Source organism: Lepisma saccharinum, chromosome 11 (genome assembly GCF_977018435.1).
Source record: "Lepisma saccharinum chromosome 11, izLepSacc3.1, whole genome shotgun sequence".
Taxonomy (NCBI): domain Eukaryota; kingdom Metazoa; phylum Arthropoda; class Insecta; order Zygentoma; family Lepismatidae; genus Lepisma; species Lepisma saccharinum.
The window spans coordinates 66792992-66937170 of record NC_139239.1 but is presented as its reverse complement, the minus strand read 5'-3'; the positions used below and the strand labels follow the sequence as shown (position 1 = coordinate 66937170).

At 38.4% G+C, this 144179-nt stretch overlaps 2 protein-coding genes across 3 annotated transcripts; one reads left to right on the top strand and one right to left on the bottom strand.

The window, feature by feature from the left end:
• The first annotated feature begins 28071 nt into the window (after positions 1-28071).
• On the top strand, positions 28072-91497 carry ChT (choline transporter). Its single transcript, XM_083131321.1, has 10 exons — positions 28072-29519; positions 49716-49897; positions 56211-56318; positions 61006-61161; positions 68439-68587; positions 76239-76388; positions 77319-77448; positions 78280-78497; positions 79756-79859; positions 86662-91497. Exons 2-10 carry the CDS (start codon positions 49732-49734, stop codon positions 87272-87274), a joined length of 1794 nt encoding a protein of 597 aa, XP_082987447.1. The 5' UTR covers positions 28072-29519; positions 49716-49731; the 3' UTR covers positions 87275-91497.
• A 1043-nt stretch (positions 91498-92540) lies between these two features.
• On the bottom strand, positions 92541-132027 carry LOC145994879 (uncharacterized). Of its 2 annotated transcripts, XM_083131318.1 has the most exons (4): positions 131841-132027; positions 114749-114827; positions 107614-107766; positions 92541-97600 (listed from the first exon to the last, which is right to left on the bottom strand). In XM_083131318.1, exons 1-4 carry the CDS (start codon positions 131856-131858, stop codon positions 94482-94484), a joined length of 3369 nt encoding a protein of 1122 aa, XP_082987444.1. In that variant the 5' UTR covers positions 131859-132027; the 3' UTR covers positions 92541-94481. The 2 variants fall into 2 exon arrangements, with proteins under 2 accessions (XP_082987444.1, XP_082987445.1); XM_083131319.1 differs by lacking the exon at positions 107614-107766.
• Positions 132028-144179: the final 12152 nt, after the last annotated feature.

Here is a 144179-nt window from a genome sequence, read left to right as displayed (position 1 = left end):
AAATCACATGTAAGTCTTCATATGTTTATTTGCAAGAACATTTTCAGCAGAAAGTAACTGTAAAAGTAACTTCACTTACTATTCTAGTACTGGTAACTGTAGCAGTTATTTTTAAAAATGTATAATTGTAACTCAGTTACTTCTTGAACCAAGTAAATGTAACTCAGTAACTCTTAGAAAGCAACTTTCCGAACACTGGCTGAGAGAAGGTTTGGGGTTCAAAACCTTCGAAATATCCTCTAAGTATCAGACACAACGCCATCTGTTGAGGATTTGGGCTGTAAACACATGGACAAGAAAATAAAGACGTTTAAAATCCTATTCTCCTCCCTCGGGGTTGAATTTCGGAACATACTTTCTTAGAGAGTGTTTAATACTTATGTCATACGAGTAATATAAGAAAAAAACATCCCTAAACTTTCAGATTTATAGGTCCAGAGGTTTTAGCTGTGCGTTTATGAGTCCATTCATTGCCAGCAGATGGAGCGGAAGTTCTATGAAAACTATTATCTCCATTGTGTTCAAACGAAAGCTTCTCAAGACTTCAAAAGCATTGGAGTAATAAGAAAATAACTTGAGAAATCCAGCAACTGCCTTGTTTAATAAATAAAAACTTTGATTGTGCCATGAAAGCGATGGGGAAAGTCCTGTCACGCGTTTAAAGATTTTCCAAAGTAATACATGAACCTCAAATTGGAGATATTTTGTAACTACCGAGAAAGCATGCTCACATGACGGAATAAAACCATCAACAGAATAGGGAATGTAGGAGTGTGGAGTGCAGATCACGCACTACAATTTATACACATATTTAACCTCATAACTGTATCTATTTTATTTTTATTTTTATTATTTCTTGTTTGCATTAAGATTGCACTTATACATGCATTAGGGTCAATCAATTTTTTTAAAAAAAAATCCTTTCTTCTTTTTGTAACCCCTGTACGAGGGTAGTTCAAAACAAGCATTATCTTTCTGAAACTTGACTTCGTTTGAAAATGGTGACTTCATGACTTGCGGTATTTTTGGACTTTACAGACAATTGCGATAATTATGATAACAGCTAAGAACAGTGATAGAAAGCTGGAGCATAAATATGTTTTTTTCGGAGAAGGGGAGGGAGCTTTTCTCTACGTTCAAATTACCAGTGTCAGTTCCTGGGGGGGGGGGGGGTCTTATGATAGGCTCCCCCTTCGCCACAACCATGCTTGTTAATCATTCGGTAATCGTTAAGGAACAGAACTGCTACTGGAATCAATGGTGATATTCTTCAGTTTTCGTAACCCTTTCAATGGGACAAAGTAATTTCTTTACTATCGAACGCAACGGCGTAGGCAAAATGGCGAATGATAAGCTCGAACGTTCTCGAATGAATTGGGGTAACGTTCTACTAATCGGTATCGAATCTAAGACAAAGTTGATTCGATATCTTGCATGCAAGTTCCGGTTTAGGGTCTACGTTTCTATATTTGCACCTCTCTCTCTCTCTCTCTCTCTCTCTCTCGCTCACTTCCGGGACTTCACAGGTGTTGGAAATCAATACTTGGTTGTTGGAACTACGAAATCCAGCGATGCAACCGCTCCATTCACCGGGTAAAGTGCTCTTTTGCTCCCCTCCACCCTCAACCTCATACAAACGATCGAGTGTTTGTCTCGCCTGCGGTTACTTATTCTGATTCTGTTTCGAAAACCGAGTGGGCTCTTCTCGTATTTCGACTATTCAGAGGTGTCCGCTTAGTTTTCATCAATGGCGCCGTGGGTAATTCAAATCGGTGCCTCTCCTCTGCAGCCTAATTCAATCGCAAAGCAACACTAAATGACTCTGTACAGTGCATTAGCATTGATAACATACAGAAAATATGGTTGGATTATTTATTTTTATTTAGCGTCGCTTTTTCTGCCATTTTCTGTTAACCGTGACGATATGATAAAATTGATGGAGAGACACTCGCAAAGAACATCCATACCCAGACCAGGATTCGAACCTGAGACCACTGGCGTTGTAGCCCGATGTGCTAACCACTCCGCCACGGAGGCTGGAACATTTCTTTTTGTATTTTTTTTTTACCAGATTAACTTTTCCTTTAGTTATGCTGTAAGAATACCATTTAACTGAACTTTGTTTTGCTTGTCAACTACTTGTATATAAGTAGGGAGCGGAAGTTGATGACCTAAAAAATATAGGTATATGACCTATAGAATGTCCTAAAAAATGGAAAAAAATGACGTAAAAAATGCAAAAAATGACCATTAAATTTGTTAGTTTCAGGTTAAAAATTGAAATGAAAAGGAACTTAAACAAAATTCAATCTTGCTTTAAAAAAAAAAGCACCACATGCACATTCAATTAAAATATGCAATGAGAATTTCCAATGGCAACAACCGAATAATTTTAAAACAATTTTATGAAAAAGTCATAGATATACACTGAATGAATTGGTGTAAAAATGCGTTAATTTCTCACATCTTTGCCTGGTGATGTAGTGTGGTGTGTTTCTGTGGCACTGTAAAGAAAAATCAATCGTGCGAGATATATATAGGACTATGTTCACCTTGGTGAAAAGACTTAAGAATATTACCAAAATGAAAGAAGTGACAAAATATGACGAAACAGTACACCGAATATTGCGAAAAATGACGTAAAAATGCCGAAAATCGGGGAAAATGACCTAAAACCTGAAAATTGGCAAAAAGTTTGTACTTTAAAATTACCTTTTTTGGGTTCTGGACGAAGTGTAATATTGTGTATACTTAATAGGCATCGTGTCCGAGATGTCAGAAAAAATATGACATTTCATCAACTTCCGCTCCCTATATATATAAGTAAGAAGGTTCTGTTCTTTTCTGACTTGAATGAGGGTAGGGGATCGACGATAGTGTTGCCCACGGGACGAGACGGGACAGGCTTTTAAAAATTCGAGACGAGACGAGATTGATCATGTGTCCCGAGACAAACGAATATTTTCGAGACGAGACAGCATTTCACAGCATTTCCACGAGACGAGACAGGCCAAAGTTTCGTCTCGTGGGCAACACTAATCGACGAACTCCATTTTCGGTCACTTTCGTGTCTTCATGACTGGAGAAGTGGGGTAAAGCATATGGATGGAGATCGTCAGTTTTACCCAGTGTGGTATTTGTAGGGGGGATGAGGGAGAATTCCCCTCTCTGGATACATGCATCCCCCTCTCTGCTTGATAAATTTTATCCCTGGGGGGTGGTGTTTGGGGGGGGGGCAGAAATTATTGGCAATTTAGTTACTTTTTCCTACTTCGCCATTCTATTGCAACATTTTCTGTCAGACAACTGGAAGCTCCATTTGACGAACAAAGATGTGGCCTCAAGCGCTACTCTATTCCTGGAACTGTCAAACAAGTGGCCAAGGTTGAAGATCACCTCCCCTCTTTCCTTTCTTAGTTCACGGAATCTGGCAGGAAAATGCATGTGCAGGTAAACAATTTGGTTGTCACTTGACTCGAACTTGTCACCTCAGAACGTCTCAATTTGTATGAGTGGAACAATAGTACACGAAGATAGCCTACATGGAATTTTTGACAGCAAGCGCGATAGCCCTTTACGAAGTCATTTTTTAAAGAACAGTGTGCTCTTTTTTAATCATGAGTTAGATTTCTTTGTGAAGCTAGAATGTTAGTGGAAAAAGTGAGCATTACGAGTTCCAGACTCTGCTATATCAGGAATCTGCCTTCAAAATGAACGAAATCTGATAAAGCTGGTGGCAGTGAAGGCTGTGTTGGTCAAAGGATCGGTTTTGGAAATTTGAAAGTGCATCTGCACAAGAAGGAGGTAGTAGTCAAGTGTTGAGTTTCTTTGTTTGTTGCCCATGAGAGATTTAACAAATGTAAAATTACGTGGCCATGGATGGCTTGATGTATCTAGTGATGATGTTACATACGTACATTACCTTTCATTGCCCACCTAACAAATTTTCAGAATTAACAAGCTAATAGAGCTTTGGTTAAGCTCCTGGGTCCTGAGATGCAAGTTAATGAGTAATTTTTATGATTTCGCAAATGTAACAGTATTTTAGCAGAGTAGACTTGGCGCTATTCTTATGTGGTAAAAAAAATTGATTCGGCCTCCCCCTAAAAGTTATGTCTAAGTTTGATTGATCCCCAACAGTTTGGTCCCAGACTAGATTTCTGGCGGTAGGTATCAAAATTTCACTCTAAAAACTGTAGGCAAAGTCCCGATTAGCTGTTCTGATCATAAAGTTCTTTCTGTCAAGATACTCATTTACATAGGCAATTTTTCATCAATTATTAAAAATATGTTTTGTTCAAAGCTTTCTTTAAAAAGTTCAGTGACATAAAACGAAGTGTGGAGTGACCCCTTTTACCAATTAAAATTGTCACCTTGTAATAAAGTGGTCCCGGGTTCGATACCCGGTAGAAGCACACAGTGGTTCGGTTCCCACTTTAAAACTGTAGGTCCGGTCCCGATTAGCCTTACTGTGCATAAAGGTCGACTTAAAACACCAAATCAACCATTCATATAATATATATATATAATATTATATTATTAAATATATATTATATCGGGTCATGCAACAATATACAAGCCTTATCTCATGCTGTCTCTAGACAGTCGGTGGAATCCCCCCCCTCCCCCTCTGGAAATTTCTTAAATACCACACTGGTTATACCAAATGATCCGGATTCATCTATGACTGCTACAAAATGCCAGACAGACGGGGAAACGCCTTGCGACAATATCTCTTTCATAATCACGTGTTAATGCTTGTGCTCTAACAGTTACGACCGACCTTGGGAGACAGGAATTAAAATATGTCAGTAGGGGATTGCGTCACGTGATGGTGTCAACGAGCGGGTCTCCGGGATCAAATGCTGGAAATTCTTGTATTCTTGGAGGGGGGAGATTTCGTCACACGAGCCACGAGTCACAAGAAGCCAAACAACAGAACATCGATCCAAAACATTTCGTAATAGGTCTCCGAAAATACCTTTCATGACTTTTCGTACCTGAAATTGCTATCAATTCCTGACTTGTGCAACCATAGAGAGTGCCAGGATCCAGAATACAGGTGCAAAATTATATCGCAGTTATTTCATTACATATTTCTTACTCAAACATAATACATTGTGGTCAGAGCCAGCTTATATAGGTTATGTCACATCTATTCGTATCATATTCATACGTTATATAGCTGCCCAGTTAGAAGTTTCCGTAAAATTTAAAACATTATACCGTTAAAATTTAAATCTGCCTGCTAATTAGAAAATAATAAAACGGGACGCAACAGTTTTATAATATTTAAATTTGAATGATTTGTTTAAAAGCAGCCACAGTTCTTTGTCTCTGAACAACCTTTAAGACAAAGTATGACAGATATCGTCATATGGCTGGTTTATCTTACCTTACCTACAAACCGGTGGGATGATTAACTGTGATTTAAACACGTCCAGATACCCTGAATGCAAGTAATTCACGAAAGATGGAGTATAAGTGCTGATAAAATAATCGCTGCTCATGTTAATAGTAAAAAATTAATGTTGGAAGGCCCCAATCTGAATTTTAGGAATTAAACTATAAATTCGCGAGTTACGTCTTGTGAAAATTTCGATCTTATGATAAAATCCATTTTGATTCATATTTAAGCTTCGTGGTACCACTTTTGACTTTTGGTCACAATATCCTTTATTTTAATAATAAATACCACGAAAAGTTTGATGTCGCCTTGTGCACGGGGACATTTCGGGCTGACAACGATTTTACGGGGTCTTGCAATATGCGTACTTAACATTAAAATTAATTCATACAGCACGTTATTCTCCATATTTCGCATAAATAAATAACTAGTAATATTTAAGTCTTTATTATAATAAGATCTTTGATGCATATACATATATATATTTATTTTCAATAATATGTTCAGAAATATTGTTTTTGTAAACACGGAAAAACGTGTTGTAAAAAGGAGTTGTTGGGACTTGGAGGGAAATTGTGGTCGAAAGAAGAATGGATGTTGGTTGATGTGCGGAAGATTGGAAGGCGAGAAGAAATAATCTTCGGAATATTCAAACACACGGCAAGATGAGGGCTATGTTATAGTCTTTCTGAAGGATGAAAGGCTAGAGATCAGCTGGACTTACTTGTAAAACATGATGCGTCCGTAGGACTTTTGGTTTAACAAAAGGAAAAGGGTAGGGGAGGCGATCCATGTGCTCCAAACCAACCGGCAATGAGGTAAGACGATATTCGTTATAATTAATACATGAGCTCATGTCTACGTACTTTATCGGCAGATCTGTCTAACATACATCCGTATACAATAGCATGCTTACGTGTGTTGCGAGCGGTGCGAAGAAGTTGAAAAATCGTTCGTGCTAAATCTCGTGGTAAATGCAAATGGCGGACGTCGCTTGGCCACTGAAAAATTGAATTCTTTTGTGAAATAAGCAAAATGCATAGTTAATCTTTCAGCAAAGGTGGAACTTAGATGATGTAAATTATAAAGATTTGCATCAAGTCACTGTTATCAATAAAACACATTATCATAAATTATTGTGATTTTCGAAGTCGCTGGTCCTTTGATGGGCATGCTTGCAGCGTACAAAGACGTTCTGTGCAGTCAGTTGTGCTGCTTATAAATCCATAAAGGATAGCGTGATACCTATGATAATTGGGTATATTTAATTGTTCTATTATTTCCTAGGTAGAAAATGTCAGTTTGAGGCGGTGTTGCCCAATGTATCCATGAGTTCACAGTGTCATCATATGCAATTTTAAAGTAATAATCAGCTGTTAATGTTGAGACAAATGACTGTTCTGTTTATTTGAAGTAGTATCGGAAGTCGCCTGTTGCTCATAAGGTACAGTCATGTAAAAATTAACATCGGCAACCAATAAATAAGTCCAATAGTTCATGAATTCTTTTTCACTTGGAATTAACATGTGAATTATCCTAAGTTCAGTGTGCTTTGGATGTATCCAGCATCGTTATTTGTTTTAAGCAAACTCACCAAGTGGATGGAGAAAATAGTGTTATATATCTCAGCTACGGTTTTCACAGATCTTAGACAGTATTAAGGTTTGGGTTCTGTTGGGTTTTATGAACAATTAAATTCATCCACGTTTCTGAGATAAAAGGATATTCAAGGACGGAATTGAGTTGTCAAGGATTAAGTGCAAGTTAGGGAGTTAGGTAATAATTGACACTTCAGAAGGGTATAAATATACATTGAATTATCATTGAAATTTGAACCTGAATATCCATAGGAAGCTTCAGAATTTGTGAAGCAGTAACAATTTATTCTTTAGACGAATGGTAGGTTCTTAAGTATCTAAGGTTGTGCAAATATATGGTGGGATAAAGTAATTTATTTCTTTGAAGGTTGAAATTTCCCTCTCAGCAGTACTTTATCAGCGCTTTCAGCGTACCGGGTATGACTCATGAGAGTCATCTGAAAAATAAAAGATTGAAGTTGTAGTAATTTTGGTGTCGAGGGAATCTTTTTCGGGTGCTCTCGTGACGTGATTGCACTGGTCAACAAGATTTTGCTTATCATTGTTTTGTGATGAATTCTTATAGATTTCGACCCACTAAACACGAATCCGGCAACGATTTTGTCGAAATATCAACATTTTGAAAGATATTAGCATGTTTTGTTCTCTCTCGCACTGCTGGCTTAGCCACAGCAATATGGGTGTATTTACTCTTACAGTCGCTAGATGGAAGCACAGTTGCTGTTGATTTTAACTCGTGTAAAGGTTCGAAACTCCCCTTTCATGTCTACCCTGTCTGTGTGGTTTATCAATTTTTTTGTGTGTGTGTTTTTTTATCGGTGCATAGTAAATTTAAAGAGTACAAGCGCTCACCTGAATTCCTACTTTGGCCATGTGGTTGTGTGTTTCAAGGTTCTTTCTTCCCCACCATGTCTACTACTTCAGTCTGGGTGTGTGTTAATCTGCGTTAAGTTTATTTGCTTTCTTGTGGAACAGCGTGTCAGCGGGTCGGAAGTGCAAATTACATGCAGACTCGTTCTGTTATGTATGTGTATACTATATTGGGCCCAAGCAAGTTAAACATGTCATTGTGCCAGGGACAAAATTTTGTGAAGCCTATAAAGCGTACTATGGAATGGCTGTTGGGGATCTGGACAAACCATAGGCTCCACATGTTACGTGTGGTAACTGCAGGTCGACGATGGAACATTGGTTGTGTGGAAGCAGGAAAGGCATGCCCTTTGCGATTCTGAGAGTGTGGAGGGAACCTACAAATCATCATGATGATTGTTACTTTTGCATGATCGACCTGCCACATTTTAAGAGAGGGAAGAACAGGCGTCAGCTACAATAGCTTGACATACCATCCCCCTGAGCACCTGTTCCTGACAGTGAAGATCTTCCTATACCATCGCCTCCAATCCAAACCACGTTTTCGGAAGAAGGTAGTGATTTGGACAGTTCTGGTGACCATGTTACTGATGATGAGGATAGCAAGAAACCTCATTTACTGAACCAGAAGGAGCAAGGTGACCTGAATTCCAGACCTGAATTTACCAAAAAATAAGTCTGAACTTTAACTTCACGGCTTAAGGGACTGATGTGTAATATTAATGTATTCTGTTCATTTCATTGTATTGCTTTAGCTATTTTTTCATTGTTATTTATACTGTTCATTATATATGTAATTTACTGGGTACTGACTGTACTGTGTTTGTAATTTTATGTTTTTCTACATAATACATATGACATATAGGCTACACGTTGCACTTTGAATAAGAAATAATAAACGACCCATATTTTCCGAAAAACTGATATTACAGCAAAACCAATGTCATATTCGGGGGGTCAAAGGTTGGTATGGTCTCAGGGAGTGTTCAGATGCTGATATGAGCACTCTGTAAATACTGAGGAACGCCATTGGGTATAACAACTACCAATACTACCAACAAATCCTACCTCCACGTCCCCGAAGGCTGTTAGCCGCGTGACCCTTGGGCAATGCAGCAAAAAAGATCATACGGCCCGCTTCGGCGGGCCGATGCTGTAGCAGACGGAGGAGGGTGAAGGCGAGTATCCAGCGCCTAAACTGGATGTTATCAGCTAAGGGAGTAAACCCTAACAGAAAATCCTGGTCCTCCAAAGAAATGGGGGTTGAGCACTAGGCCAGCACCCTGGTCTCATAAAAATAACATTCCGCTAAAAAAGCTCAATTACAGAAAGCCGGATGGATTAATGGAAAACGACCTAGGCATATGAAAAGGAATAAGAAAGATATAATCTGTGTAGGAACATGGAATATCATGACTATGCTAAAACCTGGAAAAAATGCAAGAAATAGCTGACCAAGTCTTAGCAAGAAAGTTGCAGATAGTCGCATTACAGGAAGTAAGATGGAAAGGACAAGGAGAAATCAAGAAAGATAAATACTCTGTGTATTATAGTTGTAAAGAAACTACGGGTCAGCATGGAACTGGATTCCTAGTAAAGAGAGAAATGGTAAAACATGTACTAGGATTTGAACCGTGTAGTGAAAGAATATCTAAACTTAGAGTGAAGGGAAGGTTCTGTAATGTGACATTTATAAACGTGTATGCTCCAACAGAAGATGACATTAAAGATAAGTTTTATGAAGAACTGCAAGTAGTGCAAGATGAAACCCCGAGACATGACCTGATAGTCCTGTTGGGAGATTTAAATGCAAAAATAGGAAAAGAGGATGCATTTAAAGAAGTAACAGGTAAACATACACTGCATGAGATAACCAATAATAATGGAGAATTAGTATGTAACTATGCTATTGCAAATAATATGACTGTAATGAGTACACAGTATGAACATAAAAAGATACATAAAGGTACCTGGGTGTCCCCAGATGGGAAAACTACCAACAAAATTGACCATGTTTTAGTAAACGAACATAAAACGGAAATGGTGCAGGATGTAAAAACAATGAGGGGTCTGAATTGTGATTCGGATCATTTTTTGGTCAAGGCAGTAATCAAACAGAAATTAATACCTGTACGAAAAAGTATTCAAAGACAACAGATAAAATGGAATAAAAGCAATATGCATAGTAAAGAAATTCTGAAACAATATAGGAAAAAAATGAGTCAAAATTTGGAAAACATTATTGATTCCCAAGATATAAATGAAGATTGGAAACAACTCAAAGAAGCCATTCTGAAAACAGCAACTGAAGTAATACAAAAGAAAGATGGTAAACCAAGTAATGAATGGTGGGATAATGAATGTAAAATGGTAATAAATCAGAAAAATGCTGCACGACAAAGATGTTTACAGAGACACACAAGGGCAAATTGTGAAGAATATGAGAATAAAAGGAGAATTGCCAACAATGTATGCAGAAAGAAGAAAAAAGAATGGATAAATGATAGAATCAAAGAGATTGAGGAATACCATAGAAGAAAGGATTCAAGAAATTTTTTTAAGGCTGTGAAATCTCATGTAAGGAACTACACTCATGCAACTACATTATGTAAAGATGCATCTGGAGAAGTAATATCTGAGAAAGAAAAAGTATTACTCCGTTGGAAAGAGTACTTTCAGGAATTATTAAATTGGGAACACGTACCGTATGAAGATGAAATACCCGAAAAATTGGAAAATGATACTGAAATTCCAATACCAACATATGAGGAGGTAAATAAAATCATAAAATCCTTAAAAATGAATAAGTCACCTGGTTCAGATAATATCACAGCAGAACTGATAAGACACGGAGGATATATGATAAGGAATAAAATTTATAATTTGATACTCAACATATGGAATAAAGAGGAAATGCCACAAGAATGGCTACATGGTATCATTTGCCCAATCTTTAAAAAAGGAGACAGGTTGCAGTGTAATAACTACAGACCAATTACGCTTCTGAATGTCGCATACAAAATCTTTGCAATTCTTCTACAAAATAGAATCTCCGAAATTACAGAAAACAAATTGGGTGAATATCAAATGGGATTTAGTCCAAATAGATCTACAGTTGATAATATATTCATACTGCGACAAATATATGAAAAATGTTATGAATATAATATTGAATTGCGTAACATATTTATCGATTTTATGCAAGCATTTGACTCAGTAAATAGAAATATAATTCCTACATGTCTAAAGAAAATTAATGTCCCAAACAAACTAATAAGATTAATAAAGTTGACATTACAAAACACTACAGCAGTAGTAAAAGGAAACAATGATTTTAGTCAGAAATTTGCAATAAATAGAGGAGTAAAACAAGGAGACCCATTATCAGCAACTTTATTTAGCATAGTCATGGATGAAATAATTCAGAAGTTGGAAATCAGAGGAAACATTTCAACAAGATTAAGACAGATCTGTGCATATGCAGACGATATAGTAATTACTACAAGAACTAAGCAATCAATGGTGGACTCACTAGTGAAACTAAAGCAACAGGCAATGAAATATGGACTAATAGTGAACGAAAAAAAGACAAAGTATATGAGATGTACAAGAAGAAAAATCCAACAACAAAAAGAGGATATAGATACAATGCACATAGAGCAGGTACAGTCATTTAAATATCTCGGGTCAATAGTAAATGGAAACAATGAAATCGAAGAAGAAATTAAAGAAAGGATTGCAACTGGAAATAGAGCATTTTATGCGAATAAGAGGATATTCCAATCCAAACTAGTTTCCAGAAAAATAAAATTAAAGCTGTATAAATCCATAATAAGACCTGTGGTTACATATGGCTGTGAAACCTGGGTGCTGAAAGAAGATATAATTCGAAAACTAATGATATTTGAAAGAAAGATATTAAGGAAAATATATGGCCCAACGAGACAATCTAATAATATATGGCGAATAAAAACGAACGAAGAGCTTGAAACATTAATAAAGAGTAAGAATATAAGAAGATTTATCAAAACACAAAGATTGAGTTGGTTGGGTCATATTGAGAGAATGCCCGAAGAAAGAATTGTGAAACAAATTTACAATTGGAGACCTATTGCTACAAGATCACAAGGAAGGCCCAAAACCAGATGGATAGACGATGTCAGAAATGACACAAGAAAACTGAAGATACAGAACTGGAAGAAATGTGTGTTGAGTAGAGAAGAATGGAAGGATGTAATTGAGCAGGCCAAATCCCATAAAGAGCTGTAGCGCCTTATAAGAAGAAGAATGTCATATTCGTGTTCAGCGGGTCCAAATTATGAAAATAAGACTGAAAAATATACATAAACAGAAAGTTCATGAAAATTTGTAGACCAGTGTTATCATTGAAATTTGAACCTGAATATCCATAGGAAGCTTCAGAATTTGTGAAGCAGTAACAATTTATTCTTTAGACGAATGGTAGGTTCTTAAGTATCTAAGGTTGTGCAAATATATGGTGGGATAAAGTAATTTATTTCTTTGAAGGTTGAAATTTCCCTCTCAGCAGTACTTTATCAGCGCTTTCAGCGTACCGGGTATGACTCATGAGAGTCATCTGAAAAATACAAGATTGAAGTTGTAGTAATTTTGGTGTCAAGGGAATCTCTTTCGGGTGTTCTCGTGACGTGATTGCGTGCAGGTAACCCACACCTCTGACGCACCGTCATAAAAGGTTAGCTAAACGAAGGGCTCGGGTGTAAAACATGGTCAGTGACATTTTGGTTATTTTTGAGTTACAAAGTAAAATGTGTCATCCTTCAATTTTCGAGTGAAATTGCCATGTCATACAATTTGCATTGGACTCGGTGGAACCTTCTGAAATTGGTAAACAAAACATGAAAACAATTTATCTACAGCATAGCTTCAGCCCTTCAAGTGATAAATCGCAGCTATGTAATATCCGCATCTACAATTCCCCCCTCCCCCGAAAAGAAAAATCTTCGTAGGTCAGTGTTGTGGAAAAAGCTTGTATAGCCTATATTAGTAATGATGGTTTTACTATACTGAAACACACTGTAAAACATTGACTGACGAAATTATGGAGTAAGACCGCCAAATCCCGCAGTCGTCAAAACTGCTGTAAAAAATGACGATGACCTTTCCAAAAGTTTTATCTCCCAAGGTACTTAAAATAATATAGGTAGGCCATTTCCTACGTTTGGCGAAATTTTCCCAGACTTTGTAGCGCGTTGTGACGTCGTGTGGCGGACGGAATGAATTTGCTATTTCCAGAGCGTGAAATCGGGTCTTTTTGGAAACCCATTTTACCTGCAGAAAATATTAGAATAGATAGCCAGAATAAATCCTTCATACACCGTGATCTAAAATCAACATTGTAGAAAAATCTGGAGTTAACCCTTTTATTCAAATTCCGCTTTACAAAAGTTGCCAGTAAGGCTTTGTACTAATCTCAAGCAAAGTAAGTACACATTTGCTTTCTGCTCCCCTAGAGGAGGCTAAAGTTTAACGTAACGACTGTTGTTTGCTCTGTGCACATGTGCTTCAGCGGAGGATTAGTGTCTGAGCAGTTGCAGAACAAGCTGAAGTTTCACCAAGGCGGGAAATGTGTTGTATCGTTTCTCTAGAAGCAGGAGGGAGACGAAGAGATGGTTCAGATGTATGATTTCCTCGCTGGTGGGTAAATTGATACGCCATACTCATAGAGCTAGACAAACTTACACACACACACACACACACACACACAAAGTCTCTCAACAGAGAAAGAGAGAGAGGGAAGACAAAGATATAGAGAGAAAGGGGAAGGAGAAACGGAAAGGACAGAGAGATAATGGAACAAAGAAAAGTGAAAGAGATACAGAAACTAATAGAAACGGAACGAGAGGATGGGATAAAGAGAAAGAAAATAAAGCTTAGAGTGAGAAAGAGAGAGGGGGATGCGCACAGTTATATACATATATATATACAGGGTGTCGCAAAACTCTTTCAACAAGGCTTGGGTGCTGGTAGATATCATAAAAACAAGTAACTTTTCCCCATAAAGTTTACCTCGAAAGCGCTTAGTTTCTGCGCTATAAGCGCTTAAAATCTATCCTGTACGTATGCAACCCAACACAGCAAACTCTTGCTCTGACATAACTACCAGGGGCGCGTTGCAGGGTTGCCACTAGCTTTCCTCGTTAAGAGAGACGACTTGAAAACAACAACTTGGGAGTCTTGCCTGAGCAAAATCCGAAACATTAATGATACTTGCGATGTTGTAACAAGCATTGACAGTATTTATAAACTGACCAAGACAAATAATGGGCAGACTGAAATTCAAGATTGCTCATTCTAAAATATCTCCATAATTGATTGATTGATTTGGTTTATTTTAATTCGTTTTTCTGCCACCTTTGGCTAATCGCGAAGATGAGGATGATATGATGAAATAACAAATGACACCAATGTCTAAACTAGGATTTAAACCCGAGATACCTGGCGCCGTAGCGAGCTGTGCTAACCACATCACCACGGAGTGTTTCGTGTATCATGCGATATCAACAATTGCAAGGGACACGTGAGATATGGGAAATCCACGAACGAACAAATGTAAACATGATGTGTTTGCTGCCTCGTCTCGAACATGCAGACTGTAATGTTATTACAATTTATTTATTAGAAAATTATTCCTATCTGTGTTATTGCTAATCGTGTTCGTTTCATAAGGAAATAATTGCAATGCTCTTTTAATTTAATGATTTGATTGATTTGCTTTATTTTACTTCGCTTCTTGTGCTACTTTTGGTTAATTTGCATAGATGGGGATGAGTGATGATATGATGAATTTGATGAATGGACACTCACAAACATCCATGCCCAGGCCAGGATTCGAACCCGGGACCCTTGGCGTCGTAGCGCGATGTGCTAACCACTCCGGCACGGGGGCGGCTCTGCGTGTTCGAAACGAGGCAGCAAACACATCATGTTTACATTTGTTCGTTCGTGGATTTCCCATATCTCACGTGTCCCTTGCAATTGTTGATATCGCATGATACACGAAACACTCCGTGGTGATGTGGTTAGCACAGCTCGCTACTGCGCCAGGTATCTCGGGTTTAAATCCTGGCGTAGACGTTGGTGTCATTTGTTATTTCATCATATCATCCTCAGTTTTGCGATTAGCCAAAGGTGGCAGAAAAGCGAATTAAAATAAACCAAATCAATCAATCTATTATGGAGATATTTTAGAATGAGCAATCTTGAAATTCAGTCTGTCCATTATTTGTCTTGGTCAGTTTATAAATACTGTCAATGCTTCTTACAACATCGCAAGTATCATTAATGTTTTGGATTTTGTTCAGGCAAGACTCCCAAGTTGTTGTTTTCAAGTCGTCTCTCTTAACGAGGAAAGCTAGTGGCAACCCTGCCACGCGCCCCTGGTAGTTATGTCAGGGCAAGAGTTTGCTGTGTTGGGTTGCTTACGTACAGGATAGATTTTAAGCGCTTATAGCGCAGAAACTGAGCGCTTTCGAGGTAAACTTTATAGGGAAAAGTTACTTGTTTTTATGGTATCTACCAGCACCCAAGCGTTGTTGAAAGAGTTTTGCGACACCCTGTATATATAAAGAGAGCGGCGGAAGGGAAGAGAGAGTAGAGGGAGAGAAAGACAGAGATACACGAAGACAGGAATAGGAAGAGACAGGGAGGCAGAAAGAGTAGTGAAGTAACGGGAAGAGGAATATACAAAAGAGTCTTAAAGAGAGGAAGAGACAAAAAGGCTCAAAGAGAAGGAGAAGAAGACACAAGAAGAGTAAGAAGAGGAGAGATACAAAGAGTGAGAGACAGGAATACATAGAGAGACACAAAGAGAGAAGGAGAATGACAAAGAGAAGAGAAGGACACAGGAAAGATATGGAGAAGAAGGCACAGGGAGATGAAGAGACAGGGAAACACAAAGAGATAAGGAGAGGAAGAAAGAGAGAGACAGAAAAAGATGGAGAGGAAGATACAAATAGAGGAAGAGAGAGACAGAAAGAAAAGAAGAGCAATACACAGAACGACATCAAGAGAAGAGAGAAAGACAAGGAAAAAGGCAGAGACACAAAGAGGGAGAGGCGGAGACAGAAAAAGGGGAGAGGAAGATAAAAAGGCACAACGAGAGGAAGAGGAAGACAATGGGAGAAGAAGAAACAGAAGGAGACAATCAATAAGACTGGTAGACAGAGCGAAAGGATAACAATATGTAAAGACAAATAACATACATGAGAAAGAACCTATAGTGAAACGAGATGGAAAGACATAGAGGAATAGATACAAATTAATAAATAAAGTTGCACATAGAGGTGAATAATCAAGGATGAACGGACAGATTATGAAGAGAGATGAATATAGAGGAATGGATAAATAGAATAAAATACAAAGATAAATAGACTAACAATAAAATAAAGAGAAACACAAAATGTTTCCACCTCCCAAAAAATACATAGCTTGCTATCTATGTATCCGGAACTGGCAACACTAATGTTGCTAGGTAACATCTAATATATCCATCGTAAAGTTGGACATTTCTATGGTATATGTACCCAGAACGTTGTGCTTACGGATGCATTTTTGTTTGTTACAGGGACTTGAAAATTTCATCGGAGGCCAACATTGGAATTAACTCGAGAACATTTTCGAGCAATGATTTTGTTCGACTTTCGACGTGGATTATCTCATCAACAATGCATCGATCAACTCACTCCGACTTTTGGCGATGAAGCACCATAAAAGCACTGTATAGTGAATTCAATCGCGGCCGTCGTTCGCTCACGGACGAATCTAAAGAAGGCCGTCCAAAATATGTTGTTGTGCCAGAAAACATTGATGCTGTGCGAGAACTGATAATGCAAGATCGTCATGTGACATATCGTGAGATTGAGGCATTCCTGGGCATTAGTATGACTAGCATACATAAGATATTGCATGCACATTTAACCGTGAAGAATATTTGTTCGCGTTGGATCCCGCATAATTTGACAATCGCTCAAAAAAAGGCTCGTGTCGATTGGTGCAAACAAATACTCACAAAATACAATCGTGGTGCTTCAAAAGCCGTGTATAACATCTACACAGGTGACGAATCTTGGATCTATGCATATGAGCCCGAAAGCAAACAGCAGTCGACGGTGTGGGTGTTTCAAGATGAGCCAAACCTAACAAAAGTTGTTCGTGCAAGAAGCACTTCGAAGCAAATGGTCGCCTGTTTTTTTTTGGGAAAAATGAACATGTGGCTACAGTGCCACTAGAGAATCTTAGAACCGTCAATTCTGAATGCTACACAACCATTTGTTTGCCAGAAGTCTTTGGGGAAATCAGAAAAAACAACCAGCGACGCAGGATCATTCTTCACCATGACAATGCGAGTTGTCACACATCGGTCCAAACAACTCAGTATTTGACCGGTGAAAACATTGAATTGATGGGTCATCCGCCCTATAGCCCTGATTTAGCACCCAATGATTTCTTTTTGTTTCCGTACGTGAAGAATAAGCTACGTACTCAACGATTTTCGACGCCAGAAGAAGCGATTGATGCCTTCAAAATGCATGTTTTCGAGATACCTCAATCGGAATGGACAAAGTGCCATGAGAATTGGTTCAAACGTATGCAAAACTGCATCGATCATCATGGAGAATATTTTGAAAAACAGTAAAACCATTTTCAATGATACATATTTTTTTGTTTGTTTTTCCGTAACATTAAATTGAAACAAGACATTAAAAAATTAGAAATTAAATAGTATCGATTTCAAAGCTTTATGACGTAAATGGGGTGCCACTTTCCTTTAGAAGAAGGGAAGATTTATTTTCCCCTCTCAATCCTCTCCCTGCAACAAGACGTAGTTTGAGGTAATCAATCACAAGCGCCGCAATTTATCATTCGGCAAAGGAGCTCTCGTGAAGAGAGAGCTAAGAATGAGTTCCTACACTTAATTCTCGTCTTCATTCAGTTAATTCTGTCAGACACTTTTAATTCCTACCAAAGGCCATTTAGGGGCGTGTCTTGTGCTTAATTGTGAGAATACAAAGGGCTCTGTTACCGCCTATACAGTTCAGAATTAACAAACACACCAACAGTTCACATTCCACATGAAAAATCACAGCTAATTCAATATCCACATGAAAAATCACAGTAAGTAACTGTTGATAATTTAACAGCCACACCGATATGTCTACATCGGCCAATACCATCAGGTTATCTATTAATCTATTCCAACCCTAACACATACATACTCACGTACTTCACCGATAGGGTAGTGGAATCGCATTGTAATGAAAAGTTTCCGGGTTAGATCCCGGTGGAAGCAGATTATACTGTTGACAAACACACATGACTGAAATCTCCGACTTTTCCGCCGGCCAAAAGCTTCATCAAATCCCCCCTTTCCGTTGATATATTTTTCTACGCCATCGGAAGTTTGATAATCCCAAGAGAACAAATCAAATAATACTCCCATAAGCGCAATGCATTTCTCCTTGCCTCCCACGGCCATCCTGCCAGTGTTGCCAAACCAGATACGCCTACAAGAGCTAAATTTCACATTAAATTGAGTTAAAACTGACTTTCAAGGAGCTACATTTATGAAGGCTGGATAAAGTGCCTCCTAGGGTATTTTTGATTTTAAGTGTCAAGGAGGGGGGGGGGCATTGCTATTACCGTTCACTTTAAAGTAATGACAATTTCTTTTAAGTTTTCCGGCGGCATCACCCATCTCAATAATCCACCGATGGTCGTATGAAATCGAAAGTAAAGGATTCCCGGATAATAATATTATGTCATCCACACGGAGCTATATAAAAAAGTAGCTGGTAAGAGGGGTGGGGTGACGCAGCCATTACAACAATATCACGTCACGTGCAAAATGTACACTCATGGCAAAAGTTGGTCTATGTGGGCCGGAACCAGTGATGGCATCATAGTGGAGCGCCCCTGTTCACAGCCAAACGAGTTCACGAAAGAGCCAGTTCTGGCCCCAAAAGAGCTAAGTCGGCAACACTGACTCGGAGGGAAGAACCTGCCGGAAACCCACTCTATGCACAGTAAGGTTAATTGGGACTGGGCCTACAGTTTAAAGTGGGATCCGAACCAGTGTGCCAAGTGCCTCCACCTTGTATCGAACCTGGGACCCCTTGATTGCAAGGAGACGCCGTTACCACTATGCAATCGGAGAAGCCCTATCGTGTCATGTTAAATATCAACTGTAAAAAAAATGCAACATGGAGAGAAATTCACACTCTCTTACATAGTCGAAGTTCTTCTTAGTGGCAGTGCACGTTCCGACGATTTGGAAATAAATGTACAGTCTCGGACAGTTCTGATTGTAATAAATGCATTGACTTTCAATGGAATCGTCACAACCCAGCAGTTTCCGTGACTGTACACCTGGTACGAAACTGTGTCACTCTTCGCCTTAACCCAGACCTGCCCGTTAGGGTATTAAACCTTAATCACAATAAGGAGGTAACGGTTTAACAGGTCAACGATCACCTTTGTCCAAGAAATATCCACTTCATACCCGGTCACCCTACACGGCTCACCCCTCATTCATCCCCTGTGGATGATTTGAAACTCATGGTTCAATGTGACGCAAGGCATAGGGAAGATTGCGATCCGACAGGATTATTGGAAGGAGAGAGAAGGGGGCAAAAGCCGATTGTACAGCAGCCTCCCCCCTGCTTGAAAAGCACACAAGTATCATCTTGACCTACCAGTGCGCCGCGGTCAATAGCTGTGGTCACGTGACGCCGTCACGCTCGAGCTGCTTACGTCATGGCAGCACGGAACCTTTGCTTCCTCCACTCGATGCCATCAATCAGATCGCCAATGAGTCAAATGGAAGGGATTGGGTAACCTTTTTCCTTAAGGCTCGTTCCAGTTTATCGAAAAGGCGCTGAGAAGAGTTTAGTACAGTTTTATGCACAGATAGGCAAATCGGGACTGGACTTACAGCTTAAAGTACAATACCAACCACTATATGCCTGCACTGAGTATCGAATCCGGAGACCTCTGATTACAGGGCGACGACGGTGTTACCACTACGTCATCGGGATGTTTTGCCAGAAGGGGTCTGTATGCAGGATGCATCTCTAGAATATTTCTCAAAAACTTTGGGGGGGGGGGGGCATTCTGACCCAACTTTCAACCTCTCTTCCACGTTGTACGTCCTGGACTGCAAACGAGGCTTTGGCGTCTGGCCTCACAGCAAGTATAATTCTCTGTGAGGCTTGTATTGTATACTTTCCTTGTGTGTCTCTTTTCTTTTAATTTCATTCAATCACCATCCTCACCTTTTCGATTACCGAAAAGCCGGCCCCCGTGACGGGAGTGGTTAGCATCGTGCTACGACGCCAGGGATCCCGGGCTCGAATCCCGGTTTGGGCATTGATGTTTGTGAGTGTCCATTCATCAATTTCATCATATCATCACTCATCCGCATCTTCGTAAATTAGCCAAAAGTGACACAAAAAGCGAATTAAAATAAAGCAAATGAATGAATGAATCAATCAAAAACTTTTGTTAAAGGCCACTTTAAGACTAGATGGGTTTATCGAAAATTCGAAATATGTTTAAAGTGGGACACGTTTATTGATTGCTCCAGAAAGCGATTAGTTAAAAATAAAAATACTGTGTATTTTTACATTATTATTTATTCCAGTAGTGCACTTAAACTAAAACTTTAAGTCCACTTTATACTCAAGTAGGCTAATTGGGGAGGGGGGGGGGGGGACAAAAGCTTGATGAAAGTTCAGTCGAGGAAACAAAAACATCATTCCATCTCATTGTTTTTTACATACGAAATGGAACTCACATTTACTTACACAGTAAATGAAAGATGAATATAAACAAGATTCAAAATTAAACTAAAACCTTCATAATATACACGCTTGCAAATTAGATGCACTATTTACACGCATATTAAATATTGGAGAATGCAAACACTGTTCGTCCAACTTTAGAATGAGCTTCTGCAGTGTTATGAACGTATCCTACACTACAATGTCCGTCTTCTTTCAGTTGGTACAAGAGTTTTAAACACTTGCAATGCGCCACTGACAAACCTGCGGAGCGAGATTTTGCTCAACATAACGCAACATCACATAATTTAAACAGGCATCTGATGTTGATGATAGCAATTTTGTTTTTACGTGTTATACCTTCAAGCCTGTATTTATTATACTATTAAACGTATTATTATATTTATTAATAATGTCTTAATAATACTCAGCGGTGAACGATGAGACTCGGTGAAGTACACAGACTCCTCTCAGGTACAGGGATAGTGTTAGGCAAAGACAATATTCACAGCACAGAGAAATAAAACCACATTGCTGCAGTAGATAATCTAAAAGGTTTTATACTTTATTTATGGCAATTATAATGCGAATATACTTGAGACTAAGGCGAGGATTTCGCTTTGTCGATGAATTGACTCAACTAAAACGCATAAACTCAATGCGTGGCTATCGGCATGCCTATGATCACATAGACATAGCTTGCGCCCCGAACTACCACACCAAGAGATATGCAATAAGAACCGGGCCAATATTTGCTTTTTAGCCTTTTAGTCCAAATTAATCATTAGGCAGCTTTATTTCTTAACGAATAATGGTTGCAGTATTGTGCATAGAATCAATGCATGGCCATCGGCATACCTATGATCGCATAGGCCTAGCTTGCGCCCCGAACTACCATACCAAGATGTATGCACAACACAAGAAGTTCCTTTTAAATTTAAAAGCTTCGTCGATCCGTGGCGAAAGTGTGATATTTCTTACGCGATATCCTCGTATTTATACTATTTCGAGAACACAGATTCAAGTACAGATGAATCACTCACTATTTACAAAAAGATGCTACCAACAAAACTGATATCTATATATGTTTAGAAATACAAATTCGTATAGTGCACTCTCGCAAACGTGAAGATACATTAAACTACTCATAATAGAGCATAAAATACAATAAACATTAAACTAAAGATATACATTACAAACAAGGTGCAACATTACATATAATAACAAGGAAATTACGCTTTCTTTCACAAAAATAAATATATTAGTGACATATTTTCTACCGGTGACGTCACATAAAAATATGGATCATATCACGTGCGCCATCTTAGAGATCATTCCTCCACACGAACAACTTGTCACAGGAAAAACAGAAAACATCTTCAGCACTTTACAAATAAAAGTATATTTTGAAGTTGAGGTAGTGGTTCTCAACCTTTTTCAGTCCGGGACCCACTTTGAAGGATATTACACTTCATGGGACCCTAAGCATGGGCGCCGGCAGAATTACTTGCAGGGGTGTGCATCCAGTTTATAATCATATTTTTGCTAACATCGAGTACTTTAAGAAGCCCTCTTTCACTCTTCCTTCTAGAAAAGATAATATGTAATTTAAAATACTAATTTACTCTAAGTCTAACATCTAACTAAATACACATGGCGAAATTTAAAACATGTTTTTTACTAATCGAACTAATTTGCTTTCTCCGCATATGCTGGGTTAGTTTCTGTTCAATGGTGGTTAACTTAAGTCGTAAATCTGAGTGTACGTCAAGTACTCGTATATATCTGTACTTGCTTTTCACTTGCAACCGAGATCAAAATCCATTTTCACACAAATATAAGGTGAAGAACGACATGAGCAACTTTATTGCCTCTTCCGAATGTTCAGGATACTCACCTCTTACCCAAAACTTTGTTCTGAATCTAAAAATGTAGTTTTAATGCCAGAATTACATTGATGCCAGACAGTTGTTTTCTTAATTTTACTTACAACATGTTTGAACTTTCAAAACACCAGATTCTGTCTCGAATCCAATTGAATTCACTGTAACTTTCCGGAAAGTAATTTCCAACCTCGTTACCGAGAGCAGTGACAGTTGACAACGCCACTTGACACCTCTCGGCAACCGCATACACACGCACAGAGGCGGTCGGAAATTCCAAGCGACACCTTAAGTCGACATGCATGTGACACACAATTAAGAACTCGTCGCTGAGACCGAAACGAAAACGACAGATATCCGATTCCCCTGAGTTAAACATCTGAGAGATGGCGGTAAAATGCAATGGTAGAGCGCGAATAACAGAAATGTAGAATTCAGACTGCGTATAACAAGGGTTGAATTTAAATTGTTAAAACAATATTATATATCTTAGTAATTGAAGTGTAATAGGTCTTTACGAGACAGTAAATACATTTTCGAGCAAGACCTCACGACCCACGAAACGCCTCCTCGGGACCCAGCAGTGTGTCGCGCCCCGTAGGTTGAGAAACGATGACCTAAGCCATTTCCCAGGATGTCGATTTTTGGAGCTGTTTAGAAGTCGGACTAGCATATAGCTAGTCCTATATCGGACACACAGAGTAGAAATCAGGTTGAAATCTTCTTCATTTCAAAAAGCCTGACCACTGCATTTACCAGATTTACAGATCTACAATCACCGGCAATATAAATGGGACACCTAGATCCTGAAATACTCGCTTCCCTACAATGCAAGTTAGGCAACACACAAAACGTCTTGCAGGGAAGCGAGTATTTCAGGATCTAGGTGTCCCATTTTTATTGCCTGTGATGTTGAGTGAGTCAAGGAGGGGGCAAAGTGTTTGTACGATTTGAACTGAACTTTATTTTGCCAAGTATCATCAAATAGGTGAGAAACTTTCTTCTTTTTGACGAGTAATTTCTATATCCAAATCATTACATGCTTCAATACTGTTTGTGAATATGGTGGTTTCATACCATGCGTCATCTTCACGTAGCTTTTGTAAAGTGCCTTTAATATCTCTCACGTTGTTCATTGCCGATAGCAGGTCAATGAGAGGAGATAGAACAAAATCGTCGCTCAAGATGTGAAAAGCTACAGAGCAATGAAGATACTGGCGGAAGACAGGAACAAATTGAGAAATACAGGGTGCCCCAAAGAAAACTTTACCGAAACGAAACGAAGAGTGTTAATTGGTTTGGTAAAGCACATCTGTAACTTGCATGTTAAAATATGAGCAAACTCAGTCATAAGTATGTCACATGGAGCAGAATTTCAATGTACAGTATCGAGTGTTTAAAAAAGTAAACGAATCCTCTGGGAAACACGCTTCATCACTCATGAAGAGGAGACTCATGTACAACATTCCAGTTTCAACTTCCTCCTGTAACTAGCGACATCGTCGTCGCCTTGTAATCAAGGGGTCCCGGGTTCGATACCCGGTGGAGGTACATAGTGGTTCGGATCCCACTTTAAACTGTAGGTCCAGTCCCGAGTAGCCTTACTGTGCATAATGTGGACTTAAAACACCTAATCAATAAACAATCAATAAAGTAACTAGCGACAAGTGTGTGTAAAACGTGTGTTTATGTAGACTAAGAAAAAAAACTGCCAACTTAACCTGTCGCGGGGCTTAGTTACTCTCCCTCAGTTCAACTAATGTGAGTGGTTATATATTATTTTTATGTCACTTCTCTCACTTGTTTCCTTGAAATGTTTTCCTTCCCTGTACATGTTTAAAAATCATTCACCACTTTTTTATATCCTAAACTTATCTTCATTCTGTTTGATTTATTCTCTTAACAACTTATAGAAACTTATCTTCATGGTGCTGCCATCTTCTGTGGCTTGTGGCCTCCCCGATGGCGCAGTGGTAGCGTCGTCGCCTTGTAATCAAGGGATCCCGGGTTCGATACCCGGTGGAGGCACAAGTGGTTCGGACCCCACTTTAAACTGTAGGTCCAGTCCCAATTAGCCTTACTGTGCATAAAGTGGACTTAAAACACCAAATCAATCAATCAATTCTGTGGCTTGTAACGGGGAACGTGAAAGTCTGGTTAGTGAGGTAATTTGAATTGTGGATTTTTACGGAGACTGCTCAACACTGTTCTGAAGATACGAAAGTTGGGTTATTGCTTTTGGTATAGTTTTGTTTGGGGCACTCTGCACAACACAGTAAGAAGATTCCTAAAGACGTAGACACGGGAAACAAAGGAACAAGAAAAAAAGAGGTGAAGGAAAATAGGAAGTGGGCAGGCAATTAACGCGTTGGTTGGACAGCAAATATTTTCGAATGCACTGACATATGCATAGCAAAATTTTCAAATGAAAATCACTAGAAAAAAAACGAAGGGTGTGAATACAAACACCCTATAAAATGACCCACGATTACAATTTTTGTCTTCGAGTACAATTTTAATAGAGTGAAAAACTCCAAACATGCGAAATATTTTATACTGTATCCCGCCCTCCCTAGAGCAAAGCTATGTACTATCCACCTTTATAATTCCACCCCCTCCTGAAAAAAAAATTCCTGCGTACGCCATTGTTCGAATGGAAGAAAAAAATTGACTAGAGCAACTTCAAGGTTGCGCGCTTAAATAGAAGTCATGTAGAGAAATATTCGTTCATGATTTCACTTCTGTGTTCGGACTAATTTCACCTCTACATCCCTAATCTTGCCTTCTCCAAAATAAGGTCGAGAAGTCGATCCATTGTGGGGGGAAGGGAGGGGAAGTTAATGACGGGATTAAACGAAGAGTTGGAAAAATGGGATTGGATGGGTGGCCTACTCCCCCTTCTTTTCTGCTACACTTTCCGGTGCACCTAACGAAGCGGTCTCTCTTTTATTTTCGACGATGCAGTGGAGCTCATTTCTTCCTAGTTCTCCATCTTCTCAGAATCGAAGATTCGACGAGATGTGGAGTTAGTTTGATAACAGAATGGGAGAAGAAAACTTCAATAAAGTACAGAAATGAAGGGTGCAGTATAGACAGCGCCAGGAAGTTGCAAAGGGGAGCTTGGGCTATGGGCACCCTCTATTTTAAGCCCCACACCACCCCCAAAACATTCCTCACTATTATTAGTATTAAAATTTTATTATTAAAATAAAATTGTTCAAAATGTAGCTCAACTCCAAATTAGCCGCTACTGTTTTGTATAGGGAGCGGATTTATAGGCTCTAAAATCTGCAATATAGGTAACAAAATTACGAAAATGGGCACTTAAAAAGCACTGAAAAATACGAAATGCACCAAGATAGGCAGCGGACATAAACTAAAAAAAAAAAATAATTCAGTCTTTAATGTCTTGTTTATCTTTTGGAAACAAATTAAGAAACCTTGATTGTAATTTTCTTTCAAGATTATATTATTATAATTTTGATCCTTTGGCGAGGGCCCCCATAGGCCGGTGCTTACTCTGTCTATTTGGTAATCCGTCAATTGTAATACTTTTCCTTATATTTGTTTTCAAATATTTCATCAGTGACCCACCTAAAATGTAATTCTGCTTTGCTAAGTCTTTCACATCTATATGCTCCGGATAGGAATTTCCTTCCAACACCGCCATCTCTACCCGATATGACTGATAACTAGTGTTGAGCGATATATCGGACGATATATCAGGATACTGAAAAATATCGTCCAGGTGAGATCAACTAGACTATATATCGTCACGATATTTTGGCGATATATATCGTGTTGGCGATATATCGTCACGATATTTTAGCGATATCTATCGTGTCAGCGATATATCATCAGGATGTTTGGCGATATATATCATGGAAACGATATATCGCCGAAAGCACCATACGGAAAAAATATCGTATCTTATCGTTTGTGACGATATTTTCTTGACGACATATCGCGATATCAAATTTCCGATATCGTCCATCCAGTGGTCAAGCGTGGCTTCTAGAATCAGACTGCTACCGTCCGGTATATTTAAAATATAAAATAGTTTACATATTTATTCAAATTGTAACGTATAACTAGAATTTATAACCGGATAAAAAATAATGTTCTCTTTCGCCCACAAAATTAGTTTCCGCATCTCTTTTTCTCAATTTTATTTATTACAGTTTTTTTTTCTTTATAAGCCCCATGGGATGCGAGGACTCTTCAGGCGCGAGTCCCTGGGCGGCCGCCCACTCCTTGCTACGCCTATGCTCAGGAATGACGCGATATCTTGACCGATTAAAAAAACCTTTTAAAACAGAGCAATAAAGAGGCCCATACAGTCAGCGGCAAAGATAATAGTTTGCAAATTGTCCATCCCTATTTCTTTTTTTATATATTCTCTATCTACACCCTGTGCTGTCTTAAGGAATGGAAATTATGTTGATGCGAAGCATATGTTGTCCTCTGCTTACTGACATTTTTATTTGTGGAGAACAGACCGAAAATGTCGATGGCCAATTCACCCACTATTACTTTTGCTGTTGGGTGTACATACTAACTTGTGGCTGGAATGAAGAGCTTGTTTCGTCTGATTAGCATCGCAGGGCGTGTCAATAGGATCGGGCATGCCTTGCGTACAAAAACTAAGGGGATAGCTGAAGTATAGTGTAATTTCCCTGAAGGCGGCAGCACTTGTACCAAATAAAACAGTCTTCATCTTAAATTGGAAGGAAACGACCTCTATTTAGTGGTCAATATGGTGAAGAGCGTGCAGCTATTCAAAATGGGTTTAGAGAATACCGTAGGACATTCATGAAAAAATAACGTCAAAACGAATCCAACTTGAAAGGTTTACAAATTCACGGTCGGCCAGAGTTGACGTGACCTTTGACCCTTCCATATAGCTAACAGTGATGATCTATGGGTAGATTCATCCCGGCCCCCACTGTACCTACACATCTAGCTCACCTACGAGCAATACTCCCACGCAAAACTAGGACTCTCGCCATAAGCGACCAATCCGGAAAGAGAACCGGGACATAGACGGTTATTGCACCGCGAAACCGCCAGTGGAAGGGTTTATTCCCTCCTTTAGGCTGTGGGAACTGCGGACCAATCAGAGAAGGCAGTGACGTTGGTTTGTACGTCACACTAAAAAGGTTCGATCAATACGCTAACCGTTCGTGTACTCTGCCTCGCTTCGAATGGGCGATCCCTGTGATATTGTAGCACCCGAAAACTTGAATTAGGCCCTCTGTTGAAAAAAAAAATGTTTAAAAAATAAAGATTTGAGTGACGTCACAGTATTGTTGAAATGCATGTGTGACTATGGTATCTGTGCGTATCTCTACACCCAACGTTTAAAAAATCGCCGTTAATACATTTTTAGGAAGTGATCTTATAGTATAATAGAAATCACCGGACCGATATCCCTTTAAATAGTGGGTGTTCCTCCTACACACATTTTTGGTGGTAGATGGACGCACAGATTCGCAAACGCAGTCCACCTTTGCCACTTAGCCATCCGTCACTATCGAAAGCAAAGCGGGGAGAGCTTCTCGGTTTTTCCGTCAGAGCGCGCTAGTGTCGCCTCTTCTGGCAGTCGCCGTCAGCTGAATCGTTGCTACACCGTGCTGCTTCGTTTGGCGTAAATTTGTGCAGAAAAATTGCACCAATACTGTTTTCTCTTCTTGTTATCGTATCGGCGACAACGATCGAACGAAACGGTGTGTTTCAATTGTGCTTTCGCGGTGTGAACGTTTATAATTGAGCTGTTCTAGTGAGCGAAATTGGTGAATGCCGGTACGGAAAATGGAACACACCTGTTCCGGACTGAAGAAATAAGGACTGGAAAACCGCACCAACGTTCTGATCGTGGTATTCGCGGAACAGTGCGATACTTGAAGAAGAAATTAGTGTAAGAATCTACAACAGCATAACTTAGATTGCAGTGAACGTTAGGCCTATTCCGGCACGGTGACCTGGTATTTTTTTTCTTCTCGCAAAACGTCGTCCTGTCGAAACGAGAAGACCAAACTTTTGATTTGCCAAACTGTGACGTTTCAATGTGTTGTCAATGTGTGGTTTAGGGTTCCGAACAAAAAACACCCCTTCTCAAAAAACTTCTCTTCGCTGGGGTGACTGCTGTCTTCAGATCTGGGACATAACGAAGGGCCATTTTGTCGACAGCTTATTGTCAAAATTACATTGACGAATATAACTCACTTCTAACCACAATACAAGTGACATTTGAAACAATACGAGACAAGTAAAGTCTCTCACAGCAATAGAGATAATAAATATCTTCCAAAATAAAAGTAGTAGTTGAAGACACAAAGTAAAATATATATTTTTAGGAACGTAGTAGGCCAACAATGAAATCAACACTATAGATATTACTGCCCAAATCAAGAACTATCAAATCAAACTCAATACTTAGATCAGGGATTGGAAGGTAATACTTGCACAGAAATACAGCACATTGATAGTTACTGACCATCTACTGTGTAGAAGCAATACACTTATAAAAGTTACAATAATACAGCAGGCCCTGGCGGTCGCAGAGTAGATTACATTGTTTAAAAAGAAGCCATTGTTGCATCTGACTCAGTGATAACGCGCATTTACAGCTTTCACTCAAGCCATTAGCTTCGAAAATAGCGAATATATTGTTGTTATACATATACATGTAGTATAAAGGATAAAAGAAAAAGTTGTGTATTTATTTTTGTGTGTCAAATAACTATTTTCGTGATATATAACAAAAAAGGAATACTGTTGGTTTATATGTGTGAATTCTAAGAAGAGTTTTATTTTTTGTGTGTTGTTGAAATTCTATTGGTAAAAAAAACTTAAATAACTTTTGAAGACATTATATATAAAAAACTGTTGACTCTCCTTGTCATCCTCAATTTGTGAATTCTTAACCAAGGAACTCCCTTAGGTGAGTACTTCTTATAATACATTTTAATTAGTTGTATAATTATTACATTTTATGTATTAACGCTATATCTCCTTTACAACTTCCAATGGTGCATTTCAGGAAGAAAGAGGGCTATATGATGTCTACGATTTTTCTCTCATTATCGATGCCCAATTAGCTCAGAACTCACCCTTCTCATTCCTCTACATACGCACTATTCTGCAGCTAGCAATTCTGATCGTGATTTTCCGTAGGTTTTCTCAAGTGAATGCTGGGATGGTATCTTTAACGACTACCGTAGACTCTTCCTCCCATTCCTTGCCACTTTTCATTCTGTGCTCATTCAATCGTCGCGATTAATTTAATAGCACAGAATGCCGAGATCGATAATTCCTGGAGCCTCAACCCTGTATGTACATGTGGAAATAAACACAGAGAGTCCACTCTTTCTACGCTCTTACTGATTAAACAGAGTGATTCCATTTAGCTATTTTAATATTTCGAAATTTCCAATATTGTGTTACGACCTCTTAGTCAGATCAAGATGAGAAAAACGTTTCAGGACATAGAATAAACGACCTATTTTTTTTTTTACTGAATTTTGAATTTAATATTGGAATTGTTATTTATGGGCATGTCAGATTAGTACTTCACACTTGCATATTCTTTTTAAATGTGTGTGTGTGTGTTCGACTTTTCCCATTCGTTTTCGAGTAGCTAGACTAATGACCTTGAGAGTTTGGAGAAATTTATTATACGCTTTGAAATTGCTACAGTGAGGGCGCTAGGCAATGCTCGAAGTTGAAATTTCTAGCTGAGGTGGGGGGAGGGGTGCTTGGCTGGGGGATGTTTTATGTAGATTATCTTAATTGGGGGATGGCGTCCTTCAGCCCTCCCTCCCCTACTTGGAGCCAGGGTTGGCATGTTTAATACCAAAGTGTTTAAAACAACTTGTTTTAAACGTTTAAAAACAAACATTTAAAACAAAGTGTTTTAAACATTTTTTTTGAGACTTGTTTAAAACACATTTTGATACTTGATATTTTATAGTTTGTGGTTATTTGCGTATTTTGTAAATATGCCTTTTCATTCAATGCATGTCATTCTGTTTACTGTAGAAATCTATTCAGTGGCTGAAAATGTATATTGTTTATTGAATTAACAAAGAGATATTGTGTGATGAATACTCTTGAGTCACGTTTAAAAACCCCTGGCTATGTTTTTTTTAAACGTGTTTGAATTTTTCTTAAAATTGAATACTACATGGATGAAACCGTTTTGTTCCTCACTTAACACACTCCAAATGTGTGCAGATTGTTGTTAATGTCAATATTTAGTTGCATTGACGATAAAATGTCGTATTAGAAAAACAGAGTAGCTACCATCTGGACTCAGTGGGGCCTGGCAACTTTGAATTAGCTCTCAAACAGGCTACATGCGAGATTTAAGACTAATATAAAGGTGTATTTTAAGAAGTTAGTCAAGCGTTTACTTTGGATGATTAATAGGTTCCTTATTAATAATTATTCTTAGAAAACAAGTCTTATTGACATTATGATTTAAACGTTTTATTTGTTTAAAACAGGTTTCTTTCGGTTATTGTTTAAAACACTTTTTAAAATATTTAAAACATGTTTAAAACACAAAAAACTGTTTGTTTTGTTTCTTTTAAAAGAACACCAATGTTACAAACTCTGCTTGGAGCACTGGCGTTAGAAAAAAACGGAGCACTATCGCTAGTCTATAACAAAGTTGTAGACACACCCTACATAATTACCCTTGCATTCATAAATTTTCCGCTAGATGTCAGCCCTGTGCTATTTCTAATTCGAAACTTATGGTTTACGAATTTTTCATTTAACTAGATTCATTAAGGTGATATTTATGTATCTATTTTGTTGTTTTAAGCAGCATTATACTGTACTTCTCTATCAGGGGGTATATACTAGTATTATTAATCGACTGGACAACTTTTAACCATAGAATAGTATGCAAATATGATTTTACATACGGGACTACTACTAGACGTGCTGTAGAGAATTTGTCACTAAACGTACATAATATGCATATATAGCGTATCTGGGATTTAATAGTCCTATGTCGTACGCAGTATATGTATCAGACCACTCTCATTTGTGGTATATCGACATAGTAAGTATAGGACAGAACATGTACAGTCACGGACACTTCTGGGTTGTAACGCTCCCATTAACTTTCAAACCAGACTGTACGTCGGACTAGAGAATTTTATTTTCTTAAAGATTTCTTTCAGATGAATAATTTTACGATTTTAACGATTTTATGCAATTAACTTCCCACATTTGTGTCAATTTACACGGAATCGTTCTTAGAAAACATTAATTGAAGAAAGAATTCAGAAAATCTGCTTTGTGCAAATATGTGAGGGTTTCCGAACATCCGAACTACGTCATATGATAACTAGTCACGTGACCAGTACTCCCTCAAATCTACTGCATATTGAACACCCGCTTGGAGGTCACCAGGTCCGCAAAACGCTACGAATTTATAACTCACCCTGCTGTATCACGTGACTAAAGGTTATCTCAGAAACATGAACAGCTAGGGAAAACCAATAATAATAATGCACAAGTGTGAGCACGGGCGTAACTTGGAGTTTAACTTTGGGGGGGGGGGGGTCAGAATCGAAAGGTTTCCATTCCTTCTAGAACTATTTTGCTTAATAACTGTTACATGTGGGGAATCATAAAAATTAATCTTCATTTCTTTACTTCTCAGGTTCCAGGAGATTAAGAAAATATCCATAATTTGTAAATTTTGTAAAACCTGAAAAATGTTTCGGAGGCAAGTGCCCCCCTTACACCCGCCAAGTTACGCCTATGAGTACGAGATCACTAAAAAGACAACGTAAGGACATGCAACATGTCAACGTGTATGTGTGATACAACAGCGAGAGGCATATAAAAGGGGGGGAGGGATTTGTTATCTGGTGAGAATCTCTGGTGAAATGTCCTTATTGCAAATAATTCTAAATTCTAATTCTAAATCAGTGGAATCCACTTATATTTTTGAATATCTGCATACAGAATGTGATGTGATTTCTCTTTATACATTTATATATGAGCAGATATAATAAAAATATGAACGTAGTGTGGATTTAAAATTGTCCGCAGGGAGAAATTTTCAAGAATTTGAAATGTGTGAAGACACTTTTTCCCACACTTCCAAGCTAAAAAGGTAAAAAGGTAAAGTGCTCCCCTGTGCTTAGCACCACGCCATGAAGGCGTATAGGGGGTGTGGAGGTAACGCCCCACACTTTCTTGATGTGATCAGCATCACGCCCCTGACCGCCTTTACCCCCCAGGTACCCATGTTATTCGACGCTGGGTGGGCGCCGGGGCCGCTTCCATCGTTAGAAAAGTTCCCGGATTTGAACCGGCCGGGGATCGAACCCGAGACCTTTAGCATGGTAGTCAGACGCGTTACCGACTGAGCCACCGCGGCCAACACTTCCAAGAATATATCAAATTCGTTTCCGTTGAAACTTTAAAGCTTGCAGATAAAATTTTGCCAGGTATTCGTCTCTCTAATTGTAGCTTTCGACTGCCATCTTGAAAAATGGCGTCCATTTTGATTAATTAGTTTTTATATGAATATCCTAGACCTAGAGAATTAAGACCGTACACTATAATTTGGCAGTGAAACCTTTGAAAACTATATTGTGCGCGGTTTTTTGAAAGGCGGGAGCATATGACACTAATTTTGTGACCACGTTAACTGCTGAATATTTTAAGATTTTGATTTGGAGTTTTACAAGCTGCTAGATACATTTGAGTAGAGTTTTGGTATTGTATTTGAGCAAAATCGGCCAAATGGCGGACGGAAAACCGATGATACCCTTGTTGCAGGTGTCCCAAATTGTGCTGCTTCAGAGGTAGACCACAGGGTAGACTTCCTTCTATTTCGAAAAGAAAAGTAATTTTAATCTTAGAAAGCACTTTCATTCCTTTACCTATTCTTCGCTCTCTTCTTAAACTCCACAGTATATTTTTAAAGTTTTCTTTCAAATTATTAGTGCAAATGATGACCTAAAGTTCATGATGGGCTAGTTCCTTACGCTCAAAGCATGTAGTTCAGAAGCAGTTTTGAGAAACACATAAGACGGTATACTATTTATGGGCTTTTGTACATGGCGAAATTAAGGCTTTCACTTAACCATTTGCTTACATCTGTTAACAAATAAAATATAAAAGAAAGAAGAAAATAAAAATAATATAACAGAGAAGATATCGTTTGTAAACGAAACACAGACACCTGCTCGCCCTTTCACACACAAACAAAAAGCAGTGCAGTTTATATTACACACACACACACATATATTCTCGTTCTTATACACACGTACGTAAAAGCAAATACGCCATCGGCAATAAAGATGGAACACTTACATTCTGAAATACTCGCTTTGCTGCGAGGCGTTATGTGTGTTGCCTAACCTAACGGCGGTGGTAGAAGTTGCCATTGAAAATTTGCTATTAAAATCCACTTATCGCCGTAGGGTTATGCGACAGACATAAAGCCTTACAGGATCTAGGCGTCGAATTTTTATTGTCGCTGACTGTACTTGCAATGTGAAAAATTCTGTTTTCCATCGATTATCTTGAACATCTTGGCCAATTTTACTCAAGTGCAATACAGAAACAGTACTCAAATGTACCTAACAGCTATTAAAATTGGTAGTTATTGTATGCTTCAGGTTTAAGTCTACTTTAAGCACAGATAGGCTAATGGGAACTGGACCTACAGTTTAAAGTGAGATACGAACCACTATTTGCCTCCACCGAGTATCGAACTCGGAACCCTTTGATCAAAGGCGACGGTGTTACCACTACACCATGTACGAGAGTTACCGAAGTAACAAAAGTGTTGTCTTTCTGCCCCCTGCTCTTCCTAAACCATATTGGAAAGACTTCACCGCCAAATTGTAGTGCAAATATATGTTAACAATTCTTTCGGATACTCGTTTAAAGCTTAATTAAACAAAATGAATACTATGGAAGATGGTGGCCGATATCTGCCCTTAAAAAAAATAACTGCTGGGCTAATTTTTTCCCACGGGTGTAAACTCTCAGTTTCAATCATAAAAAGTACCCCATATAATTATTCACGGGTTTCCGGTTTCTGAATGAACTATAGAAAAGTGTGTGTGTGTGTATGCGTGGGTGGTGGATATTTTCTGAGAAGAAGCGCGTGTTTGTGCCAAAATTGAAGACTCCGGTGCAAGAACCAGACAGCTCCACTTTTTGGTCTAAATGTTTTTTTTTTTTTTTTTTTTTTTTTTTGCTGTAATCTATCATGGAAAAATGCTCTACCTGCTGGTGCAAGAATCAGACAGCTCCATAGATGTGTTGCCTAGTAGGCATAGGCGCCGACTCCATGGGGCTTGGGGGGAGGGGCTCGAGCCCCCCAATGTTAACGATGTGGGGGCCGAGCCCAGCAAATAATTTTTCTTAAGAGGATCTAATGTATTATTTTTCTTCTCTTGTAATGTTTACTCTGAATTGTGCCACACGAACTTAACTTTAAATTCACATTTGAAATGTTCTAGACCATTAACTTTGGGGGGCTGAGACCGCTAAACCATCAACTTTGGGGGGGGGGGGCTATGGCCAGAGACAGCAAAACACATGACTTATTACTATATACTAAGTATGTAATTATGAGTATTGTTAAAATTTTTACTAAAAAGAGTTTCAAAAGACGTTGTGCATTAACTAGGGTAGTGGATGGGACGTTTGGGCTAGAAATGGCTCTCACATGACATTCAATACGAGATCATTGATACATTAGGTAGATCTGTTTTGCGCTCCGTGGTAGCAGATATTAAAAGTCGGGAATATTTTGCTATTATGGTTGACGAAACTTGTGACATATCCATCCATGGACATTAATATTCTGCATTCGAACTGTGAATAAAAAAATGATATTTTTGAGGATTTTATGGGCTTTTATGAGATTCCGAACACTGAGGCCAAAACTTAAAAAAGGGAGAGAGTGATTCGTTCATTAATTTATTTCAGTGATCAGAGGCCCCCCCCCAATAATTTTGACAAGTCGGCGCCCCTGCTAGTAGGGATGGAAAAGGAGTTGTCTGGCGTGTTTCTGACGGCGCATCATCGCAGACAGCTTCTGGAGCATTCTGGTTCTTGCAGCGGCTATAGTTCAGTGTTCGGCCACTCGGCGGCATGCAGCAGTTGCTATCGACACCGCCCACTTCAATATGTATGTTACTGTTGCTTCTAGCTATTGCACGTGAATACCTCTGAATTCTTCGACATTTCATTCTTTTATTCAGTTTTTCGTGTCTCCTGAAAACTTTTATAATTTGGAGCTGTCTGGTTCTTGCACCGGGGTCTTCAATTGCAATTATTTAGTTGTGGAGCGGCAAAGGAAGGTGTGTGTCTGTAAGGGGACGGGGCGTTACTTTCCCTCTGAAGTCCTCACTGCTCTTCATAAGAACAAGAAGAAGTATAACTGAAAAAATACAATTTCCCTACAATAAGGATAAGAATAGCGAAGGATTCATTTGCGAAATGACACTTCGATACAGGACATGATAACCAATGTGAATCAGCATTCTAAAAATAACCTGCCAATGATTGTTGCGTGTGAAATATATTCGCTGCATACAAGCGCGCTCACACACATACACCTTTAATCGTTTTGGGATTATCGATTCTAGCCATTCAGGGGGACGTCTTTTCTACGGTTGTTCTTGTACTAAAAGTGGACTGTTTGCACATGTTAGCAAACAGGAAACGCCCCGTTTTTGTCCCACAACCTTTTCCTATCAGCTAATGTAATGAGTCGAGTCTGGCGGATTTAGAAAGAGGAGCACGAGGGGACGTGCCCCTCCCAAAGGGTGTGACAATGCTACTGTCGTAGGGGCTTGAGCATTTTACGTTATACTCAGTAAATCACTGTTCTACTTCACAGCAAATTATAAAAATAATAGTAATGTATATAGTTCTAAATCACAACACCGTTCTCTGATGAGTATACTCAGTGTGGTATTTAAGAAATTTCCAGTGGGGCGGGGGGTGAGGGGGGATTCTACTGATTGTCCAGGGGCAGCATGAGATAATGGCTTCATGCCATATAACATATCCCCCCATGGATAAAATGTAGCAATCAGAGAGGGGACACAAGTACACAGAAGGGGGAAATCCCCCTACAAATATCACCCTGAGTATACTACTTATTATTTGCACTATATAAATACATTAACTTATTCTCAATCTAAAGTGATTTGAACTACACACAAAACGTCCTTGTTATCTCTATTCATTTGTTTTCAACAACTGGTTGCTGAGAAAAAAAAAACATACTATTACATGTCTTTCTTTTTCTTTTACACAAGAAGTGATTATACAGGGTGAGCCATATTGATGGGACACATTTCAAATGCATATGTGGAGCATGTAGGAAGCAACATTTATTACCAAATATATAGAAAACACTGCGAAAGGACGGGAATTTTGCACTGTGTTCAGTGTTTGAAGATTACATCCCTGAGATGGACACCACCCTACTTCCTGTGGGGTTACCTAAAGGACAAGGTGTACACCACAAGGCTCACTACCATCAATGAACTGAAGGAACATCCGAAGGGAGATAGCGGCCATCCCAGCCGAAACCCTGCGCAAAACTATGCTGAATATGACTGTTAGAGCCAAAGAATGTTCTCGTCAATGTGGTGTCCATCTCAGGGATGTAATCTTCAAACACTGAACACAGTGCAAAACTCCCATCCTTTGGCAGTGTTTTCCATATATTTGGTAATAAATGTTGCTTCCTACATGCTCTACATATGCATTTGAAATGTGTCCCATCAATATGGCCCACCCTATACATTTCACAATTTGAAATTTGTCACAACAAATTATTACTGAAAATCAGGATATTATTATTCCCAAAGGAACGTCCAGTGTTGAAGCAACTTAATATAGAACCCTTCAAAGAATGAGACAAAGTTTAACACAAACAGGCCAATCGGGACTGAGCATTGAAATGGTCCTCAACCGGAAAGCGAATTCGAAACATCTTGATTAAAGGGCGTTGATACCACGGTGTCAAAGATTAACGCAGTGAACGACATTGTACGCGAATTTCCATTGCCTGACAATCGTCAAAAATATTGTAAGGAGTAGTTTCAATATTCCCTTTCAACCAATCGAAACCTTTTTAAAGCCAGTTGCTATTTTCATCAATCTTAATACGTATGAGCAATTTTTCTTGCCGTTTTAGAGCATGGATTTTTAGCGTACTTATAACTGCCGAATAAATAGCCGGATTATAATCCTATGCAAAACCGTCAATAATTTCCGGCTTGATGGAGATGCAGTGAGTCTTCCAATGATTCACAGCTTCGATTCCAGGTGAAGACACATTACACATAGTTTCGATTCTATTTTAAACTAAATGTCCAGTACCTGTTACCAAAACACAAAGTGGACATAAAAAAAACTTCGACATTTTTACCCACAAAAGTGTGTGTGTGTCTGTGGAATGTAAAAATATGTACACATTTTTGCCCCTACCAGAGAAAAATCTTAACCCACCTATAGTCTGGATATTTATATAGCATTGAGTTTGTAAAATATATAGCAAAATATGACAAATATGTCATTAAATACGTAACATAGTACAAATATGTAATTTCCTAAAAGCATATTTATTACACATTCTAAATTTTGATGAATTGATGAGCAACGGACGGGGAGCAAAATTATTTTCTGTTACACGTATTTGTTAACTCAGTTCGACATCAGAACAAGGGAAAGAGAAAATAAGACATAGTTCTGTATTAGCTCCAAATTTGATTGCGGGGAAAGTGGGGCAACCACAATGATAAATACAAGAGTCTTCTGAAACGTTCTCTACCACATACAATCTGTAATGCAATTTCAGTTAACGAAGTTTCATCTTGAAATCAGCCATCTTGGGGTCAACTTATTTAAAAAGAAAAATGAGAAAAGTGGCTATCTGATGTATCAAAACGAGTTACCCGTATCTTGCTTGTAATCAAGATTCCTTATGTCACAGGTGGGTTGATATATGATTATTGTAGCCATTTTCTCGGAATTTCTTAATCAACTTCATGATTCGTCTAATTAAACTTCGTTGACATGTTTCTCAATAACGCAACGCAACCAAAACGATCTTCAATAGATTTATCTTGAGTTAACGTCATCGTTGATCAATCCATATGCAACGATAGACATTTAGAGCCTCACACAGCCTCAGCCTCCGACCTCCAACTCGGCCTCTGGCCTCACACGGCCTCAGCCTCCGAACTCCAACTCGGCCTCACACGGCATCAGCCTCCCAACTCCAACTCTGCCTCAGCCTCACCCTCCGAACTCCAACTCGGCCTCACACGACCTCAACCTCCGACCTCCAACTCGGCCTCGGCCTCGGCCTCACACAGCCTCAGCCTCCGATCTCCAACTCGGCCTCACATGGCCTCAGCCTCGCAAGGCTCCTGGAGGCCGAGGCTGAGGCTGAGGCAGGGCCTCATTGACCTCCGGAGGCTGGATATCTCTGGGGGAGAGTCGTCCAAAACGGGGAAGGAGGGTCAAATAAGGACGTACGCTTTAGAACCCCTAGACTACCCTTTGCTACGGGCCTGGATGGACAATTCTGAATGAACTTCTGTTTCCAGCATGTCTTTGAGGACTGGCAGCAACGTTTCGACAGTTGCACTTTCTCTAGAAGACAATACTTTGAAAATATCCTAATACATGCATTTTTATAAATTTCCCGCGAAACTTTTTTTGCCCCTTATAGCCTTCCCATCGTACATCGACTTTGCTTTAAAGCGAAACGCAAGACTCAATGCAATAGATGTCGTGTGCAATGCACCGAGCAACACTTCAACGAGACATTCTCAAAATAGAACTCCACGTACAAGAGAAAAATCCCACGAATACGAATCTTTCTGACAGTCATCGCGTGCATGACTTCATGATTCGCTTTCGTCAGCGACTTTCGGATTTTTCTCTTTCGCCAATCGATACCAGGGAGCAAGTCTAAGAATTCATAAATATCGGTGTTACGTCAAAGGTTGTGCATTGGATTTCTATCGAATCGCAAGATTGTGGTTTTGAGAAGTCTCACACGACTCCAAGAACAAGTTAGGCAATTGCCAGTGAGAATTCTTGCTAAGACTAACATGTCATGACTAGAGGGCGGATTTTTGCATTTTTGCAGTTTTTTTCCCTTAAGGAAAATTCATATGCTCTCAACGTATTTATCCATTTCACTTGATGTGGATTACTCTGGCAAAGTTTTATAGTGCATATAAATGCATATTTGGGACGTTAGTGCATATTTTAGCCTAATGTGCATATAATCTGCATGGGAGTAATTTCCATGTAATTGTTCGTTTCATGTTTGTCTGCTTCATTTTCCCCGTCAGCATTTAAGAATAGCCTACTTCGTCTGGTCAGGGGCAATAGTTGGGTCAAACATTCCAAGACTCATCCCATACCATTGCAGGTGGTCTGGTTGCGAAGATACAGAACCAACGACCTTCCAGAGATGTGAGTCACATTTCCAAATTGCAACGAAAACACTGGTCGCGTTATTTGAGGATTATCTGTTAATGTGACATCTTGATAAATCTGTGAGTGTGTCTGTGTGCACTACAGAAGTTATAATAAATGTCGAACGAGAGAAAAAGTAACAGCTCTAAACATGTAATACATTTCAGGCATTTAGAGTAGTTTCTGGCAGCTGAAATGGATGCCGAAATGCAAATTTACCATGCTCAAATAGCGCTTTCATTTTTGGAAACAGAAAACATTTGTTGCCTGCGTAGGCCTGGACACCGTGATTTTCATAAAGTTATGTTAATATTTTCGGACAATGCTGCTGTATAACCTAGTGAGGGATCATTCTGTTATTTAGTACAAAATAAGATGGTAGAAACTAAGATAATTATGGTCAGATGAAGATATGCACTATGAGCGCATTTTATTCTTAAATTAGACATAATAGAAATACAATCACTTTTTGCGATTATTTATGTCTGTCGATGGATGGCAGCTGGTTTGGATTAAACATGATTTTTGGGTGATTTTCTCCACGAGAGTAATAGTGATTTGAAGTGCTAATTTTACTATTAAAGTGATTGGAAGGAGAAACTTGGCAGTCCTATAGAAACTGAGATAGCGTCCGTGGAATTTGTGTACTTATTGATATATTTAAAGCCGTTTTTATGAGCGTAGAGTACAGTCCCTGGTTTTGATAAGGAAAATGGACACAATTATATCTCGTATGTTTTAAAAATATATGCTTTTATTATTCTTTCGTATATTGTTGTGCATTATTTTCCATTAAATCTCGCGCGACAAATAGCGTTTGTTCGACTCCCATGTTACGGTAGGTGCGAATCACGGATTCATAGTGCATGAATTTGCTGCCCGAGTTCAATACCTGCCTATAATACATTTATCTCTGTACAAACTCTATCACCACCAGAACCGCACGTTAAATGTAGCAATCCAGCATTGCTTCATTTGAATTGACGGTTAAGGTGATAGATTCACATTCGGAGTGTTGAATCACCGCATTAGGCCATCCACACCATTGTTGTATGTCTGTAGTTGTACGCGTACCATGTGCAATTTATGATTGTGTTGTTAATTTGAATAAAAATGCAGTTATTCTGAATCTTAAATAAAGTATTAAAAATATGGTAAAATTTCGTTGATAGTTTTGAACGGCCAAAGATTAGATTTTGTTCTTCCTTTGTCCATCCAATTTCCTTTCGATATTGCTCGAAAGAAAATAGTACCAGGAGAAGTTGAGAAAGCTGAATTGGAGAAGCAGTTAGCAATAACTTACAGAAACCTGAGTTTGCAGTTCCCGAGATGAGTGATTTCGGTGTTGCAGGGGGAACATGTTCAGGATTTGCCTGAGTACTCCACAACTGAAATTTGTTTATTTAACAGAAAAATCAATATTACATCAAGATATAACACAAGAAATGGAACGAACAAATACTGTCCAGGGGCATCTTGTGAAATGGAAAGAACCTTTTCAGAATGCAAAGACTTATTTTCTGAAAATCGCAATAGTCTGCTACCTGAAAACATGGATAAATAACGCCTTGTATATTCAAATGCTAATGTAAAAGAATAAGATATTGGTTAATTCAACGAAAAGAGCATAGTGTTTCCAACCATATACGTATATTATTATAATTGCAATATTGCAATTTGTAGAGCAAGCCTCCAGACAAAGGAATGCATGTAATATGATCAATTTGTTACATGAAACTAAATACATTTGTAAATTAGTATTTTTAGGTGATTCTAAGTAGCACAATTTATCACACTTTCATTTCTATAATTGCGTTCAGTGAGTTACTGATACATTTATTTTGCATGTAAGACGTACAGAACCTTAAAATAGGTTGTTTTGAAACATTTTAGTGCATATTTTAAGTGCATATTTCGGACTTTTTTAGTGTATATTTGCATGCATATTTTGGCTTTTTTAGTGCATATAAATCCGCCCCCTAGTAATGACTGTTTCTTGTACTTTATTCAGGAATATTAGCTGCCGTTCATAAAGATTACCTTGCTACATTCATCTTTCCATTTGGTTTGAGTATAGTAAGGAAAAGTCCAGTAGCGGCTTCTGCCTATTCGCACATTCGCATGTGCACACCCAAATAAATCTGTAATGCAAATCATTATTATTATAATTATTTATTGAACCCTGTCTCCTTCGAAACATCAAGTGTTCCCACGCCGCTTCAGCAAGAGAGGTGGTGGAGAAGGGCGTGCTCGCACAATGCGAGTTTCGTTCCCTCTGACACTGTTGGAGCAGTCGCGTAGAGAACGCTGATTGGGTCTTTTGGCTTGGGAGCGGTGCCTGTGGATTTTGCATCATAAGGAATCCCAAGAACGCAGCGGTGCGAGTATTTGACAGGGGTGGTACAACACTTCTTCTGGACGCGAGACTGAAGTGCATGCCCATAGAGCCAGACCACCAGCCGTCACTGATACAGTGGACTGTTTTAAATTCGAACTTGGATAATTCGAATTATTTGGCAATTCGAGAATTGACATGTTTTTGTTAATTCGAATTTTGGATAATTCGAATGTTTTCGTGCCCCTTGGAGTTAGAATTGAAGAGAGTCCACTGCAGTTATTAGTCAACTTAGTGCCTGCATGTCGCTTTCTAAGAGTAACATGTGACTGAATAGAACATAAAATAACCACAAACAACCATCGAACCTAGAATCTTTACTCTCAAGAGCCTTTTATGTTAACCTACTGGAAATAATAGGCCGTGAATAAAAAGAACAATATTCAATTCATGCAACATAGCAACAACACCGAAAAATATTTTTTTTTAGAATAGGACACACCAAATACAAATTTTACTAAGAGGACTGATCAAAAAATATATCTAATAATAATAATGAACAAGACCATAATCTGCGTGTGTATATTGTTACATTACTTTTCGAACATCCCTCGTATTACTTGATTATGGCAAGCCTGTCTTTACCACCGTCTGATTCATTTTAATCGCCTACCTAATTGCCCTGAATTATTTACACGGGGTGGTAATTAGGAAGGATCAACACTTGGCAGGGGCAGGGGCGTGCCCCCCACTTTTTTGCCACTTTTGTCCCCGCACTACGATTCTTAATGCTAAACATTGTCTACCAAGAGAAAGTGAACTGCCCTTGCCCCACCACCAGTTTTGGCACCCAATCGCCGCTACTGCCCGATTAACATTGCATGCCGGGACTTCTGGCAACGTAGTACGCTAAGCTAAGCTAAGCTAACCACTCCGCCACCGACGCAAGCCGTACAGAAATTCACTGAAGCTTAAACCTCCAACAACCTATTTTCCTTCTAACAATCTTCAATGCCAAATTACAACCTTTCAATCAATAACACACCACACCCACGATTCGCAACAATTTAAACTGGGAAGCAAATTGTTATACTAAATGATTAACAAAAGTTCAAAAGAACAGCACCGCAAATAACATCAAAATGGATTTAAGAGAATTGTTGTTTTGAAATTCGCCATCTTGTTCTTGAATAATTTATGGACTTTTCCAGGGCTAGATGAGCGTAAGGCATCGGACGTCGGGAGAGGGCTCTTTCTTGTTCGTGACACATGATTGAGCACGTCGATTGTCTTCAGAGATAAAATTGCCATGCCGCCTCATTTCAGGCATGAAATAGTTTAACGGCAGAACTTTAACAAGTGTTTTGTCACATGAAGAAGGACGGGTATGGTATGAGTGAATTGCCACCAGCATTTCAACAATCGATGCGGTGCACGTATTCCTTAAGTTACGATCCAAATCATGTTCCGAGAGAATAAACCGAAAGTGAGATACTCTGGAATCCCGCATGAGACTCGCAACGAGGGTCGCAGCCTTCCACAGCAGCTAACGTGCTTGTAGTAACTGTTGTATGTTTCAACAGCAATGAATAAATTTATATTTTGCTAAAGAAAAAAAAGAAGTTTAATCTTTACATGTACACATTCATTAGGAGCAGATGTTTTGGGTCACAAACATTTTTTCGAGTATAAGAACGTACACTCAATTTTCTTTCCTCAATGCTTCTACATATTTTCGAACTTATGAGATTTAATGTAAATTTAGCGTTAATTTTACATAATGCAAAGACAACCTTTTTGTACTACGAGTTATAGATAATGCAGGATATAGTAACTGTAAAAGTAATTTATTCTTACTTTTTAATGTAAGTTTGACTGTAACGGAGTTACATTCGAAGAGAGTAAATTCAGTGAGTTATTTTTAAAAAGTAATTTTCCGAACAGATATTTTGTAATATCTGATTAACATAGGCTGTAAAATGCGCCATATTATTGATTCGTTTGCTTGTTTTATTTTACATCATAAATTGGCCCGCCATTTTTAAATGCGTAGACCGATTTCACTCATATGCAATGTCTAGCATATGTCCATTGACATAGACATTCATTGAGAGCTATTCTATTGATATAGACAGTCGACAATACTCATTTTACTGACAACCATTCCATTAACAGAAAAATCAATTAGAGGTATTCCATTGACATATTTATCGACAGCCACACAATCACAATCACAATCGGTGACAACCCTTGAATTAACATGAACATTCACCAACAGCCTTTCTTATTGACATAGAGATTCATCGCCAGCCATTTCACCGACACACACCCAAGGGCTTAATGAGATGTGAAATTACGGTTTCTGGCAAATCAGAACCCAGAATCAACAAGGTGAACTAAATTTAGATCATGACACGACGAGACGGTAGCCATTTTTTTTATTTTAAAAAGAGAGATAACAAGATACGCGATCGATATCAACACGGTTTTCCCAAAGGCCAAGAACTTGCCTTCGTAACATGCGTGCTGCAAAAGCAAGTTGGAAATTAGGTCATGCGTTCCTGGACGTTGTAAACGCTGCTCACTTCCTTCTGGTAAATTGCATGCGGGTCATTGTCTTTGCGGTGGCCTTTTGTGTGGTTAAACGGGCGCCAGAAACCATATTCATACGGGAACTTCGCGTAGGAGTAAATCGCGGACGGGATAACTCGTAAACACAATCATGGAGTGTGCAACAGACGGGAAATTCTAAGTGGTTGACACGCAAAGGGGACGAGGTGGATGTGTTCGTGATTTAATACTGGGGACTCAATTAGCAACTTATGCAAGCTGAAGAGAAAAGAAAATAAAAAGTTCAATTTCATTTAAAAGCTTGTTTTATGTAATTTGTGTATAATCGCCCCAGCTTGGGATACCTATTTTTTTTCTCTTTTTCCCCACACCACACCACTACTTTAAAACAAGCTGTTATCTTTCATCCAATCATTTTTTACCACGGCAATCCGATTGGTTGGTTGATTTAGTGTTTTAAGTCCACGTTATGTACAGTCAGGCTAATCGGGACTGGGATCCGAACCAGTATGTGCCTCCACCTAGTATCGAACCCCCTTGATTACAAGGCGACGGCGCTACCAGTGCGCCATCGGGGAGGCCCGCTACGGCGGTGTCGTGTCGTTTGCGCCGAGGCTTCTTATCGGTTCATTTCCGCCGTGACATATGTCAAGACCTTCCTTGGCTGGTTTTCCCACAATCCAGAGTGTCATCACCGCAGCGCGCACGTGTGTTTATGGGCACATGGTGCATAGTGCATAAAGTGGACTTAACACATAAAATCAAACGTGTGTTTATGACGATGCACAGCTGTGTTTACACTGAAATGTTAAACCTATCCAGAGATTCAAATATGACTTTTGTTTACTCATTTCAAAAGACCTTACACAAGATTACTTGTATCAATTTTATTTCACAACACAAAATACATAAATCAGCATCAGCCTATTAACTATTAATCATTTATCGTTAATCGTCAAAGAAACATTGTAAATATAGTATTGTTAAAATGTACACTTTGGAAGCAACATAAATGTGCCAATCTATTACACTTAATTATTATACACTACATAAAATCAGATAAACACAGCTGCCGCTTAGAAACGTCATAACCACACGTGCGCGCGGCGGTGATGACACTCTGGATTGTGGGAAAACCCACCAAGGAAGGTACTGACATATGTTGCGGCGGAAATGAACCGATAACAACCCTCGGCGCAAATGACTCGGCGCAAGCGACACGGACTCGCTACGGCAATCCTGGATGTAAGATGTTTGACTACTATGCAAGAGGATCAGGCTCGATTTCAGGTGTGCGATTTAACGGGGGGATGCCGGGGATTGCCCCCCACAAAACATGCTATCCCCCTCAAAGAAAATGGTTAATTAATTGATTGATTGATTTGCTTTATTTTACTTCGCTTTTTGTGCCACGTTTTGACTAATTTGCGAAGATGGGGATGAGTGATGATATGATGAATGGACACTCACAAACATCCATGCCCATGCCGAGATTCGAACCCGGGACCCCTGGTCAAAGAAAATGGATTTGAATGCATATAGTTTACCATTTCTTAACTATGTAACAATAAAATAATAACCCGTGGCTCTACAGCCCTGGAAGGGCCTTGGCGTTTCTCCCGACTGCCAGTCTCCCTCCCACAATCCTACCTAGAGATGATAAGATCTTCAATCGGTAATGAGGTAACTTGGGGTCAGCACGCCGAACCTTCAGGCGATATAGATTTCACTACGCTACTCACTCGTAGCTCCCAAATTTCCTCACACTCAGAGGAAATGCATCATATCGATTGATGCACCAGAATGCATCGATTGATGCACTAAAGCGTGTTTTATGGCTTCTTCAAGGAGATTCACATTTGATGCATTTTTGTATGTCGCGAAAGAAACACCAAAGTGCATCATTTGATTCAAGTGAGGATTTATTTCAGTCGAGATGCTTTTCAATTCATCAGTTGATTTTCCTTGATGCACCTTCCTGCATCTTTTTGGATGATGCACTTAAACGTTTGGTCTGAGCTACAGACGAAATGTTTAAGTTCATCATAAAAGAAAGATGCATTCTGGCGCATCAAAACGCATCAAGGTGCATCAAAACGCATAAACTGATGCATTGAAGTGCATCTCGACTGAAATAAATCCTCACTTGAATCAAATGATGCACTTTGGTGTTTCTTTCACGACATACAAAAATGCACCCAAATGCATCAAATGTGAATCTGATTCTTTGAAGAAGCCATAAAACACACTTTAGTGCATCAATCGATGCAGTCTGGTGCACCAACCGATATGATGCATTTAGTTTTCTGTGTGCAGGATGGTGGGTTGCCACCGGTCCTATACACAGGCCGAAAACCCAAAGCACAGCGCCTTAGACTGCACGGCCACGGTGGAGGACAACCATGTAACCAACACGACTGAAAAAACCATTCGTGTCCATTAACGGTCCGGTTATCAAAGATTTCCATGCCGAAAGGTATACAGCCTTGTGGATTAAAGGAGGACACCGTTCTCCAACTGACCAGCCTCACCGAACATGTATTAAAGTGCTCACAAAATACTTGTAGGTAGGCTAAATGGACATTAAGTTTGAACTTGGAAATATAAAATTTGGCAAGATTTCGATGTTACTAATTCGATAGTTCTTTTTGTGTATGAGTTTGGGGTTTCTTGGAATATATACAAGTGTTTCTAAATTACATGAACACGTTATCATAAGATTTAATAATTTGGATCAGAACCGCAAGATAATAGTTTAGTTGACTGGTAACATATATACAAATTTACATTCCCGCATTTCCCAAAATGAAATCACAAATACGCCACTGAGTGGACACCCCCCCCACTCCCTTCCCAAAGCAAAACGCTTAATTTGCACAATGTTTCCCAGTTCAGAATAGGGCTCAGAGTGGTGGAAATTGGAAGAGACCGCCAAAATAGTCCGCATATTTTTGAGACAAATTGAATGCGAAATCGTGCTGAACGGTTAGGATAGGCCTAACAGTAGACGAACAGTTTTTGAGAGAACTCTGCTTCGATTCAAATTGTTACAAAAATATTATCTCTTTCTCTCTGCTTTTTCCTCTCTTCCTGTTTCTCACTCTTCTTTCTTCTTCCATTTCTCAGTCTCTTCCGTTCTTTCTCTATTCCCAATCTTTTTCTTCCTTTCCTTATTTTAAAGTGTCTATCTTTCTTCCTCTATTTCTAAACCTCTATCTATCTTCCTTTACTTCTCATTCTCCTTCTTTTTCTATTTCTCAATCTCTTTCTTCTATTTATTCATCTTTTTCTTTCTCTATTTCTCAGTCTCTTTTCTTTTATTTCTTCTCAATCAATTTATTTCTACTTTACCTTCACTCTTCCCTTATTGAAATACCTGTCACTTTTCTTCCTACATCTTCCATTACTTTTTGTGACTCTTCATTTCTCCCTTCCCCTTCTATTTCTTTCTTTCTGCTTATTTATCTCACTGGCGATGATAAAGGGGAACAGGACATATCTCGCTCTCCAAGATAAGAGACTGCATCTTACTCCCAGATTTTGAAAAATACCTTTTTGACTTCCAATATTATTAGCATCTATAGCAATCTAAATTAACCGACTTCTGTGAATTTTTATGTAACTTCCATTCGCTTCTCTATCACTTTCTTACGCTATTTCTTCATGCTATCACTTTCTATCTTAATTCCTATCTCTCAAACTTTCTATCTCTCCCCCTTCCTCTGTGCGAGTCTGCACGTAGTATTTCTTGTTCTGCTGTAAATGATGCATAAAATTTCTGATGTACAGTACATTGTAGATAACGAGGTATAGAAACTAGTAGAAGGGGGCAAAAGTATCATTGTAGCAGATGGGATGGGAGCTATATAAAAATCTCGCAAGTTGGAAAGTTAGGTAATAACATTGGTAGTCAAAAATATTTTTAAAAACTGAGGGGGTGGGGTGCAATCTCTTCCCTGTGCGAGCATAACATGTCCTGCTCCGCTTTATCATCGCCAGTGAGATAAACAGAGGCGGAAGGAAATAAATAGAATAGTGGAGAGCGAAACATGGAAAGATAGAGAAGAAGAAAGTGAGAAAAAAAGAGAAACATTGAAAGAGATAATAATGGGGGTAGTTAAGACTATTTAGGGCACGCTGGGACCCTACTAGCCCCGACGGTAGCGACACCTACAGCCTTGATGGGAAAAATCACATTCTGCAATCTTTTATTTTATTCCCAACAATTGTCGTCTCACCCTTTTCAATTTGGTACCTTTTCTGTTCAAATTTCACCGATACTGTCTACTTCTCATGATTCTCTACATTGCACCACATGTTTGTTAAAAAAGTAATAGATCTACAAATCTGGTATAGTTCCTAGTTCATAATCGGTTCGTAGTTTTACCACCTGAAAAAACACTTATTTCCCTATGCCCACTCTTACTTATAATTAATTATTAAGCTCCTCCTTCATAATTGTGTACATCACATATTTGCATGTACCATGTTGTAATATGCCACAATAACAGTTTTTAATTTTTATATGTCTTGCTCGATATCTGTACATTTGCTTAATTTGAAGTTTTAAGACCTTGTGCTGCCACCTCTTTTTCTTTTTTTAAGTTCACTGTTCTTGCGGCAGTCTGGGATGGAATTTAATGCTACAATAGCGTATTTATGTTGCAAATGCACAAAAATGTATCAACTTACGATAATACACCGTCTACACGTCTTCTCTCGCTCCAGATACCAAACCGCCAAGATGATCAACGTAGCAGGAGTTATTTCCATCATCCTTTTCTACATCCTGATCCTGGGTGTCGGGATCTGGGCAGCCAAGAAGAAGGAGGCTGGGAATGACTCAGAGGAAGAGGTGATGCTGGCAGGGAGGAGCATCGGACTCTTTGTCGGCATCTTTACCATGACAGGTGAGTTACACTCTCAGGAACCGTATTTTCAGCGTACGGTCCAAGGTCCGGTCCACATGTTCGTATTGAACATTAAATTTTGCTTCTTTTGGCTAATCGCGACGATGAGGATGAGTGCTGGTTACATGAAATTGATGAATGGAACTCAAATAGAACACCCGTGCCATGAGATCGAAAGTCGACCACTTAACGCATTCGATCGTTCACTTGCTTGTTTTAAAAGTATACCTGTGATGCTAAATAAACAAAGTGCATTAAAAAAGTTTCTTAAAAAATAATTTCTGTTTTATTTTTACATGCACTGTTAGAAAGAACAAATGTTCATGCCTCAGCAGACTTTCTAACTTCCGCTTAATATCAGAGTTGTTAAAGTCCAGGAACCCTTTTTTCTCGAACAATTTAAATTCGGTCCAAGTTGCGTATTGTTTAATTTCAATACGGAACTTGGACCGGATTTAAATAGATACGGAAAAAAAGGTCCCTGGACTGAATTGAAATACTTTAAAATGAAAAGGTTCTTTACTATCTACTATCCAGAACCCATTTACGCTTGCGGATTATCTCTCTTGCACTGGAAATGAATTTATTTAAAATTCCTGGACATTTGACAACCCTGTATAATAGCGCTCTACGATAACAAGTCCGCCATTAAGACATAGTAATATATTAACTGAATATTCTCCTTGATTCATACTCCCACTACGTCATCCAGCATCCAATAAATAATTTTATTTTAATATCATGTATACAGCGTTTGCTTTTCTGTACGAGCTCAGCTGCAAGACAGCGGCATTCTGACTTCCTTATAACTTTTGACATTCAAAGTGTGTCAAGTGTCTTCTTTGCGATGCGAGCCTTGGTATTCTCATTTCTGCCAGATCAGTCATCCAAGTTATTCTCTCGCCTCCGCTTTCTTTAATTTATCCTCGCCTCCATGAGCGATGTATCAGTTTCGCTATCTTAGTGTCAGAGATAGATAGATTACCCTCTAATGCAGCACATTTATAATGTAGGGCTCACCATTTCATCCGTTTCTACAACGCAAGCCAAGTCAAACTACGCCAGGATCGTTGCATATTCTGCTATCCAACTATATAACATCGCGGGAACGTTGAAAGAATAGCCTTACCTGATTGGTTACTGGAAAACCGCGCTCTAAGCACGTAGCGATCAATCAGAGCCTCTACTTTAGGCGCGAATTCATTTCGGAGGTAGCTGTTTCCTAGGCGGAGGGGATATACAGTAAGGTAATTTGTATTAGCGATTTTTTAGTCTCTGTTTCAAAAGTTATTAAAAAACAAATGATGATTTGATTGCGTTTAATTTGTTTGTGCACAATTCCAGCGGAAAGTAACTTCCAGTAACGTTCCAAGCACTGGTTCTATGGTGGGGAGGCTGCGGCGGGAGGACAGAATAAAATATTTTGTAATTACTAGAGCAGTTCAGGCATTTATTTTCGTTAAAATAGGCAGGCAAAAAGGCATTTATAATGTGGAAAATAGGCACTAAAAATGAAAAAAAGGCAAAATAAAGCGAAGAAAGGCACATTTGGAAGTCACTTACTTTTATCTATAATCTCTGGCAAAATGTTAAAATCTACATTGGGAAGAGCATTTCAATTTTCTCCGTCTTGATTACACATAACTACAAGCTGTTTTTTTAAGTTCTCAACATTCATTGATAGTCGTCTGTCAGAGAGAATGTTTTTCATGATAGAAAATGAATTTTCTACTTCGACAGAAGTTATTGGAGCATACATAAAACAAGCTAATGTAGCTGGACTCATTTTGGTAACAGCATTTTCACCTTTTAGAATTGTTTTCAATTGTTTCAAGTCCTTATTTGCACTCACTACACGTTTGCACTTTTCCGCAACAGCTTACCCCTTTTCTCCTGGCACTTCCATCATCTGCTGCGTAGATTCCTCGAAGATTTTCATGGATGCTACAAGAGTCTCACCTCTTTTTTCTAGCTTTGTAATTGTCTCTGGCAATGCACAATAATGTGTAAAAATAAACGACCGTTCATTCTTCAGTTCTGAATAGCACAGGAGTTTTTCACTTCACGAATTGAAGCCGCTTCATTTTCTGGAAGAGCATGGATCACCTCACTGATTTTTTCAAGGTGGTTAGGATAATATATAGCTTCCGATATCCAGCTTCCCCATCTTGTCAAGACTGGTTGCGGAGGTAAACTAAGCTCAGGCGCAACTTCCTGAAATTTTCGGGTTCGAGAGGGAGATTTCAGAAATATCTTCTTTGTGTTCGAAATCAACCTGCCCTCTTCAGCAGTCAATCATGCACAAGAAATGTTAGCCGAAAGGCAATATCCTAACTGAGCATGAAATACTTTCTTCTCACACTTTTCTCCTTCAGCAATGTTGAAACATGCGTGAGTTCAATATTACTTAAATAAGGCGAAAATTATTCACATAATAAACGGAAGAAAAATAAATGCCAACATATTTTTTTAAAAAATGGTCAAATTTCATTGAAAAAGGCAAAAAAAGGCATTATAATTAAAAATAGGCAGTGGGGTCCCAAATAGGCAAAATAGGCAAAATGAAAAGGCTTCTAAAGCATTCGAAACAACATAAAAAACGCATATACGGAATTTTTTATCAATATATGCAGTAGATAAAAAGAGGCATTTTGCCAAACTTCCAACCCGGTGGAGGCGCATAGTGGTTCGTATCCCACTTTAAACTGTAGGTCCAGTCCCAATTAGCCTCACTGTGCATAAAGTGGACTTAAAACAACAATTCAAGTCAATTCATTTGCTACGTTTTTTTGGGGAAGTTTCTTACTGCTTTGATGTGAAACTTTTGATTGATTGATTGATTTGGTTTATTTTACTTTGCATTTCTGCTACTTTGCTACACCCATCGCCAGGCCGAAATTCGAACCCGGAATTCTCAGCGTCGTAGTGCACTCTACTAGACACTACGTTACAGAGATATTTTGATATTTTCAAAATTTCTGGAGGTGCTGTTACGGACGTCAGTGGCATTGAAATTACATTACGGAATGGCATCGAAATACCAACTCTATGGAAGGATGGCATTTGACTTAACGAGAGAGAGAGAGATACCGGGAAGAATTGGAAATAAAGAGGAAGTTACTGCGTTACTAGTAACTAATTACTTCCAAACACAGAAAAAATAACCTGTTCCAGTTACTAAAAGTAAAACTCTAACTGTTATGTTATCAAGAAAGATTAGTTAATATCAAACGTGTAATTTGGGACACCAACAGTACTCTCCTATTCCAGAAAATTCAATTTCCACTTCTGCGTGTTATTTCAAATTACATGTAGCTAACATAACTCCACACACATCCCCCTCCACTTTCCCTAATGAGAGAAACGTCTATTGATCCAGTCTCGTCCTTGACCTGTCCCACAGGGTACAAGCGGCACACAGGGTGCGATTCGACATGCAGCAGATGGATATGCTAAAAATATTGATAATTTGTTTTAATGGCTGGAAATTTATGAGGTCATAATCACTTTTTTGTGACGTCGTTTTTTGAATATGGGCCTGCACAATAGCACCATTAGACGCAGGAAATTGCTGTCTCGTTGTCCACATCAGTACTCTGCCTCTTGTATGAGGAGTCAATGTTGGTTAGAGCACAGTTTTATGTAAATATTACTGTTTTTGTAGCTCTATTGTCTTTATATTATCGGAACATATATCATAGCGCAGTGAATAAAGTTTACTGAAGCTGATTATGTTTGCACGGAATCTCTAAAATTTAAGTAAGCCCTTATACACAACGACTAGCAGAGAGCTCTTGTAGAAAGAGAAACATGTTTTATCAAATGTTAGTAGGTGTAACTACAAGATACCACTATCTAAGGCTAGATAGTAGATTTTCAAGTGAAGAGGACTAGAGATGAGCTAGAATAGTACATAGTGAACGGGCGTTGGATGTCGAGAAATGACGTCACGTTGAGGTATCGGTTGTTTTCGTTGGTTGATTGATTTGTTGTTTTAAGTCCACTTTATGCACAGTAAGGCTAATCGGGACTGGGCCCACAGTGTAAAGTGTGATCCGAACCACTATATGCCTCCACGGCGAATTGAACCCGGGACCCCTTGATTACAAGGCTTCTGTTGTTAAATGGGATACATTGTTGTTATGTTTACTTGTAATCGGAAGAAAGAAATGTGTTTAGGGAGAGAGCGAAGAAGGCAGGAAAGATAGTAGATAGAACGGAAGAACATTTAAGAAGCTGAACACAGAGGGAGAGAGTGACAGAGATAAAAGAAAAGATTAATAAAGACAAGAGAGAGAGAGGGAGAAGAGAAATGAAGAAGGAAAAATGGAAGCGAGAGGGGAGAGTAAGAGAAATAAACAAGCAATAGAGAGACAGAGAAGGCAAAGAAGAGAAATAAAAGAAGAAAGAGAAATAAAGAATCAAGACAGAGAGAGGAAAGAAAGAGAAATGAAGATGTCAGGCAGAGAAAAAGAAAGTAAATAAAGACGCCCAACAGGGAAAGAGAGTGGAGAGAAGGAAAGAGAAAAGGAAATGAGAGGAAAAATTAAGAAGTCAGATAGTGAGTCAGAGAAAGAAGGAAAGAACGATAAGAGAAATAAAGAGAAAAGAGACAGAGAGCGAAAAGAGTAAAAGCAAGACACAGAGAAGGAGAAAAAATAAAGAACGAATGGAGAAGAAATTAAAGAAGGGAGACAGAGAGAGGGAGAAGGAGAATAAAGATGAAAATTAGAGAGTAATAAATATGCACGAACAGAGAGACAATAAAACTGAGAGAAGACGTTCGAATGTTAGAAACGGAGATAGAAGATATAAGAGATACAAATAAAAAAGAGAAGGTAGGAATAAGCAAACAATTTCCTTTCATTTCAGTGGGTCAAACGACTCCCCTGATTCTACCTGAGAGCGCCCATGGGAGCAGTAATAATAACTTAAATATTATTGCAAGGCAAGAACGAAGCTGTCGGAAGAAAATTCGCGAGGCAAATTACATTTCCCGTAAAAGATCTACACTTAAAGGAATATGGTTATCAGTATTGCGATATATAAAAGCATAGCTTTATGTGTGTGTATGTGTGTATATAAAGAGTGCGGTAACTTTTCTTTTACTAGTTGAGACCTTGTTTCAAATCTGCGAGCGCCGGAAAAATCACACTTTATCATGTTTGTATGCAGCCAAGCACTACAGATTCATTGTTGCCACTAGTTTCTTTATTTCTGTCAGATAACGTGATGTTAGTAGTCTACGGAATCGAGATCATACTACAAGAGAACCCGACAAGAGATTAACGCTTTCAGTCAATTCATGCACTGGTAGCAAAAATATTGAGAAAGTAACTTTCTGACTTATAGAAACGCAGTTTTGTATTTTTTTTTAATTCCGTGTAAAATGTACGATCCATAGACGCATAATGAAATTTCCAAGTCCTGTGCGATAGCATACCACTAACGGCGACTTGGTCATAACGCCCCTTTACGGTCTTAACCCCTACAAAATTTCTGGTTACGCCACTTGCTCTGATGGTGGCCACGGTTTTGGCAACACTGGGCGCAGGATAAGGTATTTTATATAATTATAATAATAATGTAAGTTATTGCTACACTTATCCAATTCCTGACTATCCTTTTCGATATACTCATGACTAGGACTAGGATTTTGATGACATTAAAATTGCCAAAAAATGACTTTTAAAAGATGCATTTATGATCTAATACATGCAAGAAAATGCACTATAAACTTTAAAAAACGACCTAAAAATTCTGAAATATTTGTAGAACAAATGTATAAACTACAAAGAGAAATTGAAATTACAAATTAACTTTACAGTATCTATCACATGTTCATTTCGTTTAGTAGTACAAGTAAGAAAGTTCACTTTTTGTCATCTTTTACACTTTCAGTACTGAGTTGCAGTACACAACGAAAATCATACGCAAATTTTCAAAAGTGAATGATTGTCGGTTGTCGGACAAGATAGCTTTGTACATGGAAAAACTTCTCTCGACTTTCACCGACACAAGAGGAGCGTCTTGAAATGAACAATATCACTTGCTGTTATGTCACTTCCAATTCTATGGAGTGCAAATTATTTCCCTGACAAAATGTCCGATACAGAGCACAAAATTTCGTGCCCCTTGTCCCTTGCTTTTTAACAATAATCCGTTCGGCGACAATGTATGTACTGATAGACGGGAGAATCATATTGTTTTTAGCTGAATTGTTATACAACAGCTTGTAATTCATGACCAATCCTCGTATAAAACAACAAAAGCATCCGCCAAGTAAATAATACATGTTCTTTTCTATTTACAGCTACCTGGGTAGGGGGAGGCTACATAAACGGAACAGCCGAAGCCATTTACACGAGGGGACTCGTTTGGTGCCAAGCTCCGTTCGGATATGCCCTCAGCTTAGTCTTTGGTAAGTTGCATAATTTAGTATTATTATTTATTAATATATTTTTTAATTTGATATTTGACTGTCTTGACATGTGTTGTTTGTCTAGGCTCGTTCTTAGAAAACACCAGTCCCTGAACGAGCTATAAGTTAGGTGCAGGTCTCGATATCACTGTTGCCAGAACCTCAGAACACAATTCCCTTTTCCAAGTGCAAATTTTCCCTTTTCCGTTCATTTTAGAAACAGTGAAATCGAGATCACAAACTTCAATATTTAACAATAATAATGATAATGATAACCAAAAATCCATTCACAGAAATATCGAAAGCATGAAAATAAGGAGGGAATAACAAATAATGATAACTGATAACAGTATACTTTGCCAAAAACTATACAAAATATGAAAATTTTCGTGACAATATGTTTTGGCATTATTGTATTAGTTGTGTTATTATAATACTTTTAAAAGTTAGATGATGGGGAGGTTCTGATTGTTCTGGCGAAATAAACAATTATGGTATTTTGCGAGGGGAGTAAATTACGAGATTATAGGAAGGAAAACGTACGTATATTCCAATTCACCTCTTCAACAATTTTCAGGCACAGAGCTATCTAAAAAAAAAGTAAAAAAGTACTTTTTTTTTTACTTTTTACTTTTGAATACTGTATCTGTGAAAATATTTGGGGAGGATAGAAGGGATACATATTGGATCGAAGAATTTAGGAGATGGTGTAACACCTTCCAAAAATTTGAGGGTACAATATAACCCCCCTCCTGGGACACTGGGTGCAGATCAAATGGAACAAGTAACAAATTTTCCGACTATGAAAACTTCAGCAAATTTAGAGCCTGTGAGCTAAAATTGTCATAGAAACTACATAACTCCAAGGATTGATCTGGTATGCAATTAAGTTAAAGCTGTCTATATGGTGGACTGTAAGAAGCGCTTTACACTCAAGGATTTTCCGAAAAATAATTATTTGCAAGCATAAAAGCTTACAAAAATCTTGTAGCAGACAATGCTTACACGAAAGCATATCCTCTAACATTCCAGTTAGCATTTGCGTTCCGATGCGAAGCAGAGAACGTTAGATAATATATACAGCACAAAAGGCATACGGGATGAGCCAGTTCCTGGTGATTACAATTGAAACTACTAATTTATTCCTTCATACGTGTACTGTACACGCTATAAATTATGTATTTAAGCAGGGCCATTGATTTGTACCTAATACCATTTTATAGGAAATGTTATTCATCTCGGTTGAATAGTTATTGGCTTTTAAAAATGTGAAGTGATACACTGTTTACATCTCACTTGGCCGCCATTACATCTGCACTCGTGACCATGAGGTCGCTTCTGATTGGTTACGCTACGAAAAATGCTACGGACCGAGCCTATCCTTGAAAAATGGCATGAAATATGCCATGGCATCTGAAACGCCATAAGATTTTTCAATTTGCACGGTAGCATTTTTGGCATGGCATTCATGTTAAGAATAATGTTAAGGAAAATGTTTTACCCTTAGGCGGGCCTAAACCTACAGTAAAAATTCTTGTTGCGATTGAATAGCAGTATAGATATTTACATAGCACTTGCCTATAAGGTCGGATGGGCTGTTATGTTGTTTAGTAGCTGAGATGTGTGGGTGTTAGTAGGGTGCGGAAACAATCTTGTGGTGCTTGTGGACCTGTCGACCCCCAGCAGGGAGCCTGTCCCGAAAAGGTTGAGAATATTTTTAGACGATCAATATCTTCTCCGGGGGCTAAGTGGAACACGGGAGGTTTGTTTTAGGACAAGGGCGTTTCGGTGAAGAAAGGGTTAACCAAGATAAGAAAGTGTCCATTTCGTTTTGGTTATGATAATGTACTATATCGCGACAATCAGTGGCTGCGATTTGGTTCCAAAACCGGGGGGGGGGGGGCAAACACAGTATATTTCCCTTTGTAGATAGGGTTTAGCATAGTGCGGGGGCAAAAGTAGCGAAAAGTGGGGGGGGGGGCAACTGCCCCCTCGCTTCCCCTAATCGCCGCCACGACTGATATGTAGGTTTGAAAGCAAGTCTTGGAACAATTGCTAGAATACCCACACAAAGGGGTATTTCAATCTCGATAATACTTTGGCTGTCACTTCCGTACCTGATGTGCCAAAATTTCCCACACTAACATCCTATTAACATGTACAGTCACCTGCAATAAAAATGGGACACCCATATATATTCGTTTCACTGCAAAACGTTGTGCGTCTTGCAAGGTTGAAATTGCCATTGAAAATTTGCTACTGAAAGCCACTTATTGCCTTAGAGTTATGCAGCGAGAATTTCAGTATCTAGGTGTCTCATTTTATTGCCGGTGACTGTACACTAAAATACAGTGGCGTACTTTCCATGTTACGCGGTAAACCAACTCTTTTCATATATTTTTATACCTTTACTTTAATATAATATGTGTAATTGCTCATTATATATTATGCAAACGGTTAAAACAAGCTTCTAAACCAGAATTTAAGTAAATTATTTAAAGCCTTTAGAGACTGGTTTATGTACGCCACTGATTGTTCTCCATCGCACCTTTCTGACGACCGGATTTCCTCCCCGGTTGTAAGTGGGAGGGCGAGGGAGCCGAAGCGAGTGCTTGCGGGGTTAGTTCCACCGCTAGAAACAGCGTTGGCAGGAGATGCTTGTTCCTTCTTACTTTCTGTGCAGCGCTTGGCAGAAACAGTGTTGCTACATGAAGGGAAATTTTCCTTGGTGCAGAGAAATCTAGTAGGTTCAATTTTAGGTAAAATGGGAAGATTTTATAAAATCTGAATTGGTGTTTTATTTCTATTACAACTAATTAGTCTAGATGGGGTGTATAATGAATATATACAATAAATAAGAATTGTTTCAGTAAACCAGGTGAAACTTTCAGAATAGCAACTGCTAAAATAGCATATCTAAAATATCATGACATGACATGATTCTGCGTTTCAGTAACAGAATAATCACAGCATGTCGAAACATATTCTTCAGTAATTACCGAAACAACAACAGGAAAAATAAGATTTTAGTATAAATACTTAAAAAAATTACTAATCGCATTAGTATTGTTTCCGTTTCCACGTCCATACATTTAATGTAACTGTCAATTGTTCTCATGATAGTGACATAAAAGCGATACAAAAATACAAATAATTTGGTTAGACCTGTTTATTTAATTTTGAAACATTCTCTCAACGAGATGTAAATAAACAAGTGCTAGCTTGGAAAACACGTATAATCATAGGAATCATAATTTCAAATTGACATTTAAAGTTCTAAGTGAAATGGATGTATTTGTATAAGAATTTCTGCGTAAATTCTAATTGTTATTTACTTTTCTTTTCGATTCTCACAAATATGGCAGCAATTCGAGCGTGCCAGTTTTCTTTCGATTAGTTACTTGTCTGTTTTAACTGATTAAACATTTTATCAAGAGATTCATATCTCCCCCCTTAAAATTAATACTCGATCCTTCCACCAAAATTTTCGTGCCAATTTTAGACTTACTGTTTACGTTGAAGAGTGGATGTTGCCTCCTCCAAAGCAAATAATTCTCAATCACGAGAATTTCGCAACAGTCTAGACAATAGTAATATACAAGAATTGGGTACCCCCTCAATTTAACGCTCAATCCCCCCTAACTAAAATACCCTCTATAATCTAAGACTTAACATTGATATTCAAGAATTGGATATTGTCTCCCCCAAACGTTTAATTCTCAATCCCCCCAGAATCCATGTGTCAATATGTAAGAGTTGGATATTTACCTCCACCCCCCCCCGATAATTCATATTACCCTTTACAATTCCCTTGAAAGTCTACAGATTGCTATTTATATAGCAGCAATGGTGACTTGAGTCCAATGCTATATTGTTCACGTTAAATTTCCATCATAAAAATCCCCCCCCCCAATTGGGTGGAGGAACAGGCATCAACAAACCCGCCTGTGAGCAGCCTTGGACCTAAGTACTTTCTTTTCCTTCATCTAATGGATTAAATATGATGCATTTAAGTTGTAAAATTTTTAGATATATTTTAGAAATATATAACCATAACCCACAGCTCTACAGCACCTTGGAGGGCCTTGGCTTACCTACCGACTGCTGGTCTCCCTCCCACACTGTTCCTCCGTCACCTGTTATAGCGTGGAGGTCTCAGACCAGTGTTGGGGTGACGGGTGATCAGCCCGACGAACCCCCAGCCGTTGTTGTAGGTCTTCTCGACCGGGTTACGCTCACTCACTCGGATCTTCCCAATTTCCTCACGATGGTGGGTTGCCACCGGCCCTATACGTAGGCCGAATAAATTCCGACCAGAGCCAGATTCGAACCTACGCCGTCCCGCAGCGAACGATCTCAAGACGAGTGAACGCCTTAACCCGCTCGACTACGGAGGAGGACTTTAGGAAATATATATATAAATGTTAAATTTTATATTATTTGAAAGGGAAAAAATCCCCCCATGGCGCAGTCTGAGCCATAGTCCCCCCTGTGGGCATCCCTGTGTGACGATGAGAATGGGTGATGATATGATGAAATATATATGTGTGTGTGTGTGTGTGTGTGTGTGTGTGTGTGTGTGAGAGAGAGAGAGAGAGAGAGAGAGAGAGAGAGAGAGAGAAAGAGAGAGATTACTGTTGAAATGGATATACAGAAGTAAAGTTTCACCCCCTGTAATTCTTTGCAGGTGGCATATTTTTTGCCAACAAGATGAGGCAGCAGGGATACATCACAATGTTGGACCCTCTGCAGGATACGTTCGGGGAGAGGATGGGAGGATTGCTCTTCCTCCCCGCCCTCTGTGGGGAAGTCTTCTGGGCAGCAGGGATTTTGGCAGCCTTAGGTGAGTCACAATTCATTTTTGCTATTCGGTATCTTTAGGTTGGTGGCAATGACCACCAACTGTAATCTTAGTAGTTCTGTAGCCTTGACTTTGCCACAGTTGTGTTTTTTTCATGTTGCTAACCTTAGGTTGTCACAATTGTTTTCTTGGTGGGCAGTAGCTTTATGTAGGTTACAGTTAAAGACTACAGGGGGAAAAAGGAGGCAAGTCAGTAAATGGTCGAAAATGAGTTAACAGCAGATTCATGAAGCTTCAATGATGTAGTTTAGGTGGACTCAATGTCAGAACAACAGGGAGGTTAGTCACTGAGAAATTTAATCTTGAAGATTTCGCATACAGGGGAAGAAGGAGGTAAGTCAGTTGAATACAGGGGGAAAGGGAGGCAAGTCATTTTACGAAAGTAACTTCACCGTCTGATGATGCATCTGAAACACTACTTACTGTACAATCTAGCATGGATTTCCACAATCGTGCGCGGGAAGAAACAAAAACAGAGGCCTTGCACCTCATCTGGAATTAACGAATTTCTACACCCTGCTAGAGCTTATGAGGGACTTCTACAAATATCAGACGAAAAGTTCAAAGATCTTCAGGAATTGAAAGTGTTCTGCACAAGAGAGGCTCAGGTTTACTACACAAACCTGCCACATGGACCTAAGGGGCAGAAACAATGACATCACTGCCTAAACCTGAAGAAATGAATTTGTGCATTACTTCATAATGATGTAAACTGTTACATTAAGAATGTTTTTGCCATAACTTTTGTACTCTTCTTGAATCAATTTCTTTCATATTTCATTTTTATACAAAGAAATATATGCTTGCTTCATAATACATGTAAAGAACAACATACATCAATAAGAATAAATATTATTTGGTTTCAAACTTTAAATTTGCTATTCTGTACAATTATGGAAAACTGACTTGCCTCCTTTTTCCCCTGTAGTCTTCTGTCAATAATCTTATGTGAATCACAATAATAGACGGATCTATATTTCTTCTAGAAGGGGCACAGAATATGCTGTAAGGATTTGATAACATGTTCGTTTAAGGGTTTCGGTTTAGGTCCAGTTTGTGTTCATATAAACTATATAATTGGGACTGCACCTTCAAAGTGGAATCCGAACCGCTGTACGGTCACCGGCAATATAAATAGGACAGGCAGATCCTTAAATACTCGCTTCCCTCCAACGTGTTATGTGTGTTGCCTAACTCTACGGCGATAAGTAGATTTTAATAGTAAATTCCCAATGGAATCTTAGAGTAACTCACCGCCTTAGACTTAGGCAACAGGATCTAGGCGTCCCATTTTTATTGCCTCAACCAGGAAACAAATCCAAGAACCCTTGGATTTAAGGCGATAGCATTAAAACTTTTTTTGTGAAATAGAAGAGTTCTAACTTATTTGTGAATGATTACAGAAGGGGATAAGCCTGTGTGAGAATTAATTTCCTCGGGTGAAACGGTCACCAACACGGGAAATATTTGAAATACTTGACATAGTATTCTCTTGCCTTGTGCACATAAGTTAACGTTATTGTTTTGTAACCAAGTACAGAGTTCGATTTCTCTTGTCGACTTTGACGAAAGGCTCGAAGGCTCGAAAATATTGATCTTATATGTATTTGTGCTAAACTTTACTTCATTCTTTTACTGTCTGGAAAAGGATTGCTCGAACGTTTTTGCTCTTTTTCATGTAATGCTGTAAATTCTTCTTAAAGTACTTCGTTTTTTATCCTTTTGGGAGGGACACGTTTCTCCGTCTCTCTCTCGCTAAATCCGCCAAAGTTCACAATTGTTTCCTTTGTGTTGATCCTTAGCTGATCACGATAGTTTTTACAATTTAGGTTGACGCAACGTTTGTAGTAACTATAGGTGGGTCACAATTGTTTTCTTCGTTTAATAACCACAGGTTATCACAATCATTTTCTTCACGTTCAATAATCTTAGGTTGTCACAATTGTTTCCTTAGTGTTCAATAGTTTGGAATGAATCAGAATTATGTTTATTGTATTCTCAAAGTATACGAACCTAACTAAAATAAATGTTTAAAATTGATAAGTAGTTGAAAAGAAGGAACAGAAAGTAAGCACTACTAGAAAATATCGTATTGCTAATTTGGTCGAGACGGAAGAGGTTTCAATATCAACATTACTTATCAACAAATATATGTTTTAAAATTGTATATAATTTGTACCTACTTCAATATATATTTTTGAAATGGGAATTCAGAAGATATGAGAAATCGAAAAGAATAGACCTAACGTAAGCTAAATTCTAAACTAATAAATAGCGAACGGGAAGGAATTTAATAACGGAATTGGCACATAGAAGAATTCCGAACCGAAAAAAAATGTCACAGCCCTAACTCGGAAAGTTAACGGGTTTGTTGTTTTTCGACTCAAAATGGATTACACACTTTTCTTGCGTTTCGTTGTTGTCGGAAATGGCAAAGCAGCTACACACAGTAATTACAGGGTGGGCGAAAAGTCCCTTTACATGTTAATAGCATAGTACAGTTAAGACATGTAGATAAACATTGTTACGAATACAAAACAGTATATTTTTTTAAATTTCAACATTTATTTTGAATAAACAATGTCTGGTTAACATTAACATTTATTATGAATAACATATTAATATTGTTACAAAGGTTCAAGGTTCATTGATCAATAACGTCGGTGTGCACTCCTCCATATTCGATGCAAAGGTTGATGCGTCGCCATTTTCTTGTGTGCATCCGCTGCAGCATATCAGGGGTGATCCTTTCAAATGCCATGCGAACTCAGTCTTTCGTTCACGTATCGTCGTTTACGAACGTCTTCTTATATTATGCCCAATAGTGCATTGTCCGGTGTGGTGAGTTCTGGGCTTCGTGGAGGCCATTGCAACGGTGCTGGAAGGTCTCGTGATCCACGTCCAATCCAGTGGTTTGGAAACAGTTCATTTAGCCGTTTGCGGACACTCATAGCAAAATGTGGTGGAGCGACGTCTTGTTGAAGAGTAACGATATCAGCTATTCCTCTTGCCGTTAATTCTGGAAGCAACCACGTGTGAATCATGTGAAGATAGCTGTGCTGATTCACAGAACCATCAAAGAAATATGGCCCAAGCAGATGGTCTGCCGTTATCTCTGCCCAAATCAAATATATACATGATTAACTGTACTATGCTATTAACATGTAAAGGGACTTCTCGCCCACCCTGTAGATTCAACTGACTGCAGGTTGAGGAAAATATACATGTCACAGCGAGATTATAGCGGACATTGTCGTGAGTTTACTCGTCTACGGAAAAAAGTTCATAAAAATTTAGGAAATGAAGGCTTGGCTAGTTTTGGGAATTCTATGTTTTCCGACGGCCTATGTGTACGCAAAAACAACGACGATTGTTTTTTTTAATTATATCAACAGCGTAATGTATTTGTCCGGGTACAAACATATAATGAGAAATAATGTATTTATACGGAGTTTTAATTTATCAATGAAACACAACAATTTCTTCTACATATCCGGCAGTGCACGACAAATATTTATTTTAAAACACCTCATGAATTCTCCTTCCATGGCATAGGTTGATTGATTGTTTGAGTTTGTAATTTTAAGTTCACTTTATGCACAGTAAGGCTAATCGGGACTGGACCTACAGTTTAAAATGGTATCTGAACTACTATGTGCCTACACCGGGCATCGAACTCCATGTCATAGGGGTTAATACAATGATACGAAGGCAAGGATCTTAGGTCGAATCCTGGTAAAGCATGAACGATTCATCTGTTCCATCAATTCACTATTCGGGCCTCCCCGATGGCGTAGTGGTAACATCATCTCTTCTGTAATGAAGGAGTCCCTGTTCAATACTCGGTAGAGGCACACTGTGGTTCGGAATCCACTTTAAACTGTAGATCCAGTCCCAATTAGTCTTACTGTGCATAAAGTGGACTTAAAACACAAAATTGCAATTCCTCATTCATCCTCATCGTTGCGATTAAACTGAGAAGGTAGAAAAGCGACGTAAAATAGCCGAAAACATCTGTTGAAACTGATGTTGGCATTTTGTCTCTGGATGTAACATACGATTCTTGGTGGATTTCACTTTAAGCAATTCGCGCGTTCATGATTTCATCTATGTCATCATTTCCATTCATTATTTCATCACAAGCATCATTGGTGGATCCTTCACAGTCCACCGCTTCCATCACGCACAGATGCTGGTGCAGCATGGGGAAAATCATGGCGCCGCTTATGCAGACCACAGTGACAACTCGTTCAGACATGTATGCATGTGAAAATATAATTTTCCTGTATAATTGAGAGCATAACATTTTATCTATGAGTACACTTGTAAAATATAGGAATTATTGTGATCTTTCCAATCTCGTATATGCGCTGCCGTACGCAGGATTTCGGAGGGTGCTGGAATTGTAAAGGTGGATATTACTGCGTTCTGCTGGGGGATGCATAGAAAATGCAATATTACGTAATTACCATTTTAAACCTCCGTGTTGAAAGTTAGTAAAAGAAGGAATGGTAATCGGTTATAGGCGCGTCAGTTTAAGGGTTTTTTCATTAGCATTTGATTTTCTCTACATCTTGACTACTTTCATTTGAGTTGGTGTTTTAAGTCCACTTTATGCACAGTAAGGCAATCGGGACTGGACCTACGGTTTAAAATGTGATCCGAACCACTGTGCCATGTGCCTCCACCGGGTATCGAACCCGGGACCCTTTGATTACAAGGCGACGACGCTACCACTGCGCCAAATGGGAGGTCCTACTTTCATTTGAAAATTTTGATTTCTCAAAACTTCGAAGGGCAATTCCATGCGTACTTTAGCGCCTATAACTGCTAATTAACAATGCAAACGAAAATGGCAGAACAGCCATGATTGTCATCATAGGTGGCAAATGCAACTAGTTCTTGACAATGCATTCACAAAATTATCTCAAGTCAGTGACATATAAGTTACAGATATGCATTGAATATCGAATTGGATTGACTGTTCTATGACAAAATTAAACTCTATTTAAAATTTTCGTCGAACTATTCACAAACGAAGCAATTCTCTAAGTGATGAGGAAGTAACTCACATCCAGTATTTATAGCCACTGAAAAGTGAAATTTAATGCGAGAGGTCAGAGGTGAAAGGGCGTGGAAAGTGAGAGGCAGCAAATGTTAAGCACCAAAATGCCCAGGCACCAATATTACCTGGCACCCAAAAGTTCTAGCACGAAAATGTTTTAGACGCGGCACCAGGACAGTGAATGTATAAGTCTGGAGCTTACTATGAGTAGGTAAGATATGTCAACCACAAAAATTATCACTACAGGGTGTCCTAAAAGACTCCATACATGGGAATAACATTATTTATTTGCAAGTGAGACGCAGAAATAGCACTGACTCATGCCGAGCGCATCCACCTGAATAAATTTAAAGACAGGAATGCATTGACTTGCGCCTGGCTCTCGAAGGTTGACATATCGAGCACATTATGTGACATTTCAATTCTAAAGTGACATTCTTTATGTATGGGGACTTTTGGGACACCCTGTATTTACACCCTACACCCAATACATTTGGAATCGCTCTACTTTCGGGTATGTAGGAACTCTTGTAGCTTTTTCATGTTTCGTTGTTATTGCAATTATTGATATGGAAAATGACGTTTTGGAAGAGGGTGTGCGGAAGTTCAAGAAAAGGAAAGTGGGAGCATCCCTTCCCAGCATCCCCTCTTCCCGCCACCATCGGTGCCTTTCCTCTCCAAAGCAAGAGATGCAACGGAAAAGGAAGAAACTGTGGGAATTCGATCGTTCTTCTGATGCCAGGGATCTAGGGTTACATCAGGGATATGTGGAATGATTGATGTTGAACTAGATCCTACCAGAGTGGGATTCACTTGCGTCCAAATGCACGGATCTTTTCTGAGAGACATGATAGAAATGTCTGACCCGATGGAAATTTCCCGATGACATTCCTTTGACGTGGAACAAACACGGAACGAGTAGGAAAATCCTGAAAATAGATCGCCCTTTGGCTTTCCCAAGGTCTACCGCTGAGAGAACTTGGGACGAAATAAATGTCCGTTTTCTAAATCCACGATAACTTGAAAAGTTTAAACACGTTTCTCCCTGAAAGCAAAGCCTCAAGACAAACCTCCTATTAACTTTTCTCCTCTATTTTGCTTTGGCAGTGTTAACTTTTTTCCTTGAATACGAGGGATATTCGAAAAGTTATTTCCTTTGCTCTTCAGGTGCCGCTGCTGTCCAATGACATGACACAATCGTAAGAGTCTTCTTTCAGGATATTTTGTAACTGCACACAATTTTCCTTAAGCTTGAGCAAGACAGCCAATTAGCTTTGATTTGTGTTTCGGATATCTGCTGGTGCAAGATCCGTTGAGTATGGAGGTTGTTCCATTTGCGGGTGTTCGGCAAGTTTGTCTACAATGCGATGATGCATGTTTTACTTTGCCGTATCTTAATTATCACATTTATAATTCATCAGGATTTTAATATTTGTCTTACAGATGCTAATTTCTCACGATAAACACATTTATGGCTGTTTCTATAATGCTTCGTATACAACTCGAACCTAAAGACATTAATCACCATTTACGTCTGACGCCCTATTTGTGACAGTAGATGTGACCAGTAATTGACATTTCATTGACATTAATGCGGAACGTATGGTGCAACTTTTAACAAACATGCCACTATTCTCCATCCACTGTAAGAATGTAATGTTAAGTTAATGTAAAAAACATCACTGACTTCTGTGAAAATTTCCTGCGCTATTTCTTGGTTACGGTGTTTTTGTCCGTAATTTTTTTGTTCGTAGCTGTACAGTTCATAATGCAAGGTTACACAACTACAATATCGCAGCTACGTTGAATGATATGGTTTTATGATCTGTACTATATTCCAATATCCCTGCAAGATTCGTGGAACCACATTCTGTGTCGTTATATTGTACTTTTAAAAACTAACTTTCAGAAAACTAATGTATACCCATACACACGGACAGAGTGGCGTAATTAAAGAATACTATTGGACATAATCTCAACAAAAATGACTTGCAACTATGACTTATATGTTTGTTAAAAACAGTTGTCGACATAAGATTATTTTGTTAAGCATTGCCCTATTTCATGATTTTGCCTAAAGCGGAGCTGTAATGCAACTGTGTGTCTGCGGATCTACAACAAACAAGCCCCTCCCCCCCCCAGAAAATAAAATCATATACTTCCCACTGCAAATAAAAACTGTTTCTTATTTCAGGTGCCACGCTCAGCGTAATCATCGACATGGACCACAGGACGAGCGTCATCGCCAGCGCCTGCATAGCCGTTTTTTACACCCTCTTCGGTGGACTTTATAGCGTTGCGTACACTGACGTCATCCAACTGTTCTGCATCTTCATTGGTTTGGTAAGACAATTAAATTTCGAGTCAGTCGATATCCTTCCCCTAATAGCATCGCAAGGAAATGTCGTTACTGTTACCTCTGCTTCGGTGAACATTGGTTTGCATCTACTTTTTTCTTCTCTTTTCCTCTCCTCTGCTTTCCTCTGGCTTCAATTAGGGCCTCCCGATGGCGGAAAGGTAATCTCTCATCTTGTATTCTAAGGACATAGTGGTTCGGAATGCACTTTAAACTGTAGGGACAGTCCCTATATAAAATGACAAATAGCAAACCGTTCTTCTTTCTCCTCCTTTTCTTGCACTATTCTTTTTTTCATATTTCTCTCTCTCTCCTTCATAAATTCTTCCTCTTTCTTCCTCTCCTGTTCTTTCACTACTTATTTCTCTTTCTTAGCTTCTTTCTCTATCGTTCTTTTCTTTCACTATTTTTCTATTTCATCCTTACTTTATCAATATTTTGCTTCATTTCTCCATTTCATGTCCTCTTTCTCTTTTTCTTTTCCAGTTCTTTCACTTTCTTCCTCTCCGTCCTTTCACTATCCTTCCTTTTCTTTCTTTTTCTATTTCTTCCTTTGTTTCTCATTATTTTGACTTCTTTCTTTTCACGGTTTATTTCTCTTACTTTCTCTCCCGTTCTATAACTATTTTTTCTCATCCCTCTTTTCCTTCTATCCGTTCTTTTGCGATTTTTATTTGTTCGTTTCTAACTCTATCTTTTCTTTTTCACTGTTCCTTTCTCTTTCTTCCTTTCCTTCTGATTCCTTCCTTTCATTACTGACTTCTTCGTCGCTTTCTATCTCTTACTATTTGTCTATTTAATTTTCTCTTATTCCTTTCTTTTGCTTACCTTACTCTCTCTCTGTTTCTGTTTCCATTTTCTATTTTCCTCTTTGCTTTCTTCTATCTTTATCAGCTCTTTTATCTCTAAACTTCACTCTTATCTCTTTCTCTGTCGCCTCTCAACTTTCCCATACTATACTTCCGTTCTTTCTCTTGCTAACTCATTTCTGTCCCATTACCTTTAATTCTCCTCCTTTGCCATTTCAAAATCTCTCATATAAGCTGTTTTACCATCGCATCCCTGGTACCGAAGTCCTTCCTTTGATAGCTAAAGACCTTAGTAACTGTGTCTTTGTTGTAACTTCATCGTAACTGTTGTCATACAAATATTTGTTCTACTTATTTGACAACAATAGTGTGAAGGTTTTCATGCACTTATTTGTTTTGAAATATATGTATACTTCGTGTCAATATTTTTCTCGAAGCGTTTGGTTTGAGTTGGTGTTTTAAGTCCACTTTATGCACAGTAAGGCTAATCGGGACTAGACCTACAGTTTAAAGTGGGATCCGAACCACTTGTGCTTCCACCGGGTATCGAACCCGGGACCCCTCGATTACAAGGTAATGACGCTACCACTGCGCCATGGGGGAGGCCCTTTTCTCGAAGCGTAAAGAATCTCTTCAGAATTTTTTTAAAGAAAATTTAAACCTTTGTGCATATACACGCATGCAGAAAAATAATTTAAATTTTAATTCTTTGAGTTTATAACGTACTCATATAGTTGTGCATGTAGATGCAGTGTTATTTTGTTTTACTACATCAACAGAACAATGCATTAAAAATAACAGACAACGCAAGTAAACGTTTCACAAAAACTAATTATATATATCTATGTAATTTGTGCGTTCCATTAACCATCGTAAGTAGATTATATTACTCTAAATTCTTCTCCCCAGAAGTCGATTTGTTGTGGCCATCCCACTTCACTAATTTCTAAATTGTCTATGTTCATTCACATTTGTTAATGTTTTTCTTCGATAAGTAATCAAAGACTAAAATACGGCTCTTAAAATTAAGAAAGAAGCCTACGTTGGTGTACACGCGTACATATAACACAGTACCGCTGGTGGAAAGTGGTATCCAGGCCTTCTACGCAGATGATACAGCATTTTTCGCAACTGGAAACGGAAGTTGAAAGGTGAAAAGTACAGACAAGTTCTTCACAAAGGACGAAGAAAGCTATTGAGGTGCATGAAATGAAATATCGATTTTTGTATTTCTTAGCTCTCTATGTTATCACGAACAGAATCGCCAAGACTGTTCGTGTGTTAGATGGAAGAGTGGGTTTAAAATCTCATGAGGAATCTACGCTATCTCTTGGGTATTGGTTCAGCTTAGTTGGCGGGAAAACGGAATCTAGTGCATGATTTATATACTCTGTGAGGCTGCTAGCAGACGATGCCAAAACTCTTCTCTGTGGTATTGTACCTTGTAGTCAACCTCTGGCAATGGATTTGTTCTTATTATGTAAAGTTGATGTAAAGCAGAAATACAACTTTGTTAGACATCGAATGCAATGCTGTGGCATTACTCACTAGGCTGATCACGGCGATTAGGTGAGTGGAGAATGTAAGAAGGGACTTGTCTCGGAGTAGTAACTATCACGCAGTAGTAGTAGTAACAAAGTAGTGTATACTCATATGTCTCGGACGTGAATAATCCAAGACGTAAAAACCGACGTAAAATACCCACCAATGGAAATGGAGAATCATACCCGGTATCACATGGGTACAACAATGTTGGTAGTGGGGAGAGAGAACCGTAAAAAAAGTCAAAGACACAAGAAAGATGGCGATATTAAATAAAACAACCGAACGCATACAAACGGAAAACTGACCTGAAACCTGCGAGCAGTGTTGTTTCGTACATGTTTCTAACTACGTAGGCTTTCGCGTGTAGATTCCTCCTCATCTCTCCGCTGTCTGACAGTAAGTGGCAGGTAGAGTTCGTAACCTCCGTTAAAGCATTTTCCTCAGTGCGATTGGGGGGAAAAGGATGTCAAGACATTAGAATGGCAGACTGAAGGATAAAGGAATAGTAGAGCTGCATTTTAAAATCACACAAAATTGACTGAAATTAATATTATGGGTACGCTGCCACTTAGGCTATTTTCACCTGTCATCTAATATGGGGGAGACGATCCCTTATGCACAAAATACATGACAAGTTTCAAACCAACGAGAGAAACATGTTCTAAATTCTCTCCCACACCTATGATACACGTGAAGGCTGTATAGCACACATGACAACACATATAAGGTTCCAGATTCGAGTTGAGGCCTGAGCATGGGCGTTTCCTTCTGAGTGTCCCTTCATGAATACTATAAACTAAGCAATCATCCTCATCGTTGCGATTAACCAGAACAGGGAGGGAAGAAGTAAAAATTGGTGGTGGGGAGTTACAAAGGATTGATTGATTGATTTTCTTTATTTTACTTCGCTTCTTGTACCACTTTTGGCTAATTTGCGAAGATGGGGATGAGTGATGATATGATGATATGACACTCACAAACATCCATGCCCAGGCCAAGATTCGAATCCGGGACCCCTGGCGCCGTAGCGCGATATGCTAACCACTCCGCCACGGGAGCCGGCGGAGTTACAAAGGGCAACACATATTCCGAAATGAATTTACTGCACTCAATGTATCATTTCTTCAATTTCATTCTTGGCTATAAGAGTAGCATTTTATAACTACATTATAGAACCAGGAATATAGAACTAGGCCCTGATCGTTAAGCCGTAGGCACCAAACCAGCGGAAGTAGAAGTAGACATGCTACTTTCATGTCTAAAGCGACCTAAATCTTCTTTGTACTGCTCTACAGATTTACATTCAACACAACATCAAATCTCAGAGGGTTTGCTGAAGAGAAACATCAGCTCAGAACTCGCTCCCTTTTGTTGTGAAACCAAACCAAGCATTAACGCTGTTCTGTTTCGCAATTGCACTGTTTGATCCCGACTCGAGATCTGTTTGCCTTTAATTAACGCCATCCACGGGCATGTTTGAACTTGTTCTGCACTGTTTTAACAGGGAATTATGCTGGCCACCAAAGAAAATAGACATGGAGCTATGGCGAAGTGAGTTCTGAGAAGGCGGGTAAAATATTAGTTTTTAAATTTATCCTTACTGCTTTCAGGGTCTTTGTTTTTTTGTTTGGTGTGGCGAGAACTGCATTTTACCTTTACTTCATCCATTTCATATTTTTCCTTGTGGATCTTATTTTATACCGGGTGGTCCAAAAGTTCCAGAACGGTCACATATCGTGAGAAATACACATCGAATCGGAAAACGAAAAATACGTGTTTAATAAGTGAAAGAAAGCTATTCAATGATATCACACTTGATACCCCACCCCGCCCCCTGGGACAACTGTGAAATTTTAAATGGAAACCCCCATTTTGTATTGTAGAATCGGAAAGAGGACTTCATTCCGAGTCCAACAAGCTATCAACCATCCTTCTAGCTCAATTAGAAACGGAGATATGGTGATTTTAAATTTTCATTTAATTTCATTAAATTTAAAAAAAATCATAAAACCACAAAAAAATTCAAAGGGACGTATCTCTGCCCCTAATTGAGCTGGAGTGAAAGCGATTGCAGATTCAGAATCATTGAATAGCTTTCTTTCACTTATTCAACACGTATTTTTTCGTTTTCCGATTCGATGTGTATTTCTCACGATATGTGACCGTTCCGGGACTTTTGGATCACCCGGTATGAAGGCAAACTCCAAGTTACGATTGTCGTGAATGAAGGCCGCCCAAATTACGGTCCGCGGGTTACATTATTGTTTGTGCAAATCTAATGTAATATGATCCGCGACAAATTGGTGAAGTATTAAGTTGGTCCTGAATACAAAACGAAAGAAAAAAGTTTCGACACCCCTGTCTCATTTTCTCTATTGGTTTGTACTGGGATTAATGACCGTAAATTTTTCACACCGTTATGTTTCTATTTTCTTACTTTACGTTGCTTTTGTTCCAATTTGCGCTGATCGCGACGAAGGGGATGGATGATTAGATGTAATTGATGAAGAGACACCTTGAAAGGAGCACACGTGTCGAATCCAGGACATACGTTCTCACAATGATCTCTAATGGGAATGAATCATCTTGGCTAGATTCTGGCATAGAGCCTAGGAGGCAGGAAAGTTTTTGATACACAAGAAGTATGAAATACAGTTTTAAAATGAAGTATTAGGTGAAGGCGATAAGAGTTCATCAGACACCAAGTAGTGGAAGTCAATATAAAAATATTAACTCGACAAACGTCAGAAAATAATACGCTAATTCTGACATTGGCGCAAGATTGTTGCAAAATAATTTTACGCATTATTATAAAGATGTTTGCGGAAGAACTGTATTTACATACCTAGATATTAGAGTTATTGATTTCAGCTGTTACAAGATCTTTAAAGATGTGTGATTTTTCCCTCTATTTCATTTACATGTGCTACTAATTATATTTAATTGTGAGAGTGGGGCCACATATTTACATTGTTGTACATCTGAAATCCGGGCCTGGTGGGAGTCTTAGTCATACAACCCCCCTTTGTTCTCCACCCATTGCACTTGGGAGCATTTCGATTCGAAAAACGGATACTGTATATCAGGATGAAGACAGAATAGAAGTGCAAATTTACTACTGAATCCTTATTCGGAAGCTGAGAATCATGAATGTCGACTTCATCAGCGAAATTCTTCCCATTTGTTTGCACGTACAATTTCGAAAATGCAATCCGAGGCTACGAAAATAAAGTTCCAGGCGTCCGGAAGAACCGGTTCTCGAAGTTAGCGGGGACTTCATATCCCATATCTCTTGGGAGGGTTTTCTGTTAAGCTCCCAAGACCAATTCGTCAGCTTCCTTGGACGCTCTTGGAGCACATAACTCCTCCAGACTTGTTAAGACTCCTCACAAAGACTGCGAGGAAGATCTCTCCAACCCCTTCATTTCCTCTCAGGGTCCCTCCGGCACTTGAGAAAAATCCAATGAAAGTTTAGAGGCTGTCCCCATTCTCCACAGATCTTTGGTCCGATTGAACGAACATTCAATAACTTGTACGCTTCTTCTGTTGGCCGGTTCGGCTAGATACGTTTCGAATATCCTTCGTGTGGAATCGGATGATATCCAGAACAGAAAATAACTCCGGGACTGACAATCACTAATAATAATAATACATACATTTCTTTATTAAGAGGGCAAGGTTCAGCATATAGGCTGCTCTGCCACCTAACCCTTGTCAATGTAACGTTACTTGCATATGGAGCAGCAAGCTACATGTAAAATAATACATCTATACTTTGAGAGCTCCACAAAATTAAATGAATACACAAAGTAATTAACTACAAATACAAAAGACAAAATGATACTGTAAGTAATAATAAAAATACAATTTCATAAGTGACTTGATACCTTCAGTATGTATCGTAACTCTGTCATTGCTCCATTAAGAGCATTTTTTTTACTTTCCCTCTGAAACTTACAGGGTTGTTTATGCATGCGATGATGTATACCATGCATTCCATGCTTTGGGAGCCGAATAGGAGATGATTTGTAGACCGTGCTTGAATGGTGGGTAAATCAAAATTGTTCCGCTTGCGGGTAGCATATTCATGGATATCCCTACGAGAATGCATTTTTTCGAACAGATAGTGCGGTTTACCTTCTGCTAATATATCGCGGACGAAACAGAGGTAATGTAGTTTCCTTCTGCACTCTGTGGAAGAATGATGTTCGAGTATTAATCAGAAGAAAATAATAAAAAAAAGTAACCTTAGACGATGGTTATTTCGGTCCGTGTGTACTTTCGGAAACTACACAGCGGTTCTCCCACTCGAAGAATCCTCAATAATTTTATCATTTTTTGTATGGTACCCTATGAAAATGTACGTCTATCGAAGCAGAACTATCACACCCCTCAACGAAATTAACGTCAACCGTGACCTTGAGACGCGACACTGTGTAGAGGGGTTGTGTGTGCCACAAACATATGCTCAGTTGAACAGCGCGAGTTGGTTGTTCGTGAGTACTAGCGAACGCGTTCACTTAATGTCAAGGAGCATTTCGGAATACTTTTGCGAAGGAAATGCATTTTGTATTCACAAATTGGTGAAAAATTTAGAGACAGCGGAAAGTGTTTTCATCAGCATGCACCGTGCAGGAGGTCGGAAGATGCTTTATCGTACGGTACAGGATGTAAAGAACCGATTCCTGGCATCGCCAAGAATATTATCAAGGCGTCTTAAGCTGCAAAATCTAGCATGCTGGTAGAGCATCAAGTAATATAACATCACAATGAACTCGATCGACGAGAGACTACAATTCATCGCGACGATGAGAATGAATATGATGGTTAGATGAAATTCATGAAGGGACACTTGCAAAGGTAACAGCCATTCCCAGGTTCGAATCCAGATCTGCACTGTAAAAAAGAAAAAAAGAAAAAGTTTGACTGGAGAAACAACGGTGTTACCTTGCAAGTACCTATACATTCATAATTTTCGACTAATCATCATTCATTCTCATGGTTGAGAGTAGTCAAAAAGCAACGACGGTAAATAGGAAAAATACACATACGATTGATTTCGTCTCCACAGCAACGAGATTTGTCTAGGTTCGATCCCCATTCACATTCGAGAACTCTACCTCGACACAATGTGACAATTGATATGGTTTAGTCTATATGTCCCTTAACATTCTAATACAAAGTCTGCAGAAGACACATCTTCATTGAAGATAAGCTTCAGTATGGTTGTTTTTGGTTCCAACACCTTGTTCAAAGCATCAACATATCCTTTTGTGCTTTTCAGTGGATGTGCATTCCATTCGCCTGGGTGGACAAACACGTCGGTTCCTTATCACCTTCCGAAGTCGACTGGATTGGTAGCCTAGAGTCTCGGGAGGTGGGCTATTACATTGACTACGGGCTTCTGCTCGTCTTCGGTGGTATACCCTGGCAGGTGAGTGGAGACGGAGCATTTAGGTGTATTGCGAACATACCAGAAACCATAAATTTACAATATGCCAAAATATGTTGTAGGAAAATGAAGATTCGTGGTACTTGACTGCATGAAGTAATTTAGGGACATAGTTCACTCAGTTGAGAACTGATATGCAGACACTACAGAGGAAATATTTTATGTAGGATTTACAAGAAATGTGTAACCACTGTGAGCCTCTACAATAAACAAGGAACAAGCAATTTTGGAAAGCGATAACAGAGGAAGTAGTAATTTGGACAGACCTTCAAAGGGAAAATAGTAGTTTTAAAAGACCATGAAAGAGCAAAATAGTAATTTGGGAAGATGTTCAAAGAGTAAATTGGTAATTTTAGGATGAAGGGAAAGAGGAAAACAGTAATTTTACAAGTTAATGTCAGAGTGCATATTGTAATTCTGAAGACGATAAAACAGGAAAATAGTAATTTTTGGAAGGTGATAAAAGGGGAAATAGTAATTTTAAGGCGATAAAAGAGGAAAATAGTGATTTTCAAAGGCGATGGAAGGGGAAAATAGTACTTTTGGATGACATTGAAATAACTAAATAGAAAGTTAGGAGTCAAGTGACTAGAAGAAAACAATAATTTTAGAGGGCACTAAATTGGGGCAATAAAAAGGAAGAATAGTAATTGTAAGAAGATAAATTATAATTGGGATAGCCAATATAGTCGTTTAAAAGGATGCATTTGCAGTAACGTGACTTTTATGAAAGCAAAATATGATTCGGAGAAAGACAATTCTGGAGATCAGCAAAACTTGGTCAAGATTTGCGGTCGATACTTTTTAAGTTCTTCGATTTTCTTGGTGAGGTGATACAATTTGGAGGATTGTCGTCTCTGAATATTACAAGTGCTATTGATCTGAATTAACTCTTGTTCATTACTCTTCCAGGTATATTTCCAAAGGGTCCTGTCCAGCAAAACAGCAGCCCGAGCTCAAATCCTTTCCTACGTGGCGGCTGCTGGATGCATCCTGATGGCCATTCCTCCAGTCATGATCGGAGCTATTGCCAAGGCAACAGGTAAGCACGTGGACTCATGTTTCGGATTGTCGGTTACAGCTTTTAACGGTGTCCGGTAGAACTGATTTTGTCATGTTTTGCTAGTTGATATACTCTAAGTAAGGGTGGTTGCTAATTGTATGTCACGCTTATATGTGGTCATATTTCTGACCAGACCAAATTCCAAATTTCCTCTATCTGTCAGTACCGTGGAAAATAATTTCACAATAAGGACATCACTTTGATTTTGTTGGTCAATGAAATATTTTATCAACTTTTTGTTTGTTTAACTTCATTTTATTAGGGAATCTGGTGCAAAAGAGTACGCCCTATAAACCCTTCCTTTCACTGTAGAATGACGACATTCCTCTGATTCTATACTGAATTAGGCTTCTGAATACTATTTTAGCAATATTTACTCAACAGTTAATCCATGACATGCCAACAGAAGATGGGGTTTGAAGGCTTCCAAATAAGAAAAACAAAAAACACACGACAAAATTGCTTGCTATACATTATTCCAGAGATAACTTTTTCACTTTATTCTTCATACGTAGCATCAATAATTTACACAAATTTTGAGTCGGCTTTGTTGACATTAACCACAGAAATGCACTGCTGGGGGAGGGGGGGGGGTTAATAGCAAACATCACAGACAGATATCGAATCATCACTTTAGCGTCATTACGCATGAAGAATATAAAATTATAATAATAATATTTTCTCAGCTTGTGACTTGTGTTCCTTTCCACGAACACCTTAAATATATTAGCCAGAGCAATAGCAAAATTAACTTTGGTTACTTTAAAAAGTAACCTTCCAAACAATGATAAATTCATGGTTATCTTTCAGCATGGAACGAAACTGACTACGTCGGGCCCTACCCATTGACGGTGGAAGAGTCCAGCATGATCCTGCCCATGGTCCTGCAACACTTGACTCCAGCTTTCGTGTCCTTCTTCGGCCTCGGCGCCGTCTCGGCGGCCGTCATGTCCTCCGCTGACTCTAGCGTTCTCTCAGCCTCCTCGATGTTTGCCAGGAACGTCTACAAGCTTATCTTCAGGCAGAGGGTATGCACACATCGCCATTAGCGAACTTTTACTTTTTGGCCGTAAATTTTGGTGTATCTGGCAACCATGCTTAGATTATGCCTACGAAACCAGCACTGTTAGAATGGTGAGTGGGAAAGGGAAACCAAGGTAGCCAGGTTCATTATCTTCTGAAGTCCACCGCAGGGCAAAATTATGGTTTCTGACTTTTCGCGCGGTTGTATATACTTGGGTGCATGTTATCTGCACACAAATTTGTGGACTGCTAGTGTTGGTAACTAAGATTATAAGCTACTTAAATTATTTTTTAAAAATTTCGCACATAAAATGACTATTTCTAAAGCCATCAAATGCTGCACATGTCGCAAACAAATCATAAAAATGCGAATTATGTATTGAGATAATTTATTATCTCCGAAATTGGAATTCTGAGAAAAAAATCATTCCGACTTGAGCCATTGATTAATTTGTAGAATTTCCTGTATGTCATGAACTGGTAAACAAAAGTAGGCTATTAAAAATATCTCAATAAATGTGGAAAATAACCGATATGAATATCTCTCCAATTTTCATGTTGTAAGCGATCTAATTTTTGAAGTTGGTTGACTTTTGAAACACACTGTATATTACACAAATACACACATTGACACAAGACGGACATATTTTGAATTTAAAATGAAGTTTTAATTCTATCTAATGTCGGTGTTATGACTACGATACTTGAGACATTGTCAAGGTCTGGGACTCGAATCCCGGTTCAGCTTTAAATGCTCGTTTTTTGCATATTTCCTTATCTAATTTGACAGATCATTACTCATATATTGAAGGAATTTTCTTCGATTCGGCCTAACAGTGGGTGTTCCTTTGTGAGTTTCCCTTCACCAAATTCATCTAAATGATGATTCATCTTCATCTCGTGAGGAGAACTATAAATTATATGTAAAAAGAATTCAAACTATCAAAAGTTGTTTCATTACGTAAGGAAGCTATGTATGGCTTGTATTGATCACATTGACACTTGGTGCAGCAATTAACACGGTTTAAGGTGGAATTTTGGTTTCTTTGTGATGATTTTCTGATGCATTCACGGAACATCAGCTGAGAAAAGTACACTCTTATGCATTTCTGTGTGTAGTTTGATCCACCAAAAGTACATTTAGCAGTTTATGCATGTTAGTGTGTTACTGGAGTCACCATATTTGTGTCCTTTGTCATGTTCTGTGTGCACAATAGAAAATATTGGCAACTCCTGTTACTAACTATTGATCTTTCTTTTCAGGCCTCTGAGATGGAGATTATTTGGGTGATGAGGGTCTCCATATTCGTCGTTGGAGGACTTTCCACTGTCATGGCTCTTACGATACCATCTATCTATGGACTCTGGTATGCATTGTGATATTCTTGTTTTGACATAGAGAAGCACCTTAGTAGTGATTTAATTAATTTTAGAGCACACTAAATGTAGCTTTGTTGTTGAGCAAAACAAGCACGTGTTATTTTTGCACAGTTTGTGAATTTTCCACACACTGTCGCGTTGCATTACGCTATTAGAGTACCCGACGGCAGCACATCCAGCTGCTAACAAGTTGCGTTGCTAAGAGCCCGAAGCCTAGTTTCTGTAATAATATTTTTTATTTTTCATTTAGTTTTAACAATATTCACTAAAGTTCGTTTATTTGATTAGAATGTCCCGGGTTCGATACCCGATGAAGGCTCATAGTCGTTCGGATCCCACTTTAAACTGTAGGTCCAGTCCCGATTAACCTTACTGTGCATAAACTTAAAACACCAAACCAAAATTAAATTTGATTAGCATGCCAAGTTGAAGACTTAACGTTGATTCATTAATACTCGTATGTTACAGCTTTGTAGGATGTTCTGTCAAGTTCTTTTCTTGAAAGTACCTGGAAAACCTTGAAAAGTCTGTGAACATTTTTTTTGGCAAAATCTGTAATCATGTCGATTAAGATAAATGATAAATGGATAAAATTAATGAAAGAAATAATACGAATAAATTCCCAGATCCTCGCTAATATTCGAAGTATTTGATTGATTGTTTGAATTGGTGTTTTAAGTCCACTTTATGCACAGTAATCGGGACTGGACCTACAGTTTAAAGTGGGATACGAACCACTATGTGCCTCCACCGGGAATCGAACCCGAGACCCCTTGATTACAAGGCGAAATATTCGAACTAAGTCTTCTTTGGAAAGATTACAAATCTAGCAATCACTGCACTCGTCTTTCGGGCGATGTGTACCCAAGCTCCACCTTACTTGAATAGTGTACTGGATCATGGTACAGGTCAACTTCAGAGCTACGTCTACCACTATACTCATGTTTGTTTTGAACGATGTTGCCTAAAAAGAAACACAACCATGAACTAAGCCCCAGCGCAGAGCTATCCCTATATCACTGCATAACATGCAACAGGAAAGGAAATAAAAAATGTAGAGCTTCGAACTTGACTGTAAAATATCGATTACATGATTGAAACCTTAAACGCAACTCCAACTCCATAGGCGAATAAGAGAAACAATAATAATAATAATAAAATAACAATTATTACAACTAATAATAAACCATTGATTGATTGATTCATCCGGCTCATTTTACTTGGCTTTTCTGCCGCTTTTGGATAATCGCGAAGATGAGGATGAGTGATGATATAATGAAATTGATGAATGGACACTTACAAAGAACACCCATACCCAGGCCGGGATTCGAACCAGGGACACCTGGCTTCGTAGCGCGCTGTGCTAATCATTCCGAATATACCATTATTCTCATTGCTATCATTAGAGGAGAAGGTCTAAATATGGGCGAAGGTTTAAATATGGGTTTTGGAGTTATCAGCGATACCGGGTGCTGCAGCCTGGCGGAGGCTATAGGAACTGGTTAACTGTCAAGGATAAAGGCTCCAATTCGCAAGAGAAAGTGGTGGTTAGTTTCGGCCTTGGACGCTGTTATAGAATTGCGACCTCCGAAAACTTCTTGTAGGTATGTTTTAACTCAACATTTTCTGAATTCTCATCTGCTTTGTATAAGTTATGATATTAGAGGTACATAAAACAAATGTGGGCTTTTAGAATGCCGTGATTTGTTTGTGAAATATGTACCACAGAGAGCGAAAATAAATGGAAGAAGAAAAATAGCGTGATGGTCTAAATATGGGCTATGACACGAGGTCTTATGTTGAGATCACATTTTCAACAAATATTTGGATGTTTTTCTTAATTTCGATTTTTCCCATTCCGCTTGATTTTCAAAGCAACAGATTATTCATAAATATGAATTTTATAATGTTGTAGTGATAAATGACTGTTTTTTATTTTAATTGCTTTGTGATATTGCCACTAGTAGCCCATATTTAGACCACAATTTTGAAATACATCATTTTACCATTATTTGGAAATTGCTTTTTATAAAAAGAAATGGAGACCTTCTATACTTTAACATGATTAGATTTAAGTATATATTTCATAGATATGGATTTTAAAGGCAGGTGCTTGATATATTAATTTTTTCCCTCCGAAAATGACAACTTAAAAAGGGGGGCTCATATTTAGACCTTTTCCTCTACTATTATGTGCTTGGGAGAAACTTTTACCATGATCACCAGATAAATTAATTGTTTTTCTTATTCCTTGCCGGTAATGTAGTAAATTGTATTCTACTAAATATATTTTGTTATTTACTTCTACAAAACCTGTTCAAAAATAAAAAATAAGTTGAAGAGAAAATTTAGTTATGAAGTGTATGTTTAGTGGCCTTACACATGAAAATATCATTTTTAGAAATTTTGAAGACTAAGGGAACCATTTATTCCTTGGGTTAAGTGGTAAAATATGAAAACAGGAAGTTATGACATGTTTCCCACATTACAAATTTTAAAATTAGCACATTTTGACCTTTGGTTATTCCACCGGAATACTAATTATTACTGTTATCGACTATCAAATTAATGAATGTTTGCTATTTTTTTTTCATTCGAGACGAACATTGCCAATTTCCAAAAGGGAGGGGGGAAATTCGGCTGGTCGGTTCGCCCCCCCCCCCTCTCCCCGCTTGTGCCCTCATTTCACCTTTTTCCTGGCGAACGCGCAGAAGAGAGAGAACAAGCAGGCTCGACGGATCGATGCAGGGAGAATTCGTTAACCTCTAAAGCACGTGCCTTAGAATCGCACACGCCATTTAAGCGTTTCTTTTTAAAAGTCCAGTTACGCAAGATTCTCCTCTTTCGGCTGTCGATAGGGCAATGCTCAGGCCGCGAAACGGCATCACGCCTGCGGGTGAATAACTTAGAAGACTGCAGATTGGCCTCGGACTGCAAGATTCCTGATTGAAGCCACCAAATGAAGCATCGCGACCCTACAGACTGAGCTGCTTTGTGAGGGCGGGAGTGCAGGCTCAGATTTAAATATGTAATTATCCATGCAATTTCAATTATAACTTTAAGATCAAAGTATGTCACGTGGAACATTCTTTATATTTTTACTACACTTGAAACACCTCAATTTTTTTCATTTTGTGATCCATTTAAAAATATTTTTCTTCGGTGGAGGCTTCTTTGAAAGTGGAGGCCCGAGCCCCCGTAAATTCAGCCTGCGGGAGTATACATTTATGAATTAAGGTATGATCAGCTAATGTACAAGGTGGTGCAAAAGTCATCACCTGATTTTGTTAACCTGTAGCTTGGGTTTTAAATTAAACAAAGTAGGATTTTTTGGGTTTAAACTCTTATTGATACTTGTAAGTTTCCTGTCCTCAGTTATTAAAGATAACATCCAACAAATGACCATCATTCGAATTGATGCAGATTTGGGCTTTTTTATTGCGTTTTACATGGTGTTGGAAATCTGCGGGGAAATGTTTTCAATTTCGTGCTGAATATTGTCCTTTAGTTGCTGTAACGTCTCTGGGTTATTCACAAACCAATGACTTCAAATATCCCCAAAGGAAGCAAGACGCCGAATGGTTTGGGGTGTATAGGCGCTGAACGATTGGGAAAATGTCGTCTAAATTCTCGTTGTGTCAAGATTAAAAATATTGTCACAATTTTTCCACGTTCTTGAGGGGTATAATTATTCATTTTCGCACACAATATATTTCATGAGTATCTTCAATTTAACTGACAAAACACTACTGACATAAACAACAAGATGTCAAAATAAAGGTGCCTCCCCGATGGCGCAGTGGTAGCGTCGTCGCCTTGTAATCAAGGGGTCCCGGGTTCGATACCCGGTGGAGGCACAAGTGGTTCGGATCCCACTTTAAACTGTAGGTCCAGTCCCGATTAGCCTTACTGTGCATAAAGTGGACTTAAAACAACAACTCAAAATAAAGGTCAGTTCAAATAAGATGATGACTTTTGAGCCTTCTTTTATGTGTTTGCAAGGACATTTACTCTCTAAAGACTTAATATTTTTCGTCCAGGGCCCGGATTTTGATGACGTCTTTTTTCTCTTATGTAGTATGCTTTGTTCTTTGAATAAGAACCTCTGATTAAAAAAAATGTGAATTTTATTTGGCATTTTTCGTAATATTTTACCATTGTTTAATTCTACGTCATTTTTTCAAGTTTTTCGTCAATTTTCGCGTTTCACTTCTTTTTCTGGTCTTTCTTTGGCGTAATTGAAAAAAAAAGTAATGTAATTGCATTACGTTTCACTGACTCATTTCTAGTCAGGAACTGACATTTATCGCCTTGCTGTCTGTAACAACGAAAATAAAAATTCTAGCGCCTCGTGATTTTAGGAACAAAGCAACATGCCACTCGACATTACCTACTGCAATAATTTCGAATAAGTTAAGATTTTAACAGATTTTTATATTTAACATTCACATACGCCTTGAAATTTCAGTTCTAACGTTACAGAAATAAGAACTATGCCGTACTGTCATACCCTGAAATAGAGACAAAATCTTTAATTTTTTTAGGTCATTTTATAGATACTTTTTCAGGGTCATCAAAATCCGGGCCCTGGACGATAACTTTAAAACATGGCAACAATATAAAAAACTTTATAAAGAATTTCATCACACAAAAATAAACCCCAATCATCATTAGATATCACCACCTAACTTCCCGGGATCGACCCCTCAACCCTCTACTAAGACAATTGGATCAAAAGCAATGTGGCCGGTTTCTGTGAAATTTGATACTTGTTGGTAGCGACGGGAAAAACTGTGTCAATACTTTTCACGTGTTTGATGTGTTTTACGACAAAATTCAATTTCACCCATACTTTCTATTAAAGATATGTTGGGGTTTCTTGTTACAATATTAATACAACTATCATTAATATTTCCTTTTAATTATTTCCATAAAGCACGAGAATTGCGTCAAAAATTTTAGTCAGTAAAGTTTTGATTCATTTTTTTTTTGTGTTGCTGTGACAAATACTGGTTTTATATTATTAATTTGTGTCTTGTATGCAGGGTGGCATTTGTCATTGGAGATGGGGGATTCCCCCCAAAGTTACTGCTAAGTCTGCTAAATTTTTGTTGTTTGCAGGGATGATATACTTATATAATTTATATAATATCTTAATGATTTGAGAATAGTTGCTGGACACCCCCCCCAACACGGGAAATTTTTCACATACCACACTGTTTGTATGTATTCACTTGATCTCTTCTTGCTACATTTAGCATGCATATTAACCCTTATGCATTTCCCATACTATCATTGCAACACAGCAAAGTCGATGGTCTTGAAATTCTAAAATCTAATCTTAAAATTAATAACATTTGCCTTTAGCTATATGCACCAGATTGTAAGATATGCGCACCATTTCGGAAAAAAAAATAAAGAAGGTCGGACAATCTTTACAAGGCGTGTCCTTTCATTTTGACAGTTCTTGTAATGACACCCACTTCAAAAGGGCACTTGTGGTCGTGGAGAATTCACGGGACGGGAGGGGCTAAGGAGAGTCGCTAATTATTTATCAACATAGAAATATAGAAACCGAGCTCCCGAGTAGGCACGTAGCGAGGGGTAGGCTATGGGGAATGAAGCCTAGAGCGCTACTCAAAACATTTTCTTAACAAAGAAACACAACAAAGCCAGATTACACGAAGGAGAAATGTATACTTGGTAGTAAATACTCCCTCTGTCCCATAATTATTGTCCGGTATGCCAAAATGGTAACTTTTTATTTAGATTCTTTTGGATACTTGATCGGCCAATTTGTACTGATCCTTGAGTAATAACGTTGTATGACACATTCCCGTGTTTCATTTACTTCTTCTGTATACACCAATGTCACAGTTTGAATATCGTATAATTATTATGAGACAACAAACAAAAGTATACCGGACAATAATTATGGGACGGAGGGAGTAATTGATAATAATAATAACACACTGAGTAATAACGTTGTATGACACATTCCCGTGTTTCATTTACTTCTTCTGTATACACCAATGTCACAGTTTGAATATCGTATAATTATTATGAGACAACAAACAAAAGTATACCGGACAATAATTATGGGACGGAGGGAGTAATTGATAATAATAATAACACACTGCAGGAATATTTTGTTTCCCAAAGTAGTAGTAATAATACATTTTTAATATTTTCTTAAAACACTAAAACATGACTGAAATATTCCTAAATGCGCTAAACTTTCTTTTAAATTAGAAATGTAAACTACAGATCTTTAAATATAATATTATTTAATGTTAATAAATATAATGTGTGTGTGTGTGTGTGTAAGAGGGGGGGCAGGGCCCCAAACAATAACCTTGCCTAGGGATCCTAAATATCTAGCTACGGGGCATGCCCATCTATTGGGATAAGTAGGTAGTAACGGTTGTCAGTCTTATTTTCCAGGAAGCATCTTTCTTGAACTTTTACCAGGACATTAATTGATTGATTGAGTTGGTGTTTTAAGTCCACTTTATGCACAGCAAGGCTAATCGGGACTGGTCCTACAGTTTAAAGTAAAACCCGAAACACTACGTGCCTCCACCGAGTATCGAACCCGAAACCCGTTGACTACAAGGTGACGACGCTACCACTGCGCCATCAGGGAGGCCTTACCAGGACATTAATGATATATTAATGATATATTGCATGAATACATATACTTATGACCGGTATGCTATTGTAACATGCAAAAAAAATAAATTCTGATCTTCCTAGTTGTTCTTAATGTGAGTTTCTCTTTTTTAAAAGGTCAATGTGCTCCGACCTTGTCTACGTGATCCTGTTCCCTCAGCTCCTGATGGTTGTCCACTTCAAGAACTACTGCAACACCTACGGTAGCCTGAGTGCCTATGTGATCGCCTTCCTCGTACGGTTGTCGGGCGGCGAACCCATGCTGGGGTTGCCATCCCTCATCAAGTTCCCCGGCTACGACGAGGAAACCGACACCCAACTCTTCCCCTTCCGCACCCTCTCCATGCTCATCTCCCTGTTCACGCTGGTCGGGGTGTCCTGGGGGACCAAGTACGTCTTCGAAGGGGGGAAGCTACCCCCGAGCTACGACATCTTCCGCTGCGTGGTCAACATTCCCGAAGACAGGGAGAGGGTAGGCGAACCCGCAGAGGGTGAGCTCACCATGATGAGTTCGTCGATGGTGAAGATGTATTCGGCGACCGACGAGATGAACGGGCGGATAAACCCAGCTCTGGAGGCCGACGGGGACCCGGAGGTCGAGAAGGCGAAGATGATGATGGCGAACAACAGTAAGGACATGATCGGCAACAACCCACACAATGTAGACTCGGAGAAGGTGCAGAACAAGAACAACCCTAAGCCGATACAGCAAGAGCAAACAACCCTGTGAGAGGAGTGAAGATGAATCATGCAATCAACGGTTAGGTAAAGTATTCATTGAAACGGTGGCGCATCAGTGAACATACATATCAAATCGCATTTCACATAAACCAATAGAGAAGAGGAAAGAAATCTAAACCAATCAGGTAGATAGCAATTTCGCCTACAAGACTGATCCTAATATTTTGGTGTCAAATGTCCATAAACTTGTTATGTTTTAGATAAATATATACGTGTGGATTGACAGGGAAGAATACAAACACACAAACAAGTTAATATGTTTTCCTTTTCCAAAAGTTAAGAATCATGAAAAAGTTCTCCTTCAACAGCTATAATATCAATATGCACCACTAATTAGCAAAAAATGTAGTTTTGTTTTGTTAGGGGGCATGTGTGTGAACTTTCATTTTTAACATTTTTTTATAAGTGAACAAGAATATACAATTGAAATTATTTTCATTACACTCTCATTACAATAAAAACTGATAGGAGGAAACTACTGCAAAGTTTCTGAAAGATGGTATTTGTGTTATACATAAATGGATAACATGTCATAGATGTTTGTTACAAGGTCGTGCTTATCTTAAGAACATATGTGTGTTTATGTTTACTTTTCTTTTCTTAGGGGTGTATACCCAGTGGTTCCGATCTGATTTATATTAACACAACTGGCTTGTGCTCTACATGTGGAATAATGTCGAATATGTGCTTTCTGTAGTGTAACATGTTGATCTAGTCAGGTGTTATTACGAATTATAAAGCATTCTTTAAGTTATGGTATCTGTTGCCCTTTACCAAATTATTGTACAGTCTTTTTTCTCTCCAAACACCGTTTTGAAATAAGCAACATCAAACCATACATATCATGGTTTCATACCATTTCCAAATAAAGTGAGACATTACATATCAAGATTTGTTGATGTATTTTTATGAATGGCACTAAGACATATGTTAGTAAATGTAAAATAAATCACATATCAGTATTAAACAACAATCGTAATTATGTGTGCCGTTACTGTGAATAATAAAATATTGGATATAAAATGTGTGTTTCCTAGAAATGTTACATATTATTGTTGAAATGAAAAGTTTGTATAGAATACATTTTTAAGATACAAAAGTCCCTAATCATTACTTGTTAAGTGTAAAATGTTTTTCTAGTTAATTTTAAGATCACCTTGTAATCAAACACATAGATGGTCGTTAGTATTTTATTAGATATATATACTTTCAAAAAAATATTAATATTTCTTTATCAGCTAACTCAAATATAATTTTCAATGCATACTGTATAGAATTATTAGTTCGTCATTGAGTAGAAATGTACACAAATGTCAAACTACAACTTTAAATGTATAGGCATAATAAAGTCTATTGTATAGAAATTAAATGGTTAAATACTACTATCGTTTGTTTTAAGTATAAATCAGCTGGCATTTTAATACTTTTGCTGGATTATTTACTAAATATAGAATTGACTAATAGTTAATTTATATTCTTAAATTATTTTTTAAAGTTAGCTGGGAAAATAAGTATTTTCAATTCATGTACTAATATTGAGTCATCCTTAGGAAAATTTGAATTATTTTGTGTTATGATTATACAATACATATAATTTCGTTATTGAGTGGATTAAATTAGTATTTGTGTTTTCTGAGTTTCTTGCTCCGTTCAGAATAACTACATATTAAATTTGGTCTTAACGATAGTTAAATTTCAATTCACATAGGCCACATATATTTATATTTTTTATTAGCATCAGTAAAATTGATACCTAAAAAGAGAACAAATTACATGGACAGTTCGTTTGAAATATCTTGCAATTAGGTTACATTTATTTCGTTCGAACACTGTACACGGAATTGATTGTCTTAACAAATGGTGATGTCTTAAATGGTAATGTCATATATATGCCCTATACTGAAGGTGAGTAACACGTTCACCAGCAAATATACTTCAGCGCATTTTGTTTCTATTACATTTGGAAAGAATCCGGTAGTAAATGGGCTCGCTTGAAATCTTAAAAAGAGCCCAATAATTTTGTTAAGTATATTATCTTTTGTGCTAACTCTCTCCTTTCTGGAGAGATAACGTAATTAAATAATTAATCTATATATGATTATCAAGAAAAACAGACCACACAACTTTCTCATTTTCAGAATCCCTTTAATTAAAAGCTTAAACATTTATTTTTTGAAAATTGGACGGAATTAAACACGTACTCTATATTTTCTAGAAATAATTTTATGTGTTAAATCACTAACAGTATTAAGTAGATTTTTGTGATCTATGGAATTATTATTATAAGTAAATCAATAGGTTTTTGTAAAACATATGAAAATTTTCTAAATTAACTGCATTAAATTCGTGGTAAGGAAAGTGCATTATTTGTGCTGTTGGAATTATTACCTACTTAATACTATATTTCCGGCGAATATTTTGCCGGTGCCTTATGTCACGTGACGCATATTTGATGACATATCTTTTTCTTGGTGTTGGCAAAGACTTACAGTACGTAGTGTCTTCAAAGATTATCCAGGAATTATACGTGCTGTTGACAAAAATGTTGAGAATATTTATTGACAGTTTACAGTAATGTATTATTTAATGTTAAAGGCATAATCTTAATGTTGTGGTGGATTAAAGTTATTACATTACATCTGTACATAAAGTTGTTTATTTTTGTCTACATCTGTCGTCTTTCTGTTCTCACACGTTTATTGTCACTGTGCTTATCAACTCAGCAGTTATTTTGATATTGTTATGTGATATAATACATACACATTTTAAAATATAATAAATATTAACAAACTGAAATGAAATATGGTGCAGTGTTTAATATTGTTAGACGGTTTACGGTTGATATAAATTCCTATCTACTGTATGTTACGTTGTGCACAAAAATCTCGAAATGTTCTAGAAAGTATATAATGATATATTAGTGTTTCTTCTTGTCATATTTGTTGGTAATTAATAGGATGGTGATATATTCTTCATCATTTTGGAATCAACGCGTGTCGAAACTGGAATATTTCCAGGTTCCTCTCTACATAATTAACACTATTTCAGTTACCCTAACAATCACAAATATTCCTTACATTAAATCTATCAATAACAAATATCTTTATTCTTTTCATACCGGTAACGTTCAGCATATGCACGAATACTTTCTATATTTTCACGCGTTTTCCCTAAATTTTTCGCATTCCAATTTGATTCAATAATTTAGTGTTTGACATTTTTTTCTGTTGGGTACATTAGGACACAATGTTGACAAATAATTGCTTTCTTTTATAATTTGAAAAAACACCGAAATTATCACATATAGCTAAGTAAACACATATGTCGTTACGTTGTGAACACATTCACACTAGACAATTGCATACATATCATTTTAAAGAAATATGTATATATATAGGCATATCAATGTTTGTCAGGTAAATATAGTTACTGCTAAGCTCTGATTGATACAAATGTTAAACTGTGGTAGTGTACAGACGACTGGTGTTATATTTAAGTAGAATCAAATTAACCCCAATGTTTAAAAAAATATACAGAAGAATATAGAAGCAAATAAGTTTAAAACTGTGAAAGATAGAATCGTAGAATGATGGAAACATATAGGACTGAACACAAAATGTACACACCCGGAAACAGCACGTAATGAAGGGTTGAACTAATTTAGACAAAAAGAAAAAAATAGTTTAGAGTTCATAAATTGAAAGAGCCTTGAAATTAAGGCAAACCCTAGGCAATAATGTTTTAATACAAATATATTGCTATGAAAGTATTCATTTGCAACAAAACGACCAAAGATATATATATTATAGAAATGAATCACTTAATGACATATACATAGTGTTTTATTGGTTGTGTTAGATAACTGTTGTGGAAAATAAAGTGTTGTTTAATGAAACAAAAATGTGGTAATGCATATCAAGTATGTTGTTCCAATATAATGTTAGATGCCAATTGTGACATGTATGAAGTGAAAAATAAAGCACATAATGTTAAATGAAAATAAAATATGTTATAAACATACAAAGTTTACTTTGTTGCTCCAGATGGTTGTATAGTTGTGGTACTTGTAAGCTTTGTTGAGGCCTGGCGCCTTGTGTATGAACTTTGTTTAAAAAAATACTGTAAATATACGGTACGAAACTGTAAGATTGATGTACATAGCACTAGGACGTGAAAAAAACTAGAATATTTGTAGAAAAATAAACAAAGAGACGAAGCAATTTATTGTGGTGTTTTCTTAATTTCTTTCACAATTACCTGCAAAAAGCATATTTTTTCTTAGCGTTCATGTGAATATTATCAGTAACACAACAACGAAGGGTATAGGGCTACATGCACACACAAACACGTGCATATGTGTGTGTGTGTGTGTGTGTGTGTGTGTGTGTGTGTGGATGTGTGAAATTACGTTGATTATTTGGCCAATTTTCACACTCGAGGTCAGGTATGCATTCCAGTTTGTGTTGGCGCCACAAGCAAAGCAAACGTTGGTTTCTGCCACACCATATTCTCCTGCAGCCTGGCTGTTTCAGCTTGAAGAATTACTTTTCATCTGGGCTTTATATGACACCATTCACTTTTGTTTTCCATCTCGTAATCAGCTCAAACCCAGTTCCTCACAGTACAGACCACTTCGCTAAACTGTTTGACTCTTTCTGCAGTCACGTCTAGTTGGTTTAAATGTGCAACACTGAGTCGTCTACTTCGTTCATTTTGTGTCATAGTGTATTAAGTGTCTGCCCTGTTTTACATGCTTATCTTTGCTAGGTGGATAGGTTAGGCAGGTCAGGTTTGGTGCTGTAAGCACACATATCTCCCAAGTTGCTAAGGCTTTAAGCTAGCCGCATGTAAAATGTGCGCATTAGATTAGAATACATATGGTATTGGGAATGTACAACTTTAAAATTGAAGAACCCAGTAACGTACATTCTACCCTGATCTGACATAAAATTGCAAATGTTTTTGGGAGAACATGAACGGTTCACTAGTCTTGTTAATTAATGCATAACCACGTGACTGCTTTGAAATAGAAACTGCGTATTTAGACTTTTACTTTACAAAACTGACAGAATTTTGCAAAAAAATATAGATACATCGGTACTGTAAAATTATTGTAGATACAACGACATGTATGTATTGGCTGAAGCTGATAGAGTACCGATACATCTACACAATTTTTTTTTTGTCAGTCAAGGAGACAAAGTGAAATAAGGAACTAGTGAAAATACAACCGGAAACAACAACACAAATATGAAACTATTATTTATTTCATGGGTATAAAAACACACATAAACAACTGATTACATTTTTTTCTTTTTCTTATTTTATGTGTTTATATTACAATACACTTTTGTTTCAACCTTACATGTAGATAATAACTTATATTGTAACAAGCACTTACACAAATTTTGAATATAGATATAATCTTACAAAAGCATTCTCCGACAAACATTCTTCCTAAACTCACTACATGCTACACACTAAGGGAACAGAAATCGAAGTGTTTTGTTGAAGCGTATCGTTTACCTTCGGACTACATTGTTTACTCATTGTTATGGAAATCAACGAATGTGTGTTCTGGTTTGCAGTAAAATTGCAGATGGAAGTTGGGTATCACATGCTAGCAACGTGTTGTTGATTCTGGCGAAGAAATATTAATACGGAGATCTGAGGAGGTCAGGAAAGAATAAGGTAAAATATTTGTCACTGATGTTGCTTTCGGAAATGGTATCTTTTATGTTTTAATAAGCTGTAGAGTAAGTTTACAAGTAGGGAAAATATCAGCAATCATACTACAAGCCCATAAGTATGACCATAAATACACTCATTTATATTAATTTTTCTGTACGATATTCATAAGAAATATATTTTTTTTAAAAAGTATTACGAACACATGTTACTAAATGTCAGAGCCTGTCCTGAGTAATTACTGAACTTGAGTCATATAATATGCATCGAAAATTATTGATATGACTACAAGGTATCAGAAAATCGTATGTTCTAGTCTTTCAATCTAATTCACAATTGTTCTTCATAATCACAATAGATAGTATGGCAATTAATAAATCAATTGAGCTGTTACATTACTTTAAACGTGAAATTAGTAGAAATAGTACGTGTCATGTGCAGGTTATTCTCACGAAATACACTACAATGAATTTATATTTTGCATGTACATTTTTACTAATGGTGAGAGACAAATATTCTTGTTAGCGTTGCTAATTACAGAATGATTTCGTTAATGTGGTATATTCCTTTTGGTGTTCTGAGAAACTCTTTTATCCAATCCAAGTCTAAAGTGTTCTAAATCTTCAGTATGAATATAATCTAACTTCTTTCTCACGCTGGGTCACCTTCTTAGGAAAGACTCTGCTGAATATAGTCATTGTTCTCCATAAGTATATTTGGACTGTAGAAATATAATGTACACCAGAGCATTTCATTGCATTAGCATAACAAATACAATGTATTGAGCTTCTTCGAGAGAAACATGCTCCCCGTTATAAAATGCAGTAACAACAACAATGGGAAATCATAAATATTCTTGAAGAAGCATATATGAAATATACATAATAATAGTTACAATTGGAATAGAGGTAGCTCAAATAATAGGCAAACACTTTCATAGTCCATTTTTTAAAAAAAATATTTACTGCCACAATTTCTCTTTTGAACTGAAAAATCTGTACTCTAGGAAAATCTACAAGAAACCATAATAATTTCATAATTACGAATGGGTTTTAGCAGGAGTGATGGATAAAACAGAGAACAAATAGAAACTTCGCATTTTGGCTACTCTAGCATGGAGATTAATGAACATGTATATGTAACATTAACACTTTTACCTCCAGTTGCACTGTCAAGTACTTTAATTATTTTTTGTTGTTGCTGAACAAAATTAACAGTAACTTCTGTACTACAAACAATGTCTTGATAGAAGACCAGAACACAACATCACTCACAGTCTTTGTCAAGTTGCATTAAGGTATTTACAAAGCTTTGGGAAATAAAATGCAGAAATGCATTAACTTAGAACTATTTTTGAGTATCCTGATCACTGGCACTGAATGTCTTGCTCTTCGAACATCGTTCAATCACTCATCTTCTCACATTTAACTTTTCAACCCAATCACTATCGTTTGCTTCAGGGTTCTCTTCAATTAAACGACCATCCCCAAAATACAGTCTTAACGTTTTTAATACACATACCCACCATTACTTCCAATTGAGAATCCAGAACCTTGAGATATCTGATAATCTTGTGACGATGACGAATCTGGAATGCTGTTGTGTTGTTGTTGGCTAACGCGGCGATTATAATTATTTGTCGAATAGTTGGAACCTCTGGAGGGTCCACGACCCGCCTTTCCTCTGGAAGGATTCTTAAAAGAACCAGAAGGGCGCTGTGATGGTTTATTGTAGCGTCCTGAGGACCGAGAAGGGATGTAAACAGTATTTGATCCTGTAAATGAACCAAAGTTAGGGAATCCAGGAGACCCACCTTGTTGACGGCCTTTGGGAGGGAAAGAAGGAGAAGATCGCGAAGGTGAACCGAAGCTGGATCCACCTCCAAAACTAGGAGCGCCGTAACTTGAAGAAGGAGCACCTCCGTTTGGAGCACCATAACTAGATGAAGGAGCACCCCCGTTTGGAGCTCCATAACTGGAAGAAGGAGCACCCCCGTTTGGAGCACCATAACTGGAAGAAGGAGCACCTCCGCTAGGAGCACCATAACCGGAAGAAGGAGAACCTCCGCCAGGAGCACCATAACTGGAAGAAGGAGCACCTCCACTAGGAGCGCCATAACCGGAGGAAGGAGCACCTCCGTTTGGAGCACCATAACTGGAAGAAGGCGCACCACCACCAGGAGCGCCATAACTGGAAGAAGGAGCACCACCACCAGGAGCGCCATAACTGGAAGAAGGAGCACCTCCGTTAGGGGCGCCATAACTGGAAGAAGGGGCACCTCCGTTAGGGGCGCCATAACTGGAAGAAGGAGCACCACCGCTCGGAGCACCATAACTGGAAGAAGGAGCACCACCGCTCGGAGCACCATAACTGGAAGAAGGAGCACCACCGCTTGGAGCGCCATAACTGGAAGAAGGAGCACCACCGTTTGGAGCACCATAACTGGAAGAAGGCGCACCACCACCAGGAGCGCCATAACTGGAAGAAGGAGCACCACCACCAGGAGCGCCATAACTGGAAGAAGGAGCACCACCACCCGGAGCTCCATAACCGGAAGAAGGTGCACCTCCGCCAGGAGCGCCATAACTGGATGAAGGAGCTCCTCCGCTAGGAGCTCCATAACCGGAAGAAGGAGCACCTCCACTAGGTGCGCCGTAATTGGAAGAAGGAGCACCTCCGCCAGGAGCTCCATAACTGGAAGAAGGAGAACCTCCGCCAGGAGCTCCATAACTGGAAGAAGGAGAACCTCCGCCAGGAGCGCCATAACTGGAAGAAGGAGCACCTCCGCCTGGAGCGCCATAACTAGAAGAAGGAGCACCTGCGCTTGGAGCGCCGTAACTGGAAGAAGGAGAACCTCCGCTGGGAGTCCCGTAACTGGAAGCTGGCGCAGATGGCGCACCATAGCTAGAAGAAGGAGCTCCACCACTGGGAGCTCCATATCCGGAAGAAGGAGCGGCACTAGAAGGTGCTCCATAACTAGAGGAAGATGCAGGAGCTGATGGAGCCCCGTAACTCGATGAAGGAGTAGCTGGTGCACCGTAACTAGATGAAGGAGCTCCTCCGTTTGGAGCTCCATAACTAGAGGAAGGTGCAGAAGGTGATGGAGCTCCATAACTGCTAGAAGGTGCAACAGCTGCTGGTGCTCCGTAACTACTGGAAGGCGCTGAAGGGGTGCCGTAGCCTGATGACGGTGCAGAAGGTGCCGGTGCGCCATAACTTGAAGATGGTGCTGCCGCTGCAGGTGCTCCATAGCTGGAAGATGGGGCAGACGGTGCACCATAACTCGAGGAAGGAGCCGGTGCAGGAGCTCCATAGCTAGATGACGGTGCAGATGGTGCACCATAGCTTGAGGAAGGGGCTGCTGCTGCAGGTGCTCCGTAACTAGACGATGGTGCGGATGGTGCGCCATAACTACTCGAAGGGGCTGCAGGAGCTGGTGCACCATAACTTGGAGAAGGTCCACCGCCACCTGAAGGAGCGCCGTAACTTGATGACGGAGCTGCTGGTGCGCCATAACTACTCGAAGGAGCTGCCGGGGATGGGGCACCATAACTAGAAGAAGGCCCACCGCCACCAGAAGGAGCGCCATAACTTGACGAAGGTGCAGACGGTGCGCCATAACTACTCGAAGGAGCTGCAGGAGCTGGAGAACCATAACTAGAAGAAGGTCCACCGCCACCAGAAGGAGCGCCATAACTGGACGAAGGGGCTGCAGGGGAAGGAGCACCGCCACCAGAAGGAGCGCCATAACTGGACGAAGGGGCTGCAGGGGCTGGAGCACCGTAACTAGAAGAAGGCCCTCCGCCACCAGAAGGAGCGCCATAATTAGACGAAGGAGTTGCAGGGGCTGGAGCACCATAACTGGATGAAGGTCCAACGCCACCAGATGGAGCGCCATAACTGGACGACGGGGCTGCAGGGGAAGGAGCACCGCCACCAGAAGGAGCGCCATAACTGGACGACGGGGCTGCAGGGGCTGGAGCACCATAACTAGGTGAAGGCCCACCGCCACCGCTAGGAGCACCATAACTGGACAACGGGGCTGCAGGGGCTGGAGCACCATAACTAGAAGAAGGCCCACCGCCACCAGAAGGAGTGCCATAACTAGACGAAGGAGCTGCAGGGGCAGGAGCTCCATAACTTGACGAAGGAGCAGCTGGTGCGCCATAACTACTGGAAGGCGCTGCAGGTGCCGGTGCACCATAACTATTAGAAGGTCCACTTCCACCAGAAGGAGCACCATAACTCGAAGATGGGGCCGCAGGGGCACCGTAACTACTGGAAGGGCCGGCTGAGGGTGCTCCGTAACTAGAAGAAGGGGCAGAAGGGGCTCCGTAGCTTGACGAGGGGGCTGCTGGGGCACCATAACTAGAAGATGGAGCTCCAGAAGAAGGGGCACCGTAACTACTCGATGGTGCGCCGCCACCAGGAGCACCATAACTAGAAGATGGCGCAGCCGGCGAACCATAACCATTGGATGGACCTCCTCCTCCTCCACCAGTAGGGGCTCCGTAATTGCCTGAAGGCGCTGAAGGTCCATTTGGAGGTAGGTATCCATTTGAAGGCGCACCGGGTCCTCCATTACCCGCATCGAAACCTCTTCCGTATCCTCCACTGAATCCGCTCACTGTGGGATAGATTGAAACGGACATCAGAGACATTCTTTATTTGACGAAAAAAACTTCATGGTCTCTCTCTATGTACAGGTTATGATACAAGCATGCGCAATGATGAAAGCGATCACAACGTTGCTAAACACATAAGACAGGAAATGTATATTTCTAGAGTGCACCAATATATCCATATAGAAGATGTATATTTAACTAAGAAGAAGATAAATGTGCAATAACCGACAGAACCAAACCCATAAAAGCATGAATTATTTTTATAGTCACCTGAAGTTCACTTGACAGCAAATTTTATATGAATCCATTCTAACCCTCTTGAATCCATGATTAGATTATAATTGAAAACTATCTTAGTACTCTTAGTTCAAAACTACTGACATTCTTCTCCTAATTTTAGATTGTTTTATTCTGACGGTATTCTTGCACAGTAGTAGTTCTGTAAGGTCAAGACCACGATTTACAGTAAAGATAATTCGAAATGTAGACAATCTAACAGCAAGAATCTGTGTTTCACCGTACGTTCTTGCTCTTTATTCAAGTGTGGACTGTGGTTGTCTGTGGTGTCATCTGAAAGAGTCACACTCTTACAGGGTGGATAAAAATCATGTTTTCATGATTTATTTATATATATATATATATATATATATATATATATATATATATATATATATATTAAATCGACTATTTTTTTAAAAAGATGCTTAAAATTGCTTGTATGGCTTTTGGCACCATACATATGGACATATGTTTTTTTATAGAGAGCCTTTTTCTATTAAACGGCCCTATAAAATATTTGAACAGTTTGATTAAAGCAAATAAAAAAATATATAAATGTACATTTTTCTGTTTCTGATACTGTATATATGAACCTACTATGGAAATGTTTGTTCAGTGTGTTAATGAAACCATAATAATTTCAGTAACTTTTCTTCCAGTGAAAATAAAACATTCTGGATGTACTCTATAATTGGAAGTTAAAAATATTTTTTTAAATCTTTGTAGCTGAATTTTTAAAATTTTTTAAATGATAGTTTGCAGAATATCAGCGTCCATGTTTATTTGCAGTTTAGTGATAATGACAGTATTTACGGTTTAATATTAGTATTTTGTATATTTTTCCATACAAAATGTTTCCTCTTTTTGCCTATAACAATTATTGAATTTGTATTCAAGAGACATTTAAGTACGTTCACAGTTTGTATATTACATTTCCTTTCGTATGAGCTTCACCCCATAAGTACATATATTTTGTTTCCTTTCTTTTCCTATATTAGAGCCTAATAAGCACCATTAAATGATTACAAGATTAATGTACTTTCACCAAAAGTGATTCTGAAATCTACAAAATTCTTATGTACATTATTTTATAAATTATTTTTTAAGTTGATTTAAATCAACCTGATTTAAATTAATCCACTTTGCCCTCTTATAACACTTTTCTACTTCCTAAATCATCTGTTTGCTCACTAAAGTAACTGTTTGAGATGCAGGAACTAATAACAACTTTCAAAGTATACCGTGTAAAGTATCTCGCACAATAACGTAAACAAGCCCACACCATTCATTCTGTGAAATTCCCTATTTCCGGCCTTATGCGAAAAGCGATGTTTTTCTTGTTCTCTTGTCCAGATAAATTTAAGTTGCACTTGCCCGTAACATTTTGTCGGAAAGAGACATTTTGACGAACGTGGCTGGTAACACTGCTCACGGTAGCCTTGAAAAGGTGGAGTAACGGTTACGCCGTTGACAGTTAGGGATCGGACGTTATCAGTGATGAAATTATCAGGTCAGTTGGAACTGGAAGTGTGCTCAGTGACTCGCTTTCTGCGTGGAAGAAGATGTAAACATACTGAGATTCATCGCCAATTGCATGAAGTGTACGGTGAGAAAGAAATTTCGTCTCAGGCGATCGAAAAATGGTGTGTGTTGTTCGAGAGTGGGCGTAGGGATATCGAAGACGACTACTAGGAAGAATATTGTCGACTGCAACGACAAGGGACAATGTTGAACGTGTTAAGAAACTGATTCATAGTTCAAGCCCTGGCACGTATGTAGAAGTATATTTCAGAAGGGGTGCGAACCAATGTATCAGAAATAATAATAATAATACAAATGTTTACATTAATGTAATCAAATTATAATTATATTAAATTAAAATATAAATATGTAAATTTACTAATACTATATTATTATTATTCCATCAATAGGTAAAATGACGGTATTAGAATATATATATAACAACACAGTCATTATGTAGTTTACGTGCAGTTACGATAGCCAAAATTTGTGTAAAAACAGCTGCCCTGACAACGATATTAATGTCAAATAAATAGAGAATTGAATATTTATTGAATAACAAAAAAGGATGTTAGATCCAGTTGACGAAAAGTAAAGTTCCTGATTAACATTTTATGCATATGTTCATAAGTTGTAGTGTGCAAGCGTAAATCTTTGGTACTCTTCTTCAAAGCTATATGATTCCAATGTAATCCTTTCCTTCCACTAAGTTCAGAAGACATTAATAAGCATGATTATGAAAATAATGCTTCATTATTGCATTTATGTATTTGCTATGTCTTTCGGGGGGGGGGGGTCCATGGACCCCGCCCCCCCAAATACGTCCTTGCTCGTGCTATGCGATTTTCATATCTTTGGGTATATGAAAGAAGAACTTGCGAAGCGGTGACGTCATTCCTGTGAGGAAGTTGAAACTGCGGCGCAAGAATAGTTATCAAAAATTCGACGAGAATTTTTCGAACTAGCTATAGAGAAACTCGTGTTAAGCTATGGCAAATGTTTGAAAAGAATTTGGGGTCATGTAGAAATATTGTTTTGGAAGTGCACTTCCATGTAAATACAAGAACTCTCCTCCACGTTCCATACCCTGTTTCTTTCATGCTAGTACAACCAAAATTTTGACGGACCCACGTTCATATCTGCAGTATCATTAGTGAAACTTGCATTATAGTTCAGTTTGATATGTACAGTAGAGACTTTGCGGTGCATACGAGAGCGCTCCTGCACAAATACGACGGGTTGCCCAGTCCTGGTTTAACATATTTTTGTCCTCTTGTCGCTGTAAACAGCGTTCAGTCACGCCACGTAAGAAAGTTGCAGACATCACATGACAAATGAAAGTGGAAAGGCGAGATTTTATTAGCAAGCCATTAGACGGATGCGCGGACGTTCATGAGGTATTTCGACGCACCGGAAACGGCCATGGAAGCCTCCTTGTTATTCATGAGTCCATTTCGCTCCAAATGGATGGGGTAATTGCCAGCTCTCGCTGGGAGCCCTTTCACTTAGAGATCGCACTGTGGCACGCTCCAAGTTAAGCATCGTCGACTTGTCACTTACCAGGATATGTCTCTAAATCTGCATAATTAACAGGACATATTGCAATTTGCAGCTGCAGCTGCATTTGGCCAATGCAGAGGCGCACCTCAGGACTTTTAGGGGGCTCACTACAATTTGAATGCAATTATGAACAGGGTACGAATGAAACTTTTGATTTGTGGAGAGATGCTAGAAAATTCGATCTTTTGAGGGCAGATAAATTCCCATTATATTTAATAAAACACTAAAAATGCTGACCAAGGCAGTATATATTGTAAAATAACACACTACAAACCCAACGTTTCCAACCCTCCAACAGAGTTTTCATCAGACATAGATCCAAACTAAAAATCAATAAAATAAAAATTTACAATAAATACTGCCTTGGCCAGATTTTTTTAGTGTTTTATTAAACATGGAAAGAAGGCTTAAAAGTGTTCACATAATATTATTACTATTATTATTATTAGTAGTAGTAGTAGTAGTGTAGGTTGCTCTCGCCTTTGGTGCGAGCCGTCCGGTGTTCGATCCTCGATGAGTGCTTCAAAAATGTCAACCTAATTGAAGATTAGTGGTGACGTCCGCTGAGCATAACGTCGTCGCCTTTTAAACAAAGGGCCCAGAATTTGATCACCGGTGGAGACAAAGAGTGGTTTCTATCCCGATTAGCATATCTCAGCATAACGAGAACTTAAAACAAAACATTGACTCCAGCAATTTCGGTGTAGACCCAATATCGTGAACTACTTGGAAGCAATAGTAGCGAACTCCAGTCTTCGGATGTTCAAACAGTTGACTGTAGAAATAACGATCCGCTGTCGTTCAAGTACTGTAAAAATATGACCATGAGCGTTTTAAAGTATTAACGGCCCTTACGTAGTTACATTTATTAATATAATTTTAATGATTTAGTTTGTATTTATGGTACACTCCTGTTCCCGTAAAGTGGTACATTTTATAAGGTTTGGCAGTGTAAGTTGTGCCACCTTATCTGAATAGGAGGTACATGCAACTGTAATTTATATGTATATAAAATACTCAAATATAAATAAAATCGGTTGTGTGTTAATTAACAGGCAGACTGATAAATTTTAACGGTAAACTACTACAGGTAAGTTCTGGCAGTGAAAGCCAGAAATCAACAGTGGTGGGACACGATGCGCTGACCACGCTTCAACCAGTAAAAAAGCTACTGCTGTATTATATTTAGTTATCGTAGATTACTCAAGACACGCCACTGTTAAGTGAACTTGTACACACAAAATAAATGTATACTTTTTGATGATCTTAAAGTTCTGAAAACCTCCACAAGTTAACTAAAATACAATTTATTGGACGCTACAAACAAACGAAATTTAAATATCCTTCAATAAATTGTCACTGAATCTTCAGAGAAAGCTTTATAAATGTTAAAAAAAAAATTGATTTAAAATGTTTTAAAGTAGCCCTAAAAGTTGTAAAGAAACTTTGTTGAAAGCCACTAAAAGACTCAAAGAATGCACCAAAAAGCTTCAAAGAAGCAGAAATGAAGCCTACAAAGAATGCTTCGAGGAGATTTTGTAAAATATGAGTAGAAAGCTTCAAAGGTGTTTAAAAGAAAGTTAGAAAATACTTTAAAGCAAACTTTAAGAAATGTTACAGAATGTTTCAGAGTAAATTTTAAAAAAGCTTTAAAAAAATTCACAGGGACTCACAGGAATTTCAAAGAACACTACAATATGCTTGGCTAGATTTAGGGAGGTGTTCAAGAAGCTGAAAAAGATACTTATAGAAGGCTACAAAGAAGATGCAAAGACACTTAAAGAGCGGTATAAAGCAATGTATAAGTCTACAAAGCTTCAAAAAGTCTTGGAGAGAAGGCTACAAAGAAGCATCGAAGAGACTTAGAGAAGTGTACAAAAAAGCTTCAAAGAGACTCAGAGAAGGCTACAAAGAAGCATAAAAAGAGACTTAAAGAAGAATGCAAAGAAGTTTCGATACATATAGAATGCTACAAAGACATTTATACAAGGCTACAAAGATGCTTCAAAGAAACCTAGAGAACGATACAAAGAAGCTTCAACGAGATTGAAAGAAGGCTAAAAAGAAGTTTCAAAGATATTTATAGTAGGCTACAAAGAAGCATCAAAGAGACTTACAGAAGGCTACAAAGAAGCATAAAAGAATTCAAAGAAACTTAGAGAGGGCTACAAAGAAGCTTAAAAGATACTTATAGGTGGCTAGAAAGGAGCTTCAAAGATACTTTTAGAAGGCTACAAAGAAGCTTAAAATGTACTCATAGAAGGCTACAAAGGAGCTTCAGAGACTTATAGAAGGCTACAAAGAAGATTCAAAGAGACTTAAGACTGCACGTAACTTGCAAAGACATTTTAAATAAAGATAGAAGAAGTTGTCAAAAGTACACAAGAAAACAGCGAAAGAAAATACAACCATGCAGTAACACAATTCACACAGCACTTCCTTATGGGAAATATTACATTTGCGCAAGGCACGAGGATGGTGCGAATCGCATGAATAATGTTGCTTTATTCTGAAGAAACGTCCGATCTTGCAAGCAAAGGAGACATATCATTAGTACTATCTGTGATGAGACGTACTATACTTATCTCGTCGCGTCAAAGCTTTTCCTTCCTTTCTTCTCGAAAAAAGAGAAGAAAAGAATGCGAGGTTAAGGTGTGGAACTAGTTCTGTTTGGGTGGTTGTTATTGTTTCATGAAAATGAGTGCCCTCGCGGGGAGAGTAAGAATGGCATTGTTGTCACCGCACGGTCCTTAAGTGTCACGCACTGTGAAAGCGTCATTTGTACATTTCTCCTATTAGGGACACGGAAAACGTGACAATGCCCAAAAGGTGTTGGTGCAATGAGTTTGGTAATCTGGACATGATGATTACTTGCTGTATGTGGAGTGAGAGCTGCCAGGGGTAGGAGGGTATTTCCTCCTCATAGACCGGAGGATCCATAGCAATGGAGTGAGAGTTCCATACCTGTCAAAAGATAATTTTATCACCCCTACAAATAAGAGTCGCCTTTACATGGGCGTACCTTAGAACCTAACTTTGGGGACGCAGAATTAATCCTGTGGCATAACTTTGGGGGAGGAGAATGCAAAAGTTTTCCATGTCATGAAAATAGCGTCCAGGATAGTTTACTAAAAAACGGTTACATTTGCGAATTCACTAAAATTTTGCCCCTCAAGTCCCAGCAGGTTAACAAAGGTACACTTGCAAATTTTCATGAATCTGCAAATTTTGGAGGGGCAAGCCTCCCTTGCCACCACCAAGTTACGTATTCCTAAAAAAATTGAGGCAAGCAAAAATCGTGGCGTGCCCAAGAGTTTAGAAAAGGGGGAGGGGAGCTAAACCCCCTTTTTTATGTTCTTATTTAAAGAAAGTTAGATGAGGAAGAAGTGCTTAAGACTCCAACCCCTGCTGTAAATTTACTTTGTCTTTCTTTTACTTCGCTTTTCTGCCATTTTCGGCGAATATAAGGATAATAGGTGATGTGAAGAAATTTATATGAATGGACAATCATAAACATAATGCATATGGACGACACAATACAAGTTCAACAGACGACTATACTGGCTATGAGTTCAAGCAGCAGAGCCTCTTTAGCCTGAAAAAAAATCAGTCTAGGGAAGGAGAGATGTTGACATTTGAGTTTCTCCTGTAATTATTACTATTGTAACGTAACACTTGACCATATACAATACATAAGATGCTTTCGTTGAGTGCGTACATATCACTGCGAAGTTCTTAAGCTGTCATTGAACCCCCACTCCCTTAACGGAGAACAAGGAGACTTAAATGGCCTACTCCCAATAGCCAACCTCTATTCCACGTAGTACAACCTGGACTGCAATTTGCAGTCGAACTGGACTCACAGCCAGTACATATAATCCTCTCAGAGTCCTGTGTGTTTGTGATTGTCCTTAAATTCTTACTATCGTATTATCTTTCATTCTAGTCTTCGCGATTAGCCCAAGATAGCAGAAGAGCGAAGTAAAATAAAATAAACCAATCACATGGAAGCAAAATATAGAACATTTTGTTGTGGTGTGAGAACCAGAGGGACGTAATTCCCATTTTTTAACTTTACAGGGGAGAAAAAATAAAGTATTCTTAGGAATATGTCTGGCTCGTAAAATTAGTATGTTAATTAATTAGTAAGTTAGTAAGCAGGCCCGTAGCCAGGGGAGGCCATTTACCGATAATTTTCCGGCATCTTAGTCTTTCACGGGGTTCACAAAAATGCCACGCGACACTTTCGAGGAATCTAAGTATCCTAGAAAATATGAAAAATTCGAACCTTTTAGAATATTTTGCACCAGTTTTGCGTGAAAAGATAGATTTTGTGATCATATAACATGTATTTTAATAATTTAACAATCTGATGTAATTCTTGAATATTTTAAAACAAAGTTCTTGGTAAATTTATTATATAATTGGAGTAGAATAATTGCACACTAATATTGATTAATATTTTAAACAACATTGAATTATTATAATGTTCAAGCATCGGTATCGGCTCAGCCCTAATTTAAACAAAACTGAAAACCACATTTTTGGAGTTACGTTCTTCTGGTTCTAATGCAATGGCGTGATCAAATACCATTTCCACATTACAGTATATAGTCTCTCTCCTTCAGCTCTAAACATTGCTAACACTAATGATCCTTCTATATACTCCACACTTTAAAAGAAACGCAAGGAAATATAGTAACAACATTACCATTGACCAATCTTTTTTCGATTACTGATGTCAAACGTCCACAAACCAATTGGATCAGAACACACACAAATCTTCTTATTCTTACTGAACCTATCAACTGCGAGTTGATTTTGGTCATTTTGTCTGAAGTGTAGGTTCACTGTGCATTTGTTATCCACAGGAAGAAAAGAAAGGGGTGGGATACCGTTCAGTCTTCACTAAATCCTTAAGTTACATCTTCTGGCATATCCGTAAAGAATCCACACAATAGGAGGATAGGGTTCCGTGAGGATGGTAATTAGGGATACAGGGAATGGAACACCATGACGGCGCAAACCATTGTATAGTTTGTCTCGTTCTCTATCAAATTCTGGACATTGTAGAAAGAGATGTGTGGCATCTTGAATAACTTCCCCACATGTGCAGGCTTGTTTTGATGTTATGTGTAAACGTTCTAGGTGATTATTAGTGCGAGCATACGAAGACATATAATAAATATGATAACTGATCTTGGGTAAATTATACGAATAGAACCAAGGTTTGATTTGTGAATGTTCTGCAAGACATTATATGTATTACCCGTGGATTGAAATTGTACTATACACCACTGTCTATATATATTTTGAATTTTATTTTGGGAGAAGGTCCGTATAAGGAAGCCTCGCAAGTGAGCATGGGCGTCGGGAGGAGGGGTCGAACGGGTCGGTTAACCCCACCCCCCCTGGAAATTGACATCGTTCATTTAAAGATACAAGAGAGCCGAAAGTTTGTTACTCTTATTGTTAAGAACAGAAATAAAGTTCATTTAGTTAGTATTCGAACAGAAAAATTAAAGTAAAAATGCATTGGATGGAAAACATTGAGTGAAAAATACAGAAACAAGGTTATATTCAACCATTTCATCCAAAGAAAAAATGGTTCCACAGGTTTCAAAATTCTAATAATTACAGTTGTAGGTGAGAGGTCACACAACGAACTTTATGAAAAAAGATTCCCCTAAAATTTAAAGCCTTTTCTTGAACGAGACGTGCAAAAGTTAATATCAAAATGCATTTCAGATACAAACTGCATAAAATGCAAAAGAAATAATGGAAAATAGTTGTGCTGGTAGTCACTCGTTTGGTGGATCGAGTCTCCTCTTTTATATAATAATAATAATATTTATTATTATTTCCAATAAAATTTATTTTCGTTAGTTTATAATATATATTATTGTATAATAACATTTATAACCGTGGTAATAATACTTATTATTTTTCTACTTTTCAATTTTTATCATTTGCCCGAACCCCCTGCAAAAGTTTCTGGCGACGCCTATGCAAGTGAGATAGATTCAGATGATCGGCCAGTTTTAGAATATATGTCCACACGTTCATTTCCCGTATTTATACGATGAGCCTTTACGTAACTGAATTGAACGTTGACATTTCTTCTATAAGCATGCTGAATTTGTTGGATTATAAGAATGATAAATAACGGATGCTTACAAATCTGAGGATATGAAGAACTCAGCGCCATTAATACGCTTAAAGTATCTGCAATAATAAGATATTTTGTGAAATTACTCGTATTATAGATAAGAGCTATGTGAGAGCTCTATACATTGCATAACTTTCTGCAGTGAAAATAGAAGTATCAGGTGGTAATCGGAATTGTTTGTTTGTGTTCTGTTCTAGAATGAAGAACACACACAAACACATATTTTTAGCGTCCAATAAAGAAAAATCTACAAGTTAGCCCATAACCACTTTATGAAATTAAACAATTGCGTCATGTAGTATACTAGAATTGACGTTACAACATAAGAAGAACAACAACATCCTGCAAGAAACACAACACTTTTACTTATCAATAAAGCAGATCACAACAAGCCAAGTGCAAAAGCAGTGCATGATTTCTGTGTGGTTCCTGTGTACAGTGCTGAGTGCTCTAGGTGTCTTGGCTGACGATGAAAGTGTTTCTGACCTTTGAAAGCGCTCGTCAGTCCTGCCTTAAAACGACTTGAAATCTGCTCAATCCCTCTTATGCTGGGGAAGACACTCTCCTGCCAAATGTCATTGGTGGAAGACGCTGGGGAGGCGCCTTTCGCAGCTTTCTGGCCAAAAGCTGACACTGGAGCTGGTGAGGGCCATCGCAGAAGCAAAACAGATCACAAGACTCTAACATGCGTTTGTTAGGATAGACAGTATCTTACTTATACAATTAAAATGCACTAAACGCTAAAATAAATACTATTGTTTATTGCTATTAGACTAACATATTGGGACCTTCCTTTAAAATCTCGTTAGCAGAATGAAAATAACAGTCAGCCATTCGTCAGGTACATTGCGATGCACAAGTACTGCTCTACAAATTGTCCATGACTAAAGTAGTCATTAATCTCTTTCTTGCATCCTGCTTGTTTTAAGGGATGGATTTTTATGTTGCAAAGGTTGTTAATTTCTTCAAGTTATCATTACGTAAAACAAGGAAACTGGTGGTAGACAATTTTCTTGGTAATATTTATGCATTGCACTGTACTTTTAGACAGGATTTATCAATGCTGAAGCCCTCAGAGCTGTTTTCAGTGGTTGTATTTTTTTATGTGCCTTGAAGTGGATATCTATCATCCATGGAGGTAGAGAAAGGTTGGTTGGTTGATTTGTTGTTTTAAGTCCACTTTATGCACAGTAAGGCTAATTGGGACTGGACCTACAGTTTAAAGTGGGATCCGAACCACTTGTGCCTCCACCGGGTATCGAACCCGGGACCTCTTGATTACAAGGCGACGACGCTACCACTGCGCCATCGGGGAGGCCCCAGGGTAGAGAAAGGAATTCAAGTAAAGAAGCAAAGCAGAGAGACAGGTTCATTGATTAATTTGGTTTATTTTACTTCGCTTTTCTGCCACTTTTGGCCAATCGCGACGATGAGGATGAGTGACGATATGATGAAATTGATGAAGGGACACTCACAAAGAACACCTAACACCGGGATTCGAACGCGGGCCTAGTAACCACTCCGCCACCGAGGTTCGTAGGCAGACAGAGCTATAAACTGAGAAAAATAGATGAAGTGAGACAGATAGAAAGTGAGGAAACAAAACAACGAAAAAGGAAGATAAAGAAGGGCGAGGGAAATAAATGAAAGAAGGCAGAGAGGGAGGGGAATAACAGAAGAGGCAGAAAGAGAACAAGGAAAATGAAAGAAAAGAGAGAGAGAAAATAAAATAAATTATGCAGAGACAAAAACAGAAATAACGGAAGAAAGAGAAAACCTGAAAGGAAAAATACAAGTGAAACAGAGAGACGGGAAGAAGCCGCTTCCCTGAAAATGAGAGAGAAAAGAAAAATTAAAAGATTCAGCAAATGAAAGAACATGCAAGAAGATTGAAGCAGTAAGATAGCAGGAAGACGAAAATGTGAAGTTATCGGAAACAGAAGTAAGTATATGAAATAGCTCACAATACTATTAAACTGCATGCAAATAATTTTTACCATCTTGTCACATAACTTGAATTGGGAGTGGCTTATTCAAAGGGGGAGAATAGAAACTGAACTCATCTGGAAATCTTCTCGAATCGAGAAAAGCTTATTATGGATATCATTACTCATATATTTTCAGAGGTACAGTCACGGACACTTTTGGGTTGTAATATTCCAGTTTAAAGTCAATGGTGTCTTCGCAACTCAGAAGTGTCCGTTACTTTACAAGCGCAATGCGATCATGGAGATTGAATATCCAGAACCATGATGATGTCCTTGTCAAACTATTTAGGGGTCATGAATGCAGACTTCCCTATTTAGCCGCCATTTGGCGACTAAATCGTAAGATTTATGCCTCCAAGTAACAACTCCGCAGCCAAATGCGGTTCAATAGCAAAAAGTCAGGTAACCATGGCAGCATTCACATTTTCAATTATGTTGGGTATTCAGAGGGGCGCGAGGGGGTGCTGGCGCGCCCCTTAATTTTCTTCCGCACCCCCTTCAGCACCTCCTACGTTCAACTGGAAACACTAACATTAATATGTAATATTATGTCATGTCGTCATATTGAGCGCCGAATGATAGGTAGAGTGAGCTTTATTTCCGTAACAGCTCTGGCCGTTCTGCGTTTGCACCTTGGGAGCGAGTCATAACTCCCCACGGCTCCAATCAAGAAGTGAACCGATGACGTCATCTCTACTCTGCGCCTATAGCTAACTATATTGCTCACGCTGTACACTGCTCGTAGGCTCGCTGGCTAGACTCTCGCAGTCAGCTGGAGATGTTCCGAATGCACTCTGACTTTTTCTACTGAAGTAAGACCGTTATTATTGTATGCAACAGGCAAGCACTGAAAGAGGTGCCGATACTTTTCTGTACTGGCGGCAGCCTCTGTAAAGATCAGAGGCCGATTTTTTTCTTTCGTCAGCATTGTTGTTATGATTTTTTTCTTCATTTGTTTCTTCAGGTGGTCTGTTCGTGGTTTTTGATAATTGCCTATAGCTTAATGTGAGTTGTGTTTTTCTTTCATGTTTACATTGTTGATAAACGGTTTATTTTCCGCCTACTTGTTCTTCCTTACACTGAAGCAAAAAATTCAGGTGCTTTTAAGGTATCACCAGGTCGTGCTCCGGAAATTGTTTAATGCGAGATGTAACGTGAGGGGTGGTTTTCTTCTTAATACGTTCTATGTATTTGTTCCATGTAACATGTCTAGTAAACGTACCATTTCAAGCTTTTTTCATAAAACTGTTAGGAAGAGGCCCAATGTTCACGAATAAATTTTTCAGTTCGTTGTTGGGGATAGTGCGGCAGAAGGGATTTTAAAGATGACACAGTTGCTGTGCTCTTCGCGTTTTGTCTTGTGGCAGATGGGAAGTATAATGTACTATGTATTTTGTACCTCCATTGGTTACATTGAAAAGGTTCAAAAATTGTGTTTTTATGGGTAGGATGATTTTATTTTGTATTTCACTACATAGTACAATAAGACTGCAACGTGTATCTGAATGTTTACACTGTATGACCACTTTCTTGGAGTAGAAGACTTAATACATATCATCATGGACGTCCATGGGGAGGACAACATCCCTGGAAAATGAATGTCAATCTAAAGTTATATATTTCACACATATATTATAATTTCAGTCAGTAATTTATGTTAATCAGTGGTGGCAATTAGGGATGCAGTAAACATGTTTTAAGCCTCTGTGTCATGATTATAGCTCTTCGACGTAGCTAATTTATTTTGCACATGATAATTAAGAATATTATTGACATCAATATTGGATATTTATTATCTTTGATGATTCACCACATGTGAAACGTACGGAATGCTCCGTGAAATGCTGGTATGCTGCTCAAAAAATGTAATGTATATTTTAACAACTTAATAACATACTGCTTTACTTACGAAAAATAACGTTGAATACACTAGCGAATACAATTTGAGGGAATGAAGTTGATTACGGGATGAATAGGCTACATTATTCTTCAATGTTTCTTCCGAGTAACATCGGCAAGCTGATGTCACGGTTTACAGGGTTGCCAAATTTAAGGTTCCGGCCTCCCTCGGATTAAAGATGGCCGTTGTTAGAGGCCTATCTATCTACGGGGAAGGAATCACGTGATCTGCTTGAAAGTCACAGTTGCCTCTCTCATTGGACGACACCAGTTGCCACCAGAAATAGTTAGACAAGACTTGGCCATTAAATTTGCCTCAACAAAAGACGATCAATTTCATTTTTCTAACGATCTGCCGCTCTATGTAGGTTAAATCTCCGTTTACATTCAGTAGTAGTACAGTGGGATCCATGAGTATTACCGTGCAAATTGTCCATGATTATTTTCATTAATTTTTCTCTTACATCCTGTGTATTTTTAAGCTATGGATTTTTATGTATGCTGGTGTATAAGGTGCCAACAGCTTATTTTGAGTTTTCTTTTAATTCTTGAAGTTCTTATTGGGCCAAATAAAGTGCACGAACAAGGTGCAGGACAATTTGCACGGTAATACTCATGGATCCCACTGTACGTAATGGCAGCGTGTTGTCATTGCTGGTATGGAAGAAACGTTTAAATTACGCGATATTTTTAAATATTGCGAATGCGATGTGAATTCCAGGAACTACGTATATCGAATGTGAAGCTGTGCTGAGCGAAGCATTTAATTATGATAGGCAAAAATAACACGGAAAACGCAGACGAAACTAATGTATAAGCACTGGTTCTTTAAAGCAGTGCAGTTTCATCTGCACCTCGGTTGTAACTGGGGCTCTCAGAAATGATTTGAAAATAAAGCAATTCACCTGTATTACATAGCTTGGGCAGGAGAAAAATGTAAACATGCCGTTGCAGTTCTTTCCCCAAAGAGGCAGGATAACAACACAGAATAGTAATAATAACAACAATTTCATTGAGGCTATCTTCAGTCTTCACTGCAAAATTGACTTACTTAATGAAACCAACTTAGCACGTCAATTTCCTTTTTCTGACTTACCTTTATGATTAATTCTCAAACTATTTTCATCTTCGCACAAATCGACTTGCACCTGTTCCAAATTACATGCATAATACATTGTTTCCGAAAAAGAAATGTTATATTCATAAAGAACAATTTAAAACTTACTTTCATGGTAATAAAATCATCTTTAGGAAAATCAAGTGAACAGACTCGAGCGTTCTTCGTAATTCCCTTGCCGCATTTCAGTTATGCCAATCTTGTCAAGCAGTTCTGTTTTCTCTGATTTATTTAGAAATTTCATTTTGTTGATTCCACGGGGTGGAAAAAAACATGTAAGCTTTTCACTTGTGTGTTCCACAAAACGATTTAGAGCAAAAAACTTAACAGTAGACGTTACTTTTCGCATGTTTCCCATGCTTTGAACTGCTTCAACACAGCGAAGTGTCCTACATGGAGTGGTTCCCGAAAATCTCACCAGGTGGCATATCGGATAATTTTAATCGCGAATTGCCAATCTAAGTGGAAATTCAGCAAATTTACAACCGGTGAAAGGAATCTTCTGTGTTCAAATTCTTTTCGCACTGGTTATTACTTTCTCAAATTAAATTACCTCTTGTACGTAGGCCTATCTGTTGTAGGAACTGAACATTCCGGTTCCTCATTACTGAAACCATTGTATCTTTAACGATCTAACTGCCGTAATAAAAGAATTACATTTTTCAAATTACATCAAAGATTACTTGGACAAGAGCCAAAGCTATTAGCATACAAATTATCTTTGAAATAATAATGGTACTGATGTAATGTAAATTGTTACATTACCGGAATAAGCAACTCAAACCTATTATACACTGATCTTTGAAGTCACGACCAAGATGGTAAAAAATACAAAAGGCAAATTATAAGAAATCTCACTTTGCATAGAAAGTAACATTAAAGATAAGAACTAGATAGAACTAATGTGGCATGATCAAATATAAAAGGTAATAACATTTTAGTTTAAAATTAAGGCAGATTTTATCATGCTCGTGGGTTTCACAGCATATTGTTATGAAGTAAGTATATGAATGGTTATTTACTAATAACTATGTTGAGAATGCATTTTCATGCAATGTACATACAAAATAATGATAAATTATTTGTGTGAATTGGCTCCTTTGAATACGTTAGATTGATATCGAGGGTAAAGATGAATGATGATTAGATTAAATTATTAGATGAAAGACAGCCATAATGATACAACCATGACATGACTGGGATTTCGGAAACCACAATCCTCGGGAAATAGATCAGAATTCTGTTAGTGAATGTATGATTATTTATTAATTACGTATAGAGAAACATATTTGTTTGAGAATTAGACTTGTTCAGTGTTAAATTAATAAAAATATATCAAGGATGATTTCTAAAACTTTTGTTATAGGCTCTTTCAAACTATCATAGTAGAATAGAATAGAAAGGTCTTTTTATTTACTACAGAGCGAGGTTCAGCTTTAGGCTGCTCTACCATCGAACTCTGGACAATTAAAAGTTACAAACATATATTTGTGGAATTGTTGGCACAGTGACGTGCCATGATGTTCTTGAAACTAAGCAATCCTAATGAAAACCTCATCATTGACCAGTGTCAAGAATTTAATCTACAGTAACCAGTTCATAACTACTAAACGTCTTAAAAATTCTGCATTAGAGGTACAATAATATAGATAATTTTATCAACATAACGATTTTACCATCAACAAGTCTCCAATCACAAAATTAGTGTAATTTTCCGTTGATGACAGTACTTAAAGCTCAGAGCGTAATCATTCTTCAAGGTCAGTCGCATACTGGACGTTTATTTTACTTCGCGTTTTGTGCCTCTTGGCTAATTTGCGAAGATGGAGATGAGTGATGAAATGATGAAATTGATGAATGGACATTAACAAAGAATCAAGCCCGAGCGGGATTCGAACACGCGACCCTTGGCGTCGCAGCGCGATGTACTAACCACTCGGCCACAGGATATTAACATTTGAATTTTACACCCTGTAGGATTACGAGCGGAATATCATATTATTTTTACTTGTAAGCATTGCTCGCAGTGCTTTAATGACGTCATGTCCCTAGTTTGCACTATTTGTTAGTAGTTAGTCATGCCTTTACATAACAAAATACTTGTAAGTTACATTTGGTATTTTTATTATAAAGATCTCGAAAATATGGAAAGGAAAATTATTTCATAAAATAATTCAGACCTGGTTGTTATTATATTAAAGTGTTACTAATTTTAACAAATTGTAATTCTTAATTACATGAATTAAATAATTATCATTCATAATATTATTGGAAAATTTTATGCAAACACGAACAATTTATAAAGGAACACATAATATTTAGAACTATTTTAATGTACGAATATATTTTTATCAATTGCTTGAATATTGTAATAATATTACATCTACCTGCGTATTATGCATTATCATACGTATAAGCTTCAAGCACGACATGCATTACCATATGTAGTTTTAGGATCTAACACTAATTTCACATTGGAATGTTTATTATGAGGCAAAGAGCGGTATAATTCTAGTTTACTACTGCAATAAAGCTTTATAAAAATAAGCATTTCGACATTGTATACATAAGCAATTGAGTGCACATGTAATAATATTTTAAAAAAGTATCTATTTACCGTCTCTTTTGTTGGTAGTTTTCTCCTTTGACGCGCATAGCCCTGTCCCTATAAAGAAGACCCATAGGATGGCGAGGCTCTGCAACATAGAAAGACAAAAGTTAGTGCAACATAATAAATATTGTTTTTTAATCATGAAAAACTCGTGAAAGTCAGGAAGAATGAGGACTGAAGTATAGAAAAATGTAAATGTTAGCTAATTTTACACAACATTCCAGTATGGAGCAATTCTGTTTGATGAAAAATCGCAAATAACTGATTTATACCAATTGTTAATGAATCCACAACATACAAATCCTTTGTTAATTGATTAATAAAATTATACAAAAGTCATCAGATTGGTGAAAAGTAAGTAATGGTCTCTTAAACCAATAAATAGTAATTTAACGACTACTTAGGAGTTTCTTAGGAGTTGGCAATCTGAATTCTTAGGAGTTGGCAACCTGAATTCTTAGAAGCTGGCAACCCGAATTCTTAGAAGTTGGCAACCTGAATTCTTAGGAGTTGGCAACCTGAATTCTTAAAAGTTGGCAACCTGAATTCTTAAAAGTTGGCAACCTGAATTCTTAAAAGTTGACATCCTGATTTTTTTAATATAAGTTTGCAACCTGACTACCGTTGGGATGGCAATGTGGCTTACTTGAAGATGTCAATAATGAGCTTATTCTTCTCCCTTCCTCCATAGCCTAGGACCAGGTGTCATAGTGAAGTAGCCCTGGTCTTAAACTCAGCACACGCCACTGTTAAAAACTATAACGTAGGAATGTCAACCCTATCATAAATATACTTTTTTAATTCTAATGGCTCGAAACCTCGACAGGTTAATTGTATTTGACCCATTACCTACTCGTTTAATCCGTTCACCATCCATCCGCATAGTAGCGACAAAACCAATATGTTTTTTACGTGCAATCGAAATGATGCTTTGAAACCTACAGCGTTGTTCATTCTATTGAGGGTAGATTCGTCTTCCAGAGCTAGTCTCGTGTTCCGTGGTTCCTTAGCAAAGAGACAACAATACCAATTACTTTTAGGAAGTAGAACAATTAGACTCTAAGGAGAGAGACTGCTCATACAACAATGAATAGTGCTTCTTCGTGTCCCTTCTTGATAATGGCGTAGATTACGAGTTAAAAGTTAGTATTTTCCAACATTAAAGTGTTACCATTGACTACAGTAGCTACGTACAGGTATCACGTTTGCTCGAAGCAACCAGATAAGTAAAGTATCCTGCGTGTACCTCCGTAGAATTTGTTAGATCCAGAGATTTCCTATGCAGATTCATGTTCCAGACCCATAGGAGTTACGGAAAAACTTTGGCAGACATCTTGATTTTGGTGCGATATTTTAAAAGTGAATTTTTCAAAATGGTGGATTCGCTTAAATGGTCTGATTCACCTTTTGAACATGTTGGACTTAAGAAATGAATTTGTAGGTAAAATTTAGGATTTCGTGGTCGAGAAATCTGAAAATATCATCCAATTTTCAGAGTACTAACATCTTCAACTTTGGCAAAGGGCGGATTCAATAAATTTAACAATATCCGGTCCGTCGACCCCCCCCCCACCCGAAGATTGGCATTGTTCATTTCAAGTTACAAGAAGAGAAAGCTTGTTGTTTTTATTGTTAATGACAGAAATAAAGTGAGTTTGTTAGTATTCGAACAGAATAAGTTAAAACTGCGCTACATCAAAAATGTTAAGAATAAAACAAGAACCAACCAGTTCACAAAGAACACACATACAGGCCGGGAATCGAACCCAGAGTCCCTAGCGTCGTAGAGCGTTGTGCTAACCATTACGCCACGGACGTTGACCTTTTTTTATCTTGGTAACTCTGTAATGTAAGACCTTTCTTTGAAACTAATATACTTAAGCAAGAAAAGCAAATGCTTATACATTTTCGTTTAAAAAAACCAAAACAAAAAAAACAAAAAAAAAAAAACAAGATCTGCCAAACTTGCTTATCAGTTGACAATCCTTCCCAATTTGCAACATCTTTCTGCTTTCTTCTCCAAGAACGTCTTGAAACGTATGTGAATATATTGCTCCATAACGTGCGTGTTAAAGACACACGAAAGTGGTGAAAGTACACGCAAGTGCACCCACTCGAGATCTTCCAGCAATAAATATACATAATCGTATGCTCGCAATCATTTAACGTTACCAAATCTTATACGGCAGAGTTACCAAATGGAGAAAGCAAGGGGAAAGCGAGAGTGCAAATTGATTTTCCTTGTCTTCTTCGCACCCGGGAAAAGTCTCGTGGGAGAAATGTATATTTTGTAATCGCTACAACTTTCCGTATACGAGGGTCTCTCTATGTATCATTCTTTCTATCGTTCTCTGTACTTGTCTCTTTATTCTATTTCTCTCTTCTTCTTTCGGCCCCCTCGTGTCCCTTTTCCATTTACTTCTGGGTGTTTCATCTCTTATCTCCCCCTCTTCCTCTGACTAGTGCCTTTTTGCTCTCTCTTTCTTTCCCTATCTGATTCTGATTCGTGTATCTTTTATCTCCCCTTTTTACTCTAGTTCTGACATGTCTCTCTCTGCGTCTGACGTGTATTGTTCTCCTCTATCTCTTCCTAATTTCCTCCCTCCATACTTCTGACTCGTCTCCATTTTCTTTTCCCTTCTCTCTCTACTTGTGGCCCGCCTCTCTCTCTCCTTTCCCTCCCTTTCTAATTTTGATTTGCGTATCTTCTATCTCCTCTACTTCTGACTTGTCTCTACCTTCCCCCTCTCTCTTTCATTATAACTTGTGTGTTTTTCTCCCCTTTTTCTAACTACTCTTGATTCATATCTTCTCTCTTTTACTTTCTCTCTCTACTTGATTCGTGAGTGAGTAAGTGAGCTGCGGTAGGTCGGACGTTAGGACGTCTGACTTCCATGCGAGAGACCCGGGTTGGATCCCGGGCGGGATTTTTTTTGCAACTGTTCAAGCGGCTCCGGCGCCCACCCAGCGTCGTATATTGTACGAGTTTTTCCTGGATGGTACCTGGAGGAAACTGTGGGAGGTAAAGGCGGCTAGGGGCGTGGTGCATATCACGTCATCCCCACCTTCAACTGTGATCAAGAAAGTGGGGAAGGCCTCACCGGTGGTGCAGTGGTAGCGTAGTCGCCTTGTAAATCAAGTGGTAGCGGGTTCGATAACCGGTGGAGGCACATAGTGGTTCGATTCTCACTTTAAACTGTAGGTTCAGTCTCGATTAGCCTTAATGTGCATAAAGTGGACTTAAAACACCCAACTCAATCAAGTAATCAAGAGAGTGTGGGGTAGAGCCCGCACACCTCCTATACGCCTTCATGGCGTGATGTAAAGCACAGGGGTGCAATTTTCTTTTTTTATTTCTTCCTCTACGTCTGACTTGTGCTTGCCTCTCTCTCTCTCTACTTCTGTCTCGTGTATTCTTCTCTCTCTCTCTCTATGAATATTTTTCTTTTCCTTTCTCTCTCTCTGATTCCACTATTTTTCTCTCCTCTATGTTCTTACTTTCAATTTATTTTCTCAGATCCATCCTTTATCTTTCTTCTCTGTCTCTCTACACCTCAAGTATCTCTCTTCTTTATATATCTCTCAGTGGTGTATACTGAGTCTAGAATCTGGTCTATCTCACTATGTCAAGTAGACCTAGGCTATGAATAGTAATAAATTTGCCAACTCCTAAGAAATCAGGTTGCCAACTCCTAAGAAATCAGGTTGCCAACTCATAGGAAATCAGGTTGCCAACTCATAAGAAATCAGGTTGCCAACTCATAAGAAATCAGGTTGCCAACTCATAAGAAATCAGGTTGCCAACTCATAAGAAATCAGGTTGCCAACTCATAAGAAATCAGGTTGCCAACTCAAGAAATCAGGTTGCCAACTCATAGGAAATCAGGTTGCCAACTCATAGAAAATCAGGTTGGCAACTCATAAGAAATCAGGTTGCCAACTCTAGAATCATCATTATCATCTATCTCGCTGATATGAATAATAATATTTACAATTCCTGATCGATTTTTCTCCTGAATTTTATTCTCTAGACTTCAGGCTTCGCAGATAGCCTAGCTAGCCTAGAATATACGCTCCTGATATCTCTGTATTCAGTCTCTGTCCATCTTTTCTTATTTTCTGCACCTCTGTCCCTCTCTTCCACTTTCCACCGTTCTGTTTCCCTTTTTTCTTGTCCTTCTATCGCAAGCATAGCAAAACATGTTGCTTTGCAATGCTTGTTCAGTGCAAGAACGCTTCAGATGATGTACTTAGGATTGTGGAATTCCTTCAAGCGTCTATTGTACACATTTCCACTCAGTCTTCGAGGTCATCCACTGATAAAAGGCCGGGAAAAGCTGTGACCTTCCGAGAAGCGAACAAGAAACATTGTCCAACCGAAGATAAAAACTCGCCTTCAAATGACCGAATCCTGTTTAAGCCCTGACCCAGTGAGATCAACAAAAGGGCAGTTGGATTCGAGAGTTCCGAAGATGTACCGACTTTCCATTTCTTTTGTCAAGCGATTCCATCATTTCACGGCAATAGGGCAGCTTCTTCCATTTCGCAACTGCGACTTTCCTCAGAAGCACGTCGGCAAACATGATTAATGATGTGATAAATCATCAGCTGTGAATGGATGTAATAACAGAAAATAAATGCGTTTTCTCTCCTCTTGACTACCCCTTACCACATGTGGCAGTTACTGACTTTCGTCTACGCGTAAACAATCTACGTGTAAACCATGTAAACTGTAAAATACGTGTATACGAGATGGCGAAATGTTTGGTGTCTACATTTTACAGTTCCCCAACAGTCGATGCTTGGAAGAGAATACGTAACTTTTCCTTGGAAACAGGACTTTTTTGATCTGGATATGAACCAGCATGATTTACAATGACAATTTTCTCTCCAAAGGCGTTGTAAATCAATTTTTAACGTAGTTCACATTTTCTACGTAGACTGTTAACTATAAACTCTAAACGTACATTCAGTGGCGGTGATTAGGGGGTGCGTGGGTGGACGGTAGTTGCCCCTCCCCCTTTTTCACACTTTGTCCCCGCACTATGCCACAGCTTATCTACCAACGGTGAGTAAGCTGTCATTGACCCGCAGTTTTGGAACCCAATCGCCGCCACTGCGTACATTAAGTGCGGACAATGCGTGTAGTGGCCGAAGCATTGTTGTCTATGGCACATCACTGTCATAGGCGTGCGCAGCCCCTCTGATTAGGGGGGGCAAAAGCCCTGATGAAAGTTCAGTCGGGAAAGAAAAATCTCATTTTATCTCACTCTTTTAGTTTTATGCCATTGATGGGTATATATAAAACATATTATTTAAATACATTACATAATCAATTCATCCGCCCCATAACAAACCAAATGATATAATGTTTCTTTTCCTCCAAACCAAACTGCCTAAAGTACTCTCAGTTGTTCTTACTTGTTCCTCTGGTAACTCACAATGTATTAAAAAAAGAAAGATTTCTTTTGATCCAAATTTGTATAAATTGAAACCAGTATTGACTTAATAGCACGCAAATAATTCCATGGGAAGCCGTGGCATTCTCTTTTACAATTTTTCCCTTCAGATCGTTCGGCGTAGAGGGACAACTCTCGCAACCCCCTAGCTACTACTGCTCTGAACTTAACAAGACTGTAAGGAAAGCAGATATTACGAGTGAAGCGAGCAAGAAAATTCTACGAAGTTAATTTTTATTTATATAAAATTTGAAATCGAGGGGGGCAATTGCCCCTCTCTGCCCCCCTGCAGGTGCCCCTGGCTGTCTGAAAGTAATAATGCAAGAAAGACGTGAAAACTAATTTCATCTTCAGTAGGCTAGTCTTACATTCTTTAACTTCAATGTTTGCCCACCTAGAATTGATTTCCGTCCAAAATAACTGCAACAAGATTCCTCTACACTAAATTTCTAAGGGAAAGTATAATAATATAGGGGCATGGAACGTTTGGAAGAGGGGGGCAAGGATGGCCACTCCTCCCCCTTCGAAAACGAATGTCAACCTAAATGTATATATTTTACACATATAATTTGATTTCAGTCATAGTAATTTACATTAATTATTATGCGATAATTTCAAATTGAAGTGTTTTTTCTTGAGAGTGCAACACTATTTTCGAGGTAATATGCCCCATGGAAAAATACCTTACTTGTCCCTCCATGGAAAAAAATCTGCGAACGTCCGTGATTAGGAGGGGCAACTGCCCTCCCCCTTGCCCCCCGTGCGCACGCCTATGATCAGTGGTGACTAAGAATTTTTGCTTTGGCGGAGTGTGGCTTTTTTATTTTTGTCTTGCAAGAGTCCATGGAGTAGCCTAAGTCATATTTAATGCACTCCGAAATATATATATATATATATAAAAATAAAATGTTAATCAAAGTACCAAATTTCATTAACAAGAAAGGGGAGTTGATTTTCTTCATCTTTGGAAACGAATAGTTCTTTTACTGCTTCAAAGATGGCACTACAGTGTTTCTTCTACATTTTACAAAATAAATGTAGAGAAGATAACGTGCATCAGTACAAGATAATAGCATATTCTAGTTTGTTTTGTACTACACAGAAAACACCAATTACTTAAATCGGTGATAAAATTATCGAAGAATTCCACATGTTTTCTGCATAAGATTCTGATAACTTTCTGACAATATTTTAAATCAATTTGAAAATATATGAGACGACACAACTTCAGTTATTGTTATGTTAAATATAAACTGCAAAATGGCAATAACTCGTAAAAAAAATTAAAAATTATTAAAGTGCACAGATATATTTTTATACTTAATTTGAAAATAAAGAATCAATATATACATAATGAAAAATAATATTGTAATTGTATTGTATGTCGATAGGTACAGTGATATATTTAAAAATATTAACTCGAGGCTGTTTAAAGACAATAACAATTTAATTATTAACCAGTTTACCGTTAGTGAATAATATTCTTAAGGTATTTCAATTTCACTGTCCTCGGGGTACTGAAGCCTAAGTCGTCAGGCTTTGTGCTCCGGTCACAGGAGTCAGGTTCATCAGGTTCGAGTCTGCTGGGAAAACGTAACAACTTTTCCTGAGATGTGGGCCTGAGTATGGGACCGGTGGCCACCCATAAGTAGCGTAACTCGGTCATAGAAAACCATACACCAGATGACGGTTCGTCGTGCTGACCACACATCAACCCCCAACTGGTTTGATGACCGGCAGTCTGTAGGTAGACAATGACCCTCACGGCCTGCAACGCCAAGGGTTATTATTTTAGCATACTAGCAGTCAAAAACAGTTGTCCATGTAAAACAGTTTTTTTTTTTTTTTTTACATAATTTGCTTAAAATGAAGAGATCTATCAAACGATTTCTCTGCCACATTTTTCCACTTAAAAGTTTCGAACTGTGCTAATACTACCAGTTAAACTACACCATGAGTTTTTATACAGATAGTTGTTAGTTTTTCTTTTCATTTCAATAATAATTTTGGAAACAGCCGTTACGAAGACACAGACTCACCAGTGGCAGCGATTGAGTTCCAAAACTGGGGGGGGGGGGGGGCAATAGCAGTTTTCTTTCCCTTGGTAGATAAGGTTTAGCATAGTGCGGGGTCAAGAGTGGCAAAAAGTGGGGGGGCACCTGCGCCCTCCCATGCAACCCTAATCGCCGCCACCGAGATACCTTGTATATTCGCAAAAAGTCAAATGTCCACACTTCACTTTCCACTAGTGATTTTATCGTATCAATTCACTCACGACTTGCGAATCACTCTTGAAACGATTTTCCTTGTTTACACGGAAAATAAGGCACTGTATCATACCAAAAGTAAATTTCCGTTGTGTTTATCGTTGTACTTCCGTTGGTTCAAAACACTGTTTTTTACCACATTTTGGTGTTTGTATTGTGTCAGACAATTATAAACATTGAAATACGCGCAAAGTACACTTGCGATTAGAGTTGAGAAAAGTAAATAGTGAAAGGAAATTACAGGAGAATGTTTTCCCCTGAATTTACTTGATCCGTTATTACAGTATTCAACCGTTTTCAGCATTCTCTTTCCGTAATTCTGGCATATATCCAGTACTGTAAAGGCAAACATATTCTCGCAAATGTAACGAAATTCACACACCTTTCGTTTGCAAAGTGCGTACGTGACACGCTTGGTTTCGCAGTCATGCGTTACGAATACATGAAAGTTGAATATCTGTTCCTGCATATTACATGCACCCGTATGCATACGAATTGAGCCCCCTGCGTAGAAGACGCGTCCTGTGAGATCTGTCTTCGAAATTGGCAAGACATGAAACTTCCAGAACTTGGTATAACCAAGTCGTCATCGAACATTATTCACTTTTCGTGTCGAAAAGGGTAAGACATATCGAATGCATAATGTGATCTCGTTAAGTTTTGTTCAGACTCCGAATCGTGTTGTTGGTTTGTTTGATTTGACACGATAATCACAGATAAAAACTGAAGTATGAAACAATGGCTGAAGAGTGACAAAGAATGAAGATCCTCTGATTGTGGAATGCTACGACAGGTGGCAGGTCTTTCAAAATCTTTTAGTTTTCGGGTTTTTTCGTGCCAGACAAATTCAAGGTTATTGTGAATTTGTACAAAGCCACAGTTCTTTAATATCTATTTAAAATTAAGGCTCTGCAAGGAAAACTTTACATAACTTAACAAATCTGTGCGAAATTAAATGTATTAAATGGTTGTTCTTTTTAAAGTTTTCAAGTGATATTACACACACACTTTCGTACAAAATACATTGATTTTGTACAAAGCGGTAGGTGCCAGGCCTTGCCTCTAGAGTTGATATCTTCCAAATTACATATCTCCACTCTAATGACTTTCCTGAATAGAAGCAACGTTTATTGCTATTAGTTTTAGCTCTTTAAAATATTACGATAATAATTGTTTATATTATAATCTATAGGACGTTTATCTTTATTGCAATAGTGGTTTTCAGAAAGTGTCTTGTATCAACCTTGACATGTAATATTTACTTCGACAAAGGTAGGACGTCAATTGAATTGTGGCCGAGCACGTTGGACAGTCTATTCGCAATCTCGACACCTTGGGTTCTATGTTCGAGCTCTGGTTTGGGCATGGGTGTTTCTTCGCGAGTATTGCTTCATCAATTACGTCTACATCGTGTCAGAAAATGATAGAAAAAGCTAGAGTAAAATATTTCAGTCCCATTCACTCATAAAATGGTAAAAAGTGACATTTCCGGACAGATTAGACGGATCATAGGTACAAATAAGGCCTCCCGGATGGCGTAGTGGTAACGTCGTCTCCTTGTAATCAATTGGTCCCGTTTCGATACCCGTTGGAGGCAGAAGTGGTGTAGGTCCAGTCCCGATTAGCCTTCCTGTGAATAAAGTGAACTTAATACCAGGTACAAATCCATTGACCTAGACTAATTCGTGTTTTTCCTCACTTTCTACAGGCAAATGCCTATAGAACCTTCAACGAAGGCCACTGACATCTCTTCCCAATTTGATCTCGCTGTCCCCTCGCCTCCTAGTTGCGATTTAGCCAATGGTGCAAGTAAGCGACGATATTTATAAGAATATCCTGCCGTGGAGGATAGGAACAAACACGTTCTGTGAATAACATCCATTGTCTTGGGTACTTTTCTCAGAATCCTTAACATTTCCTGTCAATTCACATCACCTGAGATATTTATTACCGAAACACGCAAAGCCAAGAGCCGTAAATGCCTATCCCAACAATGGAAATTTCAACTCCACCGTGCCAAGCCTTGAACTTGCACCAGAGCACGACAGGTGGCGCGCTCGTCGTGTCACGGCGCCATAACAGCGTCTATGGAGGCAAAATCTTCCAACCGTGCTTTACCCCTCCCCCCACCCCATCTAGTTCTGTTATTACCCTCGTACAAGCCTCTTGCCAAGTTTTTCCATCACAGCCAAGACAAATCGACTTGGGACCGTAAAAAGTTACCAAAGACAATTAAAAGAGCGACGAGTGTTCTTCCTCCCTTTTTTTCTTGAAGAAAGTAAACAAATGCCCTTTGTTTCGTGTTTCCATCTGTACCGTAAGCTACGACACGGCTTCTTGTTTGTCTTATTAAGGAAATACGAGGTAAAAACCACAACGTAACAGGAATGGTTATTAGAAGAATCAGGGAAGCGAAAAATAATAGGATGCAATTTTGTGTTTTTGCTGACAATTCATCCCCCCGTCCTTTTGCTTCTTCTGTGAGCTTCTTCTCCTTTAATTTTATTTTATAATATGTGTTTCCTTTCTAATACTCTTTCTCTATTAAATAAGTATTTCTGCTTTTTAAACGTATTATAAAATAATGCCAAGGACCTCCCCAATATCGCAACGGTAACGTCGCCACATTCTAATCAAAAGGTCCCGGGTTCGATGCTTGGTGGAGGCACGACAGTTCGAGCAATGTGAGATACGTTTGAGTTGAGAATTTATGTGAGAGTCTCATATGTGGGTATTAATTAATGAGATTTGTTACTCTCATTGTACAGTGGGATCCATGAGTATTACAGTGCAAATTGTCCATGACTATTTTAATTATTTTTTCTCTTACATCCTGTGTGTTTTTAAGCGATGGATTTTTATGTATGCTTGTGCAGAAGTTGTCAACAGCTTGGTTTGAGTTATCTTTTAATTCTTGAAGCTCTTATTGGTCAAATAAAGTGCACGAAGATGGTGCGGTAATACTCATGGATCCCATTGTACAAGATGATGGATATATATACATTAATACATAATAGAGTTGTCTTCACTCACTGACTTATCATGGGCGTAGAAACATGAAAATTTAGGGGTGACTTCCTCTTATGACATAAGCACACGTTGGGCGCAGTGGTAGCGTCATTGCCTTGTAATCAAGGGGTCCCTGGTTCGATACCCGGTGGAGGCACAAGTGGTTCGGATCCCACTTTAAACTGTAGGTCCAGTCCCGATTAGCCTTACTGTGCATAAAGTGGACTTAAAACAGCAACTCAAACCATAAGCACACGTTAAGAAGGATTTTCCGAAATTCGACCCCTAAGGGGGCGGGGAATGAATCTAGAAACAAAATACAAATACTTAAATACAAAATTTCTTAACAGGTGGCGCTCTGTATATTACACAGCTCAACATGGTTCTGTTTTCGCGCAGATCCATATCAACGGACTAATGAACAGGCCTGTTATTATTATGAATGCTAATTTATGACAGTAACTAATATTGTATTATACTAATGCTGCATAATTATTGATTTGAGTATTAACTTTTGACCCGCACTGAAATTGTTTCAAAATGTTTTATCTTATTTATTCTATTATCTATTTTAATTCAATAGTCAATTCAATACGATTTGATGATTTGGTTTTAGCATTATTGATTTCGATGTTTTTTTTATCATCTATTTATTGAACGAAGAAATAAACACAATAAAACGCGGGCGGGCTAATTAATTACAAGCGGTCATGATTGTTCGATTATTTTTTGTGGGGGTGCGTCGGCACTCATGGCCAATTTGTACCCCCTTCAGTGTATGCTGGGGAAAATCCCCTTGTCTAAAACCCTTACATCAAATTGGGAAAGATTGAAGATGCAAGTTGCAAACGGACATGCATAGGAGAAACACAACACATTAAAAAAATGTAAGGAGAGTCTAAAAAATGACGAAAATAGTATTAAAGATGTTCTTCATTCCAGTAGAGCTTTAAGCTCGGAGAAGTTTGTGTCGGTCAGGCGGAGACTTTAGGAAGAAAGGCGTTTTTTTTTCTGTTTAGTTCAAATAGGGAGAAATGTATAAATATGTTAAAAACATTAATCTCGACCCATTGGTTGATGACTAAAATTATAAAAAGTATTGATAGTATTACATTACCAGGAACAAATTTGTTTGAGAGATCTTTTTCCACATACTAAAAAATAAAACAAAGTTTAGCACAAATACATTAATCAGGACTATATTTAGTAGACACTTTAATGATCCGAGGCTTCATGGTTACAAGGTAAGAACCTTAACTGATGGACACAAAGCGAGAGCATTGTTGGTCACATATTTCTCATGTTGTTACAGTTTCGCATCAGGACAGCTTTGCTTTATGTAATCACTGTTAATACAAATAACGTAGAAGTACTTGTATTTCACAGAAACCTACTAATTCTATCACATTATAATCAAAGGGTTCCTCGTGGAGGTACATTGCACAGTGATTCTGCATCCAGTTCGAAGGCTCAGTCCCGATTAGTTTATCTGACCATATATTTGCCCTAAGAAGAGCACTTGTAATTGTCTTGATGTGAATACAGTATTGGCCATATTATTGCACTCATTAGTTGAAAAAATGAAACATAGAGTAACTCACTATATGTAGAGAAATTTGATAGATTTAATGTTTTGTGATACACATTGCATTGTTATACACTTCATATGACCACCTTTGGCTCCTTTTGAGCCCATTTTTATCATTGTTTGTGTATAATTCCTTTTCACTCTTTCTTCTAAACTTCAAACCACGTCAAATTACACGTTGCTCCGAAGATACAAATAAAGAACACCCTTACAACAATCAGAATTAATATTACTTCCTTTGTTATAACCAAAAAATAGCATAAATAACTCTGTAAACAATGTACGTATTGTTCCAGGCATTTTTGCGAATATGCAAAGAATCATGCTGCCATAACTACTTGGGACACAGTAACAGAAAGGATTGTGGGTTAACAAGATTATATCAAAGCAGACAAACAGTTTAATCCCATAAAAAGTTATAACAATCGTCAAATATAATTAGTTAGAACACTTTCAAAACAAGAAAATGTGCTTCTTTTTTTCAATGTATCCAAAAATTTGGCCAATACTGTGTATACGAGGTCCTGTTTTTCATGTGTTCTAAAATCTGCACATTATATTTCCAGCGTTATCAAATGCTAACAGTGTGTAACCAATTATTTGATAGAAATACTATATTCTAGGGATTTTCAAACTTTCTTGTTTCACGGTGCTCTTAGTGTTTCAAGACTTTTCCGCGGCGCGCTAGTCAGAATGTAGGCCTATCTAACACCTGCAACTCTCCGTTATGTGGTTAGGTTGCGTGCTTTAAGGTGAAAAATATTTCAAATTCAGAGACATTTTAAATGTAAAAAGTACTAAATAAGCACATATTTGGAACAATCATATCATTGATTGAATATATTGGAACATTTCGCGGCCCCCCTGTAAGCCCGCCACGGCACCCCAGGGCGCACAGTTTGGGAATCATCGCTATTTTCAATACACAACATATATACTGATACATGAATTCTGAATACACAGTGATACATTTATTCTCCTGTAAACTGTTATAGCATCGTTACCCGCTTCCCAAATTATAAAAGGCAGACCTAGACTTATTCCGTACATGGACGAAATCTGCAATCAGATTTCAGCTGACAAACAAAATGACTCGCCGTGTCGTGTTGCGGCTGGCATTAGTAAGAAAATGTTGACCCACTCCCCAGTTTCATGTTATTCTAAACTTAATTCAAACTTATCGGTAAGATAATTTAAAATCAACCTTTACACATAATTTTAAAAGAATGTAGAGGAAAAACAGGAGTAAGGTCGACAAAAGACCATGAAGAGAGTAGATGAGGTACACTAACAATAAAGGGAAAACACAGAAAAGCAAGGTTAGACAAAACTAAAATAATTCAGTCGCCAACCCCGCCCCCCCAAATACTGACTTAGAAAGCCATTAATCCAACTAAGATAAAGCTACACATTTTGAAATGTGACTATAAGTTGGATTAAAAATCATTAACTCTTGTACAGGAGTGGCCTTCTTAACGGTAACAGCATAAATAGGACTGTGCAATACATTTTAAAACATGACCGTCTCTACCACATCGCTGCGGATTTTAAAATTTGTCTAGCAACAGTGCAAAACTGAATAACGGTACGTTTGTTATTTTTGATTTAATGATACACGTGATACAGAAAACACACAGAAAAACATATACTGTACTCGTTATTTCCTTTTTTCTTAAAAAGAAGTAACGTAAATTTCCTTAACTAAACTTTATTATTAATAAAAATTAGAACTGGATTTGAAAATCCATGCTCCAGGTGAAAATTTTCAGGCGCCTTGTTTTTTATATCCCTGCAGAAATGTAATAGGAACATTGTTTAAGGAAAGATGCACAAGATGAAAGGGGGTAAAGGGAAGAATATAAGAAAGTTAGGGAGTAACTGGAGAATGTAGAGTACAAATGATGCTAATTGCCCGATATTTGAGCAAAAACAAAGGCCAAAGAAGTAGGCAAAATTGTTCATCGTGCACAGATCAATAGCATGCCGTAGAGCTAACATTAATCACGATTTTTTTCCCCTCTACACGTAAGATCATTTTTCAGGCACCCACATGCCTTAACCGTGGCATTTTGACGTTAATTCCTTCCCGTACAGATAGACGCCATTATTCATTTGTGCCCTTTTCGTATTCATTTGTTAACCGATTTGATTCTTTTTGTCCTACCCAGGAAATATCTTGAAGGTTGTTTCCTTTGCTGTTGGGAATCCTTTTCTCGTTCGAGGATAACATTTCCTTTAGTGTCTTGTTTGTGTGTAATAGGAAAGTGGTCTGGTGCACCTCCAATAATTAGCTTTCTTATACGGCGATGCATTTTTTTATGCATATACTTAAGGGTAGCTACGTTAATATGTAAGGAGATATGTTACCATAAGGTCCCGTTGTACTTTTTGATAAGAAAACTCTATATTGATTGATTGATTGATTTGGTGTTTTAAGTCCACTTTATGCACAGTAAGGCTAATCGGGACTGGACCTACAGTTTAAAGTGGGATCCTCCACCGTGAATCGAACTCGGGACTTCTTGATTACAAGGCGACGACGCTACCACTGCGCCATCAGGGAGGCCCAAGAAAACTCTATAATCAGGGATTTAAAAATAAGGTTCGTTCAAGTCAACTTTATGGACAGTGCCTTCTGATGGCGCAGTGGTAACGTCGTCCTTGTAATCAAGGGGTCCCTGGTTCTATATCCAGTGGAAGCACATAATACTGTAGTTCAGAACCCACTTCAAACTGTAGGTCCTGTCAAGATTAGCCCAACTGAGCCTAAAGTGAACTTATAAGAAAACTCAAACTTTACGCACAGATGGGCAGATAGATACTGTGTGTGAACCGAATCACTAAGTACCTCAATCGGGTACCAAACCCGAGACCCCTTGATTACAATCCGAAGAATCACTACGCCATCGAGAAGGCTATGGGTTTACAATGGAGTAAATCTGTTGCATCTTATACAGGAGTACGTTTCACACTGTAATAGAGGCGGCGGCAAGGGAACCTTTAACATGATGATTGGTTGATTGAATTGTTGTTTTACGTTCACATTATGCACAGATAGGCTAATCGGGACTAGACTTACAGCTTAAGGTGGGATCAGAACCACTGTGCAAAGTGCTTCCACCGGGTATCGAACTTGGGACCCGTTGATTACAAGGTGATGAATTTACCACCGCCATTGGGGAGGCTCTCAACATGATGCTCTTCTCCTAGTCTCAAAAGGATAACTCTCAGGATGCATTATCCTGAGATTCGAGTTTTTGATTTAAGTCCGCATTGGCTAATCGAGACTGTAAGATGGGATCCGAATAACTATGTGCCTCCATGGGTAATCGAACCTGGGACCTCTTGATTACAATACAACATCTGCGTGGCTCCTGATAGCTGATTGATTGAATTTGATCGATATATTTATTATGGCCACAGAACGTCAACTAAAACAAAATTGAGGAAAGGTCCCTATGAAGAAGAAAAAATATCTGTTAAAATCTTCCTTACTCAATTTATACTGATCAATGCTGATCACATGAAACCCAAGTATGGCCGACATCAAGAATGTGTGGAGCTCTATAACTTCACATCAACCCCATTTCCCATCATACACACGCAAAGGGGTACCTTTACTCAATTTTTAAAACTACTTTATTCATTCACTACTAAACAAGAACTAAAACAATAGTGTCTGAGAGAACTAAAATATTATTACCTTGGTAAATGCTGAGGCTGTAAAGGGACACTTAGCACACACAAGGACAAACACGGGACAACACACAGTCCTACAGAGGATTGTACTGACCTTAGGTCCAGACGCCACAGCCTCGTTGGCCTGCAAGAAGCAGTTAGCGTCGTGTACTTCGTGGAAGTGACTGTTTGAGTGTCTTACCAGAAGGTCACCTCCTTCTGAGAGTCGAGTACTGCATGATCCTGCAACACTGTCGTACGCAGGATTCTTTTTCGGGAGGGGCTGTAATTGTGAAGGTGAAAAGCACATAGCTTTGTTTTATGCGGGGCGGGATAGATAGTAAAATATTTCGTATGTCGGCCTCCGTGACGGAGTGATCAGCCCAGCACGCTACGAAGCCAGAGGTCCCGGGTTCGAATCCCGCTTAGGACATGCATGTTTGTGTTTGTCGGGGGATACTACCGTATAGGGACATTCCTTAAAAAAAGAAGAAAAACGGTAGCGTCGTCGCCTTTTAATGAAGGGGTCACGCGTTCGATACCCGGTGGAGGCACATAGTAGTTTGAATCCTACTTTCAACTTAGGTCCAGACCAGATTAGCCTTACTGTGCAACTTACTCAATCAATCAATATTTCGTATATTTGGAGCTTTTTAGTCGAATAAAATTGCACTCAAAGACAAAAATTGTATTATTTTTTTTTAAAAGTTCTTAACGGAATTTCAATGAAAAGTTTTTTTCTCATTTCGAGAGGAGCTGTAGCCCCCCTCTGCGTAAGCAAGTGTCCTAGAACAACTTTTGTCTGAGTGGGCTGCAACAGCATTCCTCCTAGTTCCGGCCTCCCAGATGGCGCAGTGTAATCAAGGGGTCCCGGGTTCGATACCCGGTGGAGGCACATAGTGGTTCGGATCCCCTATAAACTGTAGGTCCAGTCCGATTAGCCTTATTGTGCATAAAGTGGACTTAAAACAACAACTCAATCAAACAATCCTCCTAGTTCCAATGGTGTATGCTAAGCACATACCTCCACGTCAATGTCCTCACCGTGCTAAGATGGGCGACGTGACACCAACAGCTCTGGAGGAAAAGGTACTCACCGCTTTACAAGTAGCCATCGTGCGCGATGCGTAACACCTTTGTTTTGAAGAACTCTCTTGGCGTTGGATGATGCTTCTCTGGAAAAACACAACACACTGACAGATCCAGGGATTAACTGGACCGGAAGGCCTAGCGAGAGAAAGTCCACAGCCGAGCCGTTTTCACTGCTCCAGAGCCAATCTTCGACAGCCCCCACTGCAAATGATTGTGTGTGCCCCATATGCCATGCTTATATAGCTTCAACGCTGAGTGTTGCCGCAACGGAACAGGAGAAAGTACGTTGTTGGTACGCAACCAGGGAAAAGGCGATCTGCAATTCGCATCTTCGCGGGTGCCCGAAACTCCAGAGGGAGGTGCCTCCCTCTTGTTAACCCCCCACGGAGAGACGCACAATGATCTTTCGTGAGATCCTGCATTAGAGGAAAAAAAAACAACAACGGGTAATTGCTCATTAGATCGCCACTGCTATGTAATTGCACGCTGTTCTCTGTTACAAAATTGTTTTTCTAGTTTCTTGTCTCAGAGGACCTTGAGTTCGAATGATGAATTTCGGGGAGGAACAGAACAGGATTGGCCCCTTAAGGTGGGCATGCGTCATCAATAAGGCTCGGATTTTTATGTGGGCAAAACATGCGAAATACAAGTGGAAAGATAAGTGGATTAAAATAGCATATTTTCAATGGCATCTTCTACCACAGCCGTAGAGTTAGGCAACCCACATAACGCCTTGCAGCGAAGTGAGTATTTCAGGATGTAGGAATCTCATTTTTATTGCCGCTGACTGTATATAAATATGTAGAAAAGATCGATGAAATATGTAAATGTATTAAAATATCTAATATGCGAATTCTTTCTAATTTCTATGCTGTTTTGTTAGGTTTCTGGCAGTAAGAAATGTATATATACTGAAAAAATATCAATATTATTATATTTTAAGAAGCTTCTTTAAATAAAAAGATTGTAATGTGCTAAATTACATTGAAAAATTCGTAATCTGATAAACTGATAACGTGAATGATATTTGTTTTCGTATAATGTGGTCAGATATTTTTCACAGCTAGAAATGCATTCACATTTCTAGTGCTGAAGAACATTCTCATTGAATGAAGAAAATCATTTGTCAGGCAAAAATAAAATTCACATTTAATCCAACAATATATTATTTGTTAAAGAAATAAAAATAGCTTCTGCTTCAGTACATGCCATGTTAATGTGATGCACAGTGAACCCCTAAATACATTCAGAGTTTTTTTTTTTTTTTGAAGAAATCAAATTTGAATCTCCCACAATGTAATGTAAACGGGAAATATGTAATAGACCTCAAAATATGTAAAAATACAGGGCAACATGAAATTCACATAATGGTTCCCAACATTGTAATTAGCCGACACTTGTAGTTTTTGCTTGGCTACATACAAAGGAAAAAATATGTAATTACATAAAATTCCGAGCCTTATAGTCATCAAAGACTGTCTCGGCAAGCCTCTACGATATTCAAAACTATGAACAATTAAACATTTGTTTAGAATTTTTTCTACAGTAAAAGTTGATTGAAGAAAATAACGGCCTAAAGACCATCTAAAACTACCATAATTTAAATGATACTGATACTTTTTGAAGTATTACCAGCCATCACATAGTAATTTTATTGATTTATTTGTTAAAAATATGTTCATGGTGCATCCAACTGTAATTTATAATCATTATCTATCAACATAAATGATCAAATAATCAGATTGAAATAAATAACTGTTGCATCCTGTTTTTTCTAAATTAACCGTCATTTTAACGGTAGAATATTCTAATTTTACGGTAACCTTTAACACTTAAAAGTATTCACGTGAATCTTCGTGTCAATTGATTTCACTGTTAATAAGATATCTATGATAGAACATAGGCGTACGGTGCCACGAAACTATCATAGATACTAGCAGCTCCCTGCTCAATTTGGCAAAACAAATTCCTTAACTCCTTCCAATTTTCCCCACGCAGATCTAAAATAAATTACCAGACCATTCTATAGTGTTCTTACATTCTATAGGTCTTTTCTACTCTTACGGCTGCCGGTCCTCGTTCTGGCAAGGGAAGTGGGGAGCGGGGATTACGCCGCAGACCAACCAGACAATAGCAGTGGCGCAGAGAGTTACGAAGCGGCAGGAATACGTACTACGTGAACCTCGTTCTACAGCGTTTCTTATCGTGCTTGATTGATCGTTTCCCCGCTCCCCACTTCTCTTGCCAGCATAGGATCGACCGCCGCAAGGGTAGAAGAGACCTTTAATAACCAATTGGGTTGGATTAGGTTATTATATTACGTTGTTGTTCTGCCATTTCTTACTAATTACAACGATGAGTATCAGTGGTGAATAGACGAAATTGTTGAAGTGACACAAAGAACGCCAAGGCCCAAACTCAAACCCGGGACCACAGGCGTCGCAGCAAGAACAGTTTTCTTTCCATTGATACATAAGATTTAGCATAGTGCGAGAGCAAATGTAGCAAAAAGTAGAGGGAGCAACTGTTCCCCTAATCGCCGCCACTGTCCAAGAGAAGAAAGTTTATTCGACGTTGTTCAAAATATATGAACAAAAGTAAAGCATAAAAATATTTTTATCTGTGTGTAAGAAGTAACCGTCTGAGAAGGCCTCACACCAACGTAATACACCCCGGTAACTATAACCTTGCAGGTAAAGTAGGGTCTGGTGCCTGGACCAATATAAGCCTCTGTTCGTCCTTACGCCTGCCTAGTACAAGCCTTGCTCGTTTCAAATTACAATGCATGCTGCCGTTGTTTGTGGTAAACGCAGGCTAAAATGAATCGCTTGGTTCTGTGGCAGAGTTCGTTAAGCGATCGACTTTCGATCTCGCCCATGAAGTACTCGGGTTCGAGTCCCTGGACATAGGTGTTCTTTGTCAGTGTCCCTTCATCAATTCCACCTAATCATCGGTCATCCTTATCCTTCCGATTAGTCACAAGTGGAAGAAAAGCGATTCTAAATCATAAAATTATGCAAATACAGTTGAGACTGCTTTTTACGTAACTCAGTTCTGCGAAATTCTGTTTCATACGTAAATTACTGTAGGTCCCGGCAAAATATAATTTAAAAACGTCTTAGTTGAACCTTATTTGTACGTAATTCGGTGTTATACGTATTAATTTTCATGGAATACAGTTGATCTGTACGTAACCAAGCTACAAAAGTACACAATTCTTGTGGTTACAAAAACACAAGCCGATTTACAAATACGAAACAAGATTGGAAGGCCTCGGTCTCGAGTTGCGAGAAAGACGAGTGCGACGAGGTGGTGTCACAGAGAAGGCAAGGAGAGGTGGCATAAAATCACAGAAAGATTTGCCGCAGTTCAGAACATGGCACATTTTCTTTTGTACGTAATCGCCATACGAAACTATACACGTTAAGAAGATGCCGATAGCTGACGTTCGCCGTGTTCCATAATAAAAACAGAACAGCAGCTCCTTCAGTGAACGTTTTCAGTTGCTACTGGTTGGCTATGGAAAACAGAAGTTGAAATATTACATGCTTGACCAGAAAGTAAAAATTAATCTGGAAGTGGACGCTAGTCCACAAAAAACGTAAAATGATAACTTTCACATTCGTTAATTTACCACTTTATGACAGAACTAATCTGTATTACGTATATCTTGTTCCTCAAAACAGATACAATTACAGTATTTTAATAATGATATGACACGATATCTAAATCTGATTTTTAACTAATTCTCAGTTATATTATTCTCCCTTCACCTTGACACACGTATAAGTCAGGTTCAGTTGTACATACAAATGAAGCACGTTTCTTTAGTGGTCTTCAGTTTCATCGGATTATTATCATAGAATCCTCTAAAAGTTGGTGTAGTGACTAGAGCATGCAAGTGGTACACGATTACATCATCGCACCCCCTAAACATCATTCCGCACTCCCCTTAGCGCCCATAGACGACACTCTGAAGTTGCCGCCAAAGGGCTTCGGGTCCATAAATTGTCTTTGGTCATTCATTCACTGCACCAATGATGGTCTTAATATTACTTTAAATTTAAAACATAGGTGGCTCTTCAAATAATAAACTTGATATCTTCTAATCTAGATACGAACAGACGTTGGTTCTAGATGCAAGGTTAGCATTAAATGTAAGAAATAAGGATTCGATCAAACTCTGAAACAACAATGATTACTGGATTTAAAGGTGTTACGAAAATGCGGAATTACTCGAAACAAGCCATTAAACTAAATAAAATGAAAATATATTAATCCCGTTGTAGGAGAGTTATTATAGCCTGCTGCCTTTTCTATTCAAACAGATTAATTTGGTATATTTCACTTCGCCTTTTTACCAGTTTTGGCTAATCGCAAAGATGAGAATGAGTGATGATATGATGGAATTGATAAAGGGACAGGGACACTCACAAAGAACGTCCATGCCCAGGCCGGGATTCGAACCCGGGACCCCTGGCTCCGTAGCAAGCTGTGATAACCGTCTACCACGGAGGCCGGTATTCAGACAAACAGATTCAATATACAAGTATACCAGCATTTAAATGGAAGTCGAAAAGTTATGAATAAATAAATATTATAATGAGAAATTCATAGGACCGAAGGAGTGTACTTGGCATACAACAATGCTATGAACCTTCCCAGTTCGATTTATTACTTAAGTTTTCTTTCTTTCTTTTGCCTCTGCAATGGCTTAGTGGTAACGTAGTCGCCTTGTAATCAAGGGTTCCCGGGTTTGATTCCCAGTGGAAGGAAATAGCACAGTGGTTCGGATTCCACTTTAAACCGTAGGTCCAGTCTCGACAGGCCTTTCTGTGCATAAAGTGGACTTCAAAAAGCAATCCAATCAATCAATCAATCTTTATTTTATCGAGCAGGAGACATTCTCCGGGAAAGCATCAACTCCAAGCACTTGTCATCACCGAGTGGGTGAGAATGAGAAAGGGATAACTATTTATATTATGTAAGTTTTCTGCTTGCCCCCAAAATACTGCAGATAAATAGTGGAAACCACCGTTAATGTATGTTGGTCTACTGGAACATGTTTCTCAAAACTTTTTATCCTGGTATCCAGGTGGTTCTGTAGCCTCAAATAAGGTTCTCGTATTGACGTCTGTCATAACAGGAATGGAAAGACCACGGCAAACTCGCGAACTTAAGTGGACAGTCATTTGTTTTCTCCTATCACCCCTCACCCACCTTGGGTTTCCTTAATTGCAATGCGGTAGACCAACTTCGTGTTCTGACGAAATACGAGGAATGCCTACGTTGTTGGGTTAGGTCTGTAAGGTTTGGTTTCCTTAACATATACCTGTATATTATTTACAACCGCTATGTTCCTCCACCTGGTATCGAACCCGGGACCCCTTGATCACAAGGCATCGACGTTATACATATATTTACAAAGGCGAGCCAAAACCTGACTGGAAGGCATCTGAACATTCTTGACACCTCATCTGCATAGAAATTAGCAATTGCCGCTACAAGCATTGTAGCTTGTTTCACATGATATCATTTATAACTTCCCTTCCTTGCTTCACTATTAAACAATCAAGAACCTTAATAAATATGTTACTTCTCTAACATCTCGCTGTGAAGGTTTTCCCCCTTCACTATGGCGCAATCAGTGGGAAAGATTAAAGAAGGCAAATTGTCCATTCCTATTTTCGTACCTTTCTTCTCCATTCTAAGTGTTTTTAGGGAATGAGATTGTACTTTTCTTAGAGCAGAGAATTCCTAATGCTTTTGTTTCAGTTTCAGAACTATGCATTGCGGGAAACCAATGAACATGAACAATTAAGGTAATTGAAAAAAAATGTCATCATCCACTAGTAAAATCATGTTAGAATGAGTTTGTGAAAATTTCAATATGCTATTCTTTCTTTACGCTTTATTCCATTCCTCATTATGATCTTATTTGTCACATTCATATCACTAATAAATATACATCCCAAACAGATTTCAAACTATATTTACCGCATTCACGTAATAGTGTTTGTTTCTATAACACTGGGGAACAGTGAAATTGCGGCACAGTGTTTGAGAGCTAATTTAGGGCAATTTCATGCTGCTGAATAATGATATAATAATATATTTCCTGAATTGGCTCTAATTTATGAAATAAATGCAACTAAACCAAAATGGTGGAGACATAAGACATACATATAAATGAACTTCCAACAACAATTTAATATTTCTTTTTGTGATTACAATCATTATTATAAAAATAAATTTATATAGCCCTATGATCATAATAATTAAGAAAATATGTACACAATGAAGTAACAAACTATGTGAAACGTTTTCTATACGATTTCCTGCTGTATTGCTTTTGAGGACAATCCCTCTGTAAGCTCCAACAGTAGTCGGCCATCACGTGGCGATCCTACCGTCCCTGGTACCTTTCTTCCATTATCCTTATATCCTGATGGAACCTTTCTCCCCGTTCTTCACTAAAAATCACCAACGTTCTCAGGGAATCTGTCAATGTGGCTATGTAGAAAATGTATCTTCACACTCATTAGCTCCCAATTTCTCAAAATTTTTCAACATATTTCCAACTATATCGGGGTACTTTTCTGCTCTGTGAATCCCCAAAAAGTTTTTGACGACGAACACAGAGCTCAGCCAGGCCTCAGATTCGATGTAAGACATGTAAGTTGTAAACTTGGCATCATTTATGAGTGTACGAAATTGTGGTGGTCCGTCAAAGATTCCTGCCTTCAATTTTTCAATACTTAGTCCTGGAAAAGTGTGGCATATATGTATATTTGAAACAATCACCACTTGTATCTAAGGCCTTGACAAACTGTTTTATCAACCCAAGTTTAATATGCAGTGGTGGAAGGATGATTTTGTTCCTATCTATCAGCGGTTCATGAATGATATTAGCTTTTCCCACTAATATTTTCCCGTGGGGGCCAAACTTTTATCGTCCAATGCTTTTCTCTAGCACGACTATCCCACAAACATAGGAAACAGGGATACTTTGTGTACCCACTTTGCTGTCCTAGTAAAAAATTCACCATCTTCAAATCCACACACACGAGCCACTTATGTTCACCATATTCAATTTTTTTCTAAAACCATTTTTATGTTTTGGTATTCTTCCTTAAGGTTTGTTGAGTGTCCGATATATTGCCTAGCAATGCTTCATAAGTTGCCTAGCAACAATTTTCAAATAAATAAATAGGTTTATTATGGGAATTTCAGCCCATTATCAAATTTTGATATTGCCGAGAAAAGCGTAGAGTAATTTTACCTCCTATATTTTCCATGGTGTGTTTATTTTTATAACTGGAGTCAATTCAACTGAACCAATCATACAATTGGCAATCACAGTTGTTTTGTGTGCTGAAATTGTTATTAAACTTTATGCCGCAAAATAAAATCTTTTTTTTGTTCCCCAGAGTGGAAACAATTTACTGTAACAGTTCATAACTTTAAGACCCCACCTTAAACCGTCGGTTTCAACCAGTCTCATTTCTCTATTTGTGCATGAAGTAAACTTTAAACTTTTAAATTATTCAAAATTGACGAGTTTGTCGCTATGATAGGAAGAGGAAAGGGAAACACAGACATTAAACCGTCAAATATCAGTTTATGCTTTCTACGAGTCTCTCGTTACAGTTAAATTAAACAACCATTTCCAATATTTCTAATGGAATTCACAACATGATCGACAATAAATTTTCAAGAAATGTCAGATATATTTTTCTTACCAACAGTAAAAAAAAGAAGTAACATTATTTGTGCAGTATAACGTTAGAATTTTACACTCAAAGCAAAAATATTATCAATCCATAAAAGTAAAAGAGATCGTTCACCTACAGAGCCACCTGTCGGCCTCAGGATAAACTGTTCCACGTCATCATTGCCCATCGTTGTTGATTAATCCACACAGTAACTATTACGCAGATAGCGACGTTGCCAGATTATTTCGTTTTGAGCGGTTACTCATATATTAATTTCGTCTTCTGTCTCTCCCTCTCTTCCTTCCTTTGCTCCTCTCTCGCTCTCTTTCTCTATTTGTATTTCCTTCTTTTCCCTTCTTCCTCTATTTCATTCTGTTCCATTTTAGCAATTTCTACCTATTTTTTTATTTCTATTTCCATAATTTATCGACACACCCCGTCACCCCCTAAATTTCTTCAGCAACCTCTAATTTTTTTTCACAAAGGCCCAATTAATGGTAATTTTGCCTCTAAATTGACACTTATCTACACCCAGATGGGAAATTCTGAATAAATCACTGCGTTCCTGTATAGTGCACGAGTGTGTGTGTGCGTGTGTGATCCATGTCCTACTACATGGTTTCCAAAATCATTTCGTTTCACGGCACTAGTGTTGCCCACGAGACGAGACTTTTGCCTGTCTCGTCTCGTGGAAATGCTGTCTCGTCTCGAAAATATTCGTTTGTCCCATGACACATGGTCAATCTCGTCTCGTCTCGATTTTTTAAAAGCCTGTCCCGTCTCGTCCCGTGAACAACACTAGACGGCACCTTTAGTGTTTCAAGATATTTCCGCGGCGTCCAAGTCAGAATGTAGGCGTACCTAACACTTGCAACGTTCAGGTAGTATGATTAGGTTGCTTGCCTGAAGTTAAGAAAATAAACACATATTTCAATTCAGAAACATTTAACATGAAAAAAGTACTAATTAAGCACATATCTGGAACGACTGCTTTACTACATAATTCTCATACTGATCATTTCCCATCTAGGCTACTTGGAAGGGTGGATTCGGATCATTGCACGGTGGGCAACCCTCTGACGGCGCTCTTGTCCGTATCTGCCTTAATTAATGTTGTGGCATCCTAGTAAAAGCATGCTTGTCTTTCCGTCACAGCGCAAACGAAATGGAAAAAGTATTTCCAGTCGTGACTTCAGGACAAAGGTAAGGAAACCAGGAGACTCACGATTGTAAACAAGGTATTTTATTGTTTTGCAGAAGCAAAGTCTTGTGCTTGAGTCTTTGCTTGTGGATGCAGCAGGAATCGTGACGTCATGTATTAAAAATTGCCTCGGAAAAGGCATAAATAACCCTCCGCTTATAAAAACTTCCTTAATACGATCTAAGAATTTTCGAATGTGCTTCTCCACCATGAAATCCTGTTGCTATTGCATACAGTGACGAATTCAGAGGGTGGCACGGGGGGGGTTTGACAATAACTAAGAAATTTGACAATTATGTTCACTTCGGATTTCTATCATTCACTTTAACGTACGTAGAACATACTTTTTTCTGGATTTTTCGTAAAAATGAATACTGATTCAGTTCTCTTTATAATTAAATGTCAAAATACTGATTTTTCCCCCCTGAAGAGGCTGGAATTGCATAGGTGTATATAACATACTTGCTTTCTAGGGGACGCAATACATGACCAGATATTTCGTATTTTTAGAACTTCCCACTCTCAAAAATGGCAGTCTGGGGCATTTTAAGGGGCTTTGCATTTACAACTTTGGTTTTTCCCCCGAGTTCTTCACTGCTTTTATATGAAAATGTTGATTTTTTCGAAATTTTGGAGGATGCTGTAGCCCCAAAAACTCCTCTCTGCGTACTCCAGTGACAATGAACGAATTATAATTATCGTCCGTTTTGATAATAACTGCTAATTAAAAATTCCATTTCATTGAAACTCAACAATAGACACGTGTAGAGTGGCAGGGCTGGTGTGCCCTGTTGTTGTTTCTATTGTTGTAATGAATTTCAACTTCTTGCAGCTAATTTAACGGTTTGTTGGTCTACAGTTTGCTGTGGAATAGTGGTGAAGTGCTTGTGCAGTCTTATCGAAGTTTACACTTAATTGAATATCAGAGGCATAGGCATGGGGCTTGGGGGGCTCGACCCCCCTCCCAATGTTAATAATTTTGCTTAAGAGGATCTAATGTATTATTTTGCTTCTCTTGTAAAGTTTACTCTGAATTGTGCAACATGAACTTAACTTTAAATGCACATTAAAATGTTCTAGACCATTAACTTTGGGGGGCTGAGACCGCTAAACCATCAACTTTGGGGGGGGGGGGGCTATGACCGGAGACAGCAAAACACATGACTTTTTACTATATACTAAGTATATAATTATGAGTATTGTTAACATTTTTACTAACAAGAGTTTCAAAATAACGAAGTGATATGACAATTATACCAGTATGTTGTTTAGTGAATTCTGAACAATTTAAGGTCGTAAACACGACTTTCAGGCAATATTGATATGTACGATATTTAGTTATCCTCGAAATCTCTTCCTCTAGTCCAAAGAATAAGGGGAAAATAATGCTAAAGTCTTTGAGTTAATTTGACACTGGCTTGCAGTAAAGTACGCAAGGAAAGCTTATGACAAGTCTGTATTGCGAAAGCGGAAACGGCTATGATCAAAGGCATTATTGCTGAAGCACGGCGTGCTATGTGTTTTTTTATTATTGCAGTCGACCACCCAACACGCTCGGCTACCGAGGCTGGCATAAAACTGTTCTGTTGGCCTACTTTTAAATAAAAATGTTAATTGTTATCTAAAAAAACAAATGAGCAGACACAAAAGACATAAGGGGACTTTGAAACATTTTCTAAACGTTTTTCATGTTACATTTCATTTGCATGAGGAATATAATATAATAGCTGCTTAAAAACTGCTATATGAAGACGTAATTTTTGTTTTTGAAAAGGGGGGAGTGAGTCATTTATTAATTTATTTCAGTGATCAGAGCCCCGCAACAATTTTGACAAGTCGGCGTCCCTGATCAGAGGTAAGGGGAAATTTAAAAATATTAGTATTGATATTATTGGTTTTAGCCGTGAAGTATGATATCCCGCTCGGAGGAAAGTAGCTGGATTCAACTCTGATTACACGTACGAGGGGAGGTCAGTAAATAGGTCACAAACTGATGTAGAATAGCTGAAAATAGTAGTGAATAGTTTTTAAAGATGTCATTAGGTGGCAGCACAATCCAGCTTCATAATATTCAGTTAGCAATCGCTAGATAGCAGATGCACGCATGGGCAGCTCGGTTTAAAATTGGAGACAGTACTCGAGGAGTGTTGGATAGAACAGCAGCTTGCTGTTGTGCATTTTTTGTGGAGCAAAAGGACTTACTACAAAGAGTATTCACAACGAAATGTTTTCTGTTTACGGTGAGAAGTGTTTGTCGCGTAAAGAGGTGCACAACTGGATTGATAAAGGACCCCGCACGGGCATGAATCCATCTTGGCGCAACCAAGAAGATACTGGGTGAGACCTTCACTGCGGGCAAGAGCTAATTATGAACAGGCTGTTCGTAATTAGCGGAACAGTTTAGCTTCCGGCATCTCAGTGAGCCATAATAACCCTCAGACTTCTAGCCAGAAATTCCGTGCTTCGGTTTCGCACGTTCCTCTGTTGTAAGCTTAGAGCCGCGTTTACACTGGGCTTGCTAACACATTTTACCAGCAAATGTTGGTAACATTTCGAAAAACGCTTTTAATTTGTTATCAACATCTCATGTTAGCAACAGATTTCCCGTGTTGGAAACAGAAATGTTGTTATCCACAAGAAGTCGGTAAAGATCAAAGAATGTTAGCACAACATTCGTTACCAGCAACAGAGCCTTTTCGATGTTAGCAACATTTTCGCCGCTTCCCCTCCCGCCACGATCACGCCAGTGACAGCCAGCCAGCGAGTGCGAGAGCATCGTTTCTTGTGAGGTGTGTCTTGTTTTGTAATTTATTTATCATGGAAAATATATTGAGTGAGATGGAGTGGTCAAAGGATCAAGTGCTGAACTTAGTTAAATTGTTACGCGAGAAGCCTGTTCGTAATTAGCTCTTGCCCGCAGTGAAGGTCTCACCCAGTATCTTCTTGGTTGCGCCAAGATGGATTCATGCCCGTTTCGCCCAGTACTGAAGAACATGCTTTATGGGCCAAAGTGATAACCCGCCCCAGAACGGAAGTACCGTTTCGCCCAGAGGGAAATGTGAAAGTAAAAATTCCCATCGACCTGCTATACCTAAAACAGTAGAAGATTTGCAATTGGAAGGCGGACGGAGACAAACTTTGACTGTGGAAAATTTTCTACTCGTTGATGAGTGGGATTCATCTGATCGTCTTTTGGTGAGCATAATATAACGTAATATAATCCAATTCAATACGTAATAATAAATAATAATAACCTAACCTAATATATTTACCTTCATTGAAATACTCAAACAAGAACAATCTGGAAATGAAACTTCCATAGAATAGCTAGAAGCTGGTCATGAAGCAAGGCGACAGAAACTAAAATGGAGACGAGTGAACCAGAGACTCCAGATTTTGAAAAACAGACTGAGAAATGGTGAAATTGG

Bases quoted from the DNA above. Each gene is read 5' to 3' on its own strand.
- LOC145994879 (XM_083131318.1), bottom strand. The intron at 107,767-114,748 runs GTAAATAGATAC...GGCCCTCACCAG, and splicing joins AACTACCAACAAAAGAGACG to CTCCAGTGTCAGCTTTTGGC. The intron at 97,601-107,613 runs GTCAGAAACACT...TCTATCCCACAG, and splicing joins ACTGACGAGCGCTTTCAAAG to TGAGCGGATTCAGTGGAGGA.
- ChT (XM_083131321.1), top strand. From the start codon at position 49,732: ATGATCAACGTAGCAGGAGTTATTTCCATCATCCTTTTCTACATCCTG. The intron at 56,319-61,005 runs GTAAGTTGCATA...AATTCTTTGCAG, and splicing joins TGCCCTCAGCTTAGTCTTTG to GTGGCATATTTTTTGCCAAC. The intron at 78,498-79,755 runs GTATGCACACAT...CTTTCTTTTCAG, and splicing joins AGCTTATCTTCAGGCAGAGG to GCCTCTGAGATGGAGATTAT.